Here is a 144,179-nt window from a genome sequence, read left to right as displayed (position 1 = left end):
GGGACATACATGAGCTTGTAAAACAGGGCCAAAGGAAACTACGTGCGAGCCTCAGGTATTTTCCTACAGGTGACTGTGTAGTCACTACTAATAAATCTACACTGCCACCCCTACACCTAAGGGTCAGAAAATCTTAGGAGAAAGAATAGAAAAATTGTAAGAGCCAGAGGACTGGAAGGCCTTCTGCTAGACATGGTCTTCTAGACATAACAGGAAGCTGCACCCGTGGGATCTAACAATATGGTCACCTAAACAAGACCTGCACAATGACAGGGTAAGCTGGCATGCCAACATGGATGGAGAAATTTCACGAGCCCCCACCTCTAGATGAAGAGACATGGGTAGTTTAATGACTGCTGAGAAAGGGAGGATCAGTCTTCTCCAGGGGTGAGCATCCTGATAGGGTTACTGATCTCAAGGGGTCAGCTCTGGACACACATACATATGTACATATGAACAGCCATAAATAGAATACTCAGTAGAATATGAGTAGAATATTGCTACATATATATTTATTTTATCATATTATTTTATATACTGTTGTTAAAGAAGAAGAGGTCATGAATTTGAAGTTGGGGGACACGGGGATAGTTGGAGAGGAAGAGATGGCTGGAAGTGGCGTAAATGCAGTAACACATATGAAGTTCTTCTAAACATTTAAAAGTGAGCTGAATACTGAGCAGAATGGAGCTTCGAGATTCCTCGGTCCTGACTGACGTGGATCTGCTGGACTCCTATGCAGGACACCATAGCTAAGAGGAGAGCTGACGTCACGTATAGAGCAAGGCTTCCCTGGGAATCTCACTTGCTGTGGGGCTGGCAGAACATTCTGGGCAGCAACCATGTAATTAATGGTCCTCTTGGCTGCCCTGTGAGGTTCTAGGGATGGTGCTAAGCCAGCCACCAGTTCCATGCGCAGCTCTGCAATGACGACATAGTCATCCAGGGTCACTGTCTTCTCAGCCAGGATGAAGTCAGAGAGAGGTGAGAGGACCTGAGAAGTGTGGGGAAAGCTCGGGACTCTGAACCAATGTGGCCACGGAAGTATTCTTCCCTTGCTCTGACAAATGAATGTATTGTTAAAGTGTTGGACCTATTGCTCATCCCTCCCGTTTTATAGGAACCTAACCCCACAACACTAAACAGATATCAGAGATGCAGGTAGTTCCTGTTGATGGTTCTTCTGTATCCTGAGCATCATACCAGAGAGAATGTCTCAACTTGACTGATATTACAGTTTAGGTCTGATCAAGTTCTGTATCTGAGAGCCCTTCATGCCTTTTAGAGTGACTATTGTCTTCACTGACCTCCCTAGGTATAAGGACCAACCCCATCCCAGACAGGATATGGATTCAGTCCTCACTACCACTAAAAAATAAAATCAGAAATATGTGGACATTGGTAAATGCTCATCTCAGGGAAAACAATACTGCTTTCAGCTATGTATTCTTTTATGTTGCTCTGGGTTGAACCCAGGGCCTCTCGATCATCAAACAAGGGTTTCCCCATTGAACTACACCCTCAACCCTCAGCTAATACTTTTGTACAGAGTACTTTATGTCAATTATTTCATTAATTTAAAAAATAATATCAATAATACCTTTATTAAAAATGAATTTCTCAGTATGGGCAACAAAGACTGGTGATATCTGTGTATCATTTATGATGCTGTTTTTCACACAAGTATGCATATACATAGAATTACTTTCATGCCCTGAGCCAGGCTCAGCAAACAAGATTTGAAGTTTACAAAGCGTCAGAGGAGTTCATTATAACTGCAGAGTGGCTGTGCCCCAGAACCCACCTGGATGCTGTGATGTAGGAGGGTCTTCTATCTATCTGTTTCTTTCATTGATTAATTAATAAAGGAAACTGCTTGGCCTGATATGTCGGAACATAGGTAGGTGGGGAAGACAGAACAGAATTGTGGAGAAAGAAAGTAGAGGCAGGCAGACGCCATGAAGCTCCGGCCCAAGATGGACTTAGGTTAGAATCTTCCCGGTAAGCTACCACCTCATGGTGCTACACACATTAATAAAAATGGGTTAATCAAGATGTGAGAGTTAGCCAGTAAGAGGCTAGAGCTAATGGGCCAGGCAGTGTTTAAATGAATACAATTTGTGTATTGTTATTTCGGGTGAAAAGCTAGCCAGGTGGGAGCTGGGTGGAATGAAAAGCAGGCCTGCTTGCCTCCTTACTACATATGGCACCAACGTGTGGACAACTGCATCCACATAAAGCCCGAGAGAGCTTGGGAAGTAATTCTTGGCAGAAAGGAATAAAGTATGGCTTCTTGGTAAACACAATTTCTCGGGTCTGCTCTGCTTGCTACAGGCAAGCAAGCACTCTCATCTAAGAGAGGCTTCCTGACTCAGCTTTAGCTGCAAAACCTTACAGCTCTTTTAAGAGGTCCTGGCTCGAAACACTTAAATGGTGTTGATGAAAAGCTGACCGCATGCTTCTCAGCTTACAGCTGTAGCAGGAAAAAGGCTGTGCTGTTTTAAAATGCTGGCTTTCTGGGCTGTCCTGCCAAGGCAAACTCTGACTCTTTCAGGCAGGCAGTACGACTGAGTGTGGTCTGTGAGCAGAATGCTACAGCTTGCTTGCTGACAGGGACCTTGAAAAGCCACAGAGTTGTGGCAGTAAAAATGGCTCCAGTGGTACCTCTGTCATGAGGCTGGAAAGCTAAGGAATGGGCTGGATTGAGCCATCAAAGCCATGGCTTTAATCCCCTTCATAAAAACTCTTGTGGTCAGAAAAAGAAAGATATACAGTAAAGATTGATTCTAAGACAAAGAAAACCGCTAAATGGTTTATAGTGTGTTAAAAATATATGCAGGCTAGAGGTTAAATTTCTTAAAAGTAAAAAAAAGAAAAAAGGGAGTAGTTGGGTATGGTGGTACACACCTTTAATCCCAACACTTGGGAGGCAGAGGTAGATTGACCTTTGTGATTTCAAGGGGTAGACGTAGATTGACCTCTGTGACTTCAAGGTGTGGTAGCAGGCACCTTTAATTCCAATGCCTGGGAGGCAGAGACAGACAGATCTCTGTGAGTTCAAGGTGTTGTAGCACACACCTTTAATTCAAACACTTGAGAGGCAGAGACAGGTGGATCTCTGGGAGTTCAAGGACAGCCTGGTCTACAGAGTTATTCCAGGACAAAGAGAACCTGTCTCAAAAAGTAAAAGTAAAAATAAAAGAAATAGAGGTTAAAGTAAAGCCACATAAAGATGTAAAATACAAAGAGAATTTGGATACTGTATGTTATTAGGCTCTCTTTGAATTGTTTGAATGCACACTCCTCAAAGGTCTTCATTTGGGCTGAGGAAGCAGCTCCTGTGGCGAGGCTGGTTGGGATCTCTCTTCCAGCAGCATTTGCTGCGTCTTGTAATGGTCATCTCTCTTACACAGGCTTGCTCGTTTCCTGAGCCTGCCCCTCATGATCACTCCAAATAGGGGACATTGCTCTTCAACAATGTAACTTCGCAGGGTCGAATTTTCAAAATAAAATCTCTCATTAGATGACATGAGCCGATTTACTTGCAAGCCATTGTGACTATGCTTCAGTCAAAAACACCTGTAAATGTGGTTCAAAAATACCAGTAAAAATAGAACAGATGTGTACAAAAAGCAAACTTCTTGGGGACACCTCAGCATAAGGCTTCCTACTTTTATTTACCTGAGCACAAATAAAATGAATTAATAGAGCATGGTCCTTCCCCAGCAATTCGTAGAAATCCATTTATGAAGCAGCCAGGAAATATCCACCACCCCTTTTCTATTGGAGACACTGCATTCAAAGGATTTTCCCTGAGGGTCAAACAATTTGTGTGCCTCCATTCAAAGTCATAAAAAGCTGTCTGGTCTCCCCAGCACCATTTGTGGAAAAGGCCATCTCTTCTCCAATGTGTACTTTGGCTTTCTCAAGTCAGGGTACTGTGGATGTGTGGATGAATATTGGGGTCATCTGTTCTCTCTCACTGATCTGCGTGTCTCTTTTGTGCTTTCTGTGCCAGTGTCATGCTGTTTTTATTACTATGGCTCTGTCATACAGTTGAAATCAAGTGTTGGGATGCCTCCAGGAGTATTCCTATTACTCAGGATTGCTCTGAATTTCTCAGGTTCTTTGTGCATCCATACGAATTTTAAGTTTTTTTCTATTTCTGTAAAGAACTGAGTTAGCACTATGTTTGAAACTGAAGTTTGTAGATTGCTTTTGGCAGGACGGAAGGATTCTGGTAGGAGAGAGGGGGGAACAAGAGAGGGAAGTAGAGAGAGGGGGAGGATGTGGGGTTTCGCGCGCACGTGCGAGTGTGTGTGTGTGTGTGTGTGTGTGTGTGTGTGTGAAAATGACTAAAATGAGATGTTACCAACTTCCAAATGAAATACAGGAATGGTCTTAGTCAAAGTAACAATTCCAGGTGAGGACTTAATAAGGTTTTTATGTACAAGATGGGCTAGCTGCTGAAATGGATATTGACCTAGAATGCTTAATAATGAATGGTCTCTGCTGAGTTGCTTCTTCTCTAAGAGATATAATGTTAAAGTTTAGTCACAAAAAATCTGCAGGAGTCATACCTGATGACTCAGACCGCCCCAAACTAGAGCAGAGATAGCCCTCTTATTACAGATTATGTCCTCTCCTGCCCATGGGCTCATCTACGCATTCATCAAATGAATAGCCAAAAATTTCTTCCCGTGTCTTGTATGGTGCACAGAGAATGAGTCATGAGGGCTTTAATTTGTCCCGAGAAGCTAGTAGAGTCTTGTAAATGTTATGTATAATTACTGTTGATCCCAAGAGGACTGTGTTCACTGTTCCCTTTCTCCGTTTAACTGGGGATGAAGGCAGGGAACCCAAGTTGTGTGCTGTCAAAACAGGTCTTTAAATAGATGGTTAGCACATGTTCTCAGACTTCCTTTGGCAGCCAGGACAAACCTTCACTGCTCTCTAAAGTGTTCCATGGAGGTTCAGTCCCTGGTGACCCAAAGAAGAGAAGTGCCTGCTATTTCAAACATAATTATCCAAACAAAGGTTAGTACATTTCACAGACATGGCAATGTTCTGTCTATTTCGATGTTTAACATTTGGCCCAAGGAAAGATGTTTGGGAGTTCATGTCTAAAATGAGAGTATCTAAATGCAATTAACAGGGCGAGGCAGACATAGGCAGCCAGACCAACCACTTGTTCTGTAAAGGGCTGCCTTGTGGTGTTGGGGGAGTTGACATTGGGACAGTATCCTGGTGATGAAGGGCTTGATTACAGTGAGTGGCACATGGAAGCCCTACCCTGAGGTTCTTTGCTACAATGTAGTCAGACTATGAGAAGGTAGAAGATGGTCTCTTCCAGAGCCTAAACTGTGTCACATCTCCCCAGAGAGGGCTTTGCAAAGGGAGACTCTGGGCATACTACAGTGACTATCTTGATATTTTCCCTCCTGGGCAGTCACGATTTACCTGATGCTGAAGTCTTTCATCCCATTTGCAAAAGCAGCAAAGGATTGAGGTTTCCTGGGTTGTAATTGTTCATGTTTTTCTCACTTATTGGTTCTTTGAGAATGTCATGTAATGTGTATTGATCATCTTCACAGCTCCTCCATCTCCTCCCAGAAATACCCCTTCCTTTGCCGCTTTATGTCATTACAGCCTGTGTGTAGTTTGTACTGTCCACATATTCTGGGATGTGTGACCTTCACTGGAACGTGACTTACTCACCAAGGGACACATCCTTTCAGAAACCTGACCCTCCGTCTCCCAGTAGCTACCAGTTGCCAATATCTCCTCAGCTATGGGTAGGATCTCAGGCTCTACTCCTCTCTCCGTGCTAAGATTTTGCCGGCTTGAGCTTGCATAAGTCCTGGGCGTGCCATCCAAGCACTGTGAGTGGTGCAGCTGCCTTGTCATGACTGGAAACCACTCTTCTTTCCTTGTTGTCGTCCAGGACGTTCTGCCTCCTTTTCCCGCTGTGTTGCCCGAGTTCCTCCTAGGAGCTCCTCTGCAAGGCGTAAACACTGAGCTGTTTCGGTAAGACATCCAGTTATGGGCGATGTCAGGATTTGCGGTTGCGAGCTCTACCTCAGAGGTCAGGATGCAGGAGTGTGGGTGAAACGGCTGAGGGAACAACCTGGCCTGCACAGAGCTGGGAGAATGTGGGCAGATGGCCATGGAGGTTTCCTCTGGGAGTTTTGTGAGTTGCTTTTCTGTTGCTGTAAGAAAACACGGTGACTGACCCAAAGCAGCTCAAGGAAGAGTTTATTTTGGCTTCTGGTTTGAGAGGGATAGAGACCATAATGGAGGGAAGGCATGACCCAGAGCATAAAGCTCACCAGTCACACCTTTGTGCATGTACATGAAGTGGAAAGAGCCTTCAGGGAGAAAGACTACAAACCCTCAAAGCCCACTCCCAGCGACATACTCCCTCCGTTAAGCCTCCAACTCCTAAAGGTTCCATAACCTCCCCAAACAGTGCTATCTGCAAGGGACCAAGTGTCCAAACATCTGAGCCTGTGAGAACATTTCACATTCAAACCACCACAGGAATAAACAGGACCTCACAAACCCCAGAAAACACCGTGTTTTCAATCTTTTTGCTTTTATTTTGCCAACAGCCCAAATGAAATTCCCAGGCTGAATTCATCTTTACAGCCTGCCAGAAAATACGTGAAACAGCACCAAGGCCAATAGGAAGATGTAATCAGGCCAGATTGCAGCAGCGGAGGCCATTTGTGTTTCAACAATATGGGGAAATTTGTGAGTCTTTGTACCTGCGGTCGGGACCCAGAAGGTGGTTCCAATGTCAGGCGCTGGGTGTGGAAGTTCACGCGCATGCTGCTTTAATGACAGTTCCCCAGGTAGATGGCCTCCCTTTTGCTGCACAGATCTTTCCTGTGATGCGGCTCCATTTGTCTATTTTTGTGTTTGTTGCTCGTGCATTGGGCGGGAGGAATCATATAAAAAGACAAGGGAGAAAAATGAAACTCTGACCAGACCAAGGGGGAAGAACTTTGCCTGGTACATCTTAGTATAGTTGGAGGAAGTCAAATAAAATCAGGTTAAAGTGCAGGCTGATCCGGGGAGGATCAACCGAGTCCATTAGCAGCTGAAAGACAATCACATCCCATCTTTACCCAGCATCCGAGACATTTTCTTCTCCCCCTTGAAGCCCCAGCTCTCCTTACTAGCACAGCAGTGTGCCAGCTAAGCCAGCCTGCCATCCTCCAATTAAACCATTTCTGACTAACGCAAATAGCCCCTGTGTTATCCGGCCCTCACTGGCAAAGGATGGCAGAAAGATATTTTCGTTACAATATTTGACTGTAGCGTGTCCTTGGTCTGATGAAGATAGCATACTGAAGCACCGAAAGGCACACTGGGATAACTGTGCTTTAAAAGCATGCAAAGTGTGTGTTTTGAAATGTACAGTTGTCAAACTGAAGTAGTTAAACTAAATAGGGATAGACAGGACAACAGGAAACACAGTGGCTTAAAAAGGCTGGCCCGAGTCCAGGGTGATGGCTGTCTCCCTGACAAGCTCTGTTCTATCTCTTCATTCCTTTTTCTCACACCAGGATATCTTATGATGCAACCACAGGACATTTGTCTGATTCAGAATAAAATCAAACAGAGAAGCAAGCCCCAGTGTGAGCTTTTTATACACACAAAAGGCTGTTTCCGTTGCCGCGACCCACAAGCCCATCGCCATCACAATGGGGAGCTCTCCTCTTTCCCAGGCTTAGGGCGAATGTGAGTGATTTCATCTAGGTGTATAGGGGTTGGTGTCTGTGTACTAATACTATTTATGTGTAAGTGTGCATATGTGTGTGTGCATGTTTGTCTGCATATTCCTGTGTGTTTATCAATGTGCACTTGTAGGAGAGTGTGTGTTTATGTGCTTATCATTTATGGTATATGTCTATACATTTATATATGCATAACATGTGTATTGTGTGTATTCCTCTGTGTCCTCGTGGTGTGTGTTCACATGTTGGCAGCAGGGACTTGCACAGGTCTACATTCCAGGCATTAAAATGGCTACAGAGCTCTTAGAAAAAAACAACAGAGGCCTGGGACTTGTTTTAGTCTTGGAAAGTGTCTGTAGGTGTTTCAGCGGAAGCACATGTGGGTGTGTTGGCCGAGAGCCACAGGCACTTAGCAGTTAGTCCCCTATGTACTTCATAATCTTCTGGGATCGTGTCTATCATTTTGACAGGGGCTGGGATAGACATAGGAATTCTCGCAGCAAGGATCTAAACTTCTGGATGTATTTGATTAAGTTTATTAATTATAACCTCAACCTTCCCTTCCTATTCTCTAACCCTCACAGACTACCTGAATAAATGGACCAGGATACGGAGGTCCTGAGATACCACAGTGCCCTTCTGTACCTCACGGCTGCCTGCACAGAACTGTGCAATCCACCATCACCAGCCCATTCTTCCCCAACACAGACATGGAACTCCTCCATACACACACACACACACACACACACACACACACACACACACACACACACACACACGTTTCTCTAATGGCTTCATCCAGTTCTTTTTTCAAGTGGAAAACAGAAAGGCTGAGCTGCTGGCCCCTGGAATTCTTCCCAGATCTCAGCATGGATGTAGAAGTTTTAGAATAATTGGAGTCAAACAGAAGGAACAAACAAAATTTGTGGCGAGACTCTGGAAAAGAAAATCAAAAAAAAAGCGAGAAAGAATGTCTATTAGGGGCTGGTTTGCAAAGTGAAAATGCTGAATTTAAAACATTTTCTATTGAAGTTCTAGGAGCCACTGAAGAATTCTTCCTGAATATATTTAATTTATATGTGTGGACTATGACTGCTTTTTTGATGCACAAAACAATATATAGGAGAGTGGAGAAAGTTTCATATAAACTCTCCCCAGCTAAAGACAAGTGAGATGCTGTTATTGTCTAGATGGGGAAATAATAAATTGTGAGTTTTTAACACTAGCTGAGGAGACTGTTCTTAGCTCTGAGAGGTCTGGTATGTCATATATAGACAAAACAAGCCCCAGTATTTGTGTTTCAGAAAGTCTTAAATATCTCTGCCTTTAATTGTTGGTCTGAGACCTTTGTCTAGATGAAACACTTTTATTTATCAGGGGTTGGGAATTTTCGATGGAAAGCATGAAAGAAGAGATGGTGTTACACCTCACTGGAAAATGTAGTTTCTGGTGAGCAAACATTTTAGAATGTAGGGGATGTTTGAAACGGGTGGAGCTCATTCCTGTACATTTTCACTCTGAGTTTCCTATAACCACCGTGAATCTGACACTGTCCCTTTCTTTCCTTTGGTCTGAAATTAGGGGAAGAAGAGACGACACAAAACTGGGAGCTTCACAACTTTGGCGTTTGGTTTCACATTTAGAATTAAGCAACCATCACGTCTGTGTTGCACTTGAATCCCCACGGGAGCGTGCCCACACTGGTGGTTGATGCATCTGATGCATGCACAGTGCTGGCGTATGATGCTTTGGATGCAGTATTGTTGCTGGTGTAGGATGGATTTAATGACTGCACGCTGCTAATGTGATGCATTTAATCCATGCCTCTCTTGTTCCTTGCATGCTCCGCACAGGACCAGCATGCTCGTGAGAGCGGCATTGCAAGAGGTCTCAGGGCTGGTATAGACTGTCTGCACATACCCAGAATCCTTTTATCTCATTCTGTTGTTTGTGAAGGTTTTGTTGGTGAAATCACTTAGCGCCCTCCTCCCCCTTCCAAAGCTGCATGTAGATTTCCCTGTCACAAGTCTCTCAGCCCAGTGACACAGTGAAAGAGTCTGACTTCCAACTAATTTTCCACCAAGTTGCTAAGAACACACACTGAGAGAAAGACAACCCATTCAAGGAATGATGCTACAAAAATTGGGAGTCTATCCATAGAAGAATAAAGTTAGAGCCATCTTTTTAGCCTTTATTAAAAAAGGATAAAAATAAGTAAAAGAAATCAAAGACATCAACTTAAAGTCTGAAATACAATCTTCTAGATGAAAGTATAAGAAATACATTTAAAGGCACTGACATAGTGCCAGTGAGATGCTCCAGCAGGGAAAGGTGCTTGGTGCTTGTCACCAAGCCTGACCATGCGATTTTGACCACAGGAGCCTACATGGTGAAAAGAGAAAACTGATTCTGTGAAATTATCCTCTGACGTCCACATACACAATACGACATGAACACACACACACACACACACACACACACACACACACACGCACACTAAATTTATGTAATTACAAATATAAGCCATAGTCGAGAACTTTCTGAACAGGAACAGTGCAACAAACAGCTCTAAGAATCAGCAAATGGAATTCCGTGAAATTATTTTTTTTTAAAATCCTGCTCTACAAAATAAGCTGTTAGTAGAGTGAACAGACGGTGTATAGAATGGGAGAAGGGCTTTTCCAGATTTTTCTTCAGACGAGGGTTTAATATCTAGACTAAATAAAGAATTGCAAACAAAAAAATTATCAATTAAACAGCTATACAATCATCAAGGATAAGGAAATGAACACACAACTCTCAGGAGAAGAAATCCAAATAGCCAATAAGCATTTAAAATTGTGTTCGAGGCTCTTAGTCATCAGGAAAATGCAAATTAAAAGTACTTGAAATTCTGCCTCGCCCCAATCAGAATGCTGATCATCTAGAAAAGAGAAACAGTAAATGTTGATGAGAATGTGGGGAAGGGAGGGCCTTTTATTCACAGCTGATAGGAGACTGCACACACTGTATGGAAACTGGTATGGAAGTTTCTTGAAAAATCAAAACCCAGCAGCGCAACTCCTGGGCCCCATGTCCTACCACAAAGACACTTTTACAATAATGTTTATTGCTTCATTGTTCACAGTACAAGGAAATAGAACCAGCTAGATTCTCGCCGACAGATGAATGGATAATGACTATGTGGCATACATATATAATGGAGTTTTATTCGGCATTAAAGAAAAATGAAATCATGATATTTTTAGGAAAATAGATGGGTCTGAAAAGTCTAATAATAAGTGAGGCTGCCTGCACTCAGACAAAAGACTCCTGTGTTTAAGCTCAGGCGAGAAACACAGCTACGATGTTTACACGTGTTTATATGGGTGGAGGGTGTGTGGGGGGGGTAAGGATACTCTGAGAAAGCAGTAAGGAGAGTCCAGAAGAGGGAAGCGGTGTTCAGTGGGCAATGGGGACAGCGGGAGGACACATGTGACATGAAATTGGGAAGCATGAGGACCAGTGGGGGAGAGGCCGCAGGAAAATACATCAATGAAAACAGGGTTTGTTTGAAGTTGCCATAGTGAAGACTGATGCTGTATATGCTAATTTAGGTTTTGAAAGAAAAGATACTGGTAGGGCGGGAAAGACAGCTAGGTGTTTAAGAGCACTCGATGCTCTTGGAAAGGAGCAGAATTCAGTTCCCAACACCCACATTGGGCAGCTCACAAGTGATGGCACCTTATGGCCTCCAGGGTACTGCGCTCCGCTCATATGCGCAAACACATGTGCTATCAACACACTAACTTAATAGTTAGCCCCTAGGAGAAGCCGAATTTCCACCCCCTCATTATAACTGGATTCTTGAAGTACACTAAAGTCCTAAGACACATCATGTACTGTGTCCAGGCAAGGCTTGTACGTATTTGGAAGTGTGAAGTATTCAATAACAGAGAAACATCAAAGTACAAGAAAAAAAATAAGTAGTTATTTAAAAAAATACAAAGAAGATGTCTGATTTCGCATTGCTTGGTATTGTACCAAACACCTGCACACTTGGGGGGAAAAGACATGTCTGTCACACGGATGAGATGCCTACGTCATCACACATCCGTTACACCTCTCTAAACAGCATTCTGAATACCCACCATTCATGTATCAGTCACGAATACCAGCTACAGACAGCTGACTGCTTTTTGGATAAAATTAATTTTTTTTAAAACTTTATTTAACTTTATTTCATGCTCATTGATATAATAATGTCAGATTCTCTGGAACTGGAGTTACAGACAGCTGTGAACTGCCATGTGGGTGCTGGGGATTGAACCCGGGTCCTCTGGAGGAGCAGTCAGTGCTCTTAACCACTGAGCCATCTCATCAGCCCCCTAAAATTAAAAAATTTTAAATAAATAAATAAAATATAAAAATTCTTTTCTATATTTTCTTTTATTTAAACAGGAGAAGAAGAGTTAATTCACACAGGCACAGGATAAGCAAATTGGAGTAGGGACATAGGAGAGAAAAGCAAGTCTGTACCATGTCCCATGCCACACCAGATGTGTTCTGGTCAGTCTCCCATGGGAAACAAAGACAACTGGAAAGATACCTCATTTGGGACAAAACTTCTGTGAGGTTCTTGCCATGTTTTCTTCTCTTGCCATTGTGTTTCAGAGGATCTCAAAGCACTGTGTTCGTTCAGCCTGTGTCTTCTGAGTATGATTTCACCATCAATGACGGGCTGTTGTTTCTTTAAACATGCGGTCTTTCTTAATTTGTAAAAAAAAAAAAAAAAAAAAAAGCTTTCGATGCCTTTCTTTCTCTCTTTTTGGGAGTTTGGAGGAAAGAGGTCAAAACGTCAGAGCTTCATTTTGTAAGTGGAACTCCTTAGCATCTCGGAATCTGCCCAGAAAGCCAGTGAGTCTATAGAACTGCCGCGAAGATCCAAGGATTCTTCTCACACCTCAGGTCACACACTGGCCCCAAATGGAAAGCCTGGTAAACTACTGAAGCGACCAGACATCACAGAGGGGCCCAGACGGCCTCTTTCTCAGTGCCCTTCACGCTGGACCCCGACTACAGTAAGGGGTGAGTGTGTCTCCCCACATGAAAAGGAAAAGCGAAGAAGCAGTTTGTAGGAAGATATTTGAAATCCCCACCAGTGCCCACTTTTCAATTCACAAAAATATACAGGAACGCAGAGGAAGGGATAGAATTAACCAAGGAAGTCCTGAGACCCTTGCTCAGGGAATCACACTGCCCTGAGGACTCTTTGCTGAGGAAGCGTGTTGGACGGCCATACATGTAGCATAGACAGAGTGAGCTGGAAGGCGGAAGCCTAGGAGGTCCTATCATTAGCTTGAGCTGACTTGGAGAAGGACAGAGAATTTGAAGACATGGTGACCATGTCTTCATGGTAAACACATGGTAAACACAGTGAGTGTTTACCTCACTGCGGATCGATTTTTTTGAAGATGCTGGGCACATCCCTCCTATACAATGTCTGCTGGCAGTGAGCTTGCCCATCATCATTAGAAGGGGGATGGAAAGCGTTATTTTTAACTCTATTATTAAAGGAAACTCACATCTGGAACACTCTGAAAACTGATTATCAGCTGTTGCGCAGAAAAACAGCCTGGTGTCTACACTGCTTCATTTTCCCAATTATTTTGATATTTTCTGATGCTTTAAGTACTGGAGGCATGTCATATCCAGCTCATTTCATCTCCCTAAATTATATTTTGTCCATCTGCCATGGTCTTAATAAAGTCTCTGGTTTTTAGAAGCTCAGTAAAATTATGGGCAATATCAAGGGAGTTTGATTTCAGCTCATTTTTGCTTTTTTATACTTTTTTTGTTTTCTTTGGGGAAGAATTGATATATTAGAACTAGAAAATCATTCTCACATTTTCAGTTTCCTAGAGGACTTTGGGGATTTTTTTTTATAAGGCCGTTCGCAAGCTGCCAAAACAAAAAGATTCTTTTTTTCCCTTCTAATGAGCTATTCTAAAATACTGTGACATTCGAAAGGTTTGCTTTTCAGTGGGAATAGGAAGAAATAAACTAGATCTCACCCCCACCCCACAAGCCATAACTCAATCCCAGATCCCCGCAGTATTGACTACATTTATCAATCTTTCTTTATTGAAGCTTCTTGCCTCGCGTATCTAGAACAGAGCTCTGAAGCATTGAACAAAAGCAGTAGAAGGGTCTGTGTATGGTGCTGGGTTCATTCCATGACATAAGTCAACAACAATAAGGGTTATGCTTGAATAATGAGGTAAACGTGTGTACTAATCTTTACTGTGGTTTTGACGCACTGATTAAAAATGCAGGGATTTAGGTCAATTTGTTGCTAAAACCTTAAGAACAGTCTGGGCTTTTGTTGTTATTCACTTTCCCTTTAGGATCTCTAGGAAGACTGGTGACTCAAAAGATGCTTGGCCTCTGTAGATTATTGTGCATGGAATTTCACCTTTGGGATTTCAAGTTCATTGAGCATCCTCCAATACAGCCTTGTATCAATGAAAACAAGCAAGGAGACACTGATGTGCAAAGACGTACAAAGCATCACTCTGCTTATTTAGCCTGTTTAAGTTTTCTTTCCTGTTTTCACTTCCTTGATAAGATGCCCTGGAAAAAAGCAACACAGGGGAGGAAATGGATTATTTGACTTACACTTCCAGGTTGCAGCCCATGGTTGCAGAGAAGCCAGAGAGGCAGGAGGTTGAGATAGCTCATCACATCACATTCATGAGGAAAGAAGAAATGAATGCACCCTTGTTGCCTGCTTGCTGTGCATACCCAACTGCTTTCAATACCTCTATACAGTTCAGGGCATTGTCTCCAGAATGTGCTGCCTGCAACCAACAGTGAAGATAGTCCTCCATAGATGTGCCCATAGGCCACCAGATCTAGAAAAATCCTCACTGAGACTCTTCCTGGTGATTCTACACTATGGGAAGTTGACATTTAAAACCAACACTCACAGTGCTTGAAGCTATGCAACCACAGTGCTAACGCACGAAATTTTCCGACATCACCTTTAGACATTCAAGTTTTTTGTTTGGTTTGTTTTGTTTTCCAACTTTCTGCTTCAAATTTCCAGCTTAGAGATGGGACCTTTCTGTTTGCTTCTCTGTACCGGATATGACCGCCAAAGTTCCTAGAATCACATTTTCATACAATCAAAGGAAGGACAAAGTTTTGTTTCCATGTATATTTCTTTTTAGTTAGGGAAGTGCCCAATCAGAAGACCCCAAAGGGACCTACAATCAAAATTCAGCCTCAAGCCATTGACACTGGAGTTAGGAACTCAAATTGAGTAAGATCTGTGGGAAACAAGCAAAGGCAGAAATGTGGGAACAGCAGAGTAAATCCAACATAGGGAGTGTCCCACACATACTGGGGTCTCAGGAAAGCACCTGTCGCTACCAGACTCCTAAGAGCTATTAAGCCCATGAATTCAAGTACCCTTCATCTGACATTTGCGATAATGTGAATAAAGATAAGGCATATGTTGAAAAATATTTCATAAACAAACTTATCTTTTATAAATTTTAATGGATAAAAGGGTAATACCACACTTCCTTTAATAGACAGTTAAATAAATATTTATTTATAGTGATTGTCCTGGCAAAATAGTGACAATTGGACCTTATATAGTTATTTAAAAAGTTTATTAAGGCCAGGCGGTGGTGGCGCACAGCTTTAATCCCAGCATTTGGGAGGCAGAGGCAGGTGGATCTCTGTGAGTTTGAGACCAGCCTGGTGCACAAGAGCTAGTTCCAGAATAGGCTCCAAAGTCACAGAAAAACCCTGTCTCGAAAAACCAAAAAAAGAAAAGGCTTATTAAGTAGAACAACATGTCGGGCTGGAGAAATGGCTCAGGGACTAAGAGTACATATTGGTCGTGCTGAGGATCTGAGATCACATCCACTTGTGTGGTGTCCCTTACAGGTCTCAGTGAGTGCTGTAAACATGTGCACATACCCACAAACAGACACAGATATACATAATTATACATAATTTAAACTAATTGTTTAAAGGAGCAACATGGTGTGATGTTTTAAAATTCTGTTTGAAATGCAATGGGGTATGGTTACTGTTTTTAATATTTGATTGCAAGCCACTGATACTTCCAATGATAACCAACAAAGAATTAATATCTCATCAACTAAAATGACATGGGGTTTTGTTGAGCTTTTTAATTTTGGTTTTCAACAGAGTTTTTATTGGGAAGAAAAATATTTCACAAGAGTACCTTGCTAATTTTGTATTATCAGCGATCTATCACTGTGCCTTCCTGAGGTCTCACCTATTTTTACAAAGAAATGGATACTCAGCCTCTATCATTACCCCTTAAATCCCCTAACAAGAAGAATAAAGCAGTACAAGATGAGGTGTTTTGGATCAACCTTTTCCTCTGCATGATTTGCCCTGAGAACAGCTCAACCTTTTCCTTGCAAAAGAACACCAGATCCAATGTCCAAGTGCAGGGAACCTTCTCTGTCTGATCTGGAGGGAGTGGTCTTTCTAGTGCAGCCTGGAAAAAGTCTAAGAAGAACAGTAGTGTTTCTCTCTACTCTCCCAGGTCCCAGGCTTCTGCTCTAGCAGAAATCGGTCACACAGATCCATGCACACTTACATTCACTGCTGTTCTGTCCCTAAGAGCAAAGAGATGGACTCAGCTTAGGTATCCACCAATGGATAAAAGAATAATGGCAATGTGTGTGATTGCACTCTGCCACTAAGTGGTGTAGGAGGGTCTTCTGTCTATGTGTTACTTTCATTGGTTAAATAAAGAGACTGCCTTGGCCTTTTGATAGGCCGGCCCTTGGGTGGGTGGAGTAGACAGAATAGAATGCTGGGAAGAAGGAAAGTGAGGCAGATGCCATGATTCTTCTCTCTGAGATAGATACTGGTAAGACTCATGCCAGTAAGCCACAATCAAGTGGCTATACAGATTATTAGAAATGGGTTGAATCTATATGTGAGAGTTAACCAATAAGAGGCTAGAACTAATGGGCCAGGCAGTGTTTAAATAAATATAGTTTCTGTGTAATTATTTTGGGTAAAGATAGCTGGGAGCCGGGAAGTGGGAAGCGGCCCTCCACTTCTTTTACAACAACTAAGAACTATGACACATTCAGAGAAATGGATGAAACTAGAAAATACTGTATTAAGTAAGGTAACCCAGACTCAGAAAACTAAATACCACATGCTTTCCCTCAAGTGTGGACTCCAGTCTTCTGATTTTTATATATTTGGGTGTTGGTATAGTTCACAAAACAAGAAAGGGGAATCATGAGAATAGTAAAGAGGAGCCTTCCAGAGAAGAGGTAGGGAGGGTAACAATACATGCAATGTGAAAATGATGGGGTAGCCTGGTACAGTGAGGAAGTGGGTAGAGAGATGAGAGGAGGGATGGCAGAAACAACAATAAATATATATAAAAATGTCAAGACAGTTGCTTACTTGTTATGCTAATTTAAAAATATATAATACATAAGAAATAAATTAGGCATGGATTGTTTTGGCCCAAGAGTCATTATTCAAGAATCCTATCCAAAGCATTTGTATCACCAAGAGCAGCTTCCTACATTGGCCCCTTCTCATTTCCATGACCCTTCTCTCTGACTGTCATAGTGGAATGCAATGGAACATAAAATGTGAGTAACAATTGCCTGACTATCCACCACGCTTCCAGAAAGAGAAGTCTCCTTGACTGGACCCAGAAATGAGATTCAATTCCTCACTGACTAAGACTAGGTGAAGGGTAGGCATGTGATCCGGTAGTAGCCAATGAGGCAGAAGAAGGATTAAAAACTGGTTACTTTGCAGGAAAATAAACAAATGAGCAAAAACACAAGTGGGGAAACCAAAATAAATAAGTATGGGAAGTAAAAATTGCCAGCCAGGGAGAACTCAGCATCCAAGTGACATTTTTTTTTCCTTGATTGCTTTCTTCCTGCTTGGATGACTGATAAATTTGATGTTTGGAGGACTGCAGTCATGTGTGTCTTAAGGAAAGCTATAAGAATTGCACAGCCCTGAGAATGCAGTACTTCAGGCTGCTGCTGGCTGTGTGAGCGAATCCACGCTCTCCTCCTCCTTCCATTAATTTTATAGAACATTGTATAGAGTAAACAAATGCAAGTTTCTGCCTAGATCCCGATGCCTTTTAAAGACACTGGCCTTTGATAAAAAAAAGAGAGAGAGAGAGAGAGAACCAGCAAAGATGGCTGGTGCTAAAGATATACTGTTCCCCAAAAGAGACTCATCTAGGCAGCTCCCTGAAGTCAGTCACATACTTCCAGAGAAGAAGAATGCTGTTCACACAAGCATTTCCCAAAGTCAAACTGTATACCTTAGGTTGGAGTCTATTTTAATTTTCAAGGTGAAGCAAGAGATTTTTTTTTTTCTGACGAGAAAAATGCTAATGGTATATACCATTGATCTTAAAACTAACTTTTGGTTGAAAGCATCTTGGTCACATATTATAAAAGCCCTTTTCCCTGCCTCCTCTGGTGTATGTGTGTGTGTGTGTGTGTGTGTGTGTGTGTGTGTGTGTGTGTGTGTATGTGTATGTGTGTTTGCAGTGGGAGTATGTCATATACACATGAACATCAGCTTTTGAATTCTTCCCTTGTTTTCACTCTAAATATGAAATCAACAAATGGTATATCAGACTGCTTTCAGAAATAAAAGAATCATGTTACCAGTTAATAAAAATGCCATTGTTTGGTCTGATGAATTTTGAGACATCTCAATGTGTGTGTGTGTCTATGTGTGTGAGAGAGAGACTCCTTGACTGTCTCGGAACTTGAATATGTAGACCAGGCTGGTCTCAAACTCATAGACATACCCTGGTCTCAACCCCACAAGGGCTGGACTCAAAGCTGTGTGCCACCATGACTGGCAACTCAATATTTTCAAGATGTATTTTTTTCTTTCTTAACTATGTGGATGTGTATGCATCCATGCATGTGTGAGTGCAGGTATCCAAGGAGCTCAGAAGAAGGGGTTGGATGCTCTAGAGCTAGAACTAGAGACTGTAGTGAGCTGCCACTGTTTGTGCTGGGAATTGAATACAAGCTGTCTGCCAGGGCAGTATGTATATTTAATTTATGAGCTGTCAGGCATATGACTGGTATCATGATTGTTACAATCAAAGTGTATGTTTTATGATTTTCATTAGTGTAACAAGTTGTGTAAAAGAAGAACAACCTGGTCAGGCTAATGGTCTTTATTTATTTCATTTTTACCTTTGTTTTTATTTTATGCATATGAATGTTTGCCTCCATGTCTGTGCACCATGTGCATCCATAGAAGATAGATAGATAGATAGATAGATAGATAGATAGATAGATGATAGATAGATAGATAGATAGATAGATAGATAGATAGATAGATAGATAGAAGAGGGTGTTGGATACCCTGGAAATGGAGTTAATGGATGGTAGTGAGCTGCCACGTAAATGCTGGGAATGGAACTCGGGTACCCTGCAAGAGCAGTTAGAGCTCTTAACCACCGGGCTATCTCTGGCCTCAGGTTGGCATTTTCATATGATGCATTTAGAAGTCTATCTTAGGCGTCTCTTGGTTTTCCTTCTTCCTGATACACTGTAGAACGTCATCTCTCCTGTTGCATTTCTCCTGCTAATCATTGTGTGTGCCATTTTCTTACTTCCTATCTTTATTTGAACATCCTTATAATCTCCTCTGCAAATGCCATAATAACTGTAACATGAGCTACTTATTATTTACTGTAAAAGTCTGATTTTCTTGGATTTGTTTGAAAAAGACTTTTGAAACAATGGTAATGCTATGTCTGAGATGCTACCATTCCCTGTCAAAGTGAGATTACTATGGAAATAAATGCAATGTGTAAACCCAAAATAGCATCGTCTAGTTGGACTACTTGCTTCAGCTTTGAGCCTTACCTCTGTCGGTCTTTCTCTCACAAAGTGAGATTCCAAGATATCAAAGGGGCTTCTAGATATAAATTGATCAAGCAGACAACTTCTGATGTAGCAAACAACAACAAACAAACAAAACAAAAACATTAAAGGGTGGTCTAAAGGTAATGACATTGTCATCATGTGGTTTAGTATCAATCAAGATCTTACCATCTACAGTTCTGTGCTCTTCAGTGATTACTGCTATAGTTGTGGCTGAGCAAGTTGGAAGGCTGCAGTGATGGACAACCACAGATGGATTTTTCTTTGGGCTGCCAGCTTACAAAAAATTGACATGGACACTTATTAATTATGAAAATTTGGCTTTAGCTTACATCTGTTTCTAATTGGCTCTCATAACTTAAATTAATCCATTTCTATTAATCTATGTGATGCCACGTGGTTCAGGGCTTTTACCTGTCCTCCTGTATGTCCTAATTGCTCTCCATCTCCTCTGGCATCTCTCCCGCCCCTAGATTCATCTCCTCGTCTTCTCTCTCTGCCTGGAAGTCCCACCTAACCTCTTCCTGCCTAGCTATTTCCATTCAGTTCTTTATTAAACCAATCAGAAGGCACCTTGGCAAAGACACATCTTCACAGTGTACAAAAAAAGACAATTTCACAGCGCATGACATAGGTCTGTATTCGCTGTCAGGAGCTGGGCCAATCCAAATGAAGGAATCCCCTTTGCCTGCGAGTTAGAAATAGGATAAGAGTGTGTTTCAGTGTCAGCCAGGCCGCCAAGAGGTAATAAGGTGGTTTGAATGAGAAACGTTCTCCACTGGCTCAGGTGTTTGAATATTTTGCCCCCAACAGGTGGGCGCTGTTTGAGCGAGGTTGTGGCACCTTTAGGAATTGGACACTTGCTGGAGGAAGCACATCATTGGGGGTTGGGCTTTGAGGTGCTATAGCCTTACCCCACTTCCTGCTCATTCCTGTTTTCTCTGTGCAAGGGAAAATGTGATCATTCAGACTCTATTGCTGCCACCATCTTTCCCCTGAGAGTTCCCATGCCTCCCTGCTACACTGGATTCTTCTTCTCCTGACTTGAAAGATAAAATAAAACCCCCATTTTCTCTAAGTTTCTTTTGGTTGTGGTATTTATTTCATCTTCACAGCAAAACAGTAACTAACACAGATGGGTTCGCTTGGATGGTCCTGAGAAAAATTCTCTTTGGTATTTTCCCTACAAGAAAGTCCTTATTTAGACCTATTTTCCTTTCTTAGAGGTTGTCCTGGAAAAGAAGAACAGAAAGGTGGCAGGTGTCTACACTGTTGATGCCAAACCATGCTGGAGTGGTCCCAGACCTACCTTTCCTTTTAGACAAGATCTCATGTTTACAGGCTGATGTCAAGCTCAAAGCCAAGGATGATGTTGGTGTTTTGGTCTCCTCCCCTCATCTCCACCTACTGAGTGGTGAGTTACAGGCCTGCACCACCATACCCGATTTATGTGACCCTGGCGTCAGGACCTCATACTGACTAAGCAAGCACTCTGCCTACTAAGCACATCACAGATGTTAATTAATTAGAAAAACCTTCTTTTCCTCTAAAGACCTGTTAGATAAACTGTTCATGCCTTGCACCTGAACACTTTCAAAATCAAATCTCTTATTGATGCGTACTGAAGACATGGGTAGTCCCTATATTTAATCTGCTGATCCTATAATTCTTTTGTTAATTGGCACTAATATCTGCTAATATTTAAGTTCCAAAAATGCAGTCAAAGTAGCCTAGCATGGGTTGGATTATTTGAATGAGGGAGATGTGAATAGAATGAGTGTGCTATATAATCAATGCAAAAAAAATAAATTATTACAGGCAGTAGATATTTAAAGAAATTAAAAGCTGGGTGTGATGGAGCACACCTCAGTCACAAGACTCAGGAGGTGGAGGCAAGAAGGCCAAGAGTTAACAGTCATTCTTAACTGCATATCAAGCCCATGTTATGTATCTAAAACAAAAACAAACAAAAAGAAAACATGAAGCTGGGTGGGAGAGTGGGTGTAGGGTGATGGGAGAAGTTGAAAGGGAGGTGAAGGGAGGGTGGATTCCATCAAAGCACATTGCACATTGTATGCATGTGTGAAACCATCAACCAAGAAAGAAAATTAAAAGAAACAGTTTAAGGGATGTAATATCGTAGCTGGAACACTGGAGACAGCTCTGGAGCTATGCCTGCGTGCAGAATGAGCAGGAACATCAGCCATATCTTTAGAAGAGGGGCAGCGGGAACTGTGGGTCCTGGGAAATCTTTCTTACCGCTGTGGGCTTGGGAAGACAGACTGTGGAGCTAGCACAGCTGCCCTCCCCACAGCATGGCCTCCTGTCATAGTGACTTTCAGTTTGTTCTTTCTTACAAATCCTATTGATTTCCTCTTATTGTAAGGGATTGGTGCTAAGTGTTGACAAGAAGTATCAGTGGTGTTCAACTGGCAAATCAAGATTAGACATGGATCTGCTTTGTCTACCAGAAATGAAAAGTGAAGTTGGGATCTGGAATTACTACTGACTGAACCTTGTTCTTCAAATCTTGCTATGTTCAGACACATTCCCTGAATTAATTAGGAGATGGAATTCTGGGAAATAATTACAAAACTATTAAAGTCAGAATTTTATGATAAGTTTGCTGTCTTTATGGAGAGAAATGCCTCCCTCCCACATCCACCAACACACACCTTTTTGTGAGTACACTCTACACATGCTGTCTCCTGCCGTCTGAGAGTTGGCTTGATCAGAAAAATTCTTGTCATACAAGCATGAGATCCCAAGGTTGGTGGCACTGGCAATGATGGTGGTGATAATAATTTGGGTGATGGTGATGGTATTGACGCTACTGATGGTAGTGATAGTGATGATGATAGTGATAATAATGGTGGTATTGCTAATGATGGTGGTGATAACTGTGATAATGGTGATGGTTCACAATGATGGTGAAGTTGGGGCAACTGTGATTTGATGCTGCTGATGCTGCTGATTGTAGTGACAGTGATGATAACGATTTTGGTGATGCTAATAGTGATGGTGATAGTGGTAAGAGTCACAATGATGATGATAATGTCATCCCACTTCTTACTGGTAAGTAAAATCTTCAGTAGATTTTGCTTCCTTGGAGAATAAATTATGTGATTCTTTTTATATGATGGCTATGTTTCAGAATGCCTACTTACAAAGTTTGGAGTGCCATTCCTGTGTGATCTCCAGTAGGAAGGTGTTTGAGAGAAGACAGAGAGAGGGGACAAAACAACACGAATTCTCCCACCCTTATTTCTTCTTTCCTTGAGGGTAATTATTTTCTTGTGATCTTGGTCTCTTTAGATTCATCACCAAGATGGCAAACAGAGCATGGAGATGAGAGATAGCTTCCATGTTTACGGGTCAGGGCGGTAGGATTTGAAGATACCTGACATTGTTGTTTCTTCCTTTGCAGAGTCCATCTTCTTACCAAGGCAGCCATGCTACATGCTGACCTAGCTGTCGGTGAAGAGTCCCTGTCGTGATACCCGAGTCTGTGTTAGCTTGCTGCTATAGTTACACTCCTCTGACTTCAGAAAGAAAGGCAATAACAGATGCCTGTATATGCCAGGGACTCAATTTGAATGTTTTAAAATTTCACATTAATAATACCTCCAATAAATTATGTATTTATTTTATGATTAAGTCAAAATCGGGAAGATGAGAAGAGCCTATTATTCCTGTCTATAGATGGAGGATGTGCCCTAAGAGTGTCAAATTCTGCAACATTTTTACTGTAGTTGAACCATGACACAAAGACTTGAAGAATAAATATATCATTGGCGCTGAATGAGAAGGCCTGGGGTAGGGGCACATATGTGCACTGTGTCCCTTGAAGACCTGTACCCAAGCCTGTGGTGTTTATTCTGCTTAGGTGTGATGGGTGGAATGAGACAGGATGTCAGGGGAGAACTGGGGAGACTTCCTCTCATTTCTTCCATCTCCTTTATAGCGCTGGGAGGAATCTTCCACTCAGAGCTAGGAACTAATATCATGCTTGGATGATATGAGAAGCCAGTGTGAGGGTATGAGATGGAGGCATTTCAGCCTCAGAACAATAACTCCATTGATTGAGTTAAATGAGTTTGACTCAGGCGGGAAGACACTCTCCCTATGTGAGAACACTGTGGCTTCCCCCAGCAAACAGAAGCACATGCCATAGCTAAACTAGACAGAGGTAAACCAGATGTCTCAAACTCCCCCATCTGTGTATTTTAAATGTCTCAGAATAATCTGTGAATATTGACAGATTGAAATTCATAGATCTCCACAACTCGAAGATACGGTGGGATTTTTCCAAATTCCCAGAGTTAATTTATAACTGGAGATAAAATTTTGAACACTTATTGTGTGTGGTTGGAAAACTGGTTAGTGAATCCATATGCGTTCCTAGGGGGCATTTGCTGAGAATTACAAATGCTTCTGGTAATGCCTCTTTCCACATTCACAGTAGCACTAAATGTGGGCATCCGGGACAGAGAGCTGCCTCACATCTGTCTGACCACATTCCCTCAAATATGATGGGCTTCAGCTTGATTGTGTAACTATGGATTGAATTTAAATCAGTATGTTGCCTAAGAGAGAAATGAGGAGGAAATCACATGGACATTATTGAAGCAAGTCTCAGACTGTGAATCTAGGTGTTACAGAGAATTCAGGCAGAGACTTGCAAATTAAAACACATAACAGAGAGTAGAGACACAGCTAGTGGTACTCGCTTAACACAACTGATGCCCTGGGTCCCTCCCACTCCTGCACTGTAAATGGGGCCTCAGGAAATAGCAAAATAATAAGAAAGAGAAGCATACGAACTACACTGTTTTAAAAGTTTTCATTTATTCTATGTGTATGCTTGTGTGTGTATCTCTCTCTCTCTCTCTCTCTCTCTGTGTGTGTGTGTGTGTGTATGTGTGTGTGTGTGTGTGTGTGTGTGTGTGTGTGTGTGATATGAGTAGGTGTTTGAGCCACAGGTGCACGTAGAGGCTAGAGAATAACCATGTGGAGTCTGTTCTGTCTTCCAACATTTATGTACGATCTGGGAATTAAACCCAGACCTCCAGGTTTGTGCTACAAGCCCCTTTACTCACGGAGACATTTTGCTGGGCCCTTGATGGTGCTTTTAACGAAAGGACAGTTGCTTCTCCTTCACTGACGCAGCAATGCCGTAGGTTCTCCTCCATCTTTCCCCCTCTACCCATTCATTGCCCTATTTTCCAGTAGGGATGGAGTTTGCTTCTTTCTATGCTGAGACCGGAATATATTCAGAGAATATAGGAAGTCCACAGACAGCAGGAAATTGATTCTCTCACCCACTCCCCAGTGAGGCTATATTCAGAATTTTCTTACTTCATACTTTCAGTTCAATAAATATGAATCCTGATGCTGATATTAACAAGAATCAAAAGACATGCTTTTCTGCACATTATAGTTTTGCATTCAGTAACCCATTTTAGCTTCACAAGTGCATGGAGAAGCAGTTGTTCTTAGTATTATCCCCAACATAGTCGTGCAGAAACAGAGAGGTATGCTAAAGGAGCCCCAGGCATCTGACCGATGGGCAGAACCAATCAGACCAGGTGTCTATGCATTATATGGAAAACAGAGAGGCCCTAGCTTCAGGTGTGGGCACCTGACTGCCGATTGTCCTGGAACCTCCACCCTGTGCTGTTCTCATCTGTGAAGTGAAGAACCAGTAAGGGAAGCTAAGATGGTGCCTGGTGCAGACAAAGGCATCCTAAACCGTTGTTACAACTTAGAATCTTCTGTCTTCCAGTTGTCAAATGAACTTGTTCCCATGGACTCACTGAACTTGGGTAGGGGGGTGGATTTCCCAACCTTTTCCTTTAAAACCACATCCCATCTACCCAACACGCAGCCCCTCCCCTTTCTCACTTCTCTAACCAACCAGCACCATTATTCACGTTTCCTTGTTACCTGTTCTGTCTGGCTACGGCACAAGTCCTGTGAGGGTGAGGCTTCTCACCTGCCTTTGTTCAGACTCTGTGCTCTGCATTTGACACAGAGCAAGTGTCCAGTTGTCTTCTAAAGAGTTGAGGAATGAGAGTCTCCAAACCAAAGAGCTGCATCTTCATCAAATCTACCAGGCCTGCTTACACGACATCAGCGGTCATGTGGCATGTGAACTACTGATGCTCCCTTACAGGAGGGAGGGTTGGAAGAGTCACTGGACCTTAACTGAGATTTCAGCTCTGCTCCCATCCATTTGCATGTAGGTCTGTAAAAACTGCAAATAGCTTTGGATTCTAGAGTATAAAGACTGAGGATTAACTAGGGGTTCTGTCTCTATGACTACTCGAAGCCATGTCCATGGTGGGAAAAGACTGCAGTGCAGGTTCCTTGGAGAACCTCATGCTCTGCCCATACCTCATTACCCATTCTCTATAAGTAAGCCCACCAAATTCGTTGGCTCCCCATGGTGAACTTTAGTTGAATCATACTTTGAGCTGTGGTTGGGACCCTAGGAGGAAGAATAGATGGTGCTCATGTCCCCGTGGGAAGGAATTCTCACAACACCAGTAGTGCCGTGCATTCATGGACAATAATCTCTCAAAGCTGAAAGCAAGTGAGAGTTTTGATGCCACCCTGACACCTCTGGTAATCAATCCTCCACCAGAAGAAGAACAAGTACCACCCAGTGGCATCCAGTCTCCTGCACAGCGACTCCATCACCAGCTGTCAATCATGCTGTTGGCATTTGGGGACTGTTGGTTAAAATACTACCCACATCCCAGTCTAAAGCAGGGTATCTTCCTGTTAGATCCTGTGTGATTGTGGTCAACATAAGCAAAAACTTGTGTAAGTTTGGACCAAGATGAGATTTCTGAGTACCCAGGTCATGATTTGACTTTTCTGGAGATATTATATTATATCCTAGAGATACTATAAAGTTATGTCCATCTATGTGAAAATGTGAAGAGAATGTTTTTATGGAACTGACTGAAGATGTGGTCCGTGAGTTAGCCTAGCTGGACCATGAGAGGGAGATGAGCTCCCTCCTCCTATGGGGAGGACTCATGGGGATGACTTCTAGAAATCCAGAAATGGGAAAGCTCACATTTGTTTCAGGATTCTTTAAAATGCAACTAAAAAGATAAGTCTGAGAAAATTCCCCAACATGCCTCTCACCCCTTCCCATCACCTTACCAAACTCCCTACAGGGACCTAGACAGACTCCAGCCAGCAAGGTCAGAGGGGTCTTTGAGTATTTTCTCAAGACTGGAAAGTCAGGCGTCAATACCTGGAGGAGGTGAGGTCAAGGTCAGGTCTGTGTCTAGTAGCATCACTTTTGTCTTCCTTGGAAAGCCCTTTCATTTGTCCTGGAAGGTCACATGATCCAAGAGCAAGTTAAAAGTGGCAGCTGTGTCCTTTCCCGGAGTCTCGCCATCCTGAGGTGTCCTTTATCTCAACCCAACAGTTTCCCATGTCTGGAAATTTAAAGGACTCATTATTTAGCTCAAGCCTGCATTTTATCTCATTTATGGATAAGCATTGAGGGAAAAAAAGTTGAAAAAAAATAAAATCCCTTATTTTGCTAATGAGAAACATCTGTTTATTCCTCCTTTTTAAAATGTGTATTTGCTTAATAGGCAAGTTTTAAAAAAATGCCAGTCAAGGCTGCCCTGACTTGGGGGATTTATCAGAATTGGAACTGTTTTCTATAATTAAAGATGCATTGGGTGATGTCACTGTCGCTCACTTGGAGCTGGGGGAAGGGGTAGGTTTGAGAGAAATGGCCTTGGAATGGTGTGCTCCCCAAAGATGTTCACAACCTACCTCCAAAACCTGTGATGCCATCATTCTGCATGGGGGATGTCCTTAATCCCAGGACCTTGGGAAAAGGAGATGCCCTGCAATGCTAGCGTGGGACAACAGTAATAATAAGCTCAGTATGACAGGGGGCAAAAGGGTGAACCAAAGGAGCCCCGAACAGTGAATTGGAGGTTGAGCCACATCTCTAGAGCCTGGAGAGACAAGGAAGTAAGTTCTACCTTAGGTTGCTAGAAGGCACCATCTCTGCTCTCACCATGCCTTTGGGACTTCTGACCTTCAGAACCCTGTAAGGTTACAAATCCATGTTTGGGTTAAGCTACGTTAACATTTAACCCTTAACCTTTCCTTTATGGAGACCTGTCACCAAAACAATAGCAAATGAATGCCCTCTGTATTTCTCCCTGAATGCCAGAGAAAGGGCAAAATAAGCATTAAGATTGGCAGGCGGACCAACAGGGAAGTTACTGACAGCATTTAAGGAACATTTATGGTTGCTCATCTACGAGGAGCAGGAAGCAGAGATGGGATGGGAAGTGAAGGCTCCTTTTGCCCCAGCAGCAAGCTTCTCCCGTCACCATGCCTTTCCACCACAATGACGAGGCCCCTATAGACTGTGAGTAGATATCGTTCTCATTGATGAACAACTGACTGTTGAGAACGCTAATGCTGATGTTCTCCATCAGTGTGGTCCATCTCTACCATCTTCGGGGGAAGCTAGTGTCATCAACCATGCTACCTGAGGAATGCATGTCTCTAGAGTATGAATGAAGTCAAGAAGTCCTCTTGGATCAGATCCATCTCAGATGGCTGTTGTCTCGAATCCCCTATTACCCGGTAGTAGTTCCCGAGGCTTCTCTTTCCACGTTGGCTGGGGCTGTCACCTTAGAGTGAAGATGTGGATTCATTACTGAGTCTAAGTGTGATCACCGTCCAGCTGTGCAAGAGCCTCAGTTTGACTAATATGGCTGAAATTTGCCTTGTATGGAATTTCTTGTTTCCTTATAAAATATTTTAATGAGTTATTTTATTACATATATTAATTATACAAAGTAATTTGTTTTATTACATTTTATACGTGTATGTACTTTGACACGGTCTCTTGACTACCATCACGTATTCTCACCCTTCCTGTCTCCTCATGCTCCCCCTACTCTTTGGATTCCATATATAAGAGAAAACACATGCATTTGTCTTTCAGAATCTGGCTTGTTTTGCATACTGTGATAATTTTCATATTTTTCTGCAAATGGTATTCTTTTATTTTTCTTCTTGACCAAGTAATATTTCCCTGCAGATAGACACCATATTTTCTTTAACCATTTTTTTTTCTGTCAACAGGATGATTCCACATTTTAACAGTTATAAATAGTGCCATGACTAGATCACCAGATCCTGGGGAATAGGATCAGGAATGGGGTTTTTCAACCCAAAACCTCACAGGAAAGAAATTAATATGTGGGAACTAAGGGAACTCGCTGAGTCTGGGTAGATCCAGGAGGGTGGGCAAACCAAACACTTTCCTTATCATCGCATGGTACAAATGAAGGGCTATAAATGAGAGATTTGGTCAAAACCACTCTTTGGGCTTTAAGATGGAAATGAGCCCCTTTCAGGCAGACCTTTGTTCTCTACTTCAAAATCAGAATAGGAAGAGCGGGAGAAGAGCCATCCCAAGATGCTCTCCAGAGTCCACTGTGAGCATGACATCTGGGGAAATTGTGGTCCTTTTTTCCCAAAATGTAACTGTCTGATTCCCCCTCATAGTAGAAATTCCTAGATTAAATAATGGACCTTTTTTCAGTGAGAATTCCAATTGGTCTCAATAATAAAAACCCGGGGTTGGATATTAGGGGGTGAAAACTGAAAGACCAGAGAGACAGAGCAGCGGTCACTAGAGTTCTTACCTCTATGAAACCCACAGACCAAATGGAATAAGGTATCCTGTCTCTCCAGTCCTCAGATTGAATGCTGTCTCTACGAGACCTCAGACTGAATCTTTAGTTCCTGTCTCCTCGAGATCACCTTGTATTCCTTTCTCAGCCCAGTCCTGTCACTTCCAGGCTCCTCCTCCCTAGTGCTGGGCTTAAATGTCTGAGTCACCACCACTTGCCTCTGTTTCTCTTTTAGACTGATTCAGTCTCATGTAGTCCAGGGTGGCCTTGAACTCAGAAAGATCTGTCTGCCTCTGTCTCCAGAGTGCTGGAATGAAAGGTGTGTGCCACCGCTGCCTGGTCTCTATGGCTGACTTGTGTGGCTAGCTCTGCACGCTGATCTTCAGGCAAGCTTTATTTGTTACAGCACAAACAAAATATCACCACACCTTTTCTTTCTGCATAAGATTTAGGGACACCCCTACCCATTTTATTAGAATGTATTTTTGCTTTATTCAAATTAATGTTTCAATGAATTGAAACCGTCATAGTGTATACCTTACCCTATGCCTGGTTTTGCGTTGGCTGTAAGGGAGCAGCCAAGGTCAGGCTCAGCCCATCTGTGCTGTCCAGTGGAAGAGACAGCGTCACATACCGTCCAACAAGCAAGCTCCATACTATTTGGGATGATCGGGGGCTCCCCACCTCTCTAGGATGTGTTTCCCTGAAATCATTTTGTATTTATAGTCATTTATCTTTGGAGGATCGATTGGGTAAGACTGAATGCCTAATAAGTTAGCCAGCCTGGAGGTGACAGGTTGTTTAAACCACGGCAGCTTGTCAACCACCAGGGCCACTACCATTGGCTTTCCCTTGGCGATTTGTCATGGCTTATAATTAATTACAGCTCGTAAATCCACAGCATCACAGCAGAGATAATAAATAATAGAAGCTTTTTTCTGGATTATTTATTTATATTAATATGAATGCGTCTTCCTTTCCCTTCCCAAGAGCTCTGGGAGTGAGTCTTTGTATACAAAATTCTAATTAACATTCTTGGGTCTCTCACACTTTTATTTTCTCTTATATCAGGAAGAAATATTTTATTTCCTGATTATTGGCTACTATTGTAACGTAAAATAGAACATTGAACGGTGACCTTGGCAGGGGCAAACCATTAATTAGCCTTGGGATGAATGCCAGGAAACCTTCAGGTACATTCAAAGAAACGATTGCATTCATTTGATAAGCAGAGAAGTGGGGACCGTTGGCCGCTGCTGTTGAGTCCTGCAGCTGAGAAACGCCGACTCTAGAGAATGGCTTCCTGCTAAGAAAGAAACTCTGCTAACAATTAAATAAGAGCCGCACTCTAGTTGGCTTTTCACTGTTGTGATAAAACACTGTCTAAGACCAATTTGGAAAGGAGTGAGTTCATTTAGGTTATAGCTCAGCACGTTACTGAGGGAAGTCAGGGCAGAAACTCAAGGCAGGAGCCTAGAGGCAGGAACAGATGCAGAGGCCATGGAGGAGGAGAGTTGCTGACTGGCTTGCTCCCCATACTTGCTCAGCCTGCTCTCTTATATATCCCAGGACCAGCTACCCAGAGATGGCACCATCCACAGTGGGATGGAACATTTCCCATAATCACCAATTAAGACAATGTTGCACAGATGTGCACACAGGTCAGTCTGACCTGGAAAAGGTGTCTCTTGAGGTTTCCTATTCCCAAGTGACTGATAGTTGTCTTTGTATCACTTTAACAGTTGAAGCTAAATATGACAAGCCCAGTTTTAAGGATGTTACATTTTATGCTACTGAGGGACACTGTATTTGGTCCTTGGAGATAAGATGCAGGCAGCTACATAGGCCAGACCTGGGAACAGTTTACAGGATGTCATGTTCAAGTCTATCATTTACTGAAGCCTGCTCGTGAGACTCTACTTGATCATAGGAAGGACTGAGAAATGTGTGTGGCTTTGCAGCCATAGGAAATGAGTTTGATTTTATGGATTCATCACCTTTTCCATGTTCTCTTCACATCCTTGAGAACTACACACTGACTGCTGACCACACTTAGCAGTATAAAGACTTGGGACTTGGGGCCACCAGACACTTACTGGGTGAGGCATTATTGTGAATGCTGGTTGCAGAATAAAAGGGAAGTTGGCAGTTTCACAAACTAACTTTGTGAGGGCAGGCATTGAAAGTAACACTGATGTTTGTCACTTCCCAGCAGGGATTGACTCACAGAGGTTCTTCAGGTCATTTCTTTGTAAAGTACCTTGGTCACAGGAAGCTCTTAAGAAGTTCTGACAAAACAAATTACTGCTCCCAGTGAGCAGGCTGGGCCCCCCTAGCCCTATGGTAATGTAAATTAGGAGGAGGGGATAAGCAGTTCTTTCTGTCACGTAGTCCAGGGCAATTGAGTGTCAAAGAGACTCAGCTGGGCTGGCTGGGTGGGGCTGGCAGATGCAGACACTCACAGCTACAAACTGGAGAACTAGGTGCTAAGTTAGAGTTTTGTTGTTCTGTGTTCCAACTGTCAGCAGTCTAGCCCTTGACAGCTACTGAAATAGTTGACTCTGAGCAGCTGCTGCCATTGGCAGCTGGCAGAGGCAGCCAGTGCTTCAACCCCGTAGCCTCGGGTGTTAGGACTCCTCCAATGCATTGCAGCTCACAGGAACTCTTTCAGTACTCTGGGCCTTGAGTCTCTTGCCTACCACCGCCCACATCCTACAGTCTGGGCTAAAACTTCTATTTCCCTGGTCCTGTGTTGTCTCTATTACATTCACACCCCACTACTTCTGCCCTTGGCTGTTCTCTGAAGCCTCTTAGGTGTCCCCCAATCACAGAGCTCAAGGCCACTGTCCCTCAGCTTCTCACATTCTGCTTAGGTTAGAAATCATAGACAAGAAGCTGGAGAAATGGCTCGGCATCTAGTGTACTTGTTGCTCAAACAAAGGCTGGAGTTCAGAACCCAAAAGTGCTTGTAATTCCCCCTTGGGGATACAGGGACAGGGGGATCTCCAGAGTACACTAGTGATCAAGATGAGATAAGCCGGCAAGCTCCAGGGTCAGTGAGACACAGTCCTGTGAGATGAAGTAGAGAATGAGCAATGGAGGAAGAGACTAGACATCATAGACATCACCTCTGCTTCCATTCACACACACACAAACACACACATACACACACAATCACATCTGTATACCCCACATACGTGAAAACATACATATATACAAACACGACTTAAATGGGCCCCAAATAAATCATAGGTGGCAAGAAAAGACTACTTAAGACTCATCTTTGTGTGACCTAATATTGTACCACCAGATACAGGGCATCACAGGAGGCTGTGTTTTGGCTGACTTGAAAAGTAAACCAAATATCTTGATCATATATCTCAGAGGGTGTGTGGCAAGGGTGTGATATACAAATAAAATATTATATTTGGACCAACCTCAATGCAGCTTCCAGTTCCACCAATCACTGGCTTTCATACCCTTCTCATTCTCAGAACAATCTCAGGATTGTTCCTCCTGTTAAATTCACTGTGGACCCTGATGAGTAGAAATAGCTGCAGGACCGCTTTATTTCTAGCTTTATTTCTCCCTTTTCTGGCTGGTGCAGAGTATCCAGAATGGTCATGAGTAGATGGAGATCTTTTGGAGCAGGAATCCTGCTTTCAGTTGCTGTGGGCTGACGCCTGGAGGAAAGCGTCCCCCAGAGTGGGGAAGAAGGTTTTAAACCACTCCGAGGCTTTGGATGCAATGCAGATGCTTGCTGAGGGATGTTGAGCTGGAAGATACCCAGAGCTGGTGAGGAACCTACAGCTGCCACTCAAGTAGCCGAGTGAATTTTTCGCAAAGGTTGAGTTATTCAAGGAGGAAAACCATCAAGAAGCTACACTCCAAAGTTAACGTTAACAACAGTACTTAGCAGAGTGTTCTTACATTGTTTATCTGAGCATTACAGCTTTTAAAATGCCTCTTGGGAGGTTTAGATCCCTCTAACCTGACTCAGGATCATTGATCCATCAGGGATGTTCAACCTTGTGACACTGAGATATGGTATTGTCATCTACAAACTTGTCACGGTGCCTTCATAACTATTCTGGGATACAAAAGGTCAGTTGGCCATAGGTTGAATGGCTGGAAGGTTTCAAAAACAGGAATATATCTCTCATAGTGGAGGAGGCTGGGAAGTCCTAGATTAGTGAGCCTGAAGATCTGATAGCTCATAAAGGTTCTCTTCTTGGTTCATCAATACCCGTCCTTGGGCTAGGCATGTAACTCGGGGGAGTAGCTCACTTATTTCTGAATGTGCAGGGTGTTTGGTATAATTGCATCTACCATGTTTGTGCCCTCAGATGGCAGACGGAGTAGGGAACAAGAAGACTTTCTCCTTGGCACACCCTAGCTTTTGTTTGATTACCTACAATTGTGAAAGAAAACCACATCACATCCTTCACCTTGGCTGAGACCCACGTCTAGAAATTTCCAAGTATTAGAATGCTCTAGAACCCCTGGAGGAATGGACACTCCTGGCAGGAAGCCTCATGCCTGCCCATCATATCTCAGGTAGTGAGGGAATCTTGTTGTGGAAGAAGCTCAGGTACCCAGTTCCCATCTCCTCTTGTTTCATGAATCTTTGAGTCGTGTCCCTATTCCTCTTCACTGTTTCTCTTTCCTTGTGTGTTCAAGCCTTAAAAATAAATCTGCTCATCACTCCTTTAGAATATTTGGGGGACTAGTGCAAACCACTAAAAGTCTGAATAATTTGTTTCACAAACTTAAAATCTAGAGCTAGGTGTAAGTCAGCTCAATTTAGGGTTGTTTTAGTCCTGCTGAGTTTATTATCAGTTCCAAGGCAGGTGCTGCATCTGGATTCTTTCCTTTACTATATCGTTTTAAATAATAACAACATGAAATGCCAACAGCGCCTGATTCTGATGACAAAGCTACTTTTATTTCCTTTTATGGATGCAATGAATTTTTTGAGAGGGTGAAAACAGACTAAGAAAGACTTAGAACCGGTGACCCTCTTACTCCACGATGCATGGCTGTCAGGAGCCTTCTTTGAAAAACTGACTTTGTCTAAATCAAGATACCTTTGCAGCTCTGGTCCCTGTTGTCCAATGGAGTGGGGGCAAAGGTCAGAGCTTGTTTTAGATGTACATATTCCCATTTGAATTTTCATCGATTATGCAAGATTCTGTGCTGAACTAATGATAATTACTGTCTGGGTCTTACCATACAAACATCTTGTGAAGATTAATGACCCAGGTAAAAATTTGCATTTTCTGCTGAGAATCATCTCAGCAGGGAGGTGAAAAGGGGGATGCTGGACATTTCGTACACAGTATAATCTTCCTTCATGTCCCGAACGATGCCCATGTCTGAAATTCCTGTTGCCTTATCTGTGTCTCATTGCTAATTCACACGTATTACTCTCTTTCTCTTAGATGCCATTCACTTTATGTAAAAGGTTCCCTTCCTCGCAGTATAAAAGATTTATTATATAATTTGAAAACTTAAGGCTAAATAAATTTTGTATAAATAACAATAGTCATTTTATCAACAAAGTTTCAAGGGTGATAGGGTAATCCATAATTCTTTCCTTGTTGCATTTGAAGAAAAATATCCTTTTAAGTTGTCTTTTATAAAAACATTTTGGAAAGGAGACAAAAAGAGAAATCAGAGCCAGGGAAATTGACGACTAGATAGTTTGTGCTTGTGAATTATAATGTAGTCTTTTTTTTTTCAAAAAAAAAGATGTTTGCATGCATGTATGCATGTCTGTAAACCACATGAGTGCAGTGCTCACATGGGCCAGAAAAGCGCATCAGTTCCTCTGGAACTGGAGTTACAGGTGGTTATGAGCTGTCATGTGGGTGCTGAGAATCCAACCTGGGTTCTCTGGAATGTTCTTAACTGCTCAGTCAGCTCTCCAGTGCCAAGGTAGACTTTGTTTTAGTTTGCATGTCATATCTGGCTTCCCAAATTACACATTATTCACCCATGAACTGCACTTGCTGCCCTCACTAGGTTTTTCTAAGAACGACTGATTTCTTGCTTTACTTGATATCAAAAGTTTTGTGTTCATGTTACAGTGATTGCACCTTTGAAAGCTGTATACCAGATGACTAACTAGAACTGAGAAAATCCCACACAGACCAGTTTCCACAATCAGAATGACGTGTGTGTGTGTGTGTGTGTGTGTGTGTGTGTGTGTGTGTGTGTGTTATGCTATCCTTTCCTTAGATGTGAGACCTTTGGCCACTTGTAACTAGAATGTTAACTTTATGGGTTATATGCAGACACCAGAATCTGCTCTCAACATGGCATTTGTGCTCTTCCTGTGGACTTAAAGGATATTGTCAGGATGATTAGCTATAGGTTCAGTCACTTTTCAGTTCTTTAAGGAATGATACTAACATTACATGGGATTTTTTCAATTGTTATTCACATGACTAACATTCCCTATGCAGTGTCTGTCTGTACGCTACAATTCCAGAATCATTTCCATATCTCAGTTTGGGTAGTGAGCTCATACCAGGTTGCAAGCTGCTATATTCTGATACTGAAGTTTCCATACAATAAACTCACAGCCCCATTCTCAGAACTACAATCCTGCCTGCTGGATGTGCGCCCTGCAATGTGGACTTCCACCTGCTTCTGATTTCTTCTTGACCGGGAGCTCTGTTTCTGGAGAAAGTCTATTTTGTTACTCAAAAGGGTTTTCAAACATGTTTTGAAATGCCATTGGCATACAGTCAACTCACCTTAGACAGAGGACTCTTCCAGGCACATTGGCCTGTGACTTCAAGGAATGGGGGAGAGTGGGCATAAAAGCTGTAGCCAACAGGTGTCTATTTTATCCCATAGCCAGCCTGAGTCGCTTTGTATCTCGTAATATTTGGTTTGTGTCAGCCTAAGACGTGAGTCTTATTTATTTCTTCCACATTGTCCCCAAGGAATAAACACTTGTTCTGTCTTAATGACCATGCCACTACCCACACTGTTCTTTTCTTGTGATTTTCCTGCCAGGATTTTACATCCCAGAGCATCCAGCCAGATACATATAATCCTTGCACATCAGAGTTGCTGACCCCATCGGACTGGAGTGGAAGGAGTCATTGGATTGCTGTGGTAATAAATTCTATGCTAAAAAGCAATGCAAAGTAAAATGAAACAGAGCAATGAGCAGTGTCTACCCAGCTCCCTTCCTGCAGCTCTGAGATGTCGGGAGAATGTGGGCTAGTTCACTCATCTATGTTTTTGATGTACTGTGTTCTTCAGAAACTGTTGGTTGCTTTTGACACAGCTTCCTGCCAAGAAGCTTTACAGAAACATTTTTTATTTGATCTTCTTCCTCGGACATCCTTTCTGCTGTGAACAAACAGGTTTCTGTCTTCTCAGCATGTTCCCTTGGCGGGTCCTGTGCCGCTAAATTCTTTCTGTGTATGGCTATTGCATCGAGAAAACACGGTGCCCTTTTCAGGGCAGTGGACAGCTCATTGTCCTGCTCTCTGTGTGCCAGGCACGCAGCTGTGCTGTAGTAAAGTCCCATTCAATGCTTGGTTCATGAATATGTGAGCTCACCGCAGTTAATGTAAGAGAATAATCTTCAGGGAACACAGGGGACTGTCCTTCACTCACAGAATGTGAGTGTGTACTGACTTGTAGGGTGTGGTATAGCTTCTAAGAAACTTTATAGAATATCTCCTAAACAGGAGCAGTATAACTTGACAGCATGTGACTGGCTAATGGCATACATATGTGTTCTATAAGCTCATAAATTCTTTTTTAATTTTTTTGTTTATGTACTCTCCTATGTGTGTGTGTGTGTGTGTGTGTGTGTGTGTGTGAGAGAGAGAGAGAGAGAGAGAGAGAGAGAGAGAGAGAGAGAGAGAGAGAGAGTACAGTACCCATATAGGCCGAAAGAGGGCATCATATCCCCTGAAATTGGAGTTACAGCTGTTGTGGGGGTAAACAAACTTGGGTTCCTTGAAGAGCAGTGATTGCTCTTAACTGCTGAGCCATCTCTACAGCCTCTACCTAAAAATTCTTATCTGTGTCTCCTGGGGAACTTTCCTAGCCTTCTTCACCATCTAGATGGATCTTAGCCACCCATCCTTAGGACATCTGGTATCAAGCATCTTGGGTGGAGTCTGCCCCATATCAAAGGCTGAGAAACTCTGTAGGCATCTGCTCCCTGCCCCCACCTCCTTGTCACAGTTTGCTTTTTGGTGACTTCGTGCTCCCTGTTCTCTTGCTGAAATCTAGTGTGTGCTGCGACCTCATTTCAGCCTCTTGTGACTTTCAAAGCCAACACAGTCACTTGCCACCTCACTTACAACTGACAGACAGGCGAGGGTCCTAGACTTGGTATGGGTATCCTACAGTCCAGTGCTGACACTCTCCTTCCTTCTGAACTCGACATAGTTCCTTTCAGAAATAACAGGTGCCCTAGGAACTTGGTTATTTCAACTCCTGCTTTCAATTAACCAGAGAGCAACTCTTTCGTGTGACTGATTGTTCCAGGGAAATTAGACCCAGGAAGTCCAAGGACTGATGCTGTGTTAAAACCTGCTAACATGTGGCATGGTGAAATGGAAAGTTCCCTTTCAAATTATTTATACCTAATGAAATTTCACTGACTTATTTTACTTCATTTAATTTCATCACCTTCAGAAATCTCTCTGATGTCGTTCAGAAGATGCCATGCGCAGCCACCAAATTCACCCTTGCAAACATACAAAACTGGTCATGTTTGTTTTTATTGGAAAGTAAGTACCATTGATAAGCAATTCTGTTACTTATTTTAATTATTCTCTGGTGAAACGTTAATTTCTTTACACTCAATGTTTGCTTGAAATATTTGAAATTATCCTTTACAGGAACATCATATTTTTGTATTACCTCCTTAAAAAGTCTAAAACTGACATTTATTAAGTATCGTAAGTATGATTTTATATCCCTGTCTGTATTATGCATGAACTTCATGTTTGATTTATTTTTCTTTCAGATTAGAAGTGACAGATGACAGCTCTAAGGGGGTGCTGTTTAAATTACCTTTCCTCAGTGCTGCTTGGCATCTTTGAGAATTAAGGGGGAGGGAAGAAAATCCAAATGGAATGTTCGTGCAGAGGGCGTGCCTGCACTTCACAGGACGGGAAGCAGGGGAAGGTGTTGGGAAGGAAAGGTGGGACACAAAATTCTGGGAAATTGCTGGGGGCTATTGGAATTTCAAGACTTCCATGGTCGTGTGGAATATTTAGAAGGAAAACAATGATTTCTACTTCTGCTTAAGGGAACAGAGAGATCAAGCCACCCTTTCATGACATATGAGATGGATTTTATTTCTCTGGCTCCCTGGATTCACTAGCTGGAAATTAGATCCTGTGTGTACATCAGGGTACATAGGAGTCTACTTTAGACTCCAGAATTGCCTAGAGTTTGCAGGGCAAAGAAGGAGAGACATGAAATAGAGAAGGGGTGTGTGTGTGTGTGTGTGTGTGTGTGTGTGTGTGTGTGTGTGTCTGTGTGTGCGTGCACGCGTGGCTGTGTTTGCAAATGCATGTGTGTGTAGTAATCTGTGCACACGAGGGTGTGTGTGCATATGTGTGGGTGTTTGGATACATGTACATGAGCATACACATGTGTACAAGTGTGAGAGTGTATGTATTTGTAGAATGCATGTTTGTGTCTGCATTGGGGTATCCTGATGAACCCATTTCTACCTGTGCAACTTCAGGCAAGTTTTTTCAATGTGTACTTGCCAAGCTTAATCAGTGATGATCCCGACCTCCAGGAGCTCACAGGAAAGCAGTCAAACCATATGAGTGAATAGACAAAATAATGATGGTTAGTGGTAATAATGGTGGTTCCAATATCAAGAAGTTAAGATGACTGTAAATATCAAAGTCTAAAATTAGCAGAAGAGAACATTATTATGGAGGTTAAACCCGATTTTTTCCCCAAAGCTCATCAGGCTCACCTATAACTCTCAGCAAATATTTATAAAGTAAATGAAAAATACACATGGATGCATAGGTATATGTGTCTTGTGGAAAATAGATGTCGTGTGTGTGTGTGTGTGTGTGTGTGTGTGTTACAGTAAGATCATTGGATTTATTTTTAAGTTGAAGATACAGTTGCTCTTGAACATATGCCTCCTTATATAGGTTCTAAATGTACTAAATGAGCACTGAACTGTTAATTATGTTCTGTAAAAATTTTAGTAGCTATTACAATAATAATCCTTTAAAAATGAGTGTATAGTCATTTTTGAATATTTTTGGGAGGTAAAGTTATTGAGTTTTTTTCTCTAAACTTTTCTAAGGATACTCAGTCACATTTCAGGCAACTTACTGGTACCAAAAAGTAAATTTATTCCATTAAAATAAACACTGGTGAATACATTCATCACTAATGGATTATTGATATGGTTTGAATGTGGATGACCACACAGGTCCACATGTTTGAAGACTTGGAAGGATTTGAAATAGTCGGTACTTGTGGCTCAAAAAAGAATTGCCAAGACAAGACAAACCTCTGCTCTCTAACCTGTCTCAGTGGGAAAAGTCATGCCTCATGTCCCTGCCTCTGTGACCACTAGCTGTTTGCACTCCCGTGTTCACCATGATGGACTGAAGCTATGTGCTGAAATAAACCCTGACTCCATTAAGATACTTCTTTCAGATATTTTGTTAGAATGAGGAGAAACTTAAGTAATTCAAACACTATGAGAGTAGCTGATATAGGGCATTTTCAGACTGTGTTGGAATCTCTGTGTTGGATGGTCTTTGTTTCAGAATGGAAATGAAATGTAATAGGATATAGGGGATGGATGGAATGGGACAGGAAAGGCTGGGATGGCATTGGATGAGGGATGAGATGAGGAGGATGGGATGGCATGGGATGGAATATGATGGGATGGGGATGGAATAGAATGTAATAGAAGATGGAATAGGATGTGGTGAGATGAGTCAGGGTGAATTGGCTATGAGATGGGATAGAGACTGGGATGGGGGTTGACATTGGTTGGAAAGAGATGAAATGGATGGGTCCAGTGGGATGGGATGGATTATACAGAATAGCATGAGGTAAGATGGAAGGGATGAGGAAAGGGATGGGATGAGGAATGGGATGAGACGGGGTGGGTTGGGCAGGGATTAGGTATGGGATGGGAAGGGATGGAGGAAGGGGTGTGGTGAGATAGGATGGATTACACAGAATAGCATGGGATAAACTGAAAGGGCTGAGGTGGGATGGGATGAGGAATGGGATGGGATGGAGGGAGGGATGAGATGGGATGGGGTGGACGAGCATTAGGGATGGAATGATGTGGGATGGATGAGGTGCTTTCTAGGTTTCTGTCCTCTAGAGACCACATTGCTGCATCCTGGGTGCACACACCGGGTGCTGAGAAACATTAGCACTTTGGATGTCTCATTGATATAATGCATTGCTGGATTCTACATAAAAACATGAGGCATTGCTGGATAAGAGAATTGATACCAAGAAAGCATGAAGACAACATCCATCGAGAACTAAAAGCAGTCCTGGGTTTTCTGTTTCCAATGCAATGCTGAGAGCCCTCACAGGCAAGCAGTTTACATAACAAGATGTCTATCAACTGCCATGTGGTTCAAGCCAAAGGAACATGGCCTCTCTTTGCTAATTTGTTATATAGTGTTGGCAGATCCCATCATTATGCAAACAAAAATTCCCACATCACACTGCGAATTCAAAGGGAAAAGAACCCCAGCTCATTTGCCAATAGTATTGATCTGCAATCCATTCTTTTCTTCCTTGGGGATAAAACTAGAAGCCTGTCAGATTAAGGAAGCTGCTAGTAAGGCCGAAAAACATGAGTTCCATTCATTAAAATATGATAATGTTAAACTTACTTAAAAAAATTCAAATCTGGGTTAAGCCTTCGTGTTTCCCTCTTTGTGGAATGACTGTTGCAGTCTGAATATATTCAGCAACAAACAAGACCCTAGAGATCCAAGAGTGGATGAGGGCCTCCAACCTGCCCAGGGCTTCTTTGGTCCATTATGCTGAACTGGGGAAACACCCGCGCACTACTCAACAGGTCTGATGGTGTAATAAAGAGCAAAGGCCTGGGAAATTATCACTCTTCGATTCTGACTCCTTGGGCCAATTTAACTCTCTTCCAGACATTCTGTGGAAATAACCGTAATTCCTAATTTCTCACTATACATGCTTTATGGATATACATACAGGCACAAGTTCCTATGCATATATATATATATGTATATATATATATATATGCATCCTTTGTAAGTCTATGAATATGTATGTGCACATGAATACAAATGCACATAGTGTGTCTATCGTAAGTCAAACCACTAAGGCTATTCTAAGTACTTCCAGGGGTCACCTCCCACTTCCTCAGCACAATGATAATTATTTCTTCACTCCTTCTCGTTCCCTCTTCTTTTTGCTATGGCTACTATTGTGTTTTCAATTTTTCTTTTTGTCTCTTGGCTCCATTTCATCTCATTCCAGCCACCAAGTTAATTCTTCTCCATGTAGTAGGCAGATTTTGGAGTTGCCTAATTACTGTCTAATTGAATAAGAGATTATGCAATTGTGGAGACTCACTAGGAAAAGGATACTGGAGGCCATTTGTGTGAACACCATGTCAAAAGCATCTGTACTGGCTAGAGCACACTCAAGCACATCCTTCCCTAATTGCTTTCTCATTGAGCTGGACTCTTCTTTGGAGCAGAGTTCCAGGGCTTAGCAGAAATGGCTACAGGGTCACTGGTTGCTCAAGACTGTTTGTTGACTTAAAGAGACCTAAACATCACCATTGTCAGAACAGATCCACTTCCATTTTGTATTTTTTGCTACGTTTTGTGTTGCTTAAGACAGAAAAACATGACTGATGAAATGTTCTTGTTTTTCAAGACTCTGAGGACTACAAGTGCCCCCCCCCCAAGAACTGTGAAATCTGCTGTTTACATAGTTAAGAAGGCATGGGAGGCTACTCTCAATATATCAACTGCTTCCATGGATGGCTTTAGGATCTGTGTAAACCTGTGTACTAAAACAATAGGTATAGCATGTATATGTGACCAACATCACTTAGGTTCCCCCGGACTATAGTGTGGCTTGCTGATTCACTATAAATCCCATTACTCAGCAGCCTCCCTACCCCATGTGCAAAGGAAAATTACCCAAGTACCAGAGAGACAGAGATCTACACCAATCCTCTTCTGTCACTATTTCCTCTGAGACTGAAGCCTTCCATGTTGAGAGTCAGCTTTTTAAGACATAGGGTATTAAAGTGAAGCTACAGCATATTCTAGAGAGGTGAAACATTCCATCCTGCATGGAAGCTTGTTAAGTTCAGGAAGTAAACAATTCAAATAGCATCAGGAAGTCCCGGGAAAGGATGAGATTTGTTAGACACCTACCTCCTTCAGACTTGTCTTAACAGGAAGGACAGTGAGGGATGCTCTCAGACCAGCTGAGCTACTTGGAAGAGGCCTAGAAACCTGAGACACAAGAAAAAAATAGAGACAAGCTCATCCATCTAAGAGGCTCAAACCAATGGAGTTAGCTACACAACACTCTTCACACTTTGAGTTACCTACATGTTGGCGGAGACTCCTCATTTGTTTCCCGGCTGCCCGGTCATGAATAATTACACAGAAACTGTATTAATTACAACACGACTTGGCCTATTAGCTCAGGCTTCTTATTAACCAACTCTTACATCTTAAATTGACCCATTTCTACTAATCTGTGTAACATCACGAGGTTGTTGCCTACTAGTAAAGTTTCAGGGCATCTGTCTCCTTCTGCAGCTACATGGCGTCTCCCTGACTCTACCTACTCTCTCTATATATCTCTGAACAAATTTCCTTCCTGGCTATATTATGCCCTGACATAGGCCCAAAGAAGATTCTTTATTAACCAATGGTAATAGAGCATATTCATAGCTTACAGAGGTGAATTCCACATCACCTACAGGCTGTGCAGTGAGCTCCAGGTTTCCAGATTTTGTGAATATGTTTCCACCTGTGCTGGGCTGGGCTTTGGTAATAAAACTGCTTTTGAGTCATTTCAGCTCCTTTACATAACCCTCACCCATAGTCCTGTAAGCAATCCCAATAAAACTCATCAGTTTCCCTAGCTGGACTTTGGTGGGACCATACTTTGGACTATCATCAGTTCCCTGTCTGTAGTGAGTAGATGTTTGTTCATGCCTTGTTTCTCAGGAAGACTGTCACATGAGAAGGACAACATAGCCTTAGAAGGAGGGTGACATCATCTGACTTCTAACCTCAGGATCTACAACTGTGCAGACAATTGCCCAGCAGACAGGCCCCAGTTAAGACCTGCTTTTGTTTGTCCACGGTAAAATCTCTCCAGCGTCCTGTAGCTTATATGTTTCCTTCTAGTAATATGAATAATTCTCATTTCTGATGTACAGTGCACAGTAACAAAAACCTGGCTTGTTCCTCTTATACCTGGACCTGTTTCAAGTGTGAGAATCCAGCTAAGAGAGGGAGGTGACACTCCCTGCAAAGGTCCCCACCTTCCTGTGCCTCTTGTCTCTCATTTGTTAGCTATTGGTTTTCTCTATCCCGGAAGGACGGAGTACCAAGGGAAAGGATAAAATTTCTCATAGATAACTTATAATCAAGCCTGCCCTCTGGAGAAGAAATAAGCTCCTTCCTTCCTTCCATGGAGTTAGATGATTTCCTCCTGTATCTCAAGGACTGTCTCCCAACTCTTCTTCCTTGGTGTGAGCCTGCTTCTCTGCTCCTGGGCTTCTCAAGGCCTTTCTACTTGGACTCTTTCCTGAAGCCATTGTGTGTTCATATTGTCTGTAGAATCCTCTATTAGCCTGTCCTGGGCTGACTCCATATCATCAACTCATATTGGACACTGAGAACAAACTGATAATATCTTCACTGTCTAGTGAAGAGCTCACTTCAATACAATCATGTCTCTCCTGGAGTCTGTGCCCAAGAGGGCAGCTTCAAACACAGTCCTTCAGGGTTAAGTTCTTCCAAAAAGAGAGTAGAGGCGTGTTCTTGCTTCTCACAATGTCTAAGTCTGATTGGTTCTCCTAAAATTCTCTTTGTTGGCCTTTATTAAAGGAACACTTCGCTGTGCATACCTACAAGGAATAGCCAATCTTAGGTTACCAGTTTATGAAAAGACAATTCTTTTCCCTCAGACTCCACATAGACACCAGTGAGCAGAGGCAGCCCCCTTTTCAAGCCCTGGAATGTCCAGGAAGGACAGTCTGTGACTCCAGGATCTGGTGCTCTTTCCTGGTAGACTTCACAGTCACGTGCTCTCTGCCAGCAGGACTCCACTCTGCTAGTGTCAATACATCAGCCATTGTCAATATGTAAACAAATGCACTTGGCTCTTCTCCAGTAAAACCTATCACAGAAACAGTCTGTGGCCTGGATGCTTGGCCCAGAGGTCACCACTTGTCAGTCTTTTATCTGGCAGCCCTTCTCACAGTGACAGTGAGCATGGATAATTTGACTCTTGGGACCAACCCAACTAAGGTCAACACCATTTTAACTTCTTATTTCTTGGGTATGTCCCAAGAAGAACATTCTAGATATTCAAAAATCTGTGTGACTTAATCCATCCCATTATACTCACATGTGACTCATTCCTAGACAGATATTTATTGGTTTGTGTTTTCCCCCCGAGGCTGTGCAGATGGAACGGCCCTGGGTGGTACACCGTAAAGTAATTTCCTTTGAATCTAAATTCTGGGACTCACTCCAAACCTTAATATATTGTAATATTCACTCTTTTAAAATTCTTCTCCTCTTTTATTAGCTCCTTGCAGGTTTTTATACCACGTATTTTGATCACATGCACATCTGCCACTCCCCCAGCTCCTCCCAGGTCCTACTCCCACTTCTCTACCAACCTAGTTTTGTGTCCTCTTTTATTATTTTGCAGACAGACATCCCAGCCTAGAGAGAGGAGGTGGCATGAAGTCCCTTCCCATCAGAGAGCTGTTAGAGACCAATAGTTGTGCAAGAGGGACCGTTGTTTAAGAGTGACCAACTCTTGGTGGATCAGTCACACTCAGGCAGAAGCTTCCACATCCAAGAATATATATGTAACACAAGCTGTATTTAATCGTTTATTATTAAGTTTTAAAAATGCAATATAGGAGCCGGATGGTGGTGGTGCACGCCTTAAATCCCAGCACTCAGCAGGCAGAGGTAGGTGGATCTCTGTGAGCTTGGTGCTAGCCTGGTCTACAAGAGCTAGGTTCAGGATAGACACCAAAGCTACAGAGAAACCCTGTCTCAAAAACACAAAAAAGAAAGAAAAAGAAGAAAAATAGGTCAATTTGTTCTATTATAGAAGATAGTCAAATGCAAACAAAATACTTTGATTGAATTTACTTTGAAAATCAGACCTTATTTTGAGGCTGGTCCTGTTTTTGTAAGGACACCAGATGAAACGTTTGTGGGTGGTGGATCATTCAATAAATTCCAGCCACAAGTATTCCCTACACCCTCTCTCCACAAGCCATGCTGATGCGAAACGTGTGCTTATCCAGTCCCCCCCATCCTCAGACACCCACAGCACAGTTGCAGAGGCTGAGGTTGCTTTTCATTTTAATGGGTAAGAGTTGTTTAAATTACTTAATACCATCTTATTGCGGTGTTAATTACACAGTGCTAATTGTGTCATGTGCAATAGCTCATTAATTTTTTTAAACCCACAATCTTATAAAACCATGCACGTTTTTGTAAGCTCCTAATTTTCAGGCATGGAATAACACCACTCTTGAAAGTTGAATGTCAAATCTCGTAAGTCACAGATAAAGAGAAAATTCCAGCGTTCTCTGACTCTGCAGCCAGATTTGTCACCAAGGAAGAGAACCTCCAGGATGGTCTCCTTGTGGAGTCAGGGTTGAGGAAAGGAGCCATGTTTGCACAGATGGCGCAGTGAGAACTGGGCTCCCGTGTAGGCTGAGCAAAACCATCGATCCTCTCAAAAGGTGCCTAGCCAGGGTCACTAAATAACTTCAAGAAACCATGCTCTTTTGTGGGTGTAGCATGTCTTGAATACTCTTGTACCAGACCTGCTTATCTTGAGACGATATTACATTTTGGTTGCCACAAATGTGAAATAGTGATGCTATTCATTAGGATGGCTAAAACATGTAAGTTACAGTCATCTGGGAATGTGCCCACCTGGCATGATGGAACACACTTTTAATGCTAGAACTCAGAAAGTGGAGGCAGGAGGATCAGAAGTTTAAGGTTATGCTTGGCTGCAAGAGTTTGAGGTCAGTCTAGGATACATTAGAACCCCTCCCGACATTCATCATACTGGATTGTTGACTTGACTATCTAATGATCTCCAACAGACAACCACAGGTGCTGTCAGTCACTCACAGAGATCACCAGCTTCCCACTAGTCACAAAGGAGACAAGTCACTGAGGTCACCAGCTCCCCACTAGCCACGAAGGAGACAAGTCACTGAGGTCACCAGGTCCCCAGTAGTCACGAAGAAAACAACAAAGGTTGAAGCTTGGAAACAGAGCAGGCTTCTTCTCACTGACCTTGCAGCTCAGGACAAGAATGTCAAAATTCTAGGGCATCTTAGGTGACTGTGACTCAATCCTCATGGTCCTTGAGATTAGGAATGTCTAAAGACCACCTGCTCATGGACACAGTGTCTTGAGATCTAGGCAACCACAAAACCCCTAACTCCAGCCCTAAGCACATACTTACAGGGATTCTTATAATCCTCATCCTTTAGAAACCAATGCACTTTGCAAACCTGACTGAGTACCAGAGCTGCAATTAAGTCAGTACTGGGAACGGCAAAAGGTGCTATATGTGAGTTACTTATTCTAATATGACTTTCATTGCTAACCAAAAGCAACCTGAAGGAGAAAGGAGTAATTTATCTTACATTGCCAGACACAGTCCATCATTGAGGGAAGCAGGGCAAGAGTTCAACAGGAGCTTGAAGCAGATACCATGGAGGAATGCTGCTTCCTGGCTGGACCATAGGCTCATACCAAACTTACTCTACAGCTCAGCATTGCTTGCCTGGAGTATGGTGAAGCTGACGGTGGGTTGAACCCTACTGTACCCATTAATAATCCAGACAACCCCCACCGTGGACAGCCCCACAGGCCAGTATAACTTAGGCAATTCCTTTCTAAGAGGACTCTAAGCTACGTCAAGTTGACAGTCACAGCTAACTAGGACACGGATGTTGTAACATTGTGATAAAAAATACCAGACAGGAGCAATTAAAGGAAGAAAGGATTTACTTTCTCAGAACTGTCAACACCCACCAACTTGTAACCATGCCCCAACATGTAAGGCTTTGGGGGCATTTCATATGCAAGCCGTAACAGGGCATTTGAGGATGTGGCTGCTGACATCAAGCTTGCTGTTGCGTATTTAATAAGGACTCCTTTTCAAGGTCTGAATAGTCCAGCAAACTGTTCTATACCATCCAAATATAAAAAAGGAAACATATTTAAAAACTTCAGTGTTATTTATCTTTAGGTGTTGCCACTCAAAGCATTTTCTGTCTCACGGTAACTGAAAAAAAGTTATCTACTTTCTGCTTTCTAAAAGTGAACACTGCCTTCTCTTTCAAATGTTTTCCATGGGAAACTTCTAATATCCTCTAAGGGATAAATGGACAGTTTCCTGAGTCAGTAGGACAGGTAAAGGAAGAAGTACAGTGCCCCCTGGTGGTTAGCATTGACGCCCCCATCTCTTTGACTATACTTGGAGAAAATGGCTTGAGATCATTTCTTTAGCTCCAAGGAAGAGCCAGAAGACCCCAGAGCCCGAGTCCCCACATGCACACATTCCCACCCCACACCCACAGCCCCACACCCACCACCCATCCACATACAGCCTTGCCACAAATATAAGTAAAGCTAATACCTGGAGTTTCCACTGTCTTTTCCTAGACAAAAACTGATGTTATCAAAACATTATTGCCTGACACCTTTGCCTTCACAAGTCTAGAGTTTAAAATTAATATTACTCTGCTGGATTAAGCAATATAAATTCAAATTGCGAATTTCCATACACCCAATACACATCATAGTTTTCCTCTGAATGCCATTCATTTTCATTTAATATCTTAACTCTTTGATCTTATTAAAATCTCCCTGGCTATGGTCTGCCACTAGAGAGGGGTGAATGAAGTCAGGATTATCAAAACCAGTAATTAGAGGTAAATTCATTTTTATGTGTTTGGCAAGCCTTGCTATTTCAGAGTATTAAATACCTTGTCACACTTGAAATCAATACTAATGATAAAGAATGGATTACTTTGCGAAAGCAGAACAAAAGGAGCCGGTAGGCCTGCTTCCAAAGTTAGAACGAATGTGCGGACGATTCAATATTGACCAATTACAGATATAGTCTGTTAAACGTGTCAGCCCTGCTGGAGGCAGACGATTCATTGTGCTGAGTAATGAAAAATATAATGAAATAGATTAAGCTGCTTTATGATGAAATAATAGTACCATTAAGACTGGCGACTCGAAGTCTAAATGCATGTTGCCCTCCTTCATACTTGCTTCCTTTGATGTGCAGGCAGCATTTGTAAGGACCATATTGTTGGCCTCCCCCAAACCCAAAGCAAGGAGCCAGGAAGAAAGCTAAAGCATATTTAATTAAGTGGATATTTCCAAATAGAGAGAAAGAGTTGGGGAAGTCTGGAGACGGCATCGAGTGTGTTCTAGTTTGTTTTCTGCTGCTGTAATAAGACACTGATGAAGAAGCTGTTTCATCTTACGAGTTGCTGTCCATAATCAGTGAAAGCAGGACAGAAACTCAAGGGGGAGACTGAAGCAGAGATTGTAGAATACTCGTCACTAGATGCTCGCAGACTCACCTTCAGCCCAGGCTCACCAGCCTAGGGATGGCACTGCCTATGCTGGTCTGGGCCCCCTATACCAATTAGCAATCAAGAAAATGCACAGTCATGCCTGCAAAGCCAAAACTAACAGATTCCTTCACCCTAGGTGTGTCAAACTGACAACTAATATTAGCCAGCACACAGTATTTTCACCTGCATAGAAAACTTTCTTTCTGACATGAATATTAAGGTTAGGCTGGGGTTTCTGAGAATGAAAGTCAAGAGGGGATCAGACACCCAAAATCTGTACTAGAATGAAACACTTCTGTGGAGCCTGGGAACTCGGGTGCAGTGTTCAAATCAATCAGCAATTCCAATAGTCTATGAAGTAAAGTAGATGTGAATGCTTGATAGATGTGTCTCAGACAGCTTTGAAGCATAGTGCACTACGAAAGGTCAGAGACAAGGGGCTAAGAGAAAGTTTCCATCAAATAAGGCCTGTTCTCCCAGGACAGCTTGCTCTAACACCTCTGCAGGGCCCCAAGGTGGCTACAAATAGTTCCTGGGATGTATGGTCTCAACATAAGCCCAATGAGGGACTTCTGAGGGTGCGTCTCATGTTACACACACACACACACACACACACACACACACACACACACACACACTCCTCCTCACAGACACTGGGCATTCCTTCATGAGAGGAAACTTAAAGGAAGGATTTAGTCTGAGGGTCTGTAGTACTTGTGGGCAAGATCAATCTCAGAACTGAAAGCGAGGTCATCTTCTCCTGTGACCCCTAATGATCTGGGTGTTCAACCAGCAGCCTGACCATGACCTTCAGGTACAGTTTGCCCATTCACGGTGACACTGTGGCAATAGGAGCCACCTGGGAGATTCACCTGGATGCTCATGCACTCCTTGCTTTTGGTATAAGTGAGCAGCGGCAGCCTCACATTTATCCAAAGAATCCTCTTTATTCCTACTGGTCCCTGATGAACTCAGTGGGAGACATGGAAGGAGACACCAGAGCACCTTTTAGAACAGTGGTTCTCAATGCTGAGACCACTGAACACAGTTCCTCATGGTGTGGTGACCCCTAATCATAAAATTATTTTTGTTGATACTTCATAACTGTAATTTTGCTATTGTTATGAATCTGTTATGTAGCTATCTGATATATGACCCCTGTAAAAGGGTTGCTCAAGCCCCGCAAAGGGATTGTGACCTACAGCTTGAGACCATTGCTTCAGATCTTAGGAAAGAACCACTATTTCATCATGAGACTGTTTGAGCTACTTCAACTTGGTGGATAATTTCTGAGACTTCTTATTGACTGTTCTCACAATAAAAAATCTTACCAAGAGGGCCATGGACTCCATATAGAAAATGATCTCGGTGCCCATTACATCAGTTCTACCTAGGAGATTGGGAAAGGACTGGGTGATCCCAGAGATACACTAATCTGACCCTAAGTCAAAACTCATCTAAAAATTCTTACTCATCCTTACCAACCACAAAGGCATCCATTTCTTCCGTGTTCCCAGTTACCATTCACAGATCACCTATTATATAATTTCCTTGTAGGAGACATCCAGAATAAATAAAAGTGTGTGTGTGTGTGAAAGAGAGAGAGAGAGAGAGAGAGAGAGAGAGAGAGAGAGAGAGAGAGAGGGGCTTAGTGATATCTTAGAACTGAGGTTGAGGAAAAATGGACAATTGTCCTTGCCACCAAACTTGATGAGCTGAATTTAATCCCAAAGATCCATGTAATGGAAGGAAAGAACCAACTCCTGAAAGTTACCCTCTGATCCCCACAGGAACACAGTCATACACACACGGGGTGGGGGTATAAATACATTTTTAAAATGTCAAGAAGCAGAGTGCCACATTTCAGGTTAGAGCTGTTGAAGCCTGTCAGTCACAGTCCCTCGGAGTCTGAAGGGTTAGAAGTGAGGTGTCAGAAGTAGAATATGAAGGAAGCAGAGACCATCTCTCCCTTGCAGGTGTGCCTATTATTTGAATCCAATGGAGAGACAGGATTCTGGAGTTGTGGGGATACAAAGCTGGAAGCTAAGAACTCCCTAGGAACTCCTGCATGGGAAACACCATGTCTGCGACCACAGGCTTGGCATGAACACAGAGAGGGACACTGGGAAGCAATTGTCCCCTCAGAGACTCACCTACAACAGGCAAGGGTCAGCTTGCAGGGTGTTGAGGTCCTATGGAAATCAGAACTGAGGGCCCCAGAGATAGAGGGGTGCTATGTGGCCTAGCTAGAAACATACCGCCTTAGTGGGTGGATGTCTTGCCATAGACAATAGAGGTTTTTCTCACTGTTGACAAAAGGTAGACATTCAATCTTTTTTCACCGGTGGTAAATTTGTCTTGTGTATTAGATGGGACACTGGGAATCACCAGTGTTTCAATCAGAGGGGATTTAGTTCAGGATACTTGCTCTAGAGCCAATGGAGAAAGTGAAAAACAATTCACAGAGTAATTAATTAAAAGTTCATACAGAAGTAGTTGGAACTGAAATCCCTGTGATGTCATTATGACAATGGAGAGCTGTGACTTCTAATTAAATCTCGAGGCAGCCTGGTGGCAGCAAGATCCACAAGGAAGACTCTCCTGCCTGAAGGAAGACTGTGTTTGTCAGAGACAGGAGGAAGAAAACCCTGGTTCCTGCCCCCATCTCATTCTCTGAACTCCAGTCAGTGTCTAACCTTAGGTACATCTACCACGTAACAAGTAGACAACAATAGTCCCTGCATCTTGGGGCAGAGTGAAGGAAAGGCAGGGAGCACCCCTAAGAGGAGGTAGGCTATCAGCACACTTACTAAATAGGCCTGCGCCTGAGGAAGCTGTGGGAGAAGAAGATTAGGAGAGCAGGCTGCTGTGCGCCCTCCTCCAGGACAGAATCTTGTGACCTCATCAACACCAGGTCTTCAGCAAGGCGGAGTCTTTTGACCTGAGACTTTCGGAATCCTCCTGCATTCGAGAGATGTTGATAATGTCAAGAACTGCTGCCCCGGGAGGGGAAAGGCGCTTTCCTCTTCTGTTTTTAATTTACACATAATTAAAATTCATGTGAATGACAGTTTTCAAATTAGACATTACAACGTTAATCTGTTTAATATCACAAATGGTCTGGGGCTCTACTGTGTGGAATTACAAAAACTTGAAAAAGTAAATAAAACGTCACTTTTAAGGCATTCCCCGTGCAGAACTGGGGAGGAAGGATTTATTAGTGTTTACTCCAGGGAACCTGGCTGGGGCCAAAATAAACTCCGACAGTAAACATCTCTGAAATTATCCAATATGTATTCTTGTCTGTAGACAGTGATGTGAATCTCTTAGGGGGAAAAACGTGTGTGCAAAGAATTTTCTATCCTATATATTAATATACACGCTCTATATTAGACACATGGGTGTGCTGGCCTGGGTAGCAGAAGTGGATATAGAATTACCCAAGAGAGGAAAGGGGACAAAGAGTGAGTGCCCCTTTCTGCCACTGCTCTGGGCAAGTCAGCTCTGGTCTCCGGTTTGCACTCCTAACTCAGTACTAATCAGAAAAACAGTCCCAGGAGACCAGCAGCCGGCTCTGAGCTCCATCATGAGTGCCATCCTCAGTGCTCTATCTGAGATTGTTTTCCTGAGGCTACCTTTGGCCTAAAACACATGGTTCCACCTGTCTCTGCTTCCTGGGTGTTAGGATTATAGGCTTGAGTCACCATGCCAGGGTGCAAATGAGCAGTTTCCTACTCCATAATCTCCTTGAGTTTCCAAATGAAAAGTAGATCCCACTCTACAGTCCTGACAAGACAGGTACCTAACTGGCTGCTGAAGTCTGGTCCCAATCACTGGAAAGGATAGGTTTCTGATAGGATCGCAGCAGGAGCAGATGCTAATCCATTACTGACTTGTGTGTGGCATAGAGGCTCATAGTTAGAAGGAGCAGGTGTCTCTGAGGTAGTGTAAGCCCCTCAGGCCACATGGGTGGTGGTGAGTCCCCTCCCCTAAGTACCTCTAACTGCCAGGTTCTACCCACTGTATATTCTCACTGCCCTAATGACTGGACCCCACCCCCATTCTCCACAGTAAAAAAACAAAACAAAAAAAAAAAACAAAAAAAACCCACACTCTGGAATTAGATCCCACCAATCTCTGTCCTGGAAAGCTCCATCCTCAAAAATTCCACCCCCTTCCCTAGAAACTCTATTATCAGCTTTCCATCCTGTTTAGTTTGCCTCTGTTTCTTCCTCGAGCAGAGGCAACCACTCTCCTGGTTTTTTCCCTCCAAGTAAATCTCTGTATGAGGTTTGTTGTGCAGTGTTACTTTGCGGTATTCCCTGGCTTCCAGCTGTCAGGATGCCTTTCCTGCAATGCTTACAGGCAGAACACGTGGGAAACAGGGGTGAAAAAAGGGCAGATTTCTTGTATGATTGCTGCTGACCCTGTCAAAGCAAGTCACACAGGGATGAAACTCTGAATTCCATGGGGGCGTACCCCGGACTGAGAGAGAGGGTCTACAAAAACCCCTTAACAGAAATGCAGACACTACTGTAGACTGGGCAGAAAATGGGGCACAGAGATGGTTAACACAGTCCACTCTCTGTGGACTGAGATTGGTCTCTGCTCTTCAATACCACTAAACATGGTGTCCTTCTGAGGTGCTTAGTACCCAGAAACCTGGGTCCTGGACCTCTGGTATTGCTTTCCAGAAACTAGAGACTATCTAATATATCTATCTCTTTGTCCATATGTCTGTCTATCTATCAATTATCTGCCAATCATAAATCATCTGTCAAATATATATATCAACTTGTCATTTATTTATGTATCTATGCTATACCACCTATCCCACATCTACATGTTTATCATTATCTATCTATCTATCTATCTATCTATCTATCTATCTATCTATCTATCTATCTTTCTACCTATCCACCACCCATCCACCTATCTACCATCCATCTATCATCTACGTATTGTCTATCTTTCTATTATCTTCAGTGGTTTGAAAAAGAATGGGCTCCATTGACTCATACATACAATTTCTAGGTCCTCATTTAGGGGAACTACTTGGGAAGGATTGGGAGGTGTGGCCTTGTTGAAGGAGTCACTGAGGATGGACTTTGAGGCATAAAAAGCCCACACCAGTTCCAGTTTCTCTCTGCTTCTTGACTGCAGGTCAGGATATAAGCTCTTAGCTACAGCTCCAACACCATGACTGTGTGCTGACATGCTACCCGTCAAGATGGACAGGAACGATAATTTTCTGAAGCTATAATCTCCAGATATTCTGTTTCTTCTTTAAATTGCCTTGGTCATGGTGTATTATCACAGAAATAGAAAAGTAAGAAATCTATCTATCTATCTATCTATCTATCTATCTATCTATCTATCTATCTATCTATTCTATCTATACCATTTATCTATCTTCTATTTATTCTCTATCATCTTTCTCCACGCAGACATTTATCTTTCATCTATTTTCTACTTATCACCTGCTCATCTATTATCTGTCATTTCTCTGTCTATGATCTGTCCTTCAATTTTGTTTCTGTGTCACAGAATAGAAATAGAAAGCACCAAGTTCTGGATGCCCCCTTTGAATTCTCCCCAACATCCTTCATTTCCTGTGAGCCTCCTGCCACCTCCTTAGTTGATAAGATTTTTGGTCCCTGAGAGAAAATTTATACAAATGCCGTTTTCCATGCAGTGACCCAGTTTGGATTTTTGGCTGAGATGGCAGGCTGACGTTTTTGGAAGTTTGCAAAATTTCTAGATTGTTCAAGTTATGACTTCTGTATATGTTTCTGTGGGTTTTCATTATCTTTATTTCCAGGAAATACATAGACTTTTATCAATATATTTTTGCAATTTATTGAGCTGATTATAAGTACTTTTTTTAAATTTAATTTCTCTTATGTCAATAGATCTTACTTACCTTGATTCATCCCTGAGGTAAATCAACTTCTGTCACACTGAATAGCATTTAATGCAATGCAGAATTTTGTTTTCTGATACAATTTATCCCTTCCTTGTTGTTTGCTTATAAAAAATTATTATAATATAAATACATATTTTAGTTTGAAAATTTTCCTGTCCTGGATCTGCATTGATTACTGTTATTATTTGTTATTACTGAGACTATACCAGAAGCCACATGAGGGAAGGAAGGGTTTACTGTGTCCGTCATTAGGCTTTCTAGTCCATCATGGCAGGGACGCATGGTGGCAGGAGTGGCTCCTGGCTGTGGACTGGAGCACGGTCTGCTCGTTCACATGTCAGCAGACCAAGATGTGAAGGGACTGCGAGAACACAGCTGACCTATGAACCTCAAGGTCAACCCCAGTGACCTACTTCACCATTCAGGTCCCACCTCCTAGGTGTTTCACAGCCTCCCTGAACAGCACCATTGACTGGGGCCAAATGCTCAGCACAGGAACTTATGGGGGATATTTCCCATTGGAACCCAAGCAAGATTCTTTGCGCTTTATTGAGCACATCTATAGTCAGCTTTCCCCCAGGAAGCCTTTAGCTAACTTCTCAGACACGATCTCTCCATCTCTTCCCATTGGCCTCGTTAGGGATGGCGCCTCCTTCCTTTGGATAATTGTAAGAGTCTGCACTTCCAATGGATACCCACGCCCGACCCAGGCTGCACGCTTCCTGAACTCGGGCCCACGAGAAAGGACGTTTGTCCTGAGGGTTGAAAAAAGAGACACACACAAAAGAGACTTGGCTCATCTACAAGAGTAAATGGCAACTTTATTAAACTCAAGTCAGGTATTTATACCAGTGGGCTAGAAGAACCGAAAATGCAAGGCCTCCTCCCATCCAGAAGCAGGAGAAGAAGATTAAAGCTTCCTGGCCCCTCGGGCAGGGTCAGCTAGGGGAGGCAGGCTATCTGCCCACTGCTAAGACCTTGAATACAAGTGGAATCACCATAACAAAGAGAACCAGGTTCTAGCTAGGTTATCCCCTCAAGCCAGAGCTAGTGCAGAGTCTCCAGGAGCCGGAGGTCACACGGCCCTGAGAATCGCCAGGAGAGAAGGGAAGAAACTTTGGTAGCTACAGATAATGTCTTCTCTGAAGCTTTTAAACCAGAAGTTGGTCTTTCTCCCACTTCTCCCAGCCTGGAGGTCTCAAGGCTCCTTCAAGAACATCATTTTCCTCCTCTGAAGCTCAGATCTCAAGGCCACCACTCTCCTGGATGGTTAGTGTGGACCATTCCTGGTCAGACTGCAACATTATTTCTTTATTATATTGCTCAGAAGCATTGTTCTTATCAAGAGACATTGTTTTCCATTTGTAATTAAGACACCTACATTTTTTGTGTTGCTTAAATAGAAATATTCTACGTCTAAAAATTAGCTCATTTAAATATCCTTGCAGGGGAGGGGTTTTGAGGCTGGAGAGATGGCTCAGCAATTAAAATCACTTTCAGAGGGCTGGAGTTTCATTCCAGCACCCATATGGTGATTCAGAACCATCTGCAATCTCATTTCCAGAGGATCTGCCCCCTCTTCTGTGCTCCATGGTTACTGTACACACATGGTGCACACAACTACACACAAGAAAAAAACCACCCGTACACATCAAAATAAAAGAAGCAAAACCTTTCATTTATAAACAGAAGAAATACTAAATGAACAATAATGTCTTTTTCTGAATGAATCTATTCTACCATTTTAGTCTCTACACGACTGTGAAGGTATGTTCACATGAATTTCAATGTGTGCCTATTTTAAAACATGATTTAGTAGGAATGAGATTGACACATAAAAAAAGTTATACATGTTTAGTACACACCCAAAAATCTTTTCCATTTTAGCTCATTGCTATAGTTTGCTTTTTGTTGTTGAGATAAACACCATGACCCAAAGCATCTTGGGGATGGAAAAGTTGATTTTTCCCTTACAGTTTGAAGTCCATCAACCATGGAAGCGAGGGCAGGAACTCAAGGTAGGAACTTGGAGGCAGGAGCAGAGAGAGAGAGAGAAAGAGAGAGAGAGAGAGAGAGAGAGAGAGAGAGAGAGAGACAGAGAGATAGAGAGAGACAGAGACAGAGACAGAGACAGAGACAGAGACTATGGACATTGTTTATTGGCTTGCTCCTCATGATTTGCTCAAATGCCTTCTTATAGCACCTTGAACCATATGTCCAGGATGGCATCCTTACAACGGGCTGACTCTCCCGTATCATCAATCAAGAAATTGCCCCTACAGACATGCCCACAGGCCAGTCCAGTGGAGATATCTTCTCTGCTAAAGTTTCTTTTTCCAGAAGACTCTAACTTGTCAAGTTGACAAACAAAACAATGTAACAAGCAGATAGATTTTTCTGCAGCTGGTGTGAGGCAAAGATCTAACTGGAGATGTTTTCAGTCACAGAAAAAAATCCACTGCTTGTTACATTGTTATTGTTTTCCACCTAGTTTTCATTACAGATTCTGTTACATAGCAACCTTGCTGTCAGCTTATTCCAATAGTGATACGTCCCATTGGTCATTTTTTGTTTCCACAGTGAAGTGCTAATTACTACAAAAAATAACAAGTTTTGATAATTGATGGGAAGCCACTCATTTTTGTTTTCATTTTAATAATTGTCTCCGCTGCTCTGAGTTTGGCAGCAGCATTTCCCTTGGCCTGGCCTTGATTCCAAGATAAGGTTATTTTAAGCTAATTTTTATTGAGTGTTGTAGTCTTTGCCAAGCACATGACAGTCTCCTCGGCTGAAGCTGTTTCATGGTGTTGGGTACAAGCCAGGGCTTTGGAATGAGTCCCAGCTCTGCACCTCATCAGCAGGGAAATGTCAAACCTATAAAAATAAGAGCAGTAATACTATCAGCCACATCTGTCACACCCGAGTGTGAGATGACCCGTGTTAAAGTGCAAAGCCCACTGCTTAGATGAGAGTAGGTGTGAGGAGTGAAGGATGATTTTATTATTCCGCATAAAGGACTGGTGACCTTAATAGTTACCCTCAGGAGTATTAATCAGGATTCATAAAGCAAAGAAGTAGAAACTCAGTACAAAATAAATCCTATTATGTATTAATATTAAAGACTGAATTTGGCTAATTACTTTCCTACTTTTCCCAATATTTCTGCTCCTTAGATTTTACTTTGCTATTATTGTATGTGTATAAGCAGTGTACTTGCACATGTGTATGTGATGTGTGCATGCCTGTACACATTGCAGGACACCTGTGGAAGTCAGAGAACAATTTTACTTGTTGTTTTGTTTAGTTTTTCAAGACAGGGTTTCGCTGCATAGTCGTGGCTTTCTTAGAAGTCACTTTGTAGACCAGGATAGCCTTGAACTCATGGAACTGTGCTTGCCTCTGCTTCCTAAGTGCTGGAATTAAAAGTATGCACCACAATGCCTGCTCAGAGAACACTTTTGTAGTCAGCTGTCTCTTTACATCTTTACATGAGTCCTGGGGACTGACACCCTGAGCCATCTCAATGACCTTCTTTTATTTATGAATCTTTTCTTGTTCACATCATAATAATTAGTTATACATGGGGAGGAAAAATGATTAACAAAAAAGTGTTATTTTGTGGTAACAAAAAAGGCTTTGTAGAGAACATTGGTCAAATTCTTGGGACTGAATTATAAAAATATTAACAGGAGGAAGTGTGGTTTATATAAAAGCCCAGGAAAATTCAGCGATTTGCATTGTTCTGGTGAGAGAGGAAAAGGAACACAGTATAACTCTCTAGAAAACACAGAAATGGTGACTATGACTATGACTTCCCCTCCATGAACATCTTTGGGGTGGCAGCAGCTAGTTGAAGAATTGCTAAAAAGTTTTTAAAAATATTAGTGTTATGTGTTTGCAGATATCTATTCTCAAACACACAGATAATTAGTCTTCTTATTTTTCACTCTGTAACTGGTACTGTGAGTTTAAGATACCCCTAAACATTGACTAAGAGGGGAAATGTATTAATTGGAGCAAAATCTTCAGCTTATTCTCTGGGATGCAGAATATCTACAAGCTGTTTCCATGACATTGTAAATCAGAGAATCGTTGCCAGTATATCCATCAATATCAAAGCATAAAACAGGGTGAGAGAAGAGAGAATGCTTGAGATAAATATTTCTAAAGTGTTATGCAAATGTCATGCATTTATGAATACATTCGGATAGCGCTGGCTGCCTGCAACACGCGAATGTCTAAATGAGAATGTGTGCATATTTATAATCCTGTTCTAGGAGACCACAGAACGTACAAACACAACTGATGTGAGACCAATTTGGGAAGCTTAACTCTCAAACTTCGTCCCTAATTCTGTCTCCACTATAAACAAATCCATTTTCCACACCAAGGTTAAGGTCTGGGTTGATTGCCAGGGAAAACAACCCTGTGTGAGGGTGATGGATGCAGACCCTGCTGTGCATAGAGCTAGATATGGACGGCACTCTTGTAGATATCCATATTCTCTGGAACTCTGGAAAACTTAACAGGCCCTTCAAAGGTCTGTCACTTCGTGGCCTTTCAGACTCAAATTTTGGTAGCTGGCATGCCACTCAGAGAGAAACAAAATGAGGATCCAACAGGAAATTTTAGCATTGGGTGGAGATGATGGGTTTAATATTCAAATTTACTTTGTAGTAGCTTTAATCCCACATGTGAATAAATTCCCACTGCAATTTTAATATTGCCTTTGCTGTGGTTTTTTTTTTTTTGTGTGTGTGTGTATGGAAAGAGAGAGGGAGAGAGAGAGAGAGAAAAGGAGGATGAAAAGGAGGAGGAGAAGGAAGAGGAAAAGAAACACAGATCTCACTTCTTTGAAGCTCACCCTTCACTGGGTCAGGAATCACAGCTCTTGCTCCTGGTAATGCAGATTGTCCCGGCACCATGTTAGACTTGGGAAGGTGAAGTCTCTGTCTTACTGGCTCTGTACATAAGTCCTTTAACATGGGTTTTCTGCAAAACAGTTATGTTTTCAGTTTTCTTTCATTAACACCGTTAAGATGCTTAGTCATAAGATTGACTGGCCACACTGTGACTGTTACAGTCAATCACCGGCACGCCAGGAAAACCTTTGACAACCTGTCACGAATCTATAACAGACACGACTAATCATTCCTGGCACCTTCTGGGACAAGACTAAAAAAAAAGCGCAACATTATCTAAGTCAAACTCTCTACACAGAGAGACAGGATATAAAAGCAAAGTCAATGTGCTACCCTAGCTCCAGCAAATTCTGCAGAAGTTCTCATTCTGACTGTGTGTAACTTGATATGATATATGTATTATCTGGTCCATAATTGGGAAGCTCATTAAGAGTACAGTGAGGAAACATTCCCTTCAAATAAGCTCATTTTTAGTACAAGCACAATACACGATTATTAGGGAAAAATTGGGAACATACCAAATATTACTGGGAAATTAATTACTATTAAAAAACCTCACCAGCATGAGAAAACTAAAAAAAAACCACTTGTATTATTTTTTGAAAATGTCTTTCATGTATGCCATGTATTATGATCTCATGCACCCAACTACCTTCCTCCAACCCACCACCATCACTGGCCGGGATCCATCAACCCATCTCTTTCCTGACTTGATATCAGCAGCAGCAGAAACAGCAGCCCCCAAGTCCAGCTGGTGCACAAACATTCATAAGACAAGGCCAGAAAGCAACATTTTTTAGATATGTGGAAGTTCAAGACCTGGAGAGATGACTCAGCATTAAAAATACTGGCTGTTCTCACAGAGGACCCATGTAGTGCACATACATGCATGCAGAAAAACACGCCCATACACACAATATAAACACATTGAATGAATGAATAAAAGAAGTCAGCATAGAGGAGAGTAATATGCAACTGAGAGCCTTCACCCTGAACAGCTCTCAGTGGTGACTCGGCTTGTTACTAGGAAATGTGATAAAAACCTGTCTGCTGTTAGGTGATTGTTACTGTTGAAGAGATAACTAGATGCAATGTAATATCCCGCTGCACAAGCAGGAGCTACTGAGTGTCAGCAGAGAAGACCTGAGAGCTCTCGGGTAATCTGTTGAGTGGCAGATGAGATACAAGTAAATAAGAAAGCTCTATGAAAGAGAAAAGGTTGTTATCATAGAGTGGATGAGGGTGATTGCAAAAGCTGGATGTATTAAAAAAGAAACAGAGGGACTGGAGAGACAGTTCACCAATTAAGAGCACTTGCTGTTCTTTCTGGGGACCAGGGTTCAACTCCCAGCACCTACATGGTGGCTCATAAGCACCTGAAACTCCAATTCCAAAGGATTGGACGCCCTCTTCTGGTTTCTGCAGACACTGCATATACATGGTGCACACACAGTCATGCAGGCAAAACACTCATCTGCAAATTAAAACAGTTGAAAGTTTTTAAAAAAGAAAATGTAACTGGTTAAAAAAAATCTAAGCAAGTTATCCACACTCTGAGATGCTCAGTTATGGCTTCCACTATGTACACACCTGTTCCCTGGCCTGGTTTTCACAGCCATTCTTATGAGCCAATTTCTGAGGAGATCACACATGCTGCACCCCAAATGATGACAGTTTAAAAAAATAAGAGAGGGAAATACAAGCTGGAGCCAAGTTAAACCTATGTGTGTTGTAAAACAAGTATTACTGGGATGTGCATGATGTTATCCTCTTGTGGACAATGGTTTACACACTGTGAGGCCAGAGGAGGCAGGTGAAGCAGAAACAACCTCCCACATCTGGGCCTGTACAGAATGTTTTGTCTACCTTGTGTTTAAGGCCAGCAAGAACAAGTTAAAGCCATCCCCATCATGCTGGTTTTGGTGGCTTCACCCTCTACACTCACTTAGGGATTGGAGCTGCAGAGATGGCTCAGCGGTTAAGAGTACTGGCTGCTCTTGCAGACGATCTGGGTTCATTTCGCAGCACCCACATGGTGACGCACAACTACCTATAACTCCAGCTCCAGGGGATACAGTCTCTGCCTCAGCAGCCTCCTCTGACCTCACAGTGTGTGAACTATCACCGTGCACAAGGAAACACCATGTACCCTTCAGCAAGACTAAACATGGCTTTGAGTTGACTCCTATTGGTCACCAAGGGTACTGCACTCATGTGTGCACAGACACATGTGCACTACATAATTAATAATAAATAAATGTTTAATAAATAGACAAAGTTCAATTCCTCTTTACCTTCACTGTTTAAGGGCAAGGTTTGGATTCCATTGATAGTACAGAACACAGTTTCCCAAGCCCATAATGTCCACACATGCTCTGCAATGCCTGTTAAATGCATTCCTGTGATTTGTTCATTAGGGACACAGGAAATCAGTGGGAAGGGGTGTATTTCCCACTGAAACACTCAGTGACACAGGGCGAGCATAGGCAAAAATGGGCAGGGCGAATAACTGCACATCAGCATATCTGCAAAAAACAAAAGGGATATCATTAAGGAAGAAAGTAGACATTGCAGAAACAGCTTCACAAGTTAATTGCCAAAAACCACCGCACCTGCTTTCCTGCTTCCCAGGAAAATGAATTTCTAGGTATGATGAATCAGCTTTTATTTTTGAGGGGAAAGATATTTCATCACCTCCCTTGCTTAGGCTTTTACCAAAATGCTCTTCAGCCTGACGCCCGGCTGCCTGCCTCTGGTTGTGGGAGCAGCACGTGGCTTTCATAACTGGTCAAAAATTTAGGACAGAGAAAGGCACCCGTGGAAACCATTTAAAATGACACATTTCTCTAATTTAAAGGAGCCAAAGAATTCATTGAACTAATGGACTATTGATTTAGATAGAGAAGACATGCTTAAATGATGGCAGTTCGGGCTGCAAAGGATTTCAAAGTGGCCTGTAAGGCCGAGAGGGAAAGTAGAGCACAGCCGTGAGGTACCTGCGTGGAAGCTGCTCCCAGCGGGGAGGTCATTTGGCTCAGACACAGGGGACGTAAACAAGACATCTGTCTGCAAAATCCTTGTCCATGTGACTTCCAGCACAGTGCTCTTGAGTAATAAACTCTACCAAGTCCTTTCATTTTTTAATAACAAATCTGATTTTGAATTGTATGTGTGTATGACATTATTATTACATCATTTGAAGGCAAAATTAATAGCTAGTCTCAGGCATCATAGATGTAGCCATTTGATTTGTTCAATCTCTGCTCTCAATTCCCCAACCCTGCTATGGATGCACAGTGTATGAAGACGAGTGTATGAGGAAAAAATATAAAACAGGCATTTTATACTGCTTAACAGTCATTTCTTCCAAATAGCAATAGCAACGCTATGGGGGAGGCTTGACTTGAGGGTGAAGGGAACTCAGAGAAGGGCCTTGAACATCCTCCTAAGAACTCTTTCCTATTGTGAGGGTCACACAGTGCTAAGGAGAAAGAAAAGGGTTGTGTCTGGGTCTGTGGTCACTCTGACAAAAAAGGGAACAAATAAATTCACTTAAGAAAGAAAGAAAGAGAAAGAGAGAGAGAGAGAGAGGGGGGGGGAGGGAGGGGGGAGGGGAGGGGAGGGGAGAGGAGAGGAGAGGAGAGGAGAGAGAAGAGAAGAGAAGAGAAGAGAAGAGAAGAGAAGAGAAGAGAAGAGAAGAGAAGAGAAGAGAAGAGAAGAGAAAAACTTCCAAGCAATGAAGGAAGAGTCGTGGAAGCTAAAAATATGGGTCACTCAGACTTCTGAGAACTGAGGTCAAAGGAAATCCTGTCTCTAGACATTTGGGGAGAAAAGGCATCTAGAAAACTGCAGCCATGATTGAATGATCATGATCCAAAGCTGCTGGAGACATAAACTGGGAATGATGCATAAAAGGCGGTTTTGACAGCTTACTGGAGGCTGGGTTTGATGTGCCAAGAGGTATAACACTCACTTGTAAAACCCCCAAATAAAAATAACATAGAGAAGCTGAGAAGAACAGCCAAGAAATGCCACACTCTCTTTGTGACCTTAAAAATGAAATCAGATAAAGACATTGAGAAGAAAAGCCGATTTCAATATCTCTGATGAAGACAGACACGAAACCCTCAGCACAATACTCATGACCTCAATCAAATGGAATAGAATTAGGACTGATCACCCCAAGTAAGAGGAGTTGCTTCATGCTTGAAAGGCCACATATCAACCAAGGAAACATGTGAGTGCATGTCGATTGGTGCAGAAAAAGAAGCCAACATAATATAACAGTTATTGATCATAAACCTTATAGCAATTTTTAGACAGAGGGGAATTCCTCAAAGTTGCATTCAAAAGGCAATGAAAATATAGCAAATGTCATACCTGAAGAGAGGAAACTGGAAGCCTACTCTCTAATAACAGGGGAACCCAAAAGGAGCCTTTCTTGAGACCTATGTTCAATATGGCTGAGAGGCAAAAGTATGAAATGTCCCTCTCAGAAGGGGAGGCATGAAAATGTAACCATAGAGGATTTGATTATATATAAATGCCAAATAATCAAGAATATGTTTTAAGTTGCTAAATAAATAACCAAGTAGCAGAAGAGAAATTAACAGCACATAAATCCAAGTGTTTCATAGACACCAGCAAGAGGTAAGCAAATTGAAGCAAGGAAGCAATATAATGGCATTGAGTATAGAGTTCTCAGGATAAAATATCTAAGTTTGAGTATAAAAGCAAGATAAAGGAGTGATATATGGGCAGCTAGAACATTTGTTTTATTTTAAGTCACACACACACACACACACACACATATATATGAAGAATTAGCCTCTGGACATGGAGTAGAAACTCAAAATTGAGAGATAAGTTCAGAGTTTTTTTTTTTCCTAGAATGGTCTTGTAGATAGTATATATTCTCAATCTAATTCCCAGTTTAAAAAAATCATAGAAAACACCTTATAAATCTTGGACACTGATTCTAAAGGTCATGTGGAAATGCAACACTGAAAATTCAAGTCGGAAGACATGTACTGCCCAGGATCAGGGATTGTGTAAAATGGCAGCAGTCAACGTGGGATGATATCACCGAGGGAACAGATACATCAGCCAATCAGAAATAGCAGACAGAAATAGTGCCAACTCAGGTAGGTTCAGTCGCATTTTGGTTCCTAGCACATCCAATTAATGTGGATGGGACACTCACTTTAACAAATAATATTTTTTAAAAAATCAGACTTTTCTCTGTAAAGCAAGAATAATGTAGATACAACACCAAAGGCTAAATTTGTGAAAATGGAGACAACTTGACTCCATTAAAATAAAAAAATTAAGCTCTGAAATACAGTAATAAAACAGTGAAAATACAAATTATGACTTTGCAGAAAATATTCACAAATGGCACTATTTCCTAGAAGCCTGCTATCCAGAACACACGAGGATCCTTCTGAACTCAAAAGCTTGAGTCCAGGGAGATGGCTCAGCGGGCAAAGTGCTGACTGTGCAAACATGAGGTCCTGAATTCGGATCTCAGGACCTGCATAAAATCTGAGTGTGGTGACGCTCACCTGTAACCTCAGCTCTGGGGGTGCAGGAGACAAATGGAGTGGGATGGCGTTTGCCAGTGTAGCCGGAGTGGTGAGCTCCAGGTTGAGTGGAAGAAAATAACAGAGGAAGATGGCATCTGATGGCAACCCCAGGCTTCTATATGCTCATGCACACACATGCATACATATCACATATGCGCACGCGCATGCACACACACGCACACACACACACAAACACGGACACACATGCATGAACACACACATGCGTGCACCAATAAATGAGGGTGGCCTTTATAAAGACAAGACAAAAGATATGAAAGAGGAGGAACTGTGAATAGGATTTGTGTCAGGAAAATAACAGGTTCAATGACCAAAACATTAGACACCTCCTCCCCTGTGATCTCTGTGTGCCCCAGTGCTGACACACTCTCTGTGGGCTTCTCTCAGCTATGGATTCTCCCCTTATTACTCACAGACAGGGCACAGCATGAGAACCACAGACCATCAACCTCATTCTCTGCTTCTGCAAACTGGAAAAATTTCCCACAGTCTCCCGAGACAAAACCCACACCCTACAGCTCAGACTCTCTGCATTCCAAACTCAATCCCGAAGCCTCTACCTCCTACCTGCCTCAAATTTAACCTTAATTGACCATAATATTGAACTGAGGAAAAGATTGAATTATATATTAATGAATAGTTTTATATTCTTTTATTCTCAAGAATGTAAACAATGCCTGTACTATTTTTCTGTTTCTCTGACACTACCAGATTAAATTAATTAGCTTTTTGTTCTCAAGGCTTAGTATTCTCCTCTCTTACAGGTAATGATCCCCGAAGAAGATAAAGAAAATACATTTGATGATGCATCAAGTATTCTAACCAGGTAGGTTTTTCAAAATCACAGATGCTGTTTGCAGTTTGAATTTGTAATGAAATAAACAAGTTCAATCCAACAGCCCTGGTCAGTTACGACCACAGAGACCAGGTTCCTGTTTCCTGAACTGTGTTGCACTCAATCTTATCAAATATTTACTTAACCTCAGATCAATGAATGCAGCTTTGCTTATCGAACCAGCTATTTGCGGAAAATGACACAATTCCAAGCTGAAGTTCACCAGTGGAATTGGCAAGCACTCATTTGTAATGATATGTAAATTATTATCAGGCAATTCAGTCAAAAGATTGAAGGCAGAGTGGCAATATTAAAAATTCAGGATTTATTTGCTCATCATTAAAAAGTACTATGTAAGAATAAGTTCAAAAAGTTGGAAAAGTGAGGAAGAATTTCCTTTGGGTTATTGATTTTGAAAAAAAAATTGAATTCTGAGATACGGTGTGGTACTTTTCTCCAGTGGACACTGTCTTCTGGTCGTGGCTGTGAATGTCCAGACCTGGTCCTTTCTATGGCTGCTGTCAGAGATGTGAGCAGCAAGTCCTAGAGATGTGTGGGAGACGTGGGTCTACAGGAGACTCAAGGTCAAAGTCCTTGGCACAAGCTGTTGTGTTTCTGGTGGATGATGTAACCTTGCTTCGCCTCCATTCTCCACCTGGTGGAATGGGAGGAGCTAATATATTCCTGCTTCACAGAAACGGCACACAGTTACAATCAATGTGAGTGCATCCTTCGTGTATTATCTGCCCCAAGAAGAAAAATCTGGTGAAATAAGTGATACTATAATTATTTCTTTGCAGGGGGAAATAAAATAATATTTATATATAATTAAGAGGAAAACTATTAGCTGGGCAGTGATGGCACACACCTTAGAATTAACCTCAGCACTTGGGATTAAAGAGGCTGTGGATCTCTGTGAATTTGAGGTCACCCTGGTCTACAAGAGCTAATTCCAGGACTTGCAGAGCTGTAAACAGAGAAACCTAGTCTTGAAAAACCAAAATAAGAAGAAGGAGAAGAAGGAGAAAGAGGAGGAGGAGAAGAGGAAGAAGAAGAAGAGGAAGAGGAAGAGGAAGAGGAGGAAGAGGAAGAGGAAGAGGAAGAGGAAGAGAAGAAGAAGAAGAAGAAGAAGAAGAAGAAGAAGAAGAAGAAGAAGAAGAAGAAGAAGAAGAAGAAGAAGAAAACTCTTAATAGGATTTGAAGCAATCACTCAGTAGTGAGCATGTGTCTAGATATTAGACCCTGGATCTAGTCTAGCACAAATGTAATATATGCACACACAGGAACACATGCGCATGCACACACGCACACACACACACACACACACCTCACATTAAAAATAAATCAAGCAATGCAAAGATAAATAGACTGAGCAGATGAAAAACAAATGCCATAGTATTCTTTGTGTGGGGGGACAAGAATGGGTACATCCATGCGTGGAGATGTATGAATCCCCATAAACAGAGGTCAGAGAAGGACACCTTTGTCCCACTCTCTCACTCGCTGACATAATCCCTTGAGACTGTGTCACTCAACCTGTAGCCCATGACTCAAGCTTCAGTGATCCCCATTTTTTTTTTTTTACCTCCCTGCCTCCAGTACTGGGGTTATAGGCCTGTGTGTAGTCATGCCCAACCTCTTACATGGTTAGTCAGGATTCATTGAACCCAGGTCCTCATTCTTTCACAGAAAATGCTCTTACCCACTGAGCCAATGCCACAGCCCATAAATGCAAAGTAATTATTGTCTTTATTATGAATCATGATTAAATTGTGCACATACGTACCCATCTCGTCAGAGTGATCCAGGGCACGTCCATGTCCATATCACCCTGTAAAACACATATGGAAGCAGACCCAATCCTTAACTCCAGCTCTCACGTTTGGTTGCTCAAAATCTTGGTTGTAAAATCTTAAATTTATTTATTTATATTTATTTATTCATTGATTCATTTTGTGCCAGGACACTTACACTGTGGATGTGCAGGTCAGAGAACAACTTGCTTGAGTTGGTTCTCTCCTACCATGTAGCTTCCGGGGCTGCAACTAGAGTCTTCAGTCCTGGTGGAAGACTGCTTTCACTTGTTGAGCCCCTCAGTTATAAATCTTAAAGTTATCTGCCCATATAGACTCAGTGCTACCTCTGTGTCTGCTTCTGAATCCCGCTGAACCCATTTCCTCCCTGGACCAGGGAAAGTCACTTCCTCCTCAACATGGCAGATAGTTCATCACCTTTCCTTTCTGTTAATGACATGGCAGTGTTCTGGGGTCTTTAAGGCACTAGACACTAAGATAAACCTTTACAGTAGCTTGACCTACATAGATAAGACAAAGATCAGCCCTTAAAATTGCAACAGAGTCAGTGGAGGAGGTTTGCAATCTTATAGTCTGTGACATATGTGTGTTTAGAACATGCTTCTATTTGGGGGGTTTGGGGTGGGGAGGGAGAGCTGATTTTCTCTCTGGGGTCTCACTATCTCTAGGGCTGATGTTATGATTTCAAAAGGCAGCTGCAAATGGCTAATGTGCTGTATTTAGAGAATTTTCTCAGCAGTAAATCTACTAATCATGCAATTTAGCCTCTGGCGCATATTTTTCAGCTGGTAATGAATCCAGTAGCTATGTACGAGCTTCATGTTGAAGCTCTGTATTACAGAGAGCCAGAAACTTTTTTAACACCAGTGTCTTGGTTTGCTTTCTACAGCTATGGTAAACACCATGACCCAAAGCAAAAGGGTTTCTTTGGTTTACAGATCATCATTGAGGTGACCAATGCTTACTGGATTGTTCCCAGACTCAGCATTCAGCTGCCTTTCTCAAACAGCCAAAGACTATTAACCTAGGAGTGGTACCACTCATAGTGGGCTGATTCTCTGCCTCTACATCAACTAGCAATCAAAGTAATGCCCCACAGATACAACTACAGACCAATATGATAAAGGCAAGTCCTCACTTAAGGTTTCTTCTTCCATGGTGACTACAGGTCATGTCAAGTTGACAACTAAGATTAGCCATCACCACTAGTTTCCAAATATGCTCCTAACTTCCCATTCTCATCCAAGAGGGTAATCACAAGTTGGCTTCTGAATATCAGGGTCGCTGCATCTGGGCCTCTCCTAGGCTGATGGCTAAGTACTTACACACCACACTATATTCAACGTTTAGTTCAGGTGTCCCAGCCTGATAATCCTATGTGAGTATGGACCCTATGTCTTCTCCTTTACTGTATAATTTACCCTACTATCCGCAGAAACCAGAGAGGGTGTTCAATCCCCAGGAAACAAAATGACAGACACTTGTGAGTGACCATGTGGATGCTGGGAAGCAAACCCAATTTCTCTATGAGGCCTGTCTCTTAACCACTCAGCCGTCTCTCAAGCCCATGAGGAAGGTGTTTCTACTCACTCTTTTGTTGGAAGGGGAGAGTCCTACACCAGAGTTTCAGGGCTAGATGGCCACTTAGCCCCAATACTGCCAGAGATAAGTTCTGTAGCTGTATATTCCTTATATGAGTCACACCTTTGGGGTACATGGGTTCACAAACCCCATGCAAGGTCAAGCAGAGGTTTTCTACTCTGGAGGCAAGTGAATACCTAGTGAATATGGAGGGAGGTTTGCCAGAACAAGATGGCAGGATGTCTGTCAGTCCTCATGGAGGATGACTGGCATCTGTCAAGACTTCTGCCACCTACCAAGGGACTGAAGTCGACCTCCCAGAGTGGACCAGAATCTGTGCCTGGTCTCCTGCTAAAGAAGAGTATCTATAATCTGACCATCTTACCTATTCTATCAGAACTTGCAGTTGACCATCAAAGCCCCACCCACAGATGTCAACACAGCCCACACTCCTAGATATTTGTTTTGATTGGTAGCAAGGATGGGGACACACTAAATAGGGGCTGGTTTTATTTCAGGGGAGGAGGCACTGCAGACTTCTGCTAAAGGCCTCTGTGGGAGATGGCTCACATCATATTTGACGTATGCGGGTTTTTTTTTTTTACCTGATTTCCCTGTGGGCTTCTGGTTCATACTGTTTTACTTTGAACTCTGGGGTGACACAGATTCATCTGCAGACACTGCCCAGCTTTTGCACTGGTTAGTTTTTGTTAATTTGATATAAACTAGAGTCACTTGGTGACAGGGAACCTTAACAGAGAAATGCCTCTATCGGATTGGCCAGTGGGCAAGTCTATGGGGCATTTTATTGATAATAAATTAATGGAGGATGGCGTAGTATACTGTGAGTGGTTTGACCCCTAGGCAAGTGGTCCTGGATTCTACAAGAAAGCAGCCTGAGGAATGCAGGAAAAGCCAGTAAGCATTGATACTCCATGGTTTCTGCTCTAATTTCTGCCTTGAATTCCTGCTCTGACTTCCCTTCATAACATGCTTTATTATAATTAAAGCTTATAATGGCTATAAACTATACACTGAAATAAACACTTATCCTCCAAGTAAATTTTGTCCACCTTTTAACAGAACAACAGAAAATAAACTAGAATGTGAATATTCTGAGCAAGTCGTGAGTTTAGTTTCAATACAGTGGGAGTATTTCTTTCTGGCACTATTAAGAAAAGGGTTGATTGATCACACAGAGTATTCAGAATCATTTGGTAAGAATGAAACCTTTAAAGTTTCATGAACTGTGCTGGTGCACAATGGGAAAACAAAATGATTGGTTGTGTCTGGGGAGATGGCTCAGTGGGTAAGCACACTTGCTGTGCAAGCCTGAAAGCTGAGCTCGAATCCTACATGACAGGCCAGGTGTGCAGCTGCACACAAGTACTGCAGGGAACATCACTGAGGCTTGGTGCCTGCCAGTCTAGATCCAGGTTTTCACAGTGATATTTCATTTGTGTTTTAATAAATGAACCTTGCTTGAAGACGAGAATGCAAAACAGCCACACTAGTCAGCCATACAGGTAAGACAGTGGTGGTCCACACCTTAAATCCCAGTAGCCACACTAGTTAGTCATAGAGGTCAGGCAGTGGTGGTGCATGCCTTTAATCTCAGCACTAGAAAGAAATATAAGGCAGGATGAGATAGGAATTTACTCTCTTATAGTCTGAAGATTTCATAGCGGTAAGAACTCTCTAGTGGCTAGACTGTTTTGCTTTCTTGATCTTCGGGTTGACTCCCAGTGTCTGTCTCTGGGTTTTTATGACTCATGCTACAATTGACATCTATAGTTTAGGGTATGAATTCATGAAAAAGCCATTTGCCTGTGGCTTTTTAGCCACCGGCACAGGCCAGAGCTGCACATGGGCTCCAGCCTCACCTGGCTAGGCTTTCTTTTCTTCTTTCCCCAAGCCTCTGAGCAAGTTTTGGGTTTTCCTGTTGTAGTCTCTCTGAAACAGTTTCCAGCTGCCACCCAAATTCCAGGAGCACCTGGGCTACAAATTCCACAGGACTCCCTGACCTTAGACTGTCTGGTTCAGCCTTCAGGTAGCCCCCACCACATGTACTTTTTCCAAACAACGCCCCGTGCATTTATCAAACAACCCCCCATGGGTTGTGGGCTTTCCCTGAACCTGCTTCTCTTGCTCCTGGCAAACTAGGGAGCTGCCTTAAAATACAGTCAGGCTTTTACTGTTCTACGCAGCAGCAACAAGCCTCACATCTTCATCAACAACGTTGGTGGATTTGGTAAGAGAATTGGGAATGCTTAAAGGGAGGAATTAGTTGAAAGAGAGAGTTTTTCCCCCATATTAAAAATGTGAAAACCATTACCCTGGAGGAATTTGGATGTCTGTATGATAATATACTAGACAGTTTAAAAACTGGACAATTAAACGAAAGGATGTCTAATTTAGATGGGATTTATGTAATGTCAATTGTAAACATTATCAGCTTTATCATTTTTGTCTTATCACTAAAAAAATGGTTAATCTGAGTCCTAAGACACAGGCCTTACAAAAACCAAGTAAAACAAATCACAGAAATATTCAAATCCAGACAGAGGAATTTAATGGAGAACAAATTTTAGCATTGCATTATAAAAATAAAAACAGCCTAAGGTTTTCAAACAACCAACTTTAATATATTCAGTAACACTACATGAATTGTCAAATGGCAGAGACTCTGTTATACCTAACTGAACTCCTCTGCCAATGTTATATTTAAGGAGACTCAAGGAAACTATAGTCTCATATGGCATGCATTCACCTTTTGTGAAGCAAATGTTAAACTTGTCATCAATTTGTAATAAAATTATCTCTAAAGACTGGAAAGAATTGGTAAATAGTGTTTTAGAGCCTGGTCCACAGTTACAATGGAGTACATAGCTCAGAGAAGAGGCTAAGATTATTGAACAATGGAGTAAATCTAGAGGTAGGAAAATCTCCTAAAATCAAATTCTTGGAGAAGGAGATCATGCTCCTATAGAAAGGCAAATGGCATGTGATGACCACACTCTGAATTTATGCTGTGCAGCAGTTTTTTTCTGTTTTGCTTTTTTTAAAAAAGAAAATAAACTATTTTTTTATTGTACATACCAATCCCAGTTCCCACTCCCTCCCCTCCTCCTGTTCCCTTCACTCACCCCCATCCCACCCCCATCCACTCCTCAGAGAGGGTAAGGCACATTGCCTTGGGAAGGTCCAAGGCTCTCGCCACTATGGTCAGGTTGAGCAAGGTATTCATCCAAAGAGAATAGGCTCCTCAAAAGCCAGTACATGCAGTAGGGATAAATCCTGGTGCCATTGAGAGTGTCACCCAAGTCTGCCCCAGCCATTCAACTGTCAACCACATTCATAGGGACTAGTTTGGTCCTATGCTTGTTCCTTCCCAGTCCAGTTGGATTGGTGAGCTCCAATTAGCTCAGGTAGACTGTTTCAGTGGGTATCCCCATCATGGTCTTGACCTCTTTGCTTGCATTCTCACTCCTTCCACTCTTCAACTGGAATTTGGGAGCTCAGTCCAGTTGTACAGCAGTTTTTAATGCTTGGGACAGAACTGAGAAATAAAAAAGAAAATTGAGTCACTTACTAAAGTTAAACAGGGCCCAAAGGAAGCCTTTACAGATTTCTTAAAAAGAGTGACTTCAGCAGTCAATAGAATGATACCAAATTCAGAAGCTAGACAAATAATATTGAATCTCTGACTTTTGAAAATGCCAATTCTCTATGCAAAAGGACAATTAGGTCATTAAAGGCAAGGTCAGCACCTTTGTAAGAATGGATTTGTGATAAAATTAATATTGAATTTCATGAAACATGATGCGACATGGATAGGAGAGGTGATTTCCAGAGTTTTGAGGAAAATTGAAATGTCAAGCGTTATAATTTTGTTAAACAAGGTCACATTAAAAGGGACTATAGACAAGGTATTCCTAGAAAATGTTTTTTTTTCTAAGAATAATCCATTCAGAACTCCCCTCCTTTCTGGATTATGCAGAAGGTGTGGCAAAAGCAGACACTGAACTAATGAGTGTAGGTCATCGAAGAATATTCAAGGTAATATTTTGTAGTTGGGAAATTCCGTGAAGGGCCTCTCATGTGAAGATTATTTCTTCACTCTAAATTTACAAGCAAAAGACAAAAAAATTGGCTTCATAGTGCCTACTTATAATAATTCTCAGCCTGCTAAGAGATATCAATGAAAGATTCTCTCACAGGGAATGTTAAATAACCTCATCCTGTGTCAATATTTTGTAAGTCAACCATTGGAAATGATACATAAGCAATTTCTTGAATCTATAGTTTGCCATTACATGGACAACATTTTGCTATCTGATTATATGTAGATACTTTAGAAAGACTATTTGAAGAAGTAAAGAAAAAAGTTTGGGGGGATTACAAATTGCTCCTGAATAAATACAAAGATGAGATTCTATTAATTATTTAGATTATAAAATAAGTTTACAAAATATTAAACCCCCCAAGGTGCAGATTAGGAGAGATCAATTGCAGACTCATAATGATTTTCAAAGATTGCTAGGAGACATTTCCCATCTACAGTACACTATTGGGAGAGGTCATGATGACCTGATTAATTAAAACAGAACTATAGACAAAGACAAGGACTTAAATGGTCCCAGGGAATTATCAGCCAAAACTGAGGAAAAAATGGCTTTGATTGAAGAGAAATTATAAAAGGCACATGTGGGTCATGTAGATCTGAATCTTAATTGCATTCTGGTCATATTACCCTCTGTAACATGAGGGCCTGCTTTGGGGGGTTTCTGTCCTGCCCAGTTCCCACAGTCATTAGGTCAAAAGAAAAATCCCACAGAGGTCTCCATAAGTTATAAACTGCTTGGCTTCTTATTAACTCTTGTAACCCATTATTTTTATCTATGTTAGCCACATGGCTCAGTACCTTTTTCAGCAGGTTAGGCTTCTTCGGTGTCTGAACACGACTGCAGGGAGAACTTCCTTCTTCTCAGAATATTACTGTTCTTCTTCCCCCCCTCTACTTCCTGTCTGATTGTCCCGCCTATACTCCCTGCCTGGCTACTGGCCAATCAGCATTTATTTAACACATAACTGACAGAATATAGAATTGTCCCACACCACTTCCCCCTCCTTTTTTTTTTTAAACAAAAGAAAATATCCATAGTCCATTTTCTAGGAATGTGGGCATAGTATTCCAGGATACTTCCTGCTGATAGGCGGCACTGATAATCTTATGGGGACCTAAAAAAAATTTTGAATTATGATCAAGTCCTGACTAGAGTATTCTGTGAGTCTTGATCATCTCAGGCAGCAGTCTTGAATCTGTTCTGGATGTAAAACTCAGACATCTGGGCCATCTGTTCCTACCAGATATTTCTCAGGTGGTCTTCCTTGATCAAATCTGATTTTTCCTAACTCAGAATGAATCCACAGCCTCTCATTTCTCATTGAAACAAAAGCAAAATCTCTTCTCCACAGTAACATACCTTTTGACTTTAATTTTGAAGTCAAGGTATTTTCAAAATACCTATCTTGGATTAATTCAGCAGCATTTATAAGCAAATATCTTTTAGCTGCTGTTACTCCTTGCTTAGGATTCAAACAATTCAAAGAGAGCATAATAACAGTATCCAGATTCTCTGTATATTTTCCATCTTTATGTGGCTTTACTTTAACCTCTATTTCTTTTATTTTTACTTTTACCTTTTGAGATAGGTTCTCTGTATATCTTTGGCTGTCCTGAAATTCCTTCTGTAGACCAGGCTACCCTTGAACTCATAGAGATCTGCCTGCCTCTCCCTGCCAAGTGCTGGGATTAAAGGTGTGTGCTACCACACTTTGAACTCATAGAGATCTGTCTCCCTCTGCCTCTCAGGCATTAGGATTAAAGGCATGTGCCACCAAACCCAACTAGTCTCTTTTTATTTTAAGGACTTTAGCCTCTTTTTTTACTCTCTCAATCTTGCATATATTTTTAACACATTGTAAAACATTTAGAGGTTTTCTTCATCTTTGAATCTATTTTTACTGTATATCTCTCTTTTTCTGACTACACAAGTCTTTAATTTACTAAGCAATGTGGGTAAGATTAAAGCCATGGCTTTGACGCTTGGATCCAGCCCATTCCTTAGCTTTATGAAATTCCAGCCTCATGGTGGAGGTACTGGCTGGAGACATGTTCGTTGCCACAACTCTATGGCATTTCAAAGTCCCTGACAGCAAGCAAGCTACAGCAGTGTGCTCACAAACCACAATAAAATGCTCTAGAGTCGGATCACCTGCTTGAAAGAGTTTTGCCTGCTTGAAAGAGTTTGCCCTGGTAGGACGACCCAGAAAGCCAGCATTTTAAAGCAGTGCATCTCTTTTCCTGCTATGGGCTGAAAACCAAAAAGCATGCAGTCAGCTTTTCATCAACATTATTTAAGTGTTTCTTGGAAGGACTTCTTGAAAGAGCTGCAAGGTTTATCAGCTAAAGCTGAGTCAGGAAGCCTCTCTTAAATTAGAGTGTTTGCTTGCCTCTAGCAAGCAGAGCAGACTCAAGACATTGCTGCTACCAAGAAACAATGCATAATGCCTTTATTTTGTTCTAGAATTACTTCCTAAGCTGTTTCAGGCTTTAAGTGGATGCAGTTGCCCTATGTTGGGTGCTATTCTGTAACATGAGGATCTGCTTGTTGGGGTTTCTGTCCTGCCCAGTTCCCACAGTCTTTAGGTCCCAAAGAAAATCATACAAGGAGTCTACATTAGATACAAACCGATTGGTCCATTAGCTTAGGCTTCTTATTAACTCTTGTAACTTATATTAACCCATTATTCTAGTATATCTTAGCCACATGGCTTGGTACCTTTTTTGTGGGGCAGGTTACATCTTCCTTCTTCCATGTCTGGGAAGGACTGGGGAGAGAGCTTCTTTTTTCCTGGAATTCTCCTGTTCTCCTTGCCCTGCTTCTACTTCCTGTCTGGTTGCTGGCCAATCATTGTTTATTTAAAACATAATTGACAGAATACAGAATTGTCCCCCATCAACCCTCCAAACATTTTCCTACAGTAATTTTAATGTCAAGGGGAGATATCATTTTAGAATAGATCATTTTTGCCACATAAACTGAATAAAAAATGAAAAACTTATATAATAGAAAAAAACTATGGAAGGAAATCAGCTGACATGCTTTAAAAATGTATTGACCTCAGAATGGAAACCAGGACGTCTGTTATATTGGGGAAGGAGTTTTACTTTTATTTCCACAGGAGAAGAAAAATTATGGATACTCTTGAAATTGATAAAGGTTCGATTTGAACAAGAGACTTGTCTTAATTGGAAGAGATGATAGTTCATTAAGCACCATGGACATTTAATCTAAACTAACCTATAAAGCTAGCAAATGCTTTTCACTTGATCAGATGTAACTTGACTAAAGGGAATCTCCCCAATATTAGGGTTGGGGAAGGGTTTTGTTTTTGTCTTTTTAGGAGAATAAAGGTATCCAGATAAGGAATCTGAAGACTACTGGAGAAATGAGATATCTGAAGAAAAAGAACAAAACACACATGAAAAAAATGTCTCAAGAAAAAGAGTAAATTGGCCTATTGGATATCACATTTCCAACAGAATAAAATTTCTTAAATCCTCCCAAATGTTTGTTTCTGCTGTTCCCTACAGATATGCAGTGCAAATGGTCTTTTTGTAGTCCCAGTCTAATTTAAGTTTAAAGCTGATTTTGAGTTGGAGTGTGGCACTTTCCTTCTCTAAACCCAAGAATGCTTATTAAAGTAAAATCCAAAATCTCTGTCTCATGTCAAAAGAATCACCTGACATGGGAAAGAAGAAAAACAAAAATTTAAGGATGATTTTATTACTACTAATCTCATAATCCTTTGATTTTATATTGACTCTTTAACGGCTTCTCTTATGGTTAAGGTTTCATCTACCTTTCTGTACATGATTTCAGGTTTGAGTCTCTATCAGTTTTCTGCATTGAAGTATGAGCATACATAACAGCAACTTTTGAGGTCTCCAAAAGGAGGGTGGGGTCCCACAATGACAATTCCTCCAAGACAAAGATAACACCACTAAGCTGAAAAACAGAACCTAAAGCTCGGTTTTGGACTACAAACTGCTCAGAACAATTTTGAGGTGGCTAGATGAGATGATCCAGCCTCAGTGACTACTCTAGCCAGGATTTGAGACAAGCCCTGCACTTTCCCATTACGCAGAAACTGGACAACAAATGATAAAGCTACCTCTCCCAGAACCTAACAATTAACCCAAAATTTTCTTTACAGGATCCCCTAAATATGCCATTTCCCCCAGACAGCAGGAAGTAAATTTAAGAACACAATGGCCACATTCCCAAGGAGGTGGGTGGTTCTTGGTCATTTTTTGGGTTATGGGTATTTGTCATTGTTTAGGGGAATTTAGATAAGATAGGATAAAATGGTAGATTATCGAATCTACTCTGAAAATAAAAAAGGAGAATATAGCTATGATAAGATATAGACAGATTATTGAATCTACTTTTCAAAAGCAAATACTAGTTTTAAATGTTTTACATTGGATTGGACTCTTGTATATTGTATACAAATTTTATATATTAATACAAATTTGAGATTAATTTTGTTAGAACATGCTGTATATATATTTCTTTTCTTGCTCAAGGTATTGTACTTATACAAACTCTTAACAATGTAATGCAAATTTCTTGTGCTTATAAGTTATTATTGCCAACTGTTTATGATTAGGAAATATAAGTTTGTAGTTGATCACAGTATAATTGAACTTGTAGTAACATTAGGTATATTTTCAAGGTCAAACAAAGATATATTTTAGATGATCAGATCATCTTCAAACACTTCAGAGATCTACAGAATATGGCACGTAAGATGTTTTAATAACCTAGCTTTTTTTTTTTTATAACAATGAGACATATCTGCTCCTGGCAGCACCAATCTACTTCAGAAAAGACAATGGGCATTGAAGAAACTCCACATGAAGCAAAATTAAGCCAGTGGGCAAGAAAATGTCCCTGCCTCTGTTGACTGAATAATGTCCTAATTAGATAAACAGGACACAAAGATTGTAAGGACAAGGACAGAAAGCCCTTCAGAACATCCTGATTCACAAAAAAGTCTGTAGGCCTATAGGCTAAAGATGGATGCCCCAACATTACAGAGGAACTTAGGGTGACTGTCCAGGCAGTCAGCTGTTTCTGTTATTACTCACAAGTTTTGGAAGTCACCTGCTTGCATTTCCTACTTTCTCAGTTAATATTATTTCCTTTTTGGGACTTTGGAGGAGTTGAAGATTAGATAGCTATAGTTATAATTTTCCTTGTTTACCTGATACAGAAAGAAAATTATGAAAGAAAGATAATTAAGTATAAGACTTTGGACTCAACAAGATAGGATGGATATGGTGTATTTTCTCTGAATCTGTCAAATGCAAATGGACTGAACATTGCTGATGTGTATTGCCTATATATTGTATATGGTTATTGTACATAGTTTTTCTTATATTAGCTATAGCCTTCTTTTTGTTTTAGACAAAAGGGGAAATGTAGTAATATTTCATTTGTATTTTATTAAATAAAGTTTACCTGAAGACCAGAATGCAAAATACTCACACTAGTCAGTCATATAAGCAGGCAGTGGTGCTACATGTCTTTAATCCTAGCACTAGAGAATATAAGGCAAGATGAGACAGAAACTTCCTCTTTTTCAGTCTGAAGATTTTATAGATATAAGAGTTCTCTACTGGTTTGGTTGCTTTGCTTTTCTGATCTTCAGGTTGAACCTAATATCTATCTCTGAGTCTTTATTATTCTTGCTACAGGTTCTCAAGTTAGTAAATTGGAGGGTGTTGCCACATGACACCAGCACCTTCCTCTGATGTTCACAGACAGATTACATGGGCATGTACATATGCCCAAACACCATACACATAAGCCACACACATATGTATACACATCTACCATCAATTATGCAGAGAGTAATATTTTAATGTGATGTAAGTGGGCAGGGGCATAATGGCAGCTTGTTGCTACAGACATTGTAGATCCACCTCAGCTATTCTGCAGCAGAAGACACTGTGTGGTTGAGCTGTGTGTCTGGAAATCTGCGTGACCTTGTCAGGTCATGTGTCTGTATCCAGGGAAGAAGGGTGTGTGATTTGAAGATAGTGCCAGAAGGTGTTTCTCCAGTGGTTCATTTGTCACACACAGAAGCTTGTAGGCAAGTTAAAACATTATGCAGAGAGTGAAAGGATTTTCGAGTTAAATTTGCTTGCTAATTTTGGAATATCACAGTGTCTCTTTCTTACTGATCATGAATAACATGCTGGGCATGGCACACATCAATCAATTTCTTCCTTCCAGCAAGTCAGCAGGCATCATTTACCTAAATGTATACATTAAAGAATCCATATCTCTGCCTACATTTTATCTGCTTGTCTATCCATCCATTTATCCACCCATCCATTCCTCCATCCATCTGTCTATTTACCCATCCATCTTCACACCTAATGTCACAGAGATTATAGGCTTGAAAAAAGGATGTACCCAGGGTCAAACAGCCATAGACACAACCCCCTAAGGGTTTTTCATTTGTTAAAATCTTTAGATAGAGCAAGGCCAGAATGTGCTTTTTGCATTTCTCAGTTATTTCCATCCTGATGGCAAACCATAAATTAAGAGAAACACTGTTTTCACTAAGGATAAAAACAAACAAAATGGCTGAAAAAGGATTTGAACTCAGGTCTCCTTATATAGAATTTTCTGCTCATATTAGGTCAGCTCACCTTTGTAATTTCTTCTAATTTATTTTAGATTTATTTTACTTTATGTGTGTGGGAGTATTTTGTGTGTGTGTGTGTGTGTGTGTGTGTGTGTGTGTGTGTGTGTGCGATACATGAATGGGGTGCCTTTGGAGGCCAGAAAATCTCCTAAATCTGCAGTTACAAACTGTTGTGAGTCACTGTGGGTGCTGGGTAATGAACCTAGATCCTCAGCAAGGCAACCAGCACTCTTAACCTCTGAGCTGCCATCTCTCTAGTCCCTAACTGCTTTGTACTTTTATCAGACTGGTAGCCAAGGTGTGTTTTCTGCCAAGGATGACATTCCCAGCTGATAACTGGCACACGTCCAAAGTGCTTGAGTTCAGCTCTCAAGCATGCGTGCACTTGTTATCTGTCCCCTGGCTGTGACAAAAGGCTCTGACCAAAGCAATGTAGGGAAGAAATGGTGCAAGATCATCCCATCATGGTGGAGAAGGCATGGCTTCAGGAATGGCATGGCAGGCAGGAGCTGGAGACCAGCTGACCACAGTGCATCAGCAGTCAGGAAGTAGAGAATGAACAAGAAGTGGGGACCAATTATGAAACTCCAAAGCCCCCTCCTCCATGGTCTACTTCCTCCAGTGACTCTCCTTCTCCTAAAGATTCCATATCCTCCCCAAACAGCGCCATCTGCTGGAAACCAACGGTTCAGAGACTTGCACCTTTGGTGGATGATTCCTGTTCAAGCTGTAGTACTCCGACTCTCAAAGGCACATAAGATGTAATAAGATGGATATTTAAAGGAAAATCTTTTACCCACTTCTGTCTTTCATTCTGTTTTGACTCCTTTTTATCTAGAGACAAAATAGCTTGGATAGTATGATTCTCAAGCTTAATTAACTTCTCCACAATTAAATAATTGGATCAGTCATGTGTTTAACATACTTCTTAAATACAATGTTTAATTTAAGATAAAACTATTATTGTGTTAATGAAATATGCACACCCCTTTCCTAAACCAAATATAGCCAAATAACACCACAGTGGGCCTAGTAATAGTAAAGATTCTGAATTTTCTCATCAATTGCTATTTTTTTCTTGTTGAAATTGAAAAGTATGAAAATATTCTGACAACAAATGTGATTTTTCTCCTTATTGCAACTGGAGGAATTAAAAGATAATTGAACAGGATGGAGCTTATAAAATATGAGTCAGAGCCATTTAATATTTCATGTCAGTGAAATTCTTCCATCCTTGGAAAAAACATGGACTAAAATTGTAGCTCGTTTTATTTCCCAGGGCTTCTTCAAAAATTAATTGACATGATTATTTCCAGTGTATATGTCGTTGAGCCTTCACGAAGCTTTGATTTCATCATATATATGAGAAAGACATATAATTTTATCTGTCAATTTAAAAGACAAAGTAAGATTTAAAATTGGCAATGACTCCATCCAACAGGTGATGCTAAATTTAAATGACATGGCGAGGAGCTGGAGAGGAGGCTCATAGAGTAAAGATACTGATAGAAATAAGCTATATAGATAGGGGATAGGTAGGTAGATAGATAGATACATAGACAGATGATAGATGGACGGATAGACATACAGACAGAAGAAAAGATAATAGATAGACACAGTAAACATAAAGGACTTGTGGTATCCTGGGCAGATAATAATCAATCTGTTAATAAAATCTGTATATGTCTCAAGAGATATTTTTTTCTGAGTATATGACTGCAATATCTCTGAGGATGGAGACACCCCTCGTTGTTCAGATAACTTGAAGATCTGTCATCTCTACACAGCACAACATCTCCACTTCACAGACTCAGGACAAGGGGGTCTGAGATGGGCATCTTGCCATCCTTAAGTTGTTAGATATCATAAAGGAACCTCTAGTGGGTTCCTGAATCTGACTCTGTGAACAGATATGGAAAACACCCCATGGCAAAGGCCACTGCCCCTGAGGTGACTTGAGAATGCTAATTTTTCTGAATACCTGCATGTTGCTATGTTACAGTGCCTCTAAGGTCCCAGGAATAACCAACTATTTTCTAGCAGGAGACAAAAATGTAACATTTAGCAAAAGGGCCACTGCAGATGTTCACACCTGTCCTTTGGTGGTCATCATCCTTTATTTCTGGTAAACCATCTAATAGGACTTTTGGTGACCTTCGCTTCAACTCCCCAACACTTTTTTGTGGAAATTCCTAGGAAGAAGAGTCCAATGAGGGTTTTATTTGTGTTAAGATTACAATTCCATAAGGCCAGCCAATATCTGTTCATTACAATTCAAGTATGATTTTAAAATAGCATCATAAGGGAAATGAACACGGTCATCTATTTAAACTCAGAAGAAATCATATGTTAGGATCTGACATCACCAGGATTCAAGGAACAAGCCCAAGCATTAACCAATGAAGAATCTTTATTCTCTTTCTTTACTTTGTGTTGAAGGGAAAGCAAAGAAATATGTTGGTATCTGTGGGCAAGGAGATATTGTTGAAAGAAGACACACGACTGAAAGGGTTAATTAAAGTTGCATGGCACACAGTGATGGTTTGTCTAAGGGTGACTCACACTAAGACAGTGAGTTCACAAAGCTCTATTACCTAACAATGCTGCAGGTGTTGTAGTTTATGTGCGTACACCCTACGGTGTCCTCAGAAGAAGAAACTTGCTTAATGTCCTGTCCTCTACTGTGATGTGTGACACCTGGCAGTATATGCAGATGTTCTTTTCAGTGTCTTATCAGTAACCAGAAGAGACAGGTTGAAGAAGAGAACTATTTTTCTTATTCTGCTGTCAGGACCATAACTAGGATTTCACACGGTTGCTTTATCAATTTCAGTTCCTGAGTGACAGCCCTGAAAGGACCAGTAAGGAAATAAACCCTGGATCTTTTAAGTCATTGGCAATCTAGGCTTTTTAACACATCAACTTAACCAGTGTTGCTCTGAACTAGTACATACAGAAATTGTTTGATAGCTATTGAAACACATCTTTTAAGGGTTCGACTCTACTCCCAGATTTTAAGAGTGTGAGTCTGTTTTAGTGGGTTTTCACATAATGTTCATGGTTCTGGCAATCAGAACTCTGAGTTACACTTGCTTTTCTATCTAGATTAATACAAAAGTCACACAATCAATCTGTTGGTCTGTCCCTTGTCCTTGTCATCTTCCTTGTTATTGCCACCATTATCCCACCATCATTACAAGCATCATCATCACCACAACCGTCACCATTATAATCACCATGGTTATCCTCAGCACCATTGTTATCATTATCACCACCATTATCACTATCATCACAATTACCATCACCACCATTTTGATGACTACTTTTACATCAATTTGATGAAAGATAGAGTCATTTGGGAAGAGGGACTCACAACTGAGAAATTCATTCATAAAAATCTGACAAGATTTTGTGTAATGTGTGGCATTTTCTTGATTAATGATGGATGTGGATGGGGCCAGTTCACTGGAGGTAGTGTTACCCCTGGGCAAGTCCCTGGACAGTATAAGAAACCAGGCAGAACAACGCAGTATGCAGCATCCCTTACACGGCTTCTGCTTCAGTTCCTGTCTCCAGGTTCCTTCCTTGAGTTCCTGCCCTTTCTTCTCTCAATGATAGACGTATAAGCTGCAATAAACCTTTTCCTCCCCACATTCTACTGGTCATGGTGCTCTTATCACAGCAGCAGAAACCCTAAGGTAAACATCATCATCATCCCTATCACCACCACCATCACCTGTCACCACATCCATCATAGTAATCATCACCATAATTGACACCATTATCACAACCATCATCATCATGACCACCACCGTCACCATCATCATCTTCACCACCACCACTTGCTCAAGCTTTCAAGAGATATATCAGAAACAACTATATGATTATCACCTTAAATTAAAACAATATTCATGGATCATTGTTTTCTCCATTATTGTCATAGTACCCTCATATCATGAATTAAAGATCTCATGATATGATATGTATATATGATAAGTAAATGATAGGCAAAAAAGTCTAGCCAACTTTTGCAAATGTCTTTGAATAGTAATTGATTTAGATCCCAGAATAGAATTTGTAAATGTAGCTTAGTACTAAAACATATACTCAGCATATTAAGATTCTGGTTCAGCCCCAGCCATAAAAAAAAATTAAAGTAGTGATTCCCACAGTTTTTCCTTAATCAAAATGGAATTAGGAGGCATGGAACTGAGCAATGTATGCACAATCATGCACTTGTAAAAAATTCAACACTTTTTCTCTACTTTAACTTCATCTCAAAGTGAATTACGAGAACTGAATCCAAGAAACAGAAGTAAAAAATAGATAACTTATTTTTCATATTTATATGGAAATAAATCTAGGTACTAATAATGTTTGATGTCAAGATTTAAATTATGTAAGTTATTAGTCTAAAATTTAGTAGGTGTTTTAATAATTGTCTACGAGTTATTTTTCATAAATATAATATTACAAACCTATATGAACAAATATGAAGCCTGCATATACTTAGATTTACTATTTTTACATTTATTTATTTTATATGCATGTGTGGATGCATGTGCCATGATACATTTGTGGGACTCGGAGGAGAACCTGAAAGTCGGTTCACTTCTGCGACCTGGGCGTTGATCTCAGATTGTCAATCTTGGGAGAAGCAGCGGGGCAGGCTGGACGTTTTGCCAATCCTCTTTCTGAGCATTTAAAAGACCTAATGTCCCAGAAAATTGTCCTGAGCATAAGGGAGCACCTAAGAGACTTGGCAGACGAACATGGAGGCCTGGAACCCTCCCTCTCGCTCCTCATCTCCACTGTCCTCATATCTTACTCCTCTCCACCTCCACTATGAGAAAGACCTTACCTGCTAGATCTGGCAATTCTGCCACAGTTCCCGCACCATTGCTTGCAACAATTCTGAGAGTTAGATACAAAATGGCTGTTTCTAAGAATGAGCAAAAGAAGAATAGCATGTTTTCTTTGCTCTAAGTTGTCCATATTTAATGCATTTCTGTCGTACATTTTTTCCAGAAACAAGAAAGCATACTATTACAATAAATGTCCTTAACACTTACTATAGTTGTGTGTCTTTATCCTAGAGAATCTGTCCTTACTCACTGGCATATGTGCTTCATGTCACCCTTCTCTGCAGCTAACTAACTGTAAAAGTGGGGTTGACAAGAGGTGGGGGAGTTAATTAACCAAAATGCTGCAAGACCAAGAATACTTAGAATTTAACCCATAGTGGGAGAGGAAAGAGAAAGAATCATAGTGGGCAATGTAGGCTTATATGCCATGCAGAACCAGGTTTCAGCTGTGGGACTAACATGGGACAACCATAAATTTGTTCTGTGGATATAAAGTGAAAGATGACTGACCTCAGTGTCAGGAACCTTGTGTCCCATAAAATCTCAGAATTCCATAGCGGAAGGGATGCTGAGGAATCCTTCCTGAAAAGCAATGTAACACAATGGGCTTTCCTCTTTTATTTTTGTTTTTGAAATCATATCGCATATACCATACAATGTACACTTGCTCACTTGGACTTCCTTTGGTACCCACCAAACAGTTTCCCTCCTTACTTCATCTCCTTTTTTGATATTAATAACAGTACACGGAGTCCAGTTAGTGCTGACCATATGATGTGGGACCATCTACTTGGAAGTGGGCAACCTACCAGGGGCCTTATCTCTAAAGGAAGATCATTATCTCTCCCTCAGCAGCCATTAACATCTAGTGTGGCTCCTCCACTGGAGGGTGGAGCCTCAGGAATCCCTCCTCGTCCATGATGCCTCTTCTGGCTTGATCAGGTGCAGACAACCACGGCTATAGTGTTAATGTGTGCGGCAGAAGTGTCTTGTACAGAGGACAGCATTTTACAGCTTTCCTCCTCGTCACTCAGCTCCTAGGCTCCTCTGTCCCCTCCTCCATGACGTTTTCTAGCCTTGGAAGGAGGAGATTTATTACCCGCCTGTGGCTGAGCACTCCATGGTCACTTATTCTCAGCACTTCGAACAGTACTGTGCCTCTGCATTAGCACGGCCCACTGCAGCAAGGAGGTTCTCTTGAGAAGGCTGAGAGTCGCAGAGACAGAAGGGTACAGACATAAATATTTAGGAGGCAATTGACAATGCCAGCCAGGTCCCCTCTCGGGTCTATGATAACACGTTCGTTTTGGATGTCCTCTTAACGAGTGTGAAGTCGAAGAACACAAGCAGAACATCGAAGAATATCGATCCATTCATTTCTTGTAGCAAGTAAAAAGAGCATAGATGTTGTCTCAAGTTATTTTCATCTTGCGCAGAGGAAGCGCAGGGGACTCTATTCAGATAGACAGTACCCACTCACATAGATAACTGCAGGGGAGGCAGGTTGGTGAGCATGCTTAGATTAAAACACGCATTCCTCAGCATGCTCAGTTTACAGCATTAATCACACACTTAAATAATTAAAAGATGATTAACACAGTTCTAGGCATGTTCCATTTAAAGTAATAAAATACATGTTGGTTAAAGAAAATGGCAGACAGTAATGCTTCTGGGCATGCTCTGTTTAGTATTATAGTGAGTCAAGTGTTCTCTGGGTCACCTAAAATAACCAGTCAGAGAGACTGGAGGGATCTTGACTAGAGCCTGGCAAATTTTCCCAAAGACTTTAACCTAAAATAAAAGGACTTTTAAGGTGTGTTAACATACTCCCTTTTAATATTTATTTTTATTATCTTTAATTACATCTACATATGTGTCTGTGTGTGTGAGGTGTCTGAGGACACCAGAGGGATCAGATCCCTGGAGCTGGAATCACTCTCTCTAAGGGTTAGCAGCCTCCACCACCTGGAAGGGCAGGCATCCATCCCTAAGCCTCACTAAGCAGATTAGAGAAGAGCCTTCACTTCATCCTGGGGACTAAGACCCAGAGAAGAACCACTGGCACAGAAGACTCTGACAGGGACCGACGCTGGGCTACCGTCAAGGCCTCTGCAGCCATATCTTCACTCTGCTGTTTATTAAGCAGGATTATGCACTTTGAATCTTACACTATTTCAGAGAAGAAAGCCAGGTTATTTCCTTTAATAAGCCTGTATTTAGCAAGGTGCTTTGTTTAGCTTTTGTTGTGAAATAATGGGTTCTTATTTATTGTTGTGATGGTGGTTTTTCTAAGATAGAGTTCTTCATAGAGTCTGTTCTGTTTATGGTTGCCTGCATTCCAACTCCTCCCAGATCCTCCCCATATCACCGCCACCCCAAACCCACAATCTTTCCTGCTCTCTCACATTGGAAAATAAACAGGCATCGAGAGAGAGAGAGAGAGAGAGAGAGAGAGAGAGAGAGAGAGAGAGAGAGAGAGAGGAAAAATAATAACACAGTAACATAAAATAAAGACAAACAAACCCCAGAATACGACAAAATAAACAGAAAAACAAAGAGTCAAAGAAAAAGCTCAAGAAATACATATAGATGCAGAAAGATACACATTGGCATACACAGAAACCCCCTTAAAAACATAAAATCAGAAACCATGATGCATAAGCAAAAGGTCCATTGAGGGTGGGGAGCCCAAACAAAACATTATGAGACAAAAAATAATAAAACTTCCAAATTAATAATACCATTGAGTTTATTTCATTTTTATTTGACTTCCTATTATGTTTCAGTTCCCAGAAGCACCTATGAAAATAGTAAAAAAAAAAAAATCTAGACAGCTGCAGAAGAGACAGATTTTAAGTATAAACTGCATTCAATTCCATCGAATTCAAAGCAGGAGGCATTCACATGCTGGGGTGTACAAAACAAAAATAGGAAGCACGTGGAGGGAGCGCTCGATGTAATTAGGGCACCTGCGTTTGCTAATTGGATCTTATTTAAAGCAGTCCTCTCTCTGCTGCAGGGACCGGGAGGGGCATCAGCCTTGATGGTTACTGCGGAGGATGTGTCCAAGTCCTCCAGGAGGACTCTCCCAGGCTGGGTGCTAGGGGAGGCCTGGGAGAGTCTCACTTTAGAAGAAGCAGAGAAGAAATGGAGCGTGTCAAGCATTCACAATAAATGCTCAAAGAAAGGGGGTGGCAGAGGTTAACTGCAGAACTTGGCTAAAAAACAAAAAACAAACAAACAAGAGTTGAACATAATCTTTGAGAAACCTAAGAGGTTGGGGAGCTTTGGGGAATTTATTCAAGTGTCAAGAGTGAGGATGGACAAACCATTTGTGATTAAAAAAAAAAAAAGTCTATGATTCTCATGGGTCTCGTGGAGATGATCAGAGCAGCCTGGCTGAATTTTGACAAGAAGGGAAACTTTATCAGAAGTATTAGTTAAGACAATGTGCTGAGAAAAACCTGAAAAGCATGTGCTGAAGGCACTTTGTAGTCAGTAGTCAGCCTAGGATGTTCAGGTTAGTTTCATTGTCCATAAATTCAACTAATTCGGATTTGTGTGTGTGTGTGTGTGTGTGTGTGTGTGTGTGTGTGTGTGTGTGTGTGCGCGCGCGCGCTAGAGATAGAATAGAGAGAGGGAAGGAGAGAGAAGGGGAGGGAGGGAGGGAGAGAGAGAGGGAGAAATAGAGAGAGAGAGAGAAAGAGAGAGAGAGGGAGGAAGAGAGGGAGAAAGAGAGAGAGAGAGAGAGAGAGAGAGAGAGAGAGAGAGAGAGAGAGAGAACATTACATTTAACGGTTTAATGGCAGTAAATCGATCATCATTCCATTTGGCAACTGTTTACCTCCGAATATGGATTTGGACCTAGAGAATTAACTCTAGTTTGTTCTCTCTACAATTTCAGTCCACAAAGACACTCAGCCTCTGCACATCTCGTCACACTGCATGTGACTCCCAGCGCGGAGAGATTAGCAGCATTTCATGCTCAGTCTCTCAGACATAAGCCAACAACTTCTGACTTCCACCAGAGAAGCAGCCATCTGTAATGAGGCAGTGTGCTGTGCTTTCCAGTGATAGCTCCCTAGTCAGTGTGGATCCCAAGCAGGAAGGAGGCTATCCCCAAAGAATCCACCTACCAAGGTCAGGAGCTAATGGGGCCAGAAAGATTCTGCTTCGGGGTGAGCATGGAGAAATAAATTTGTTGTAGCATGAGGGGGTTACAATTTGTGAAGCAAGAGCGTGGGAAGATGAGCTTCCTGAAGCCGTGGGGTAGCCACGATCCTATCTGGAAGCCTTTGCAACAGCTGTATATAGCATTTTTGCAGAGTCTGAAGCTATCACCTTCAAACTGTTGCAAAGGAGCCTAAGTAGGGGCACAGAATGGTTCCTCGAGGGGCACCAGACAGAAGGACAATTGGTAATGTAAAGCTGAAGAACACGGGGATGCTGGGAGGTGTAACGTTATCACAATAAACAAAGGCAGCAGTCTCGTCTGAGACTCCCAGAGAATGCGTGAGGCTCCACCCAAGGTCACATTCAGGCCTCACTCCTCTCCTTCACTGCTGCTTTAACATTAAATATCTATGTATGAAAAGAATATTGTCACTGTGTCAGCAACCTTTGTAACAAATGTTAATTGTGTTAAGATTAGTGTGTGTGTGTGTGTGTGTGTGTGTGTGTGTACAGTGTATGTGCATATGCATGTGGGTATGCAGAGAGAACATCAGGTGTCCTGCTCTGTCACTTCCTACCTTCTATCCCTAGACAGGGTCACTCAGTGAACCTTGAGCTGGTGCAGCAACCAATAAACCCCAGTGACCTTCCTGTCTACACCCCTCGCAGCTCTGGGCCACACGTTGTTTTTCCTTTGTACTTTGAACTCAGGTCTTTCTGTAATGTGGGATTCCCCTCTGTATGCTGTGAATGTGATTGGTTAATTAATAAAGAAAACTGGCTTGACCTGATACGGTAGGGTAGAGCTAGGCAGGAAAAACTAAACTGAATGCTGGGAGAAAGAAGGGCAGAGTCAGATGAGCCATGTAGCCCCGACGGACACAGATGCTGGAACTTTACCCGGTAATCTGCAGCCTCATGGTGATGCACAGATTATTAGAAATGGGTTAAATTAGGATATAAGAGTTAGCCAATAAGAAACTAGAGCTAATATGTTAAACAGTGATTTAATTAATACAGTTTTTGTGTGGTTATTTTGGGTCTGAGCTGCCAAGGGGCCAGAATAACCAAGCAGTCTCCCTTACAACACTCCTGCCTTCACAGTAAAAGTTCTCAACCACTGAGCCACCTCTCCAGCCCCAACTATGCTGAAATCCCTGCTTCTCGGCTGGCGAGAGACATAAACCAGAACCACAGTGAGGGCTCCCTTGCCTCCCCATTTTCTTTCTCTCTGACTCAGGAAAACCCTTCATGACTCATCAGTCTCTGTCTAAAAGAGTTTGGACACCTTGGAGTTTCCCTGAAATATCAACACTCCCAATGTCTGTGGTTGTGCCTGATGATGCTGTAATCCAGTAAGAAGGTCTGGCTACCTTTGACCTGTGTGCACAACTTAGGGCTGAAGGAAAGAGCAGAAATTGAATTCCTCTTGGTCTGCATAGTTGTTTTTCTACTATAAGGTAAAACTCCTGGGTTTGAAGAATTCACGTTGTGACAGGAGAGACGACTTGGTGGTTAAGAGCTCTGGCTGCTCCTCCAGAGGACCTGGGTTAGGGTCTCACTTGATGGCTCACAGCCATCTATGATTCCAGTTCCAGGGGATCCATGCCCTCATAGGGTCTCTGTGGTCTCTGTACATGTGTAGTGCACATTTATGCATGCAAGCACTTACTCATGTATAAAAAAATAAAAGTAAATACATTTCAAAGATTTCACATGCTTCTTGCAGAGTGGAAGGTAAAAAGCCTACATCAGGCTAAGGCAGCTTGCTAATGGACGGGTCTTCTCTGACTGACAGCATCCTGAACTCGTCACTCCCTCACTGTGCAATTGAGTAACAACAAATTCTAGCTGTCATCACCTCATCCGAGGGAGCATCTGCGACTTCACAGTTCACTCCTACCCTGAATCAGTGTTGTATATTCCTCCAAAATGGGGATCGGAATTCCCAGAAAGAAGCTGTCTGCAAAGGCTGATTGACTGAATAGAAATTCACTGATGAGGAGAGGCTGGAATGTTGCAAGTCCAGTGTCTACTTAGAATTTATCTTGGGCTAGCTTTAGATACCCGAATAGCCATTTCTTCTCGCCTATGTGTTCGACTTAATGTTCTGTGCCTCATAGCTAAAAACCTCTTGGAATGTATTAACTTACCAGGCCACTATCTTTCACCACCCCAAAGCCAAGAAAGTCATCAGATAAATTCTGAGGTCCATAGCTGCTATTTTCCCTCTCAGTTGTAACAGTCTTTCCAATGCTTCTACCAATGCATTTGAACAGTGTCTCCATCCCTTTCTCTGTTCTGTTTCTGTGCCTCATGATCTGCTTCCACACTGGGACATGGAGTTTAGGGTGACCTTAGTCTGTGTTCCCAGGTCATTTTCACTTGTATTTGACTCCAGACTAAACTGTACCTTATCCCCTTTAAGGTGAGAACTGTGGTTTTTCATTAACAAATGCATTGGCTCCCACACACCCTTTCTCCTGATTGCAATAATCACAAATCTTTGCAGAGCTTGTAATTTCTACCAGCATTCCCCCAGCAAAATGTGAACAAGAAAATCACTATGTGTCTACTGGCCGTCATCACAAACTGTTTATTTATCAGTGCATTCTCCACTCTCCATGAATGATTGAGCTCTGGGAGACATGAAATTAGTGCCTGTTTAGAAATCAAATTTCCTAGTCCAAAAGTTCATCCTGTTACTTCCACTGTGAATTCAGTGGCTTGCTGTTCCACACTTTCCATCCATAGGTCCACAAGGCTGGATTCTGTACATGACAGACAGAAGAAGTGTTCCCCAAGTTCAAGTCTGTCAAGTGTTTTCCACTCCCAGAAAGTGCAAACTGATTATTTATCATTCAGTGGGAAATTTAACCCAGGCTTTTTATAAAACCAAAAGTAGAGATGTGCTCAAGAACTTAGCTACATGGTGTTGTGGATACAGTGAACACAGCACCGATGGCGATCCAGGTTACATTATCTATTTAGAAAGGCATCAGCTGAGCAGAACTTAGAGGAGTCTCTGACTCATTGAAATGAGCTTTTAAAATTTTTATTGGATGCCTACTACATGCCAGGTCCAGTATCAAATCACTGATGATCAGTAAAGAAAAAATCCTTGGTTTTTAAAATTTGTTAGAGATTTGTTTTAGTTTTGTTTATATGTACCTCTGTCTGTAGATGTATGTGAATGCAGAGTCTATGGAGGCCAGAAGAGGGCACCAGATCCCTTGGGGCTAGAATTATAGGCATTTGAGAGACACCTGATATGGGTGCTGGGAACCAAACCCAGTTCACTTCTATGCAAGGGCAGCAAGTGCCTACTTGGCCCCCAGTCTTGTAGACAATGGTAAATAAGTACTGCTAGCCACTGACTGCTGGGACTATTTGTTACACAGAACTCAGACAGAATATTTCTTCAATTTCAACCAGCCTTCTTGTGTTAGAAAGATTACAATAAACTGTCCATCCCATAGTTTGTTTTCTGACCAATTTACTTTCACATTTTCTTTCTGTTTTTTTCTTCCTCTTGGCCATGACAAACTGCCCATCCACTTATCAGCCAACAGGAGAACATAGACACAATACACACAGTGTTAGTTCCCTTTGCATTGCTGTGAGCAGATGCCTAGCAGAAACAGCACAGGGGAGGAAAGATTAATTTGGGCTCAGTTTCCGAGAGAGTACAACCCTTCATAATGGGGAAGACTGTTGGAGCAGCTCCCTCTTTGGGGAAGGACTGGGGAGGGGTAGCTTGTTTGTATAGTGGCTGACTGGGAAACATAGGAAGCAGTTCAAGCCATACTGGACCCAGCTCAAATACTTCCATCAATCAAGCTTAACCCCCTGAAGGTGCCACAGCTTGCAAAATGGCTTCCCAAGCAGAGACTAAACATTCAAAACATGAGTGAGTGGGAAGCTTCAAACTCAACCCATAACGGCCATTCAGATAACCAACAGTGCAGGAGAGATAAAAACACACACGGCATGCTGGGAAGCCTGCTCCCAGCATTCAAAAGAGCCCATGTGAAGTACTACTGACATCCATATGATGGGAACTACATGCAGCTGAAGAAATCCTTATAACTTCTGTGCACAGTGAGTTCTGTGCAAGTAGCCGGTGTCTTAAGTGAAACAGCCCGTCTGACAGCTTCCCGCACGCACAGCACTGGGCACATTCAAGATCGAAATGAAATTGTTTGTTCAGTAACCCAGGCCTGCTTTGCTCCGTTGCTCTGAATTCATTATGGAATCAAACAAAATGCCTCAACTTTAAAAGACGACTTTGCTCTGTCCTGTGGCATTTCCAATGCAATAGTCTGGTGTTTGGAAGAATAAGGATTCACGTATGATGTTAGTGTCGGTTGGAATTCACTTGCATTATTGTTATCTGCCCAGGCAAGCAAGTGCCCCTGGAGACATTAATTGAAGTCAGATTTCTCCCTTAACTTGGGCTCAGATTGCTGTTGTAATTATCTTTTTCACTCAATCCACATCAGAAGAGACTCCGTCTGCCTTGATTAGTAACAATAAGTGGTTCTCCCAACATACCGAACCTGCTGATCACTGTCCCGGGTCTGTTCTGCACGAATTTATTCTGACCACAGGGAGCGTCTCCCTAAGAGCGAATCTGAAGCTGGAACACATTCCCTTGTCTCCATCTTAGAAAAGCCAGGCATAGGATGAGGCTGGAGCTTTGCCACCTCTGCTGTTTTGTCTTAGAAGACAAAAACGAGCAGCTTGTAGAGACCTAACAATGCTTCTCTCCTGCTAGGTGCTTTAGAGATCCCAGAGGAGGAGGGATTGGCTAAAGGTCCTACAAGAGGGCAAAGTGAACCAAGACGCCTCCTTTGACAAGGATTCATTTTAGAAAATGAGGCTAGGAGCTTGAGTTTTCTGCACATCATCACAGAAGAATGAAGTGTTAGATAATGAATTTTTATTTAATAATTACTTTTCATGTTGCTGTGACAAAATATGTACCAAAAGCAACTTTAGGAAAGGGGGTTTGTTCTGTCTCATGTTTGATTGATTGTACAGTCAGTCCATCGTGGTGGGGGCAGGCATGGCAGTTAGGGACATAAGATCACATGACATCCACAGCAAGGAAGTAGAAAGAGATAAACACTGGTACTTAGCTCTCATTCTCCTTTTGATTAATGATAGGATCACAGCACATGGCTGGTGCCTTTAATACCCAGGGTAGGTCTTCCCTCTTCAGTGTAACTCAGAGGTTCATCTCCTCCAGGACACTATAGTCCCTTCAAGGTGACAATCAAGATTAATTCTCAAAGATTGTACTGTCCGATTTGGAGAGAAGGTTCAGCAGTATCTGCATCCCACGGCTCACGACTGCCTGTAACTCTAGCTTCAGGGGATCCCATGTTCTCTGCTGGCTTCTGCATGCACACAATCACACACTCACACTGAATGACACGCTCATACCTGTTTTTAAACAAATTAAAAGACTGTGCAGAAAAATCTCAAAATTTGAAGCATTTTTATCTTATTAGCACTGATACTCTTTTCTCTGCCTCTCCCCTTCCATTCCTTCCTTTTATTCCCTTTTTAATCTCTTATTCCATAAGATTCTATCTGTGGTGTTTCAACCCCTCAGTTATGCTCTTTGAGGAGACTCTCTGGTCCTTCTGACCCCTCGTCATGGGGAACTCATGAGGATAATGCTCCTCTTTCTGCTAATAACCCTCTACAGCTTTTCCCTTCATTTCACAGCAACAGATGTATATTTGAGAATGATTTGTGAACCCAGTTCTTCCGGGCTAGCCCATTCCTAATGTCTGTCCTCAGCCTGCACTTCCCTATGAGATAACCACACACTCTGGCCTCCCTAGCCTCAAATGTGCATGCTTCTGCCAATAAATCAGAACCTCTGCTTTTGGTATCACTTCCGTGGGAAATCCTGAAGAGATAATCCAGTTATTCCTTTGTTTCTTCTTCTGTCTGAACAGTTCCCGCATGATTGAGTCAAAAGCTGGCCTGTCACCCTCAGTCCTGGAGAAGAAATTCCGGCAAGTGTCTCAGAACATTTTACTGCTGTGACCTGGTGCCCGAGGAAAGCTACATTTCTCAGAGTTTCTCAGAGCTCATTGTCTCACTGCATACATCACGCATGGGAGGACTCATATGGTGATGAGAAATCTGGGGGAAGGAGTAGTCAGGTAAGAGGGAGCCCCAAAGACACTTCTCTAGTGACCCTGATTCCTCCGATTTGGTGCCACATTCTAAGACTATTATCATTGTGTGAATCTATAAAAGGACCTCTCTGTTTGTTAGATCAATTATTAGCATTGGCTCCCTGGAGTCACCCTCACTCATACCCCAGCAGTCTGCTGCTATGGTTCTCAACCTGTGGGTCACAATCCCTATAGAAGTCAAATGAATCTTCTACAGGGGTCACATATCATATATCCTGCCTACCAGTCATTTACATTATGATTTCTAGCAGTAGCAAAATTACAGTTACGAAGTAACAATGAGATAATTTTATGATTGGGGTCACCACAACATGAGAAACTGTATTAAAGGATTGCAGCATTAGGAAGGTTGAGAACCACTACTCTTGAGGTTTCCCAGGTGGTCAAGTTGACAAGGATAACAATGTCAGAATAAACTTCTTGTGTCACAAGCCATAGAGATACTGGGAAATATTTGCACATAATATACCCAGCTACTTCCTTGCTTTAGAGAGTGGATGAACAGACAAAAGAATAGATAAGTATAATACTGCAATCACCTCATCCTAGCTAATTTCCTCGTAACTAATTCTGGAGCCTTTGTCTCTCACAAGCAATATATTTAACCTCTACAATTTCATATTTGTACTAAAATGTATGTATATTCACATGCTATATCTATCTACCTATATAGTATAGGTGCATTTAGTATGCATATTAGTATATGCATACTAATAAAATGTATATGCATTTTATTAGTGTGCAAATTTAAGATACACAAATGCTATTGCAATACAGCTTTTTGCTTCAGACATAATGACTGTCCTGCCACATCATGGAGCAGAGATACCCTTGGTCCTCTAGACATAGCAATGAAATACACCATGCAGTAAGGTGATAGGCAGGTCTGTGGTCATGACAACAGAGCTGTCAACATGAAGGAGCAGGGTATAGCATCAGGCCCTCTTCTGGAATTCCATTCACCACCCCCTCTTGCCTTCCAGCTACATGTGATCTTGGGAGTTGATACAGTACACAGGGTGTAAGGTTTCCTAGCTAGCTTTAACTATCAACTTGACAATGCCTATAGTCGTCTGAGAGGAGCCACCTACATCAGGTTTGGGGGAGGAGGGAGTTCTTGATTGATATAGGAAGAACCAGCTACTCTGAGTAGCATCTTCCTAGGCTAATGGTTCTGAACTCTATGAATAAGTTGCATGAGTATAAGTTGGCCTATGTTCCAGCTGGGACACAGCATTCCCCACTGTTCCTCTTTGGCTGTGAAGTAAGTTCCCTGCTGTGGAATAGAGAGCAGGCCCAGCTGACTTTGATTTCCCACTCCAGTTTCTGCCCTGACTTCCCAAAGCAGAGGGTTATAACCTGTATGCTGAAATAAACACTTCCTCCTTCAAGTTGCTTTTTGGTCAGAGTGTTTTATCCTAACAACTGAAACTGAGTTAGAGCATAGGCTGAAGGGAGGACCCTGTGATGGAGCTTCTGCAACCTTCTATCTATGACGGATGGGACTTAGTGCAAATGCAGTTGCTTTGGTGTCCATGGTCCTGTGGGTAACCTCTCATACACGTACTTGTAAATGAGCCCAGTGAATTCATTGGCTCACCAAGTTGGACTTTGGTCAAATCCTTGGTCTGTCAATGATGCCTCATCTGGGTGAATGGGTGTTTGCTTACATCTTCCTAGAAAAGTAATACTACTGATGCTGACAGAGAAAAATCAATGGAGTGATGTGGGTGAGACTGGGCCGCAGGGTGGTGGGTGGATGGACACAAAGATACCCTTCGCAATAGAAAGATGTGCCGTGCTCGGTCTGAATCCTCCTGTCCTGTCTTAGTTTGCTTTTCTGGTTTTGCTGTAATAAACACCACAGACAAAGCAACCTGGGGAGAAAAGGTTTGTTTTGCCTTACAGAAGTCTTTCATCCAGGGAAGCTCAGGCAGGAGCCTAGAGGTGGGAACTCAATCAGAATCTAATAAATGAATGCGGCTTGCTCTCCATGGCTTGCTCAGACACCTTTCTTATACAACTCGGGCCCACTTGCCTTAAGGATGGTACCAGGAAAGCTGGGCCTTCATTTAGCAATAAAAACATGTTTCATAGATGCCACAGGCCAATCTGATCTGGGTGATTCTTTAGTTGGGTTCCTCCTTTCCAGGTAACTCTAGGTTTGAGTCAAGTGGGCAGTTGAAACTGGCTACACCGGCTCTGAGCCACACTCCTCATACCTGTCAGCGCTGGACAAATCCTCAGCAAATGCATTTCAGCAGATGAGCATCGGAGTCCCAGCTCAAGAGAACCTCTTGGGCTTGCACGGCAGTGAGCTTGATACACGGAAGGGAAGCCACCCATATCTTTCTCTTCTGACCCACAGCTCGACAGCCTTGGAAACTTGTGTTTGATGAATATTTATGAACACTGCCACTCTAATTAGAATATAAAAGCCCCGAGCTAAATTAATTAGGCTAAGAAAGCACACACCACAGAAGCTGCATTTGCCTTCTAGAATATAGAACAAAGGGCAGGGGTTGCTTTTATTCAGCCACAGAAAACTCCATTAAGGGTTTAAATAAGGAATATAATGTAAAAGCATTTCCAAACATCAAGCTGTGGAAACTGAAGTTTGATCTTGGCTTGCTGGCCAGAGTCAGCATGGAAGAGCCTGGGACATCAGTGACCTTTCTCACAGGTGCTCTTTAAAAGGCCTCCTCTATCCCCAAATGCCATCTCATTGGCCTACAGATACCACCTCTGCCTTTCAAGTTCCTGGAAACTCACAAGAAGCCTAGGGAGTCTCACTCTTTAACTCCAACTGCAGATACTATGATTCAACGGGCACTACCAGAGGAGGCCCAGGTTCTTGTGTCCAAAACAAGGAACTAAACAGAGTCACACACAGTAAAAAGCAGAGTGGAAGAAGTGCTACACTTTAAAAGGAAGGATGTCAGATCAAAGAGAGTTCAGTGTCTCAAACAGTCCAAAGAGTGTGTGTGTGTGTGGGGGGGGTTAGGTAATAGAATACAGGCGTTGCAATTATTTGAATAGCACAAGTTTATTTTCTTACACATGCTCTAGCTAATACATGTAGTTCTGTTTACAAATTCATGGATCACAGGTCTCATTGACATCTTAAATGTCCACTTAAGTCAGGTGTTTTAGTAGTAAACTGGGCCATAGTGTGGTGGTTATTTTACGTCAGCTTGACATAGCAACTTGAACTTAGACATACCTGGATAGGAAACCTCTGCCTTCGGCAGACTGGCTTGTAGACCAGTCTGTGGGGACAATTTCTTGATTAATGATTGGTGTGAGAGGGCCCAGCCCATTGTGGGTGGTGTTACCCCTGGGCAGGTAGTCCTGGATGCTATGAGAAAACAGGCCAAGCAATCAAGTTAGCAGCACTGCTCCATAGCTTCTGCTTCACTTCCTGCCTCCAGATTCCTGCCTTGACTCCCCTTGGTAATAAAATGTGACCAGAGGGATAAGAAGAAATAACCCTTTTCCTCCTTAAGTTGATTTTTATCATAGTGTTTATTCCCAAGGTAGAAAACAAACTAGAAAGCATAGATCATTGCCGTACACTGGACTGCCTCTGCACCCATGCTGTGCTGGATCCCTGCCCCATCACTCTCTCCATCTTGTGTATGGTATGAGGGAGATCTTGCCCAACTTTCCTCTTTGCCAATTTATTTTTATATGCTAATTTCAAAGCCTTTGTCTGGGGTCCTTCCATACCTCATGCTCAACTGTCTCCCTGCCTCAGATTCACAGTACTGAACTGTTTAAAGCTTAGTCTACATCATGGTATTTACCACAAACAGCCTTCCATTTTCCCCACATCCATTATGTTACGTGAAATAAACCAGACAAAAACTCAAACATTTACGAGTGAAATTTAAATAAGATTATGTCTAAAATTTAAGCAAAGAAAACTTATCTCTCTCTAGAATTTAGGAAGACAGAAAGAGAAAGTGGGACAGGAATATGAAAGAATTTGGTCCATGTGCACAGAGGTATGAATAAATAGAGGAAATTCTAGAATTATATTACGTAGATGAATAACTGTAGCGAGCAACAGTGAATCACATATTTCAAACTGCTGGAGAGCAGGGACTTAAATGATCTCACATCAAGGCAACAAGCAATGTTGGAGATGGTAGACGTATTCATTATACTGGTTCCATCTTGACTTGATGCATTTGTGCCCCATCCCATGGTAACCCTAGGGATGCATAATGGTTCCAAGTCAGTAACCTTCCCACAGGTGGCTCCTAGATTGCACCCCATCCCTGGAGGAAGGGAAGAAGCTGAGCTTCTGAGAGATATTATCAAAAAAAGATTTAGTTTTCTAGATGCAGCATTATCAAGGTCACAGGGGTGGAGAAATTATGTCCCCATGATCACTTACTCTGCTTTATTTGAGAATAGGGATAAATCCTGCTTTAATTCCTTGGACAGCGAACAGTTCTCTAAAAGTGTCTGGGTGACTCATAGAGTTCAAGTTCACTTTTATACAGCAGGGTTTTTTTTTATTTTTTTTTACGGGTTTGCTTGCTTTTCTAGAGTGATAGCTTTTATTTTTGATTTACATCAGCTCAGCCCCTGGACCCAGCTGGCGGTTTTCCACAGGGAAGCAAACAAACGAGCTGCCCTGGAGCCGTTGTCTCCAGCATCTCTGTTTTTCTAACCATCTGCTTTCTGTTGCTGTCCATAACCAAAATATTAGCTTTAGTTGCCACCTTTCCACGTTTTGGAAAGTATGTGTGGGAATTGTTAAAACAGGTGTGTCAGTTGGTTCCTGTCAGCTTGACACAAACTAGAGTTATCTGGGAAAAGGGACCTTTTGTTGTTTTGATTTTTCAAGACAGGGTTTCTCTGTATAACAGTCCTGACTGTCGTAGAACTTGCTTTGTAGACCAATTTTGCCTTAAACTCACTGAGCTGCACCTGCCTTTGCCTCCCAAGTGCCAGGATTAAGGTGTGTACTACCACTGCCCGGAAGGAAGAGGGACTCTTAATTGAGGATTTGTCTCCACCAGATAAGCCTGTAAGCTAGTCTGTGGGGCTTTGCCTTGATTAATGATTAATGATTGATGTAGGAAGGACCAACTTATTGTGTGGTGTGCCATCCTTTGGCAGGTGATCCTGGGTTATATAAGAAAGCAGGCTGAGCAAACCATGGGGGAAAAGTCAGTAAGCAGCACCCCTTCATGGCTTCATGTTCCTGCACTGGCTTCCCTTGATGATAGACTTTAAGGCTGGGGACTCTTATTTAAGGTATACTTTTACTTTGTCTATTACACACCCAAGTTTTTACCCTTCTGTGTGTACCTCTTTAAGGCAGCTTTATGAGTTTTCAATATTTAGAAAACCTCGATCCTAGTCACCATATAATTTTTAAATGGATCCACATGAATTGATTTGTTTTCAGGATACTTTATATTATCTTATGAATAGAAAATTGCTCTTACTTGTCATAAACAAGAGACAAGAGGAACGTCAACCCAGGAAAAACATGCCGATGTTATTAAATCGCATCCCAGAGATTGTTCCATAGTGAAGACTCTTGAAATGAAGCTGACTCTTCTCTTAATGAAAGGGGTATTAAAAAGCACTCAAGTGATGTTTTTAAATTCCCCAAATGTCAAACTAATTGTTCCAAAAGGATGCACTAAAAATGGGATGGGAATCATTCAGTAGTTCAGTGTTACTCAATGACACAACCATCAGCTCATAATTTGCCTGAAATAAAACAAATGATCAGAGTCAATTCTTGCAGGAAGGATATTGTGCTAAGATACACCCATCTTAAATACTTAAAAGCACAAGTAATCACATGATAGAGCACTTTCACAAAAAAGCAAAAGGCAACCCTCAGCTTCTTGTATGTCATATAAAAGATGTCATATGGATGGATACTAATTGTTCTGATAGATCACTGTATAAGAGGACCAGAAGAGCATGATTCTGTCCAGATTCTGTAGCTGGGAATGCTGTGATTTGTTGTTATGTGTGGTATGGTCTTGGACAGTGGAGCTATCTTTTGTAAGGTCCAGCCTAAAGTCCTGCTGTGATTATCATGCTTTCCTTGACAGTCTTCAATACCTTCCCCAAATGTGCTTCAGGGCTAATTTGGAGGAAAGTCCCCTACTTTCATCCAGATATTTACATGTTTACTGATTGAACACACTGGATACAAGTTTTTTCCTAAGGATTTCTCTAACAAGGACTATTTTGAAGCCCTTTTATCCTGTTTATCTATTGCATTAATTTGGTTTATATATTATTGTGTATCAATTTCCTCAAATGTTGAAACAGTCCTGTTGACAGAGGTTTCTGTCCCACCTGATCCCGCAGTCATTCAGCCCCAAAGAAACACACGGAGGTCTACATTAATCATTAAATGGTTGGCCCATTTAACTCTTACATCTTAAATTAGCCCATAATTCTTGTCTGTGTTAGCCACATGGCTTGGTACCTTTTATCAGTGAGACATTTTCATCTTGCTTCCTCTGCATCTGGATGATGACTGCAGACTCTTTCCTCCTTCCAGAATTCTCTTGTTTTCATTGCTTCACCACTACGTTCTACATGGTCATCCCACCTATACTTGCTGCCTGACTACTGGCAATCAACATTTTATTAAAACAATACAAATGACGAGACCATTGTACCACAGCACATTCTATCCTCTGGGACGCTCCTTAAGTTAGAAAGTAGACAAATCAAAACATCATCATCAGGAAGTTGCTGAAACTAACGAGATTCACTAGGCTACATCCTTCAAAGAATAAAGAATGCAGACTGTCAAGAATCACTCTCAGACATGTCAAGATTCAAGGCAGACTTAAAGATCAGATCAACTGCCTGGAAGAAATGGAAACAGTCTAGAAGACATTTAGACCAACTGATTAAGTTGATCATTCTCTCCGATTTGTTGAGATGCCTGTAGTCTGTACAGTATTCTTTAGGTTCCCAGCTTTGGTGAGCTTTCACCATTACTGGAGTAGGTTTTGGTGATGCAGTTGCCTTTTACTCACTTCTACTTCCATAAGTAACACCTCACCTATATTCCTGTAAGTTCAGTAAAACTCATTGATTCATCAAAGTTGTACTTTGACCATAACCATACTTTGATCTGTCTTAGGATCCCCATCTGTGATGAGTAGATGTATGTGTTGCATCTCTCCAGGAAAAGTTTTGTCACACAACAGATATGAAATGTCTTCCTTAAGGAACTGGGGAGATGGCTCTGTCTATAAAGTGCCTGATACTCAACCATGAGGACCTGAGTTTGATCTCTAGCATCCAAACAGGAAAACCATTATCAATATTAAAGTCCTGTGCCTGGAGAGGCAGAGATAGGAGGATCTCTGGGGTTTGCTTGTCAGCAAGTCTAATCAAATTACTGATCTCCAAGTTCAGTGAAAGGCTTTGTCTCAGAAAATAAGGTAGAGAAGTGAAGGCATAAGTCACAAATCAATCCCACACCAGTTTTGAATTATGAATAATAAAAGGGTTGTTTATTTAAAGGAAAAACTTATATATCACCATCCTAAACAACAGCCCTCTATGTGACCAGGTAATGAGTCTAGTAGTGGCAAGCGGAGTCCGAAGCAAGAGAGAGAGCACATGGCTACCACTGCTTTCTAAAGCCAAAGAGACCATGCCCAAGTGGGCTGGTATCTTAAACGCTATTGGCTGAAGGAGGGAAAGGAGCTCCTGCAGCAGAGAAGATTTATAGAAGATACTTGAGGTCAGTTTTTGGCTTCAATAACACACAAGAACATATATACATATGCATGTAAGATAAGAAAAAAAAGAAAATGGAGAGGGGGGAGAGAAAGAATGTATTAGTTAGGTTTTCTATTGCTGAGATGAAATACCATGACTAAAAAGCAAGTTGAGGAGGTAAGGGTTTATTTGGCTTACACTTCAGCATTGCTGTTCATCACTGAAGGAAGTAAGGACAGGAACTCAAACAGGGCAGGATCCTAGTGGCCATGGAGGGGTTGCTGCTTACTGGCTTGCTCAGTTCACCTTTTAATAGAACCCAGGACTGACAGCCGGGGATGGCACCACCCATAGTGGACTGGGCTCTCCACCATTGATAACTAATTGAGAAAATGCCTCATAGCTGAATCTCATGGGGGCATTTCCTAAACTGAGTCTCCTTCTTCTCATGACTCCAGCTTGTGTCAAGTTGACACATACAACTAGTCAGTACAGAAAGAAAGAAAGAAAGAAAGAAAGAAAGAAAGAAAGAAAGAAAGAAAGGAGGAAAGAAAGAAAGAAAGGGTAAAGAAGGAAGGAATAAAGAAAGAAGAAAGGAGGAAAGAAAGAGAGAGAGAAAGAAAGCAAGAAATCAAGAAAGCAAGCTCACTCTTAGACGCTCACACCTTTTTTGTAGGCTTGTTCTCAAAAGCAAGTAGAATAATAGATGGCACTTCTGAAAGGTAGTTGGATTATGAAGGCTTTAATTCATGAGCAGTTGATCTATTGATTGATTGATTCATAATTTGTAGCATTATTGAGAGGTGATAGAAATGTTAGGGAGTGGTGAAAGGAAAAGTATTGGCTCAGGAGACCCAAGACAAGTTCTCAGGTCAATGGAGAACTATTTGACCTAGAAGGACAGAAAACAAAGACACAAAGACAAGAGAAAGAGGAAGAAGGAGAAGGGGAAGGGAAAAAGGAAAAGAAGTGGGTTTTGTCTCAGAGTGAAACAAAGGGACAGCCTTGGGATAGAGAGCAGACCGACATGGCCCATAGGAAAATGGCAGTTTATAACAGTAAAGGGAGAAGCCTCGTGTTAGGGTGGGACATTTATTTTTAATTGGGCTTGTTAATTAGGTGAGCCAAAGGGAACTTCTGATTGCTGGGCTCCAATATTTTAATAGCTGGACTTTTGTTGTCAGCCTTAGGAGGAGAAAGTCGCCATATAAGGGAATGGACTTTGGTGGCTAGTAATAGGAATGCAAACAGTTTAGCAATGCAGAGGGAACAAGGGAGGAGGGCAAAGCTTCCCAGAACCATGTTTGCCATGCTAGGACTGGCTAGAGTCCCTCCAAATGGAGCCTTGAGAATTTGGTGTCTGGCCTCTGAAGCATGTGTCTTGTTCCATGTCCCTTCCTTTCTCTTACCTTCTTTCTCTGCTTTCTGACCACCGTGAGATGAGCAGTTTTTACTCCAGCCCCACTATTGCAATATTCTGCCTCTTCTGATGGAATACATGGATGGCCTCTACACTGTCAATTTAAGTTGCTTTTCTTGAAATGAACATTTAAACCAAAGGCTAAAGTAGTCTTACCCAACACTGCCTCTCAACCCCAATGAATTTTCTTCATAGCCTGAACAATTATCTGAAATTAACTTTTGAGTTCTCAGTGCTCAATAAGAACAGAGACGTGTGTAACCCAATCAGTACAGTAGCTACTTCCTGTCCATACTAAAAAAATGTTTCCAGAATGTTCCCAGGGAACATTCCAAATTATTTTGTTAAATGATACTTACTCACTAGAGTAGGTTGATGATGTCACCTTCCAGTGTCTGTACACACAGGGCAGACAGGGCAAGTGGTATTGAGAGAAGGGACATGGTGTTGAAAACCCTGAAGGGGGAAGATGAAGCTGATCCATCTATATTTACATCTCAATATGGCTGCCTGGGTCCTTATAGTCTACATCATCTGTGCTAGTTACTTTTGTTGATGTTGTATCAAATAGCAAACAAAAACAACTCAAGGAAGATTATATTTTGGTTCACAGCTAGAGAGCATCTAGTCTACTCCAGTGGGGAAGATGGAGCAGTAGGGGCATGAGATGACAGTCACATTTCATCCACAGTCAAAAAACAGAGGGGGATAAATACTGATAATTTCCTTCTCCTTCTTCATTTAGTCTGTGACCCTAGCAAATGTGATAGTGATGCCCACACTGGACATGAGTTCTCCCATTTCAATTAAGCTCCTCTCGAAATGTTTTCATAGGCGGATCCAGAGACATGTTGCCTAGGAGATCAAGGCCCCACCATCAAGATGATTGGTAGGATTTTATTCACATCTTTCCTTCATTACCTTACTGTGTCCCAGGCGCCCTGCCCCACCTCAGTGAGTGTGGAAAACTGATAGGGACCGTGATGTGGAGAACACTGCCATGGGCACTGGGACCTTGGGACAGTCTTGTTGCTCAATGACAACCTCACTTCACCTCAAATTTCAATGAACAAAGGCCTCCATGCCTTGAATTTTGGTTCTTTATTTTCATTGAATTTGAGGTTTCATTTTCCTAGGAAATTCATCTTTTTGTTACAATGTTTGATGATAATTAAAAGGCACAAAACCAAATGAATGAATCATCACAATATTTTAAATTAAATATTACCATGTCTGGATGCATGAGAGGATTTTCATTATTCAGTGACACAATTGGGCAGAGATTTCAATTCTGTCTAACAATATTCTCTACTCTCAACATTAAAAAGTGTCCAGGAAATGAAAATAGAATTTTTTGTATTGATGCAATTTTGTGAACAATCCATCTGCTTATTATAAATACTTGAACTCCATTGATATCAGTCAACTAAAAGAATTAAAAGGTTTTTAGCTTACTGCAAGCAAAACTTGACCATGGTGGGCAACTGCATATACCTCAGTCAAGACAGGAATAAAAAACTACTTAAAATTATACAGTTACACAGATGGAGAGATGGGTTAGCAGTAAAAATGCTTGTTCCACAATCCAGAGGACCAAAAATCAGATCTTTAAAATACATATTAATAACTGTTATAGTCCATCCATAATTTCAGCCCTGGAAGGCATACACCAAGGATCCCTGGAACAAACTAGTTAGTGAGACTGGTAATATTAAAGAGATCTGAATATATATATATATATATATATATATATATATATATATATATGTATGTATGTATATATACTGCACAGATGTTCATAGCACTTTGCTAATAGAACATTTAGAGAGTTAAATGTTTATCAGCTGATTACAGGATAACAGAAGTCTGTCTGTTCACATGAAGTGGCACTATTTGCCACTAAATGGGATTAAAAGCTAGCATGATCTCATATTGGTGAAACATGAGAACACTGAGCTAACTGAAAGAAGCCAGGCTTGAAGAATCACCTGCCTTCAGATTCTATTTCCATGAAATACCCGAAATAAGAAATTTCACAGAGGAAGAAGTGTACTAATGATTGTTTAAGTTACTGTTCTTTTGGGGTGATCAAAAACCATGATAAAAGAAAAGGGTTTTTTTTGGTTTCCGGTTCCAGAGAGAGAAGTGTCCATCATGGAGGATGAGGCTTGGTAGCAAGAGGCAGGAAGCTGAGAGCACAAGCACACACATAGAAGAGAGAGAGAGAGAGAGAGAGAGAGAGAGAGAGAGAGAGAGAGAGAGAGACAAAGAAAGTGAATTATGATGAGATTATGAGCCTCCAAACCCCACAAATGGCAAACTTCCAACCAGACTCCAAATTCTAGAGGCTCCATAACCTCCCCAAACAGCGCCACCTGCAGGAGATAAGTGTTCAAACACATGAGGCAGTGGGTGATGATTCTCTCTCAAATGACCACCATTATTACTAGGTAATGGGAACAATGGGGGCTCAAAATGAATTCTATTATTTATTTACAAACATTCTTAAGATAAATTGTGGTCTTTGTCTCACAGTTTTGAAAATTTGCAAGGGAAACTTTGAGCTTCTCTTTTTACCTGGGTCATTTGTGGGGTGCTGTACTTATTCCAGGCTAACCATCACAAAACTTCAGTAGAAGCTAGCATCACCACCATCCCTTAACAATCCAATTCTAAATTCAGATCAATGAATTTGCTTTCATTTGGTAAAGGGAAACCTGATTTGATTGTATTCCCACGTGAATGCTCACAGTTAAACAGCTCTTTTCACTGGTGGTGTTGGTGCTTTCTCGGGTCTCAGGCCTCTTTACCTTACACGTTTCCCTATTGCCAAGGGCTCTGATGAAGATGTTACTAGGAGATGAGCTGCAGTGGTATCTTTGAGGACCAACTGTCAGGAACTCAACTCCTGAAGTTCCTCTTCTCTTGGGGTTTTAACCCCAGCATTGCAGCGGGCTCTCTTGTGAACTGAAACAGGCAGACATTCTACAAAACCATCATCAAAGAGTCAATGCAATGCATGCCCCATGTTTTTATATTCTCCTGAAAATAATACAACTTTGAAAACCTACCCAGAGGTCTTATTTATGGTTTCTATTGTTGTGAAGAGACACCACAACCATGGCAATTTTTGTAAAGGAGAAACATTTAACTGGGGTGGCTTCCATTTTCAGCAGTTTAGTCCATGATCATTGTGGTGAGAAAGACCAGACATGGTGTGCATGGTGTGCCTGGTGTGCCTGGTGTGCCTGGTGTGCCTGGTGTGCAGGCAGACATGGAGCTGAAGGGGTAGTTAAGAGTGCTACATCTTGCAACAGGAAGTGGTCTGAGACACTGGAAATGCCTTGAGCATATATGAGATCTCAAAGTCCACCTCTACAGTGTCACACATCCTCCAACAAGACACACCTATTCCAACAAGGCCACACCTCCTAATAGTGCTACTCCCTTGGAGACTACTTTCTTTCAAACCACCATACTGGGGTTAAGAATGGAATAATTCTGAACTTTGATAGATCATTAACTAACATGCATTGTTTATAACAAACAATGACAACCCACATTTATTGAGCACTTAAACCTTAGGAAGTTGACAAACTACTAATTTTATTACTAGAATATCTATTAGCTCAGCATCATTATTATGCCTACTTAAGTGGAGATAATATGACCAGAATTAATTCTGAAAATTTAAATATTAATTGTAATTGCCCTATTAACTTAATGAAAATATTTTAAAATAAAATTCATTTTTGTTACATGCTGCTGATTCATTCATTTAAATTTGGAATCGAATTAGTGCATTTTACTCAATAATACTCCTTTGGGGGGATATTGGATGACACAGGTTTTAGATTATTAAAGTTTTCATTTTTGTTTGTTTGCTTTTTTGAGACAGAGTTCTCTGTGTGACAGTTCAGGCTATCCTAGAATTTGTGTTGTAGACCAGGCTGGCCTCAAACTCACAGAAATCTGCCTTCCTCGGTTTCCCAACTGCTGGGATTAAAGGTGTGTACCACCACCGCCTGGGCTAAAGTTTACTTTTTTAATTACTTAAAATATATAACCAATCAGTTCAATAAGAGTTTTTGAAGGGCCTTGTTACATTGATAATTATTTTCGCATCAAATCACTCATATAACTTTCTAATAAACAGGATAAGACAAACAACAAAATACCCAGTATTACGCCTCTCCCCATCTCTTCTGTTAATATCTGATATTCTTTGTTGTTTTCCCACTTGACATAGGTTGTTATTGCTTGTTCACCTTCCATCAGTTTCGTGCCAGTTTCTTCGGTGCTGCGGAACTTGGGGTTAGCCCAGCCCACGCTGAGCAGGTGTTCTAGCTCGGCCATTGTGCTCCACCATCAGGACTCTTTTTAGTACTTGCTCTGAGGCAGGGTCTTACCATGGTGTCTAGGCTGGCCATAACTTCATGCTGCAGTCCATGAAGGCCTTGAACTTGTGATCCTCCTGCCTCAGAGCCCTGAGTAGCTGTGATAGCAAGCCTGTGCTGTTACACCAAGTTTCATATAAATACATAAATTACTTTTAAAAAAATTAAGTTACAGTGTGTGTGTGTGTGTGTGTGTGTGTGTGTGTGTGAGAGAGAGAGAGAGAGAGAGAGAGAGAGAGAGAGAGAGAATGTGTACATGAGCATGCATGTATCACAACATGTGTATGAAGGTCAGAGTCAGAGAACAAGTTGCTGAAGTCAGTTCTCTTACCACGTGAGTCCTGGAGATCAAATTCATGTCATCTGGTTTGGTAGCAAGCACTTTTACTCACCAAGCCCTGTGTCTCCAGGCCCTGGAGCTTAGGCTTTCCACAAGATGTCTCCACTAGGTGGGAATGTCAATAATTTTTTTTTTCAAAAATTTACACTTACTCCCCTCCTCCCAATCCCATTCCTCTCCCCCTCTCACTCTCCTCCCTCCTCCTCCCTGCTTGACAGAGGGCAGGGAACCCTGCCCTGTGGGAAGTGTAAGGCCCTCCCCTCACATCCAGGCCTAGGGAGCTGTGCATCCATATAGACTAGGGTCCCCAAAAGCCAGAACATGCCAGAAAAACTAGTCCCAGTGCCTTTATCAATGGCTTCTCAATCAGCCCCCATTGTCAGCCACAGAGAGTCCAGTTTGATTACATGCTCATTCAGTCCCAGTCCAGCTGGATTTGGTGAGCTCCCATTAGAACAGGAACACTGCCTCAGTTGGTGGACCAACCCCTCATGGTCCTGACTTCCTTGCTCATCTTCTCCCTCCTTCTGCCCTTCAACTGGACCTTGGGAGCTCAGTCCATTGCTCTGATGAGGGTATCTGTCTCTATCTCCATCCATTGCAGAATGAAGATTCCATGGTGATATTCGAGATAGTCATCAGTGTGATAGTGGGACGAGGCAGTTCAGGCACCCTCTCCTCTGCTGCCCAAGGACCTTGCTGGGGACATCCCCGTGGACACCTGGGATCCCCTTTAGAGCCAAGTCTCTTGCCAACCCTAAAATGGCTCCCTTAATGTAGATATCTTCTACTCTGCTCCTATATCCACCCTTCCTCAATCTCCACACTCCCACTCCCCCAAGCTCTCCCCAGTCTTTCCCTTCTCCCTTCCCTCTGCCCCTCCCCCATTTCCCCAACCTCACCCTCACGCCTATCCCCACCCCCATGCTCCCAACTTTTGCCCAGCAATCTTGTGAGCATCTTCAACAAATGGTGCTGGCATAACTGGATGTCAACCTGTAGAAGAATGAAAATAGATCCATAACTATCACCATGCACAAAACTCAAGTCCAAATGGATTAAAAACCTCAATATAAATCTGACCACACTGAACCTGATAGAAGAGAAAGTGGGAAGTAGACTGCAACACATGGACACAGGAGACTGATTCCTACATATAATCCCAGTAGCACAGACAATAAGAACAACATTGAATAAATGGGACCTCCTAAAATTGAGAAGTTTCTGTAAAGCAAAGGACACTGTCATTAAGACAAAAAGACATCCTACTGAATGGGAGAAGATCTTCACTAACCATGCATCAGACAAAGGTCTGATCTCCAAAATGTATAAAGAACTCAAGAAACTAGACTTTAAAATGCTAATTAACCCAATTAAAAAATGGAATACTGAACTGAACAGAGAATTCTCAACAGAAGAAGTTCAAATGGCCAAAAGACACTTAAGGTCATATTCAACTTCCTTAGCAATCAGGGAAATGCAAATTAAAACAACTTTGAGATACCATCTTACACCTGTCAGAATGGCTAAAATCAAAAATACAAATGATAGACTATGCTGGAGAGGAGGTGGAGTAAGGGAACACTCATCTATTTCTGGTGAGAATGCAACCACTTTGGAGATCATTGTGGCGGTTTCTCAGGAAATTGGGAATCATTATACCCCAGGATCCAGCAATACCACTCTTGAAAATATACCCAAGAGATGCCCAATCATACTACAAAAGCATTTGCTCAACTATGTTCACAGCAGCATTATTTGTAATAGCCAGAACCTGAAAATAACCTAGATGCCCCTCAATGAAAGAATGGATAAAGAATGTGTGGAATATATATGCTTTAGAGTACTACTCAGAAAAAATGACATCTTGAATTTTTCATGCAAATGGATGGAAATAGAAAACACTATCTTGAGTGAGATAACCCAGACCCAAAAAGAGGAATATGGTATGTACTCACTCATTAATGGACTCTAGCCATAAACCAAGGACATTAAGCCTGTAGTTCACAAGCCTAGAGAAGCCAAATAACAAGGTGAACCCAAAGAAAAACATATATAGATCCTCCTGGAAATTGGAATGCCAATATTTTTGCACCAGGCAAGTTCCAGCTTCCTAAAACCATGATCAGTTCTAAAATAATTTTTCTTAAAATGCAGTCAAACTTAAAAACGTACAAAGCACAAGAGGGGGTAGCAAATACTAAAGAATTAAAACAAGAATCAGATATGCTAACTTTTTATTATATTTAATGCTGAGAATGGTGAAAAATATAAATAAGGCTAATTAAATGAAAATAACAATTATAAGATATGTGCCTTAAACTATTTTTATGAGATAATAAGTAGATAGAAAATTTTCATGTAATCACCAAACTGATGGGATTAGTGAGAAGGCAATTCTATGCTGAGACTGTGTTGGGAATGGAGAAGAATGCAAAACTGTGAGTTTATAATGAGAAGTCAATAGTAGCTACATAGAGCAGGAGGAATGAACTTAGCTTTGTCTAAGGAAATGGAACTAAGGGAGTGGAAATGCCTCACCTTCAGGAATTGATCTCTCAAGCACAGAGGACTCTCAACATCAGCTCTGAAAGATTTGGCTTGGATATTTTCTTTTATTATAATAAAATATTGAATGAGTTAAGCGTGCCAAGGAAATGGAAAATTGCTAATGCCCTCTGCCTCAGTTGAGTGGGAATCTTGAGTTCGTGGCTGGCATGAGAATCAGAGTCAATCCTCTGAAGGAGCAGGGCTTGGTTTGTCTGCACCAGAGTCACTCAGCAGAGAGATGCCCAATAACAGCTGTTGGATGGTAAATGCAGAAGAAGTCTCGTTCTGTCAATTGAGTGCTTTCGATATGGACCAAAATAGAAAGCAATCAGTGCCCCTATTGAGCTTATATTTAAGATGGGGAAGATGGTAAATAGGTATTAAGCATGGAAACGAATAAACACAGCCAAGTTTAATGCTGTGTCTTAGGAAACAAGACATCCAAGAATGATCCCTAAAGCTGAAAGAGGGAAGATAGAGGAAGAGAGAGATGAAGGAAGGATGGAAGAAAGAATTGAAAGGGAAAGGTAAAAATATTGGACATAAAGGAATGTATTAGGGACAAACCAGAAACAAACAGGAAGAGTCTGTTTGGAAGTATACCAAGACAGGAGCAAGTTTTATTTTAATATACAGGATTTTATTGTGGGAATTATTACAATTTAGGTTCTGTGGAGATGATACCAGTAAAGTGCTCATTATGCAATCAAAAAGATCTGAGTTCCAGCCCCCTGGAATCCATATAAAACAGAGCATAGGGGTAATGTTTATAATCCCAACACTGGGGAGATGGAATCAGACAGATTCCTGGCGCTTGCTGGCCAAACAGCCAAGAGGAATAAAGATGCTCTAGACCTAGTGTGAGACCCTGCCTCAAAACACAGGGTAGAGCACACATAGAAAACAACATCTGAGTTTGATTTGTGACCTCCTCATGCACACGTGGAAACACACCACTCATGTGAATACACCCATCTCTCACAGACACCCACACTATTATGAGTTCTAGACAATTGGCTCTAATTTTCCCTTTTTTCTGCTTTTATGTAGATAATCTTCATATATGTGTGTGCAGGCTGTGTGCACTGTTCTGTGCACTTCAGTCATCTCTGGATGACTTCATACCCAATGTGATATAAATGCTAAGCAAATGCTCAGCACACTGTATTGTTTACGGTATAAGAGTGAGAAGACATAAGTTGTCCATTCCTAGGAAAGGTTCTGGTTAGTTTCGACTGTCAACTTGATGCAATGTAGAGTTAATCTGGGAAGAGTCTTAGTTGGAAATCCTGTAGAGGAAACTAGTTTATGGACATGTCTGAAGGGATTGTCTTCATTGTGCATTGATGCAGGAATAACCGGCCCACTCTGGGTGGCATCATTCCCTAGGCAGGCATTCCTGAACTGTGTAAGAAAGCTAACTGAGTATAAGGTGGCCTTTGGTGCAACAAGTAACATCCTCTATGGCTCCTGCTGTACTGCTTAGTTATGAAATGAGGTAACTCTGTGTGTCATAACATGCTGTCCTAACATCACGTTCCTGCCTTGAATTCTGTCAGTGATGGGCTGTGACCTCTAAGCTAAAATAAACCTTAAATGCCCTAAGTCCCTTTGAGTTGAATGTTTTCTCACAGCAACAGAAGGGCCAATAGAATATCTTCCGATTATCATGAACATTGCTGCACACACCATGGGAATGGGAATGTCTCTTTGACACATGGATTTCATCTCCTCTGGATCCACACCCAGAAGAGGGATTGCTTCATAAGACACATCCATGTGACTTATTCTATTTTTAACTGTTGAAATCACTGCAATTCTGTTTCCCATAGAGGTTCTAGGGATTTACGCTATTACAAATGGCATAAAATGTGTCCCTTGTCCACACACTCTGGGCAGTTCCCACTGACTTCTGTGGTTCAGGTGTGTATTTCCTTGACATTGATGGTGCACAGCTCCTTTTTATCCATGGAGCTGCATTGCTGATGAGTCTTTGTGTGTTTACAAGTGATATATCTGGTTTTATGAGGGCTAAATAACCAAGTGCACAAAACTTGATCAGGACCTTCTGGCTTTTATTGTTTCCATTAAGAAGTCAGGTGTAATTCTGATAGGTCTGCATTTATACGTTACTTGAATTTTTTCCTTTGCAGCTCTTAATATTCTTTCTTTATTCTGTATGTTTAGTGTTTTGATTATTATGTGACTAGGGAACATTTTTTTTTTTTGATCCAGTGTATTTGACGTTCTGTAAGCTTCTTGTATACATTGCTTACTTTAGGTTGGGAAAGTTTTCTTCTATATTTTTGTTGAATATATTTTCTGTATTTTTGATGACTTCTCCTTCTTCTATTCCTATTATTCTTAAATTTGGTCTTTTCTTGGTGTCCCATATTTCTTGGATATTTTGTTTTAAGCTTTTGCTAGAGTTAATGTTTTCTTTAACTGATGAGTCTATTTCCTCTATTGTATGTACAGCGCTTGAGATTCTTTTTTCCATCTCTTGTATTCTGATGTTTATACTTGCATTTGTGATCCCTGATTGTTTTTTCATACTTTTCATTTTTATAATTTACTCGGTTTGTGTTTTTTTACTGTCTCTATTTAAGTTTTTATGTCTTGAATAGTTTCTTTCATCCGTTTGATTGTTTTTTCTTGTTTTCCTTTAAGGGATTTGTTGATGTCTTTCAATTTTTGTTTGTCTTTTCTTCCATTTCTTTGAGGGAATTTTTCATTTTCTCTTTAAGGGCCTCAAACATTCTCCTAAAGTTATTTTTAGGTCATTTTCTTCTGCATCATCTATATTTGGTTGTTCAAGTGTTGCTGTTGTAGGGTAATTAGTTTTTATTGATGTTGTGTTGCTCTTGTGGTGTTGAGTGTGTTCTTACCTTATCTACCTATCTTTTCCTCTGATTGGTGTAGTTGGGACTGTGTCTCTGGTGATCAGTCCTCAAGGTACCAGTGGATCCAAGGCTTAGATCATGGTGCAATCAGGGCCACGGTTCCTGTCGCCCAGGACATCACTCGGTCTTCCTGGATGTGGCTAAGTGCTCCCAGGAGTCACTCAGCAATACCGGGGTCATTTGGGTCTGCATCCATGGATGTTTCTTGCTTGGATCTGCTCCCACTGAGGTAGCTACCTTGAACCTGCTCTGGCCGAGGTTGTTGGCTCAGGCCTGCTCCCTTGGAGGTCCCTGACTCACACCTGGTCCCTTACAGGTCTCTGGCTTCCAATTCCACGTGTTTTAAAGCCGATAACCCAGAGAAAAGAACTGCTGTCCATTCACAAATACCTTTCAGTGATTCGTCTGGGAAAAGTAGGTGCAGGACAAACATCCTGTTACACTGAGAAATGATGTATGAAGAAACAGTATGTATTGAAAGCATGGGCCTTTGCTTCCCAATCCAGCACCTGGGAGCCTGTGTGTCAGAAGCAAGCATGAGAGGGGCTTTAGTAAAGTGCTGATCAGCTAAGCCTAGAAAGTCAGTGCAATGCACAGTGTGTAGCTTCATCTCGGGATCCAACATGACATCCCCTAAAGTGATGAAATCTGATACATGGCCAGGGTCAGGGGAAATTTGCAAAGCAGAAAGTTGATGATTTGGATTGGTGGACCCAAAGCTGCAAGCATCCTGCAGAATTTCAAGGTGAAAGAAATAAATCACCGTAAGTAAGCTGCTTGGGTTCCCCTTCGAATTTTCCTTCTGCATTCTCTGGAGTAAGCAGATAAATTGAGCTTGTTCTGAGTATTATTTAATAAAGGAGCAAGAAAATGTGCCCCTGTCTCAAGGCTGTTTAGCACAGAACAGGCAGTACACTGGCTTTGGTTCTCAACAATTTTAGTGTGTGTGGACCATCTGTTATTCGTGGGGAGTAATAGAATCCACTTTTCCAGGGTTTTGTCTCCAGCTGTGTTGTAAGAAATGGTTTTAATTGACTCTTTTCGCTGTATCACCTTGAAGAAACTGCTCAGCCCTATAAACCGTTTCCCCAATTACTTTTTTTGCACTGAGAGGTTCTGAGATTTCCCCTCCCTCCCTAAATTCCCTCATGCCATTCAAATGTGTTTTCAGTTTAAATGAAGTCCCCTTGCCTTCCTTGAAAGTCAGGTAGAGAAGACTCAGACACATTAACAATGATTGTGTAACCCTGTTTTCTGCAGTCCTTTTTTTCTGATCCCAGAAATGTAAGTCAACCCCAACAAATAAATGTGACAGAAAATGTTGTTTGGGAAACATCCACTCAAGCTTTTTAATCAGTTGAGAAGTAATCACTCAAGCTGCATAACCAGTTGTTGTCTGTGATGATATCTTGTTTGTACTCTAACAAATAAAGCTTGTCTGAAGATCAGAGGGTGGAGCTACCAACTATTTAAACATAGAGGTCTCAAGGTCTGCACAAACAGACAGGAAGTGATATTGTTGAGCAGAGAGAGGGAAGAGGGAAATAAGGGGGTGGAAGAGAGGCATTCAGTCTTTTTTTTTTTCTGGCTGACAAGTTAGTAAGGTAAGAGTTGACTATGGCTTGTTCCTTTCTCTCTTAGGTTTTCCATCATTTACCCCAATATCTGGCTCCAAGTTTTTATTCCTAAGATCAATTAGAACTTGTGCGACAATTGGTGCCCAATGTGGGGCTTGAGCCCATGGCCCTGAGATTAAGAGTTTCGTGCTTTACTGACTGATCTAGTTGGGCACAAGATAATGAAGAAACTGATCAAATATTCATGGGAAATGTGCTGGAGGGCTCAGAATTTCAGAAAAATCATGTCAATAGCAAAGGCTTGAAAGAGGATTTTTCCATCACTTGGCAGCAAGTCAATAAAATTATAAGAAAATGGTCTAGTTGTTCTATATACAACAAAACACCACTATCTGCACAAAGTAACCCAAAGGATATTCAAAGGAATGAAATCTCACAGACGACTTTGTTTCATTTTGTAGAATTTGGAAAATTAAAATATGTATCTACACCATTGATACCTATTCAGAATATAAATGGGCAATTGATTTGAGTTCTGAAAAGAATGACTCATACAGTTGCTAAAAGTCATGGCTATCATGGGTATACCTGTATAAATTAAGACAGATTATCAAAAGAACAAATAATCCATTAAAAATGGGGCACAGACCTAACCAGACAACTCTCAACAGAGGAATTCAAAATGGCTTAAAGACACTTAAGGAAATGCTCAACACCGTTAGCCATCAGAGAAATGCAAATCAAAATAACTCTGAGATTCTATCTTACACCTATCAGAATGGCCAAGAACAAAACCACTGATGACAACTATGCTGGAGAGGATATGAGGTAAAGGGAACACTCCTCCATTGCTGGTGGGAGTGCAAACTGGTATAGTCCCTTTGGATATCAGTGTGATGATTTCTCAGTAAATTAGGAAACAACCTACCTCAAGACCCAGCAACACCACTTTTGAATATATATCCAAAGGATGCTCAGTTGTACCACAAGGACATGTGCTCAACTATGTTCATAGTAGCATTGTTTGTCATAGTCAGAACCTACCTAGAAATAACCCTCGATCAAAAAATTGACAAGGAAAATGTGGTATATTTGCACAATGGAGTACAACACAGCAGAAAAAAATAAAGGCATCTTGAAATTTGAAGACAAATGGTTAGATCTAGAAAGCAAGATATTGAGTGAGGTGACCCTACCCAGAAAGGAAAATATCATATGTACTCATTCATAAGTGGCCTTTAGATATAAAGCAAAAAAAAGCACCAGCCTACAATTCACAATCCCAGAGAACCTATGAGGACCCTAGAAGAGACATACAGAGATCTAATCTACATGAAAAGTATAAAAGACAAGATCTCTTGAATAAACTGGGACCATGGCGACCATGGGAGAGGATAGAAGGGGGGAAAAGGAAATAAGGGGAGTGGAGAAAAATATGTAGCTCAATAAAAAAAAAATTAAAAAAATAAATTAGCACAGACAATGCTTCAGCATCTCTGTAAAATGAAACAGTTTCTCTGCTCTTTATAATATAAAACATATTACAGGTTATCCACACAATCTTACAGGCCAGGCAGTTATGAAAAGATCAAATCGAACTCTAAAGTGTATGTTAAATAAACAGAAAAGAATGATATATACCCCCAGAAATAGATCACACAATGCTTTATTAACTTTGAATTTTCTAAATGATGATGAGAAAGGAACAACAGCTGTGGTGAGACACCGGATAATAGAAAAAAAACTATGAAATTAAATCAGCTGATAGACTTTAAAGATGTGTTGACCTTCGAATGGAAACCAGGGCATGTGTTATGTTGGGGAAGGGGTTTTGCTTTTGCTTCCACAGAAGAAGAAAAATTTATGGATACCATCCAAATTGATGAAGCTTCAATTTAAACCATAGAAACCTCTTAATTAAAAGAGATGACAGTTTATCAAACAGCATGGCTGTTCAATCTAAACTAGCTTATAAGGCTAGCAAATGCTTTTCATTTGATCAGATATAATTTGCCACAAGGGAACCTCACAAAAATTAGGGTTGGGAAGGGTTTTGTTTCCGTCTTTTCAAAAGAATAAAGGCATTCAGCTAGGGAATCTGAAGACCACTGGACAAATGAGACACTTGAAGAAAGTGGACAAATATTCTAGAAAAAAAATGTTCAAGAAAAAGAATAAACTGGCCTATTGGTAGATCACATTTCCAACAGAATAAAGTTTCATAACTTTTTCCAAAAGTTTCTTTTTGGTGTTCTCTACAGACATAAAATACAAACGATCTCTTGTAGTCTTAGTCCAGTTAAAAATTAAAGCTGGCACTTGTCCTTGTGTCACGATTGAGCATCCTTTGGATATATACCCAAAAGTGGTATTACTGGGTCTTGAGGAAGGTTGTTTCCTAATTTTCCGAGAAATAACAACACTGACATCCAAAGGAAATGTACCAGCTTGCACTCCCACCAGCAATACAGAAGAGTTCCCTTTACCCCACATCCTCTCCAGCATAAGTTGTCATCAGTGTTTTTGATCTTGGGCCATTCTTACATCTATAGGATGGAATCTCAAAGTTGTTTTGATTTGCATTTCTCTGATGACTAAGGATTTTGAGTATCTCCTTAAGTGTCTTTCAGCCATTTTAGATTCCTCTGTTGAGAGTTCTCTGCTTAGGTCTGTACTCCATTTTTTTTAAACTGGATAATTTGCTTTTTGGATAATCAATTTCTTGACTTCTTTGTATATTTTGGAGATCAGTCCTCTGTCTGATGTGGAGTTGGTGAAGATCTTTTCCTATACTATAGATAGGCTGTCTTTTTTTCTTGTTAACTGTGTCCTTTGCTTTACAGAAGGTTTTCCATTTCAGGAGGTCCCATTAATTGTTTCTCTCAGTGTCTGTGCTACTGGGGTTATATTTAGGAAGTGGTCTCCTGTGCTGCTCAACTGTGTTCATAGCAGCTTTGTTTGTCATAGCCAGAACCTGGAAACAAACTAAATGCCCCTCGCCTGAAAAATGGATAAGGAAAATGTGATACATTTACACAATGGAGTACTACACAGCAGAAAAAATAATGATATCTTGAATTTTGCAGGCAAATGGATGGAACTAGAAAACATCATTTTGAGTGAGGTAACCCAGACACAGAAAGACAATTATCACATGTACTCACTCATAAGTGGTTTTTAATCAAAAAGCAAAGAAAAGCCAGCCTTCAAATTACAATCCCAGAAAACCTAGACCACAATGAGAACCCCAAGAGAGACATACATAGATCTAATCTACTTGGGAAGTAGAAAAAGACAAGATCCCCTGAGTAAATTTGGAGCATGGGGACCTTTGGAGATGGATGAAGGGGAGGGGAGAGGTAGGGAGGAGAGCAAAGAAAAATGTATAGCTCAATAAAATCAATAAATTTTAAAAAAATAAAGCTGACTTTGAAGTTGGCTTTCTCCATCTCTAAACCCAAGCATGCTTGTTAAAGTAAATTCCAAAATCTCTGTTTCATGTCTGAAGAGCTTCCTAATATAAAACAGAAAAAAAAACAAAATTAAGGGACTATCTTATTGCCACTAATCTCATAATCTGTTGGGTTTTTGATTCTTTAAAGCTTTACTTACAATATAAATATTATATCAAAATTTATAAGATTAATATATATTAAATTTTTGTATTAATATTAATGGTCATATAGAGTATTAACTAATTCTATAAAAAGGCTCTCTCTCACTTCCTGTACATGATTTTGGGTTTGAGACTCTATCAGGTAGCTAGGAATTAGGTTTCTGTACTCTGGATTTACTTAACAAGTATTGATCCTTTAACTTTCTTGAGATCTGCTGCATATGACATTTAAAATGTTTGAATTTTCGGCAGGGAGTCATGACCATGTCTACAGCAATCTTTGATGTCTCCAAAAGAATGATGAGACCCCACAATGACGATGCCACCAGGACTATGAAAATGCCGCTAAGGTGACAAACATCATCTAAATATCAGCTATGGACTACAAACTGCTCAGGACAATTTTGAGGAGGCTCGCTGAGATGATCCAACCTTACAGACTACTCTAGCCAGGACTTGAGACATGCCTTTTACTTTGCCATTATGTAGAGACTGGACAATAAAAGATAAAGCTACCACTCCCAGGACTTGACAAGTAACACAATTTTTTCTTTTCAGGCTCCCTAAAGATGCCATCGCCCCCAGACAACAAGGAGTAAATTTAAGAACACGATACTATTACACATATTCTCAAGAAGTGGAGTGGGTGGATTTTTATTGTTCAAAGGATTATTGGATGTTTTTCATAGTTTAGGTGATTGGTTAGAAGTTGTTATTGGTAATGGTCAATACAAAAATTTTAAAAAGGTATTAGATTAAGGGTTCTTCTTTTGAAAAAAAGAAAGAAAGGGGGCTATAGATATGATAGGACATAAGAGTAGATTATTGCATCTACTCTGAAAAGAAAAAGGAGAGATATAGAAACAGGATAAAAAAGTAGATTATTGAATCTACTTTGAAACCAAAAAAGCAACTACTAGTTTTAAATATTTTACATTGATATAGATCTTTGTATAGTAATACAAATTTGTGATTAATTTTGTTAGAACATACTGTATATACATTTCTAATCTTTTTTTTAATTTTTTTTAGAATTACATTTCTAATCTTGTTCAAGGTATTTTACCTATACAGCTCATGTAAAAATGTAAAGCTAATTTATAGACCTTGAAAGTTATTATTGCCAACTAATTAGGATATAAGGAAATGCAAGTTAGTTGTTAGTCATTACAGTCAAACTTGAAGTAATATTAGGTATGTTTTCAAGGTCAAACAAATATATTTTAGATAGACAGGTCATCTTCAAACATTTTAGAGATCTACAGACTATGGAATTTGAGATGTTTTAATTACATAGATTCTTTTCTTTTTTTATGACAATGAGAAAAATCTGCTCCTGGCTGCACCAATCTACCTCAGAGAAGAAGATGAGCATTGAAGAAACTCCACATGCAGTTTACTTTCTTTGTGGCAAAAGTTAGCCACTGGGCAAGAAAGTGCTCTTGTCTTGACTGCTGACAATATGCTGTTCAAATTGGACAAGCAAGACACAAAAGAAAGGACTGCTGAACTTTGCCAAGACGTGGGACAGCCCTTCAGAATATCCTGCTTCACAGAAAAGCTCATGACATATGCTAGGCCTGTAGGCTGAAGATGGATGCCCCAACATTGCAGAGGAACCTTGGGTGACCTTCCAGGCAGACAGCTGTTTCTGTTATTCCTCACATTTTTTGGAAGTTGCTTGCTTGCACTTCACACTTACTCAGGTAATAATATTACTATCTTCTTGGATCTCTGATGGAGTTGAAGACTTTATAGTTATAGTTTTCCTTGTTACCAGATTTGGAAAAGAAATTCACTAAAGAGGTGTAATGTGTATTAGGTTGAGAGACATTAAAAGTTTTGATAATGCAATCTAGAATAGAAAGTGAATTAGTACAACCTTTTGGACTCATCAAGATAGGATAGATATGGAGTAGTTTCTCTGAATTTGTTAGTTGCTAATGGACTAGATATTGTTGATGCATTTTTGCCTGTAAATATTGTATATAGTTATTGTAATTATTGTATGTAGTTTTCCTTTTATTATAACCTGTTTTTAGACAAAAAATGGGAGAAATGTGGTAATATCTTGCTTATACTCTAACAAATAAAGCTTGTCTGAAGATCAGAGGGTGGAACTAGCCACAAGTTATTCATAGAGGTCTGGAGGTCTGTACAGAGAGGCGGAGAGAACAATATAAGGCGAGAGGAGACAGCAAGGTAAAAGGTGACTGTGGCTTGTCCTTTCTCAGATCTTTCGTCACTTGACCCAGTATCTGGCTCCAAATTCTTTTTTTTTAAATTAGGATCAATTTTATTTATTTTTATTAGAACTCATGCAACAGCTGTCTCCAAGCCTCTCTAGAGAGATGGGTCCTTTCATTCAGAATCTTCCCTCATGTACTTTGTGTCCTAGCATCTTGTAAATAACCAGGAGTTAGTTCAATACAAAGACATCAAATTACAGCGCTTCCTTTGAAGGGTAATTAGGACTGAGTGGGTAAATAAGAAACAATGTTGATAATCTGCCCAGCTTGGATCAGGGACGACCTCAGAATATCAATACAGGGGGAGGGTTCTGAAGGCTGTGAGGTTGTGAGTAGGCCAAGAGGGCTCTCCAGGAATCAAGGCAGCGGGAACAGTATGCATGGAGGTCCTGGGGTGAGACTATAGCCAGAGTGCTTTGGTTCCAAGCAGGCCAGTGTGGCTGATGTCCATGGAGCCTGGATGTCAGGCAGGAGTTGAGCCTGGAGAGCCAGGTGAACTCCGAAATGGGCCGCCAGCCTTGCGTCTGCAGCTTGACTTTCACTGCTCACTCCAATGTTGACCTTTGAGGGACTTATAAAATTAGGGCAATACAATTAATACGCATAGTATTGATCTATAGCAATATTCTGAGATGATTGAAACAAGAGCAAGGAGAGAAAGAGTGGGAGGAGGGAAGAGGAAAGAAGGGATGGAGGCGGAGTCTTGTAGACTTTGTCATAGACACTGAGGAGGGAAAATGGTGGTGAGGATGAGAGAGGTCAGTCAGTGGAGGTTTTCTGAAGTTACTGTGGTTCCAAGTGTATCTTTAAAAATTCCAGTAAAATTTGTTCGTGGCTTGGGCACTGCTCTAGTTTCATTTCTTTTACGGTGATAAAAACAATACCTTGACAAAAAGCAACGTAAGGGAGAGAGGGTTGATTTTAGCTTAGATTCCAGGTCGGAGTTCCTCAGAGTAGGGAAGGCAAAGCATCAGGAGCTTAAGGGGTCTGCTCCTATCGCATCCAAAACCAGGGACAGGGTATCAGATGCACAGCTGGTGCTTGGCTAACTGCCTCCACTCTTAAAAGTCTAGGACTCAAATTGTGGGAATGGTGTTCCCCGCTCTAAGACTAGATCCTTCTAAATCAATGTACAATCAAGAGCGTGCTCCACAGGCATGCGCACAGTCAACCTGATCTAGACACTGTATCCCCATGGAGACTCTCTCTCCAGGCTATCCGAGGTGTGTCATGCTGACAATTAAAGAAGCACAGACATGCGGGTAGAGTATGGACAGAAGGATTCATGCCCAAGTCCCAAGTATGTCAAATGGCCGACATGGAAAATCAAAGCGATGTGGTGAAGGGAGAAGACTGAAGCTCAATTCTGAGTGGGAGGCAGGCTGCTACGGGACACAAGTCAGGGCCCAGTGAGTGGAAGGAGGACCAGAGCAAACACAGTCTTGACAGCTCAGCGACAAAGATCTTTCAAGATGAGGGAGCCATTACCTTTGTCCTGTCCAGTAAAGTGCCTTGTTGCTGTTTCAGTTGGCTACTCAAGCAACTTGCGTTCTGCTTGGAGCAGGGAGGGCAGGGACGGTCTTCCCAGCAGCCTGAAGAAAGAAGGAGATGAAGCACTAGGATGCAGAGAATGGAAGACCAGTCAGAGCAGGAAAGAATCCAAGCTGGAACTCAGTAGGGGACTGGCTGCTGGTGCAGAGCAGAGAGGCAGGAAGGAAACCATACAGAAAGGTCATTCTCCCCAAACACAGTATGTGCCTCACTTCCTTTCATTTTCTTAACCTTCTAGATTGCAAAGCACTATCTCATCATACATACATTTAACTCATATGCACTTTGGTACACATTCGTAGACAGATAGTGATCCTACCTTAACAGAGTTGCTTTAAACCATGACTTTCAAATGGACTCTGTTTTTGTTTCCTTTCTATTTATTTGTTTTGTGTGCATTTGGGGGCTGTGCATGTGTGTATGCCATGGCACAGGTATGGAGGTCAGAGGACACCTTGAGAGAAACTTTCAATTCCTCTACCTAGTGAGTCCTAAGGATTGAACTTGGGTCATCAGATTGGCAGTCAGCACTTTTACCTACTAAGCCGTCTCACAAGGCCTGTATTTTGAATGCCTCAGTGCTATAATTTGATGAAGTTACAAGTGTTTGAGTGGTCCCCCACATGTAGTTTTCTATGATTAAATTTTATCATCTATGTTAGTTTTCCTTCCTGTAATTGTGACAGAATGGTTAACAAGAACAACGTAAAGGAGCTGAGGTAGTTCCAACTCAGTTTCAGGGGAATTAGTCCATCATCATGGGAAGACATGGAGCCTGACAGCCCTGTCTGTAGAGATAGGAGCTTGCGGCATGAATGGTTCACATTTTTGGTGAGTCAGAAGACACAGAATAGTGTAATCGGAAGCAGGGACAGGCTATAACATTCAAAGGCTGCCCTGAGTAGCAGTCAGACACCCTGCCTCAAACACTACACAATGTGTCAAACAGCATCACCAGCTGGGGAATCAAGAGTTCAAAGACATGAGCCTACTCGAATTAGATACCAATGAGACCCTCATGGAAGAAACTTAAATTTCTGCTGCTAAGCTTCCAGACCACCTATGAAGTAGCAGAAAATTTCCTCTACAAACTAGGGAGTTCAATACACTTCTGGGCTGCAAAGAGTCAATTACAGATGTGAGAGTTAACACTAGATAAACAAATCAGGGTTTTGTCCTCTTTTTATTCTATTTTGGTGAGCACAGTACTGCAGAGGGCAGAAGAGGAGGTTAGATCATCCAGAGATGGAGTTACAGGGGGTTGTGAGCCACTTGACGTGGGTGCAGGGAACTCAGCACAGATCCTCTGAAAGAGCAGCAAGTGCCCTTAATTGCTGAGCTCTGCCTCCAGTCCCAAGTCAGGTTTCCACTGAGTAAATGTCAAGAGGAGATGAGGGAAGGCGGCATTCACAGCTTATAGGAAACTGACTCAGTTAAAGAAAGTAGGACGACTTTCTTTTTCTTTAGAGGTTTTCATCCTAATTTAAACAAAATGGCTATAATAAAGAACATTTTGAGGCAATCAGCAAATTTAACACTGAGTATTAGTTATGATTATGCAATTATCATTAGTGTTTCACAGGCTATAATTGTACTTCAGTTGAGCCAAAAAGTCATTCTTTGTCAGACCTACATGGTGTTATTTGGAATAGAATACTGTTTGAAATTTGGTTTAAAGCCTCAGAAAGAACTGAAGGGAAGGTTAAGTGATGGACTCTTTCAAGAGGGCACCGCTGACCTGATGAAAGTAGTGGCCATTTTGGTCAGAAGACCACACTCTACAACAGATACCAAACCCTCCCCCAAGCTAGAACCGCGTTCTTCTTGTTGGGACACTTTTGGGCTCCCCAGACATCTCTGAACAAAAGCCTGTGGTCAGAACCAAGGAGTTCCCAGCTTCCTCCTACAGCTGCCATTAAGCACTGTGGTCTTTGGGGTCACCTTCAATGCCTCCGCTCCTTCCACACTGACCTGGTGAGCAGAGGTTTGCTATTTCTTCCTGGGAAATGAACCTAATTGATATATTTTCCAGCACGTCACCTCAGTCTTGCAGGAGCCAGAAGAGCAAATTAAAAACTATGTTTCACATTTTGTGAGAGAAGTTTGTGGCATCTGTATTAAAATTAATGAGAGCGGCTGTCCAAGGAGCAAGTTCCATTTTTTTTCCCCAGGGAGCCCGAACATCCTGTCCAAAGTACCAAGGGACAACATGCTTTTGGAGTCAATGACAACGCTTTAAACTTTTAATAACATTTTGTTTGAGAATGAATAACACAGGCCCTATATGATTTAAATCTCTCTATTACATTACTTTTTCATTTTGCAGATGATTATTTTATGGTCGCTCCCCTTGCGCAGCACTTGGTTCCCGCCCAGCAGTCTTCTGAGAGCTCAGCAACAGTGAATACATTTAATTCTTTGTGCAACACTCTGAGGAAGGTCCTATAATCACCCCCCTCCCACATAGGAGGAAACTGAGGCACAGGCATGTTAATCTGCTTGCTCAATGTTGTGCCCTCAATAACAGGAGTATACAGGATGCAAACTGGAACAGTCCAGTTTGATTTTGAGTTTTAATTCTGCATCAGTAGCCTTCAAATGGCTACAACCCTGAGACTGCTTTTTAAAACATCCACAGGTCTGACTGATTGAAGAAGAATCAGGTGCAATCTCCTTCCTAGGATGCCATATGTCCCCATTATTCAAGTCTTGGGGTGAAAGGAAGAAGGTCTTTTAGCATAACAATGACCATTTTCATAGCTTGTATCAAAAACAACAACTTTCTGATTGTATTTAAGTTCTGCTCCACAAGACGGAACCCATACCTAATGCCATTATAGAGCCAAGGACATGTGACTAAACAGGTCACAAGCTCTCGGGGAGAACCCACTGCTAATTACCTTGTTAAATGGGCATGGCATTAAACCCACTCCTGCTGATTTATCCTCATACCCAGAGATCAGCGCATCTCTCAGCACTGATCAGAGCTGCGACTATCTGCAGCAGATGGAAATCAACACAGAGAGGCACAACTGGTCAGCGTGCAGAGGATAAGAGATTGGGGAGAGCTCAGCCCGAAGTGGGCATCAGTATCCCATCCCTCCTCCTGAGACCCAGAGATCACCGTGGAAGCAGGGCCAGAAAGACTGTGAACTCCAGAGACAGCTGAAGACGACAAGGAACCTGATTTCTGCACACAACAGGGCAGAAGCACCTGTGAACTCACAGGAGCCGTGACGGGGTGCCCAAGACCTGCACAAGCTCAAGATAAAATTCCAGCTAGAAGGGGGCGGCTGCAACACCCTACCTCCAGCTGAGGGCATTTTATTGTGGCTGGGAGGAAGGTTTGATGTCGCTCTTGCTAACTCTTTTCCTATCTGTCCACCCTTGCCCTCATCCATACTTGCACGGTGAGGTGATTGGATGCTGGTTTTGTTTACAGTCAGAGAAAAACCACAGGCTGAGGAAGTGGCAAAACACATTGAAATTCCAGCTCTGACTCCTGTTAACCAGGTGATTCTTGTCGGTAGTAATGATGCCGGACCAGTTGGTAGTGACAGCCATAATTTATCTCAGGCCCACTGTGCTCTTAGCAGCGTATGGTAAGATGTTTGCGACGTGTGCCACTTCCATCCCTAGCAACAGCTGAGGGAAAAAAAAAAGCCGTTATTACACTGCCATGAAGGATGAAGAAATCTAGGCTCAGAGGGAAGACCAGCCAGACTGAGCCACACCCACTGAGGAGGGAGGGGCTTCCCAGTACCTGTTCCTCCTGACCACCAGGTCACACTCAAAGGGCCTTGCTCCCACACTACCAGTGTCTCCTGTTAACAACCCCAATTAAATCTATTAGGAATATTCCACTTGCCACGTGCCCCCAAGGGGCCTGTAAGACTCCTTGTTAATTCTTATTTAATGCGATGCAGTGTTTAGCCAAATTCTGGAGTTGTGCTCCATTTCTTTCCACCACAGAGAAATGACTACAGAGCCCCAGTGCCTCCCTGTCTGTGTTTGCATCTGGGAGTTCAGCCAAATTGTGTCCTCGGGGCTCATGGAGTAGGGAAGCCAGGAATGCTTGGCTCTTGATTTCTGCAGCAGTCTGATGCAGCCATTCCTCTGTGTACCTCAGGGAGAGAGAAAAAGGTGAGAGAGAAAGAGACAGACAGACAGACAGAGACACAGAGCCAAAGAGAGACAGAGAGACAGGCAGACAAAGAGACAGAGAGAAACAGAGACACACACAGAGAGGCCAAGACACATAGAGAGACAGAGAGATTAGGAGCAGAAAGAAAGACTAAGCCAAACTTTTTTATTTTCCCCAAAATATTGTTATCAGAATCCTACCCTCATAGCCACCTATGTTATTAGAAGACAGACATGTTGAACACAGATGGAGATCTATAGAGACAAAGAATGCAGACCTCTTGCCATGTGCCTGTCCTTCACCCCACTGTCTCCCTCGTGAAAAGGTGATCACCCATTTCTAACGCCCATGATGATCCGGACCTATCTCAAGTTCACCCCACTCACCATCACTCTGGAGATCTTTTCTAAGGACCTCTTTTGGTGACCCCTGTTTGCTCAATTGATGGCCTCCTGGGTTTGAATTCAGCAGGCCCTGCTGGAATGAAGGTCCCTGTGAAAAGAGCACACTGTAAAATCCTATGTCCTGTATCCCATTTCCTAGCTCACAGTATCTAAGCTTGCTACATAAGGCTGTGGATGCTGGAGCCAACCTGCCTAAGAGGGTGCCCGGCCTCCACATTGCATCTTTTGAGTGAGAGGATAGAGATATTAATTTCTGGACGTTGTAGATTCCTCTTATGCCCTCAGAGAAACCCCCAAACTCCACTTTACAAAGTCATTGAAGAGACTAGTTCTCAGCATCACCACCATTTACACCCCACAATCCCATGGATGTGTTTGCACACTAGGCGAGTGATATGGAAGTGATTGTTTGGAGATCACACTCTTGGTGCTGGGAATAAGGAAGGATCCAGGTCCTTGGGAGCATCACTGAATGGTGGGAGGGAGAGGAGGAGGGAAAGGGGGAGGAAAAAGGAAGGATGGGCTTGAGATCTTCATGCAATGAAGTCTGAAATGAGCCTTCAAACTTGGTCAGCATCGCTGACTGGCTTTGAGAAAAAGCCAGCGTGGAGGGGAAAGTTAGCTTTGGGGCATTCCAGAAGGACATGCAGGTCACAGGTAGGTCAGTGGGCAGCTGCCAACAGGCACAGCACTCAGAGCACCAAGCTGCAATGTTTCTGGGTGGCTCATGAGCCCTGGCAGTAGAGCTCGATGCTGATGAAGGAGGCAGCCAGGAGGATAAGCAGATGAATGATGCTCACAGCCTTGCCTTGGCACTGTCTTCTCTACAGACACTAGTGCATGGAGTGTCTGTCCATCAGGTGACATAGAGGCTGTTCCCCTGGCCCACAGGTGCATAATATAAACAAACGAGAGGAACACAGTCACTAGGCATGCCTTCTCCACACTGCAATGTGAAATTTAGTGCATGGAGGAATTAAAGTGAATCCTGTTGTAGAGGTGGAAACTAAGAACATACCCTGTCCATGTTGCTTGGCTGAAATTCTAGCTCTTGTGATACTTGGATCCACTTCAGGTCCTTCCTGTTGGCATTAGGTACCACAGTTTTATTCCTGGATTCCTGGCCTGGGAAAGAGCCCCATTTTCCTGCTCAGGCACCCACGGCCTCATAGATGTAGAACCTGCAAAGGCTCCTGGCTTCAGGGCATTCTCAAATCAGTAAGCAGACATTCTGGGAAAGGTGATAAAGACAAGCTGTCTCTGTAAACCTAAGCTTTCTGTTTGTTTAAGATTCTGAAAATGTATCGAATCCAAACAAAATCTAAATGCCATTTGTGTTCCAATAACCATAGCCATCCTAAGCAGGGTCTGTGTGAAGAACAAGTGGCAATTTCCAGGGTCATTATGGGATTTTGTATGTTCTTATGATTTTGTATTGTACTGTGAAGGCTCCAGATCCAGTCAGGGCGGGGTGAGTATTCTAACACGGCACCTTTGTAGGCCGCTAAAGCATGAGTGTTTATTGTTCTACTAAAGCATAATGAGCAAGATACGGGGCTCAAAAAGCAATGGAAGTGACGGATTGGTGGCTTAGCAAATAAATTGTGATTGAGAGCTGGGCTTTTATTTCGCACCACTAATGGAATTTCTCCTACAGTGTCCACAACACTGACTTGAGCAGGTTTGTCACAGATTTGGCAGCTCCTCTTGGGGTCACTGTTTTCATTTGATTCTATTTCTGAGACAAGCACCGTGACTAAAAGTAGCTTGGCACAGAGAAGCGTTTATTTATCTTATACTTCTAGGTCACAGTCCGTCATTGAGGGTTTTGGGCAGGAATTCAAGCAAAAACTTGGAGGCAGAAACCACGGAAGAGGTTGCTTACTGGCTCATTCACAGGCTCATGTTCAGCTGGCTTTCTAACACAGCCTAGGATCACTGCCTAGGGAATGGTGCCACCCACAGTGAGCTGGGCCCTTCTGCTTCAATTAACAACAGATATAATCCCTCAGAGACATGTCCACAAGACAATATAATCTAGGAAACTTCTCAACTGAGGCTTTCCTATGAGATGATCCTAGGTTGAATCAAGTTTACCATTAAGGGCATGCAGAACAGGCACCTAAATAATATGAAGGTTTTTAGACTTTGTCTTCTATGTGCAGAATCTCAGGAATGACACCAAGAGGGAACTGATATTGTTGTGGGAGATGGAGGGAGGGTGGACCCACAGGCATTTAATCTAAGAGCCAAGACTTAATGCATTATTCTCACTTTTAGACCTCCTCACTACTCTCCAGAGTCAATGTATTTTCACATAAGCATCTTAAACTTGGAGCCAGGTGAGCTGTGTCTACACAGGCACAATGACAAAGAGAGGCCTGAATCAGGAACGTTCCACACTAGGAGGCTCCACTAATGATGAGATACATGAGTTTGTTCTCTTTCATCCTTGCACCCTAGAGGGCAATACGAAGCAGGAGACCTCTCCCCTGCCTAGGAATTATGGATGCTCCATCCTCCATGCCAGTGTCTAGCTGAAGGAGGTCTGGATAGCTTGGAGTGTTTCTACCCCATCTCTTTGCTCCTCTGATTCTCAGAGAATGCCAAGCCTAGGCACTAGGGCTGAAGGATGAATCCCATTTACTCTTCTGAGCATAGTCTCAAATAGATCTGCATTTCCAACACGGGGACATGCTTTCTTTCTGGGCTCCCATGAGACTCTCGGGTGGCAGGGTCATTTTGTTATCTGTAAAATGATACATTTACAACTGCCTCTGCTATTTCTCCAAAAGACGATGAATTATCTCAATCTTCAAGAAGGCACAATGAACCTTTGGGCCATCACTCTCCTCTCAGCCAATGTCCAGCTGAAGAAATGTCAAGACTGCCCAAAACTTTTTTGTGCATATGGACACAGCAAGCACCAATTCACACACTCTGACATGCCATCTGAGCTGGTGTGGATGTTGTCTCTGAGACCCATTAATCTCCCCCTGCTGTCCCCATTAGCTGAACATTCTCTACAGCTCCCAACCATCATGCCCCGAGGTCAGGGAGATGCGTTTTCAATTTCCTTCTGTAAATTGGACTGGGCCATCCTTTTATGGAAATATGAGACAAGGGAAAGACGTGAAACACCAGTGCTGAACTCTACTCCTTTCTCACAGGACCTTTGAAAGAAACGGTGCAGAGCAAAGTTCTAAGTGGTGAATCTAAGACTCGAAGCTTCATGCTGGGTCCTCTGTGGATGGAAGGGAGCAGACTCCACATAATGAGGCTGCCTCATGCCTTCTGCAACCAAAAGCAAACTCTGGGACCTGTTGGAGTAGACTCCCATTTCTCCCAACCCCTAACCGAATCAGTCAACAGATCAGTACTCTGTACCTACTTCCTAGCAGAGTGGGCCAGATACTGCAGACAGCAAAGGAAGTAGAAAGTAAATAAGATTAAAATACTGAGAATTCATAGTCTAATAAAAATGAAGAATTTTTACCATTCATTGTCTATGGTTCATACAACCTAGTGGGGCTGTGAAGTGAATGTGTGGAGCTATTCAGTGGATGTGTTTTGCAGCAGAGCCCATGATTCCCTGAGCTCATGGCTCTGTTGACTTTGTACTGTGTGGATTACCTCAATACCATCACAAAAAGGCTGCTATCATATATACATCCCTAAATTAAGGAGGTGGTGTATAAAGGAAAGTAACATCTAGAACAGTCACTTAAAGAGACTTTTAGGAATTTCTTTCAGCAATTCCTTCTGCTATCTCCAGGGTCAAAGTTAATGAATGAGTTCTCCTGGCTTCAAGAAGCCTACTGAGAAATAGAGGACATTTTCAACGGGAAAGTAAAATTCCAGCCATTAAGGAAGTAAGAAGGGAATGTGAGCATGCCAGAGTTTCAGCCACAGGTTAGTAAAGAGTAGGAGGGTTCTCAGCTCATGATCCAATCATAAAAGGAAATGGCTAGAAAAAACATCCAGGCTGCACCCCAGAGAAACTAAGAAACATAGATTTGGTTGTAGAGAATTTTTCAGATTTGTCTCCTAGGTGGTTTCAAACCCAGCCAAGATAGCGATTTTGATTGACTGCGTAACAAGATGGATCTACTCTAGTATGTCCATAAATGAACACATGCCCTGTAGATCCTTTCCTTAGGGAAATTCTGGACTCATGGGTGACTACAAAGGTAAACATATCAAACAAGATAGAGAGAGAGAGAAAATCATTTATTTAGAAAACAACAGAGAGTGTTGGATGGGGCCAATGCAACAGGGTGCAGCAGGCCTCTAGCCCAGGGCAAGAAGTCATCCAGGGGTTTGAGGATAAACTGGATCTTCACTGGATCTTGATTCCGCTCACATGAACTATCCTCAGTCCAATGGTAAGTACTTTCTTGCAATGCAGCACCACAATATTGAACTTTATCTGCGCTAGTGCCTCACTCCTTCTCAGCACAGGCTCCCTCCAAACTCACGGGAAACAGGGTTTGGTAGACTCCATTGTGCTCACTAATAGACTCCATATCCCACTAATGGATGTAGAATCCTTCTTGGTTGTTTCTTTTGTCTTTGTCTTCAAGATATAACTTGAGGAATGAGAAGATGAATAGACAAAGAAATAAGGTCTGAGCAAATCATGGAGTTTCATCTAGCCATAAAGAACAGAAATCACATTGATTGGAGGAAAATGGATGGAACTGGAAATTACTGTGTTAAGTAAAATAGGCCAGACTCAGAAAGACAAACATCACATGTTCCTACTCATATGTGGGACCTAGAAAAAAAATAAAGGACATAAGAGTAGAGGGAAAGTGTTAGGGAAGAAGAGGGCTTTGGGAGTGTTCAAGAGGGCAGTGGGGTTAAATAAAATAAAAGTGCAATATATACTTATGAAATTGTCACAGTGAGACATGTTACATTCTACAATTAATATACATAAATAATAAAATAAAATGTTAATTTAAAAAAAAAGAGTTAGGAGATAGCACAGAGCTACAGCTCAATGGTTAAGAGTAATTGCTGCTTTTCTAGAACATCTGAGTTGGGTTCTCAGCAGCCACAACCACCTGGGAATCCGATGCCCTCTTCTGGCTTCTGTAAGTACTGTACACATACAGACATATATTCAGGCAAATATCCATATAGATAAAATAAAAATAAATAAATCTTTTAAAATTAATAAGTCTTCATTTAAAAAGAGTTGAGAGAGATGAGTACACCAACTGCTTCCTCCAAGTAGCTATCAGTATTTCTTATCTTGCTAAGAGGAGGAGGCATTGGGTTCTCTTAGCAGAACTATGTTCCTGTCCTGAACTACCTTCACTAGCAGGTCCCCATTTAGTTTCTAAGATCTATGTGATACCTGTTTTATAATTCTCTTCTCAGTATGTAGAAAGTCTTCACTCAGGAGATGTGATATCCAAAGTCAACCATCATATTCCATCTGTTTTCTGTCTCCTGAAGGTTCAATTCCTCATAGGCCTTGTGGCATTTTATCAAGCCCTTCACATCTTTCCAGTCTTTCATAGATAGAGCTGATGCCAGGGAGTCTCTGAGCCTTCTGAGAGGCAGGCCTGCCACCTACAGGAGCCATATCTCACTTTCAGACACTCGGCTTTTCTGGGAGTGGCATCTGATGAAGTCAGGAATAGCTCTTCCAAACAAGGCAACCTTTTTACAGCTCCTGAGAACAGAGATGAAGCCAGTCATGGTTGGCAAGAAGATTACAAAACAGATCGGATGATGGTTGTCAAATGCATCCTTTGTGACTGGCTGTGAAGGGCTGTGTGTGACATGAGGTGCCTCCAAAGATGTTCCTAGTAGCTTGTGATGATTCATGCTGCAGATTTTGTCGACTTATTCAGTGATGGACAGGTCAGCAAGGAATGAGATCTACTTGGTGATGTGTGTAACACAGGAATTCCCAGCGTCTCCCAGATGATTCAGGGTCCAGGCACTGTTAACTTGACTTGGTAACCAACAGCTCTTCCAGGTAGTGAAATCCCCTTCCCTCTGGCCAGAGCTCTGTAGCTATGAATCTCCCTCTAGATAAAAATCTGACCCATTCTTCATGCAATTCATCGTGATTGTATTTCACTGGGCAGAGACAAGTGATTCTCCATCTTTGAAAATATCCAGTGCTGTAAAAGGCACCACAGAATATATAGAACATAAGTATAGTTATTTATTATTAAAATGTTTTTTAAATTTTCAAATTGTTTATGTGTCTCTATTGGTTTGTACACTCAAGTGTAGTGTTCACTGGTGCCAGAGGGAGCAGAATCTCTCTGGAGCTGGAGTTACAGCAGGTGTGAATAGCCCAACATGGTTCCAAATCTGGTTCTTCTGAAAGAGGAATCTACCAACAGGCAAGTCATCTCTCCAGCACCATAAAAACATTTATTTAACCCTCAATTGTGTGAATATAAGATTTTAGTCAAGGTATTTAGAGTAGTTTAGAAACGGGTCTCCAGGATCAAAGAGCTCAAATTCTGCTAACATCTTAATTTTTTGACCAGCAATTCAAAAACCTCTGTATGTTGATGTAAACATGCATATCATGGCTTCCCACTGTTTTAGGATCCTGTGGGGGGGGGTTGATTATTTCTTCTCTAATTTACTTTACAAAGAAATAGTTGTATCACAATTAAAATTTGCTTGTGATACCGAGGCAGTTCCGAGTGGTTTTTGGTGATGTCCACTCATTTCTCTAAAAAATAAAATAAAATGAAATGAAACAGTTCAGTGTGCACAGAGTAGCCATGGAAGTACTTGACTCTCCTGTCTAATTTCTGTGATTGCAGTGACTATCTACCCACATAACAGTCACACGCTCTTACCCATCAGGAACTTTACACCAGGTTTTCCACTCACAAAATTGCCTGCTCACACAAAGCAAAAACTAGCCCTGATATTTTCAGCAGTGGAGAGCTGGATGATGTGGGTCCTGGTGAACTCTGGTTCTCTGGTCTTTAGGGAACTTCTGCCTAATGAAGCCATGTCAGCCTCTCTGACACTGATAACTACCTGAGACTTCTGTGCAGGACACAGCATTGATTCCACCTATTCTAATTTGTGTTCTACTGCTGTGATAAAACACTGATCAAAAAAATGACTTGGAGCCAGCCAGTGGTGGTGAATGACTTTAATCCCAGCACTTGTGGGATTAAATTAAAGACAGGCGAATTTCAGTAAGTCAAGGACAGCTTGGTCTACTAAGTTAGTTCCAGGAGAGTCAGGACTGTTACACAGAGAAACCCTGTCTCAAAAAAAAAAACCAATAAATAATTAAATACTACTACTGATAATAACAAAGACTTTGGAAGGAAAGTGTTCTATTGCCTCACAGATTACAGTCCTTTATGAAGCAAAGTCAGGGAAGGAACTTGGAGTCAGGAACTAAAGTAGAGGCCATGGTAGAACATTCTTACTGACTTCCTCCCTGTGGCTTGCTCAGCCTGCTTTTTTATACTACCCAGGACCACCTTTTTTTTTTAGCACCACATTAATCTTTTATCAAGAAAATGCCACAGTTCATAAAATACCGCTTGTATAAGAAAACGTTTACTTGGGGCTCACGGTTCCAGAGGGTGAGAGTCCACCATAGTGGGGACGTGTGGCAGCAGGTAGAAGGAGAAGGAAGTGTAGAGCTCCCTTCAATAACTCCCATCATCAACTCCAAGCATGAAACAGAAAGAAGAGAAAGCAACTTGGACATGGAGCAAGATGATAAATTCTCAAAGCCTCCCCATATAGCACCACCAACAGGAGACCATGCTTTCAAATACCCAAGCCTATGGGCTACATTCTTATCCAGACCCCACATCATCTCTACTACTAACTGCATCTGGATCAAACATTTGCGTGAATGCACTCTGTCCTTTGTAGTCTAGGTGAGAGTTCACTTCCAGTCTTCTAGTTACCAGCAAACAATGAGTGTAGTGGGCTCTACCCCCAAACCCATAATCCCTGGATTTCATGAAGCTTGGATTCAAATCCCAAAGACTGAAGACATTCTCTTCAGAAGAAAATCCCTTAGATTGACTGAATTTAGTATAACATATTGGACCAAAGAAAAACAAAACAGAGGAAGACAGGTTCACAAAGCTGGAAGTTCTCAGAAGCAGAATGAACTCTGACAACACAACCAAATATGTCAGATGGCATTTGTGAACACCAAAGGCAGGCAGAGAAAGCAATCTAATTGGCTACAGCCTATTCAACCGGCAAGTCAGTTGGCTGCAGCTTATTTAGTTAACTGACTTAAAGAACCCTTGCAACCAACCAATCTCACAGACTGTGATTAAACTTAATATTGGTTCGGTCTACTGGGACCAGTGAAGGGAAGCTGGTGCAAATAAGTGCTCCTCTGCAAAGCATTATTTAATGTGCACCAGACTATCAGGCAAGTGTCCTCTCTGTAGGGACTGGAGCATACTGGCCCAATGCAGATGTAATTACACTGTGTAATGTTCATAAAGTCAATTCTGCTCTTTCAAACCTTAAGAGTCTTATAAACTCCAAATACCATCTCTAAACGTTGAGGTTAGAAGTCTAGTGAGGCTTTGGGCTCTGTAACTGACTCAATAAGCATGCTTAGCCCTTCAGTTCAGTGGTTACCATCAGAATGCCAGTGGCTACAGAGCAGGGGCAATTGACAGAGCTGGTGATAGCACATGGAAGACACCCGAGTCCCTTGGCAAAGGAGGGTCAAGAAGTCGTGAAGAGGTAGATGGGTGCTAATCCCAGATAGAGACCTCCTGGGAAAACTCTCCCTGCAGGTGTTTTGCCGCAACTGGGAAACATTTGTCCTTATGGGCTCCACTGTGGGCTGCTATTTCTAAACCCTGCTCTATCCTTTCCTTGCTGGGATATACTGTATCTCAAGAGCACCCCAGACAGCATGAGTAAATGAGTCTATTAACTCTACAGAGTCTACCCACATACTGTTACTCAGATTCTGCTTTGCAAATGCACCTGTAGCCTTTGGAGTGCACGTTGGGGAGTCCCTTTGCTGCCTTGATGCCACTTAGAGCCTTCTCTGTGGATGAGAAGTCAGGAAGCTGTCAGTCACAAATGTCCTTCAACCGAAGGATTCAGATTCTGTTCTTGCCCTTTAACTGTCTCTCAACTTGACATTAAAACATGTTTTTTTTTTCTCAGTATTTCCAACCCATCTAACTATAATATATAGCAGTGGACAACGTTAGTTTATTGTCATCATCATTGTGCATTTAAAGAAAGAGTCATTGTATTTTTAAATATACAATGATAAAGCTTATTATCACATTAGTTTTCATTGGAAGACTGATCACTGGGGCTTGGGCCTCAGTAGACCCTTAGGAGATCATTAAGTCCATTCATACATCTTTCAGATAGGATTTCCCATTTCTCCTGACAAAGAAATACCAAGAATATCTGTTTGTGGACATACCACACTTTCTGTCTATGGTTAATGAAAAACATAATCAAAATATGTTGTATGGAAAATGTTAAAAAAAAAAGTAAGTTAAGTGAAAAAAATCAGTCTGGTTGTCTCCCCAAAAATGCGTTTTTTAAAACCTGTTTTCACAAATGAAATGTAAAAAGACATTTATCTTTCCATAGGTTTAGCCTCCCATGCAGTTTCCTCATCTCCACAGCTGTGGTTAGTGGGAAGGGTGCACAAATACCCACATGCTCTGTTCTAAACACACGTTAGTATGCTAGCACACTCTGGCGTTTGAATAATCACTTTTTTCCTATTTCAAGCAATAGAAACAATGTGACAATTTGAGACCAAATCAATATGACATTTGGAGTTTGACAAAATGCGTCTTTCTCCAATATAGGTTGTCACACTCCTGAGAAATCCACCAGGTAAATCTACAAGACCAAAGATGGGTGATCCTCAATTCAATCTTTCCTAAATAAGTTGTCTTCCATCCATGCACTATTGGACAGAACGAGACTCATGAGACTTACTAAAGTGCCCTGTATCTGGTGTGGTAATTGCACACCAGGGAGTTAAGAGGCCTTGCCCAGTATTGCTCTGTTCCAACAGTGCTCAACCCTCGTGAGTTGTGCATGCCCCATATTTTACAAACCAGGAATGGTTGTCAAGGCACAGTCAGGACCTTGTTTTGGGGCACTGGCTTTTAACTGTTAACCGTCAATAATCTCATTTCCAGGAGATATGGCACCTCCTCCTGGCCCCCATTGACACTGCTGCACACCACATATGTATGCATACACACACACACACACACACACACATACAGAGAGAGAGAGAGAGAGAGAGAGAGAGAGAGAGAGCCAATTTAAATTATTTTAAGTTTAAAAGTCAAAGATTTTGTCCCCTCTACTTGAAATGAATTTTTCAAAGTTACAGAATTATAATTGTGTGTTTAATCTCTACCTTTGTGAACTTTCATAGCCCCTGATTTCAGAAACATGAGTTTCTTAATTTAACTTAGTCATGAAGCTGTTACCAATACTTCAGTTTTACCTGCTTCAATTACAAAATTTTGGCAAAAAAGAAAAAAGCTATGGAAAAGCTTACCTTGATAACATTTTTCCTGCGACATGAAGAGTAAAACTTGAAGTTAATGGAACTATTTTTTCATTTCTTTTTGAGTCTTCTCAATTCTCAATAGTCAAAAATATAAATATATCTTCCAGGACCATTTGGATTTTTATAAAATATTTTCAGATATTTATTTTGTGTGTGTGTGTGTGCGTATGTGCGTGTGTGCGTGTGCGCGTGTGCGCGTGTGCGTGCGTGTGTGCGTGTGTGCGTGTGTGTGTGTGTGTGTGCGTGCGTGTGTGTGTGTGTGTGTGTGTGTGTGTGCCCACAGAGGCCAGACACATTTGATCCTCTGGTGCTAGAGCTACTGAAATGGGTGCTCACACTGAACGTGTGTCCTCTGAAGGAACAAACTGTGCTGTTAATTATTGAGCCACCATTGAGCCATCTCTCCAGGCTCAACAATATATTTTATAGATGAAATTTTTAGTAGCTGTACCAAAAGATTTTAGGCATAAAACATATACTATTTATTTTTCAAAACACCTTAATAAACTATGACGTATCCATGTGCTCCCACATCATATGACCAAGGTTATTTTTTTTGTGATAGGATTTCACTATTTAGATCTGGATGGCCTTAAACTCACAAAGATCTACTTGTCTCATCCTCCCAGGTGCCAGAACTAAAGGTGTGCACTACTACCAGGCCCAACAAGCTAATGCTTACATAAATCTTCCCCAAAAGATCATTCATGCTGAACTAACTGCTCTCCGGGTTCCTCCATGGCTAGGCAACATGGATTCAGTTCTGTCACTATGGTAACAATAGTGGAAAGTTCCAGAAATTTTCATTGTGATGCTTACATAGTCTACATGAGGAGGGGGTCCCTTGCTTGTCCCGGCCACCCGACTAGCTTATACCCAAAATAATCACACAGAAACTGTATTAATTAAAACACTGCTTAACCATTAGCTCTAACTTCTTATTGGCTAATTCTTATATATTAGTTTAACCCATCTCCATTAATCTGTGTATCGCCACGTGGCAGTGGCTTACTGGAGATTCTAACCGGCATCCAACTCAGGCAGAGGATCCATGGCTTCTCTCACTCTGCCCTTCTTCCCAGCATTTAGTTCTGTCTTCTATGCCTACCGAAGTTCTGCCTTATCAGGCCCAAAGCAGTTTCTTTATTCATTAACCAGTGAAAGCAACACATGAACAGAAAAACTTCCTACACCAACACAGAACCCTCTGAAGAATGAATCTTCCCATTGTCTATAGACTTACACAGCAGCCAGCAGCTCCAAGGACTTCCACTTAGAGGATAACCTCAGGCACAGATGGGTGTGATGGGTGCTGAATGAGAAATGTGGTACCTGGGTGAGCCCCTGTGCATTCTGGGAAACATGAAAAGAGGGGTTATGACATCATAAAAGGTGATGTTCTTACCCACGAGTCATTCAGATTTGCTAGAGTGGGAATCAGAGCTGAAGAGCCTGTGAGCAGAAGAGACTTAGGGCTCAGCTAGGACCTTGATCATAGTTGGTCTTCATATGTAGTTGAAATGTGACTATTTCAAGTAAACTGTCTATGTGCAAGCAAAGTAGAACACAAGCTCAGCCAATCAGAATACATCTTACATAGCAGATCTAGCCACTTTTCAGTCACACAATTTCTTGCTGGTTCTCACGTAGTTTTCCATTAAATAACTGGCTTTATTGTCAAGGCACAGAGTCTCTGGGCTGGTGTTACCCAATACATGAATTTCTTCTTTTTCAATTTGCTGTATCTTTATTGATTAAAGCTCATATTTGCTTTTATTGAAAATTCATATAATATTCTGATCACAGTTCCCCTCCCTATCTCCTTCCAGATCCTCCATACTTCCACACCAAAACAACTTCATACCTTCTTTTTCTCTCTCTTTAAAACACAAACAGGCAAATTAAAAAAGCAAACAAACCAGAATTTTAAAAATAATTGAAAACTACAAGAAACACGCACAAAAAAACAAAACCCATAAAACACAAAATTGAAAGCCATAATATACAAGGAAGACTTTTAAGACCAAAAAATAATTTTAAAAATAGTGGAAAAAAAGTGTTTTGTGTGGGACCTACTCTTACGTGTAGTTTATATACCCAGAGAGAGTCCACTGAAGAAAACTAATTTTTCTTTCACAAATGATTATCAGTTGGAGACAACTTTTTTTCTTGAGACAGGATTTCTTTGTGTAGTTTTGGAGCCTGTCCTGGAACACGCTCTGTAGACCAGTCTGGCCTCAGACTCACAGAGCTCTGCCTGCCTCTGCCTCCCAAGTGCTGGGATAAAGGTGTGCGCCACTACTACTGCCTGACTGGAGAGAGCTTCTTTTCATTGTCAAGGTGACCAGCTCCCAGCATACAGGGCTCAAAGGGAATCCACAGAGTCAGCTGACTGTGACTATTCTTATATCTGAGGGTGTTAAGGGAAAAAACACTCACTCTCTCTTGATGGTTTCCTTCTTCATTCTTCTCCTGCATTCTCTATCCTTTACTTTCCTGGTGATTTCCTATTCTCATTCTTGATGGCTTCCTTCTAACTCATTTTAACTCTCTCTCTATTCTTTCCCTTACAGCTTATATACCATCCCAACAAAATCTTTCAGGCAATATAAAAATTACAATGTTCAAGCGAACAATTACAATAAATACAAGCATAAAACAGCATGTTTTCCATATCCCTTACATGACTAAACATTTTATGTATTACAGATGAGAAACAAATTATCCTTAAGAACTCATGTACATTCATAACCAAGCAACTTGTTATAGATTAACAGAGTGAAAGCAAACAAGTTCTTTTTCTCAGCCAGGTCTTACCGGCAGGATGTATTTTTGCAGTTATGAGAGGTTAGAAGGGGAGGGGGAAGAAAGGGAAGGGAGTGGAGAAAAATATATAGCTCAATAAAAACAGTAATAAAAAAGGGCAATCACTTTATTACTTATCTTGAAAGGAAATCTTATAAAGAATCTTAAAGGAATCACAAACCTAAACGCTTATACATGAAAAACAATCTGTCAGCTCTACTTTAAATCTTTAGGGTGCATATCCACTCATCAATAGTTTTTAATATCAGGAGATTGATGGCAGAAATGGGTGTAAGACATTGATCACCATTATTGGTCATTAACCAGTCCTAACAAGAAAGGCACTAATAATAATTGACTGTTTTGTTCTTCTTCCCTGACCTTAATGAGTTCCTCATTCAACTCTGTGCCATTTTAAAACTTTAGGTTGTCTTCCTAGGTATTTCACCTCAAGGCTATTTAACAAAAACATCTAGTCTAACCTTAAGTTATTTTCAGAGCTTTGTTTTAGCTATGATGCACTCTGAAACCTGTGAACATCTCCCGACATTAAGATTAAAAGAATTTGATCTAGACTGGCTCCTGGGACTCAGTTGTTTTTTTTTTTTAATCATTAACCTAAGCCACAACCTATACAGTTCCTCAGAAGAAACTCATGTGTTCTAGCTATGAGGCACTTCCTTACTTTATTTTTTATCATCAAAATTCTATTTAAACTAAAATTATTATTATCAGTTACACAGTACAGCTTAGGAAGCAATCGTCTTCATAATAATTCACAGGTAAAAGTGCCTAGTAGAACAGGATGTTCCTATGAGATAAACATGCTACATTACAGGCAGTGGGAACCTCCTCACACCCATTCACACCATGTCAGATACAAGAGAAAGAAGGCAGTGGAAACATATAAAGACACAGCAGAAGCAAACAATATTCTGCGGTCTGGGGTGCTGGGGCCTTGCCTGTCTGAAATCCATCCATCAGAGATTCGCTTCCTCTGACACCCTGAAGTCAACTGCCATCTGCTGTCCCTCTTACATGGCCACCAGCATCTTCTGGTTGGGGATGGGTGCTTGTGTCTTCTTCCCTCCTTCAGTGTACATATTGCCACAACCACAGCATGCAGTGGTGGTCAGAAGATGGCCTTGAATATCAGACTTTATCTTCTGCATTGTTTGAGACAGGCTCTATCATTGCTCACCATCACAAACTCCTTAGTAACTGGATCACAAGATCCAGGAAGTCTCCAACTTCCATCTTCCCACAGGAGTGTTAGGTTTATAGACATGTAGTACTGCATCCAGCTCCAGATGAGTTCTAGGGCTCCAAACTCAGATCATCAGGCTTGGGCAGAGAGTGTGTTTACCTAATAAGCTATCCCTCTAATCCCATAAGCTGTTTCCTAAGGAGATTCTCCAAGGTTTCATTGTATCCCAGATGCTTTTTATAGTAGTTACCATCATTAGCATAGTAGATGTGGGCTCACATTTTTGTACCCAACAAGTGAGGGTGATGTCAGAACTGAGGTGCTAAGATTGGAAAAGAGGGGACGTCATTGTATAGCATTTTCCTGGGCCATCTGTATCCTCAAAACTGAACCATTTCTCAAGCTGCCTACGTTCAGCTAGACTCTGGTACCTGGCTTAGATAAAGATGAAGATATGGGAGTTGAGACGTTTGAGGTACATTGGTGTCCCTAAATCTTACAGCAGCCCAAAGAAGGTCATGGAAATAAAAACTAATCAACCGTCCTCTTCAAGGAGGCGTTGACCCACAATTGGTCCAATTACACTTCATTGTTATCATCATTTGGTGTGTTGCATTTTTTTGGGCAGAAAATGCAGAGATGGCAGGACAACATTGTGAGCAGCACCAGTTAAGGTGCGAGACTCGTCAAAGAACCCAGAGATGTCATCTATAACCACATGAAAGCAAGTGTTCA

The sequence above is a fragment of the Myodes glareolus genome, chromosome 2, assembly GCF_982192425.1.
Source record: "Myodes glareolus chromosome 2, mMyoGla1.1, whole genome shotgun sequence".
Lineage (NCBI taxonomy): Eukaryota > Metazoa > Chordata > Mammalia > Rodentia > Cricetidae > Myodes > Myodes glareolus.
This window is presented reverse-complemented; position numbering follows the sequence as displayed.